The sequence below is a fragment of the Phascolarctos cinereus genome, unplaced genomic scaffold (assembly GCF_003287225.1).
Source record: "Phascolarctos cinereus isolate Bilbo 61053 unplaced genomic scaffold, phaCin_HiC Scaffold_5;HRSCAF=322, whole genome shotgun sequence".
In the NCBI taxonomy this organism is placed as follows: Eukaryota; Metazoa; Chordata; class Mammalia; order Diprotodontia; family Phascolarctidae; genus Phascolarctos; species Phascolarctos cinereus.
The window spans coordinates 145,791,841-145,936,019 of record NW_027555958.1 but is presented as its reverse complement, the minus strand read 5'-3'; the positions used below and the strand labels follow the sequence as shown (position 1 = coordinate 145,936,019).

Sequence of the window (144,179 nt, the reverse complement as noted above, 5' to 3'; positions counted from 1 at the left end):
GACTCCAGCAGGGATCATTCATTGTTAAACATCTTGGAAGGACAAGTTGAAAGTTTTTACAAGTTTGTTCTTCAAGATGGACTTTTGTATGCAATAAGTTAAGGACGCTGAGGAAGCCTTAGTTAGAAATCATGAAGAGAAAACCTAGTTTCTTCCAAACTTCAAGAATTCTCTCTCTTTTATAGGGAAACAAGATCATATTCCTGAACAGTTGATATCAAGTTGAAGACAGAGAGGAATAAAAAAGAAAATTGGGAGCTCAGAATAGAGGTGGGACAATGCATTTGTGCACCCTGTGCAGAGTTTGAGAAGAGTACTTCTGTCTATTGGAAGCTTTGGCCTTCGTTGTTATCTAAACCACTTGATTTATAACAGAATTTGTGTCAATGAGACATAAAGAGTGGAACTTGCTGGTACAAAGTATATGTTCACTTGTAAAAAGTTGTTGTTGTTATTCTCAAAGAGACCAATGATATTAGGAAGGTGATGTCTTGACTTGCACGTGAATTGGATTTAAGTGCGGCAGAGCTGTGAAAAGTAATATTTAAACAGGTCCTTCATGGAATCCTCCTTCTTGTTAAGACCTAAGTCTCTGCAGGCCTTGTTTCATCAAAATCTGGGCTGGGGTTCTTTTTCTATCACTTCCCAGTGGATGCTTTGATGACCTTGGCCATTGCTAATTTCTTTTCCCCAAAAATTAGTTGATTGTTAAAAATGTTGAGATCCTAAGATGATCTAACTATAATATTTGTTTTGAAAATTCCAGAAGCTTGATGGGATCTGATTTAAGGGGGTTGGTGTGATGTATGCATGTCATATAGCTGTGGTGTAATGTTATGATTTTATTCCCCTTTCATTTCCTTCCCTCCCTCCTTCTCTCTCTCTCTCTCTCTCTCTCTCTCTCTCTCTCTCTCTCTCTCACTCACTCTCACTCTCTCTTCCTTTTTGTACAGGGATGTTTACTTTGAAGACATAATAAGAACAAATACATGAACTTTTCTCTCAACATCTCAGGGACATATTCTTTTTTTATTATTATTAGTTTATTTATTTATTTTTAGTTTTCAACATTCACTTCCATAAGATTTTCAGTTCTAAATTTTCTCCCCCTTTCTTCCCTCTCCACTCTCCAAGACGGCATGCAACCTGATGTAGGCTATACCTATACATTCATATTGAGCATATTTTCACATTAGTCATGTTGTAAAGAAGGATTAGAACTAATGGGAGGAGCCATGAGAAAGAAGAAACAAACGAAAAAAGAGAGCAAATAGTATGCTTTGATTTGTATTCTGACTCCGCAGTTCTTTTTCTGGATGCGGACAGCATTTTCTATTATGAGTCTTTTGGAGTTATCTTACATCTTTGCCTTGCTAAGAAGGGGTAAGACTATCGAAGTTAGTCATCACACAATGTTGCTGTTGCTGTGTACAATGTTCTCCTGGTTCTGCTCACTTCACTCAGCATCAGTTCATGTAAGTCTTTCCAGGTTTTTTGGAAGGCCTCCTACTCATCATTTCTTATGAAACAATAGTATTCCATTGCATTCATATGCCACACTTGTTCAGCCATTCCCCAATGGATGGCCATCCCCTCAATTTCCAATTCTTGGCCACCACGAAAAGAGCTGCTATAAATATTTTTGTACATGTGGGTCCTTTTCTCAGAGACATAGTGCTAGTTCAGTTCCTATATAGCATTGGACATATATAGATATGGCATGACTGTCAGATAAGTCTTGTCTCATCTATCACTGAGCTGGATCCTGAAGGTCACTTCCCTGTCTGGGCAACAATGCTGAACTGGCTACCAAACCAGCACCCTGAAATGCTGGGATGTTGAGGCAGCCTCTTGACCTTTTGAAATTCACAAGATCAGAGGTTTCAATTCCTTCACCTAGAACAGAAAAGAACAAACTCAGACAACTATGGCCCATTTTACAGGCCCACATGTCCTCCAAGGCAAAAAAAAACCCATGTCCTGCTACCTGAGTGAAGAACTGAAACCACAAGCAGAACAGCCTAAAGGATTGACTTAAAGAGGCCCTTTAGTTTCCTGTTGGTATTTTATTCCTTTTGGATTTCTATAGTGGTAGGCATATTGTGGTTATTTCTAGGATGGTAATTGCTTCGGGAAAATTGAGTGCTTCCCGATAACTGACATTACACTCATTCTATTGATGGGGATGGGACCCTAATGAAGTTGGATAACTTCGAACAGTATAACACCATTTTTATTTGTTCCTATTAGGCATCATTCAATTTCTATCATGTTTTTCTTCCACAAGATGAACCACTGTTGAGTCATTTCATTAGAAGCATTTGTTGGTGTTGAACTTGCCAGTGTACTTTCTAGAATGCCAAAAAGTTATTGACTTCTGGACTTTTTCTCATTACTTTCAATAAGTAAGCCATAGATTCCTGTCATAGCTACTTCATTATATAGTGGTAAACTTGTGTTTGGCTACAAAATGCCAGATGGTACTAAGCTCTGGGTATTTATTATTAAAAAATAATGTCATTTACAGGTTGGAACTCTACTCAGGTTGACAAAAGAGGCCTTGTTGTTTCCATGAGAACCAGGAAATTCCAAAATTAACTTAATTATCATACCTTTATAACTTATGCCAATTATACAATGCTTCTAGTAATATTTCGAGTCTCAATTATGTCACCATATATGTGGAACTAGAATCTTTTATGGCCAGCTAGGTGATGCAGTAGATAGAGCACTGGGCTTGGAGTCAGGAAGATCTGAGTTCAAATCTGACCTCAGACACTTACTAGCTGTGTGATCCTGGCTAGTCACTTAAGCCTTATTTACCTCAGTTCCTTATCTGTAAAATGGGGGCACACTGGAGAAGGAGATGGCAAACCACTCCAATATCCTTGGCAAGAAAACCCCATGGACAAAGTCCATAGGGTCACGTGGAGTCAAACATGACTGAACAACAACAGAATCTTTTATTCAGTGCTTACAATTACATGCTAGTCTGAAAACTTAGAAGAATGGTGTAGAATATTGATTCCCTGAGCTGGTCACAAGTAGAGGTCCCAGATTATGTTTTATTATCTCAGTTAGAATTTTTGATTTTAGAAGATCTTCCAATTCCCCAAGCTAATCAACTTCACAATCAATTGGCTGAGATCGCAGATATGCCTGTGTCTTGAACTGGGTATGGAGGAGCGAGTAACACATTAGCAATCCGAAGAATTCAAACCATCATACACCATCAGTATTATCTATCTGCCCACAGATTTTGTCTTTTATGTGAACTCATATTGGTGTTCCAGAATGAAGTTATAATAGTCACAAATAGAGCAACATGTGAACATTATTTACTTGAAAACATTGACTAGAAGCTACATTTGTTGGCCTGGGATTAATTCTGGTATTGGTAACTGTAAGGAAAGTTAGCAAATACTAGGCTGCTTAGCATAACTCACCATATGTGGCTATTTTTCTGTAAGAAATGACCAAGAAGCCTTTCAAGGAATCTAAATTGATTTTGCAGAACAATTCCAAGGGGAGAACTTCTTGGTTTTGGTAGCTTCTTCTTAAAGTGTCTTAAAGTACATCTAGTTCCATCTTGAACTTCTGCTGTAAAAATCATTGCTGTTTGTCAGTTTGGTAGATTCCCATACATATACTATTTTTCTTGACAGTAGGCCTGTACTTACCTCATTTGAGTTTAAGTAACCGTATGCAAATTGTCACCATCACATTTTATCACCCTCAAGCAAATAGGCTGAAATGGTGGTGTAAATAATGGGCTGCCCTAAAGTTAACTGTTAGAGAAAATTGGCCATCAAGTTTTAGTACACTTTTTTTTTCCTTTCGGACTAGACCTAGGACTTTAGACTAATGGTATCAGGAATATCCAGAGAGGAAATTTCCTCTTTCGAGACAGACTGGCACCTGCTCTGGAATTTATAATTTTGTAGAATTGCCTGTTGCACTGAGAGGTTAAATGATTTGCCCAGGGTCACACAGTAAGTAGATATCAGAGGCAGGATTTGATCTCAGGTCTTCTTGACTTCAAGATTAGTTCTTTCTCCACTATGTGATTTTCCCTCCCAACATGTTTTTTATTATTTAATGTATTGTAGCATATTTAACAACAAAAATTACTCCTGCTGAAATATAAGTGGAAAGATGTCTTCAGACTTAGCTATAGGGTCAGTTAGGTGGTGCAGTGGATAGAGTACCAGGCCTGGAGTCAGGATTCAAATCCAGCTTCAGACATTTACTAGCTATGTAACCCTGGGTAAGTCCCTTAAACCTTTTTGCCACAGTTTTCTCATCTGTAAAATGAGCTGGAGAAGGAAATGGCAAACCACTCCAGTATCTTTGCCAAGAAAATTTTGTCACAAAGAGTTGGACACAACTGAAAACTGCTGAACATTTTTATCACAAGTTTCTCTTTGCTTAACAGCAATGGAACAAGACTAGAATGGTTTTCTACAAATATAATTGAGATCCCAAGGTCTGTGATATTCAGGCTCTAGCATACAGAATGTTCAATAAGGGTATCACTATGTGAAGACCTTCATTTTTGGTGACTCAATGGTATAACCACTATAATACATCTCCTCTACAACAGTGATTCTCAAAATTGTTGATTTCAGGACTCCTTTACACTCTCAAAATTTATTGAGGACCCCAAAGACCTTTACTTTATGAGTATTATATTTATTGATATTTATAAGAAATTAAAACAGATAAATGTTTTTAAATACTTATTAATTTTTTAAAAATAAGAATAATAAATTCATGACATATGAACACAAATAACATATTTTTATGAAAGTAACTAATTTTCCAAAACAAAAAAAACTAATGAGAATAATGACATTGTTTTACATACCTTTGAAAATCTCTTTAATGTCTAGTTTAATAGAAGGCAGCTGGATTTTTGTAATTGCTTCTGCATTCAATCTGTTATGAGGTATTTTGGTTGATATTTATGAAGAAAATCAGGCCTCACACAAATGTGTAGTTGGAAAAGAGGACAGCATTTTAATAAGCAAGTGACATCCTAGTATTATAGTGAAAATAGTTTTGACCTCAAAGACCCCCTGAAAGGGTCTTAGGGACTCCAAGTGGTCCATGGACCACGCTTTGAGAATTACTGCTCTAGAATGTTCTTATATGACTTTTGTTGGGGGAGGTGGTACTTCTTAACTGTTTAGAGATTCATGAGCATCGCAAAGTAAATGAAATACTTAGTATTTAAGTCCACAATTGCTGGAGTGTGGTCACTTGACATTTCTTTAAAAAACTCTTTTAAAAGGTTTCGCTGTTGCCTTTTGTTTTTACACCATTTATTCCCTCCTATGTGCCTTCCCTTGAATTGAACCCTCTCTTAGAAGAAAGTAAAACATTTAAGTAAAACCAACAGAGATGGCATCTGCATCTGACAGCACATACCACATTGCATATTAGTTGTTTCCTGAGAGTTGTTGTCACTGAGAGTAAGGATAACCAAGATTGTTCATTATAATCAGAGGTAGATTTTCTTCAGAGTTATTTTTGTTCATATTATTCATTATGTATATTGTTCTCTTGGTTCTGTTTATTTGCCATGCATCACTTATATAAGTCTTCCCATGTTTCTCTAAATTTATCACAGTCATTGTAGCATACAGCACAATAGTATTTCACAATAGTATTTAAAAGATGACAATTTTATCAGCAATTTCAAAATCTTTGAGTATTCATTTTGTTTCTAATTATTTTTTCTTTGTCATCACAAAGCATTCCTATGAAAATTTTGTTATATAATGGATTTTTCTGTCTTTGACCTCCTTTGGGTATATGCCCAATAATAGGATCATTGGGGTCAAATATTATGAATAATGTAGTAATTTTTTTCTCTCCCACATAACTCCAAATTGTTTTTCAAAATCGGTGGAGAAATTTACAATTCTACCAATCATGGAGAAATTACTTTCCCTATCTGAGTATCAATTTCCTATTTTTTTCAATGAAATAGTTTGCCTAGATTAGCTCTAATGTCCCTTCCCTAATGGTTTTTTAAATAAATCTTTATTGAAATATTTTGTTTTTATATCAACTACATTTTCCAATATATTAATCCTCTCATTTTTGTAGAGTGTCATCTTACATAACAAAGAAAAAATAGAAAAAATTCAGCAAAACAAACATTTTAAAAGTCCATTATCATCTGTAGTTCCCAATAGGAGGGGAGTACCTTTTCATGACTTTTCTTTGAAGCCACATTCAGTCATTACAATTACAATTGGTCATTACAATATGAAAGAGTACTCCAAAACACAGCAAAGCAAGAGAAATACATATTGAAATAATCCTGAGGTTCCACTTTATACCCAGTAAAATGGAAAAGTGGACAAAAAGATGAAAATGCTAATTAATACTGAAGAGACTATGGGAAAACAGGGAGATGGTATTAATACACTATTGGTACATTTGCAAAGTCACCAAAATATTTATGGCAACCCTTTATGTAGTAGCAAAGAACTTGAAACAAAGTAGATACTCATCCACTAAGGACTGGCTAAACAAATTATGGTACATTAATGCAATGTAATCTTTAGATACCATAAGAAATTATGAATATAAAGAATTCAGAGAAAAACAAGAACACATATGAACTGATGCAAAGTAAACTAAGTAGAACTAGGAAAACAATATATGTGTTAGCAACAATGTAAATGAAAGAAAAAAATTATAAAATTGTATAGTGTAATTATAACAACCAGGCTGGATCTTGATGAAAAAATGAGAAAGTTCTTTCCTTTTTTCAAGGTCCAACTTCTAGTTGCCACCTCCTCAATGAGCCTTTCTCTGAACACTCCTCTCCCTGCCTCACCGAGTCCCCTCTCACTTCTAGGTGAAAGTGATATCTCCATTTTCTCATAACATTGCTTGGATCATTCCTTTGTAATTACCTGCATTTTTCTTGTATACTAGTTATTAGAATATATATTTTCCCCCATTGGATTGTAAGCTCCTTGAAAAAAGACTTATGTAATATCCAGTGATGTTCTAGTAAATATTTGACAAGTGACTTTCCAAAAATGCATGCCACACATTTCAATTTATTCCACATTATGACATCTTTTCCTTCACCTTCTTATGTTTAGATCAGGGTGCATCAGAAATCTGACTTGTCACCTGTTTTTGTACTGTCTACAAGCCTTAAATTTTTACGTAAATTTTTGTTGTACTTAAAAATGTGAAAAATATTCTTCGCTCACAGGCCATACAAAAACAGTTTATGGTCTGGATTTGGCTTGCTGATCATAGTTTGCTGACCCCTGGTATAGACAATCAGCAAAACAATGATTTGTAGCTTTGCCTACTACATTCTAGGCACTGTGCTAAGCACTTTACAAGTATTACCTCATGATCCTTACAACAACCCTGGGAGGTAGGTGCTATTATTATCATAATTTTACTTATAAGGAAACTGAGGCAAACAGAGGTTAAGTGATTTGCCCAGAGTCACAGAGCTAGTAAGTATCTGAGGCTGAATTTGTACTTATGTCTTCCTGAATCAAGACACAGTACTCTATCCACTAGGGCCACCTAGCTGCCCTAGAAATCCAGAGGAATTTGATACCAAAATGTATTTCTCTTCTCTTGAATAGAAGTGGTGGACTACAGGAATGAGCTATATATAAATCTATGAGTATGTAACTGGTTGGTGTTCTAGGGGAATATATAGTGGGCAGCTTGGGATAGAAGTATTGTACAATAAAAATGAAACATATTGTGAGACATGATTAATGTTGACTTGTTTTGCTTACTTTTTTTTTTAACAAGGGAGGGTTCTTGTGGGTATTTGAAAAATATTTTTTGAAATATTAAAAGTGCTTTTTGGGGGCAGCTAGGTGGCGCAGTGGATAGAGCACCAGCCCTGAAGTCAGGAGGACCTGAGTTCAAATGCAGCCTCAGACCAAACACTTGACACTTACTAGCTGTGTGACCTTGGGCAAGTCACTTAACCCCAATTGCCTAAAAGCAACAAACAAACAAACAAACGAAAGTGCTTTTTTAAAAAATAATGAAAGTACAGCATTGACTCTTATCCTTTAAGGATATGGGTTCATGTACCTCTGACAAAAATCCCTACTTTGGGGGTAAATGCTCTGACTGTGTTATCCTCTTTGTTCAATTCTTTAAGGAGCTCATATTGCTTTTTCCATCAAATGCAAATTCCTTGTGCTCAGTTTGTGGGCCTTTCTCCAATTTCCTCTTGGTAATCCTGTTTCTATCATGTCCATCTGGATTCAATTCCTTAGTTTACTGAAGTCAACCATTTTTCTGATAATTACTTCATTCCCTTCTCATATTTTTTTCTTCTGTTCCCACAAGCTCTCAAATGCTATTTATATGCTTTCTTCTCACATTATTATTCCTGAGTCAAAACTTTCTCAAAGTTAATGTGTTCTGGACATTGCTAATAGCATATGCTTAGGAAGAGGTAACTTACCTGCCCACAAACATTTAGGATCTATTACCTGATGCATCTAATCTAAGAATGTTGAACTTCACTTATGGTTGATAGATCATTCATGTCCCCACTCTCAATCCAAAACAAAAAAAAGGGTAGCTCATTAAGTAAATAAGTAGACATCTAACGGCATAGAGTGCTGGGCTTGAATCAGGAAGACCTTAGTTCAGATATCACCCTAGCTGTGTGACTGTCACTTAACTTCTCTGAGTCTCAGTTACATTATCTGTAAAACAGGGACAATAGTAGTACTTATTTTACAAGATTGTTCTAAGAATCAAATGAGGTTATACATGTCTGTGTGTATACATATATATGCATATATATGTAAAATGCTTTTGCAAATCTATGTAAATATATGCTATTTTTCTTAGTAGTAATAATTCATATATTCCAAAGAAAAGAGGAGGCATAGTTTTTGTTGTTCAGTCATTTTCAATCTTGTCTGACTCTTCATAACCATTTGGGGTTTTCTTGGCAGAGATACTAGCATTTTGGTTTGGTTTGGCATTTCCTTCTCCAGCTCATTTTACAGATGAGGAAACCAAGGCAAACGTGTCCAGAGTCACACAGCTAGTAAATGCCTGAAGCCAGGTTAGAACTCAGGAAGATGAGTCTTCCCTGACTCTGGGCCTGACACTCTATCCACTATACCCAATAAATGTCCAACATCATGCTTTTCGTACCAGATACCCGGTGAACTCAGTGAAAGTTATTGACAAAGTCATACTCTTTTTCTTTCTTTTTTCTTTTCAGAGAAAAGGTTTTTGGTTTCTTTTTCACTACCTGCTCCCTAGACTATTGTGACCACTTGAAATCAAACAGTGCTGATAATAGAGTAAAATGAAAAACGTAACCTTGGGCGATGAGCTTTGACAGAATTTAGATTTAGATTAAGATTTTTGAGTTATAAATTATATAATGAGTTTTAAATGAGATAATGCTACAGGGGTTATAAATGTTAAGAAAAATGAAGGAACTTCTGGTGCCCAGATGGGAGAGTGAGGAAGGAACCCTCTGAAGCCCTCCCAAATTCCCCTCCAAACAACCAGAAAACCACATCAGAATTGATCTAGGAGCAGGGAAGGTCTGTCTCATTGGGGTGGGTGGGGAGCAAGATCCAAGAGGTAGCAACAAGGAGCCTCACAGCAGGGGGCCTGCAGCAAGGCTCCAAGCAAGGGGCAATCTACTAGGGAGGCCCAGCCCTCTTACAAACCAGCAGCCCTCTAGTCAAGTGAACAGTCTGTGCTTCTGCTGCAAGGCCCCACCTCAGTGACCCCCACCCCTAGCACAAGTCAGCAGTGAGGCCTTGATCCCTTTGCTGACCAGTAGTGAAGGCCTCCGCCAACTGAGCCCCTGCCCCTGGGGCCTGCCAGTAGAGACCCTGTTTCCATGGTAACCCTGAAGCAGGGCCCCACCTGGGGTAGGCCAGCAAAAAGATCCCATCCCCAGGGACAGCAACCAGAAAGATACTGTTACCATAGCAACCCAATAGCAAGGCCCCACCCCTGGGGCAGGCTAGCAGCTAATGCCAATACCCAGGGGAGGCCAAAAGAGAGGCCCCACCCCAATACAAGCCAGAAGAGAAGCCTACCCTCCAGTGAAAGCTAGCAGCTAAGCCTGAAGCCCAGTGAAAGCCAGCAGTAAGACCCTGAGCCCCCACACAAAAAAAGCTTGGGACAGTGCAGGACCAGAGTGCAACTCTCATATAAAAACACCAAGTCACAAAAAAGGCAGAAAACGAAATGAGCAAAAAAAAAAAAAAACTTGATTATAGAAAGTTAAAATAGTGACAGGGAGGATCAAAGCATAAACTTAGAAGAGGATAATAGTGTCAAAATGGCTACATGTGAAACCTCAAAGAAAAATGTAATTTGGTCTCAGGCCCAAAAAAAGAATTCCTAGAAGAGCTTAAAAAGGATTTTAAGAAGGAAATTAGAGAAGTAGAAGAAAAATTGGAAAAAGAAATGAGAGTAATGCAAAAGGATCATGAAAAAAGAGTCAATAGCATAGGAAAAGATATAAAAAAATTTACTGAGGAAATAAACTCCCTAAAAAAATAAAATTGGCCAAATGGAAAAGGAAGTACAAAAGCTCACTGAAGAAAACAATTCCTTAAAAATTAGAATTGAGCAAGTGGAAGCTGACTCTATGAGACATCAAGATATGATTAAATAAAATTAAAAAACAAAAAACAAAAAAAATACATATAGAAGAAAATGTGAAATTTCTCATTGGAAAAACAACTGACCTAGAAGACAGATCCAGGAGAGATGATATAAAAATTATTGTACTAGCTGAAACCCATGATAAAAAAAAAGCCTGAACAACATCTTTCAAGAAATTATTAAAGAAAACTGCCCTGATATAATAGCACCAGAAGGCAAAATAGAAATTGAAAGAATCCACTGATCACTGTCTAAAAGAGATCCCAAAATGAAAACTCCCAGAAACATAGCAAAATTCCAAAGCTCACAGATCAATGAAAAAGTACTGCAACCAGCCAAAAAGAAACAATTCTAATATCATGGAGCTACAGTCAGGATTTCACAGGATTTGGCAGATTCCACATTAAAGAACTGCAGGGCTTAGAATATGATATACCACAAAGCAAAGGAGTTAGGATTTCAACCAAAAATCACCTACCCAGCAAAATTTAATATAATATTTCAGGGAAAAAATGGAAATTTAACAACATAGAGAACTTTCAAGCATTCCTAATTAAATGACCAGAGCTAAATAAAAAATTTGACTTCCAAATACAAGACTCAAGGGAAACATTAAAAAGAACCAAGAAAGAGAAAACATAAGAAATTCAATAAGGTTAAACTGTTTGTATTTCTATATGCCAAGTTAATATTTGTAACTATAAGAGTATATAGAAAGAGTATATATAGACAGAAGTATGGATATAAGGTGATTTTCATGGATGATACCCCCAAAAAAACAAAATGAAGGGGTGAGAAAGAAAATTTCACTGGAAGAAGGAGAGAGGAAATTGAATTGAGTAAATTATCCCACATAAAAGAGGCACAAAGGAGCTATTATATTGGAGGGGAAGATGGGGGGTGGTGGCAGGCAAAGCTTAAACCTTACTCTTATCAAAATTGGCTCAAAAAAGGAATAACATACACAGTCAGTTGAATATATAAAGCTATCTTACCTTATAAGGAAACAAAAAGAGACAGGGATAATAGAAGAGAGGACTGATAAATGGGAGGGTATACTGGGAAAGGTGGTGATCAGAAGCAAAACACTTGTGAGGAGGGAAAGGACGGGGGTAAGGGGGAGGAGTAAACAAGAGAAAGTAGGATGGAGGGAAATAGTTAGTTATCATAACTATCCTACAATATGTTGTTTACAAGAAACACATTTGAAGCAGAGAGATATGCACAGGGCAAAAGTAAGAGGATGGAGCAGAATTTATTATGCTTCAGCTGAAGCAAAGAAAGCAGGGATAGCAATCATGGTCACAGACAATCATGATCACAGACAAAGCCAAAGCAAAAATAAATCTAATTAAGAGATAAGGAAGGAAACTACATCTTGCTGAAAGGTACCAAAGACAATGAAGTCATATCAATACTAAACACAAATGCACCAAATGGTATACCATCTTAATTTATGAAGAAGTTGAATGAGTTACAGGAGGAAATAGATAATAAAACTGTAGTAGTAGAAGACCTCAACTTTCCCCTCTCAGAACTAGATAAATCTAACCAAAAAATAAACAGGAAAGAAGTTAAGGAGGTGAATAAAATTCTGGAAATGTTAGGTATGATAGTTCTCTGTAGAAAATTTAATGGAGATAGAAAGCAGTACCTGGTACCTACACAAAAATTGACCATGTATTAGGACATAAAAACCTCACAGCCAAATGCAGAAAAGCAGAAATAGTAAATGCATCCTTTTCAGATCATAGTGCAATAAAAATTACATTCAATAATGGACAATGGAAAGAGAGATTAAAAATTTATAGGAAAATAAATAATATAATTCTAAAAAGATAAGTGTGGGTTAAAGAGCAAATTGTAGAAACAATTGATAATTTCATTAAAGGAAATGACAACAATGAGATAATCTACCAAAATTTATGAGATGCAGCCAAAGCAGGATTTAGGGGAAAATTTAAATCTCTGTGTACATCAATAAAATAGAGAAAAAGTATACCAATGAATTGGGCATGCAACTAGAAAAATTGTTTAAAAGAACAAATGAAAAATCCCCAATTAAACACCAAATTTGAAATCCTGAAAATCAAATGAGAGATTAATAAAACTGAAAAAAAACCCAGTAAAATTAGAAACTGATTTTATGAAAAAAAAATAAAATGGATAAACCATTGGTTAATTTGATTTTAAAAAGGAAAGGAAAAAAACAAATTACTAATATCAAAAATGAAAGGAGTGAATTCACCACCAACAGGAAATAAAAACAATTGTTAGAAGCTATGTTGCTCAATTATATGCTAATCAATTTGACAATCTAAACGAAATGTATGAATATCTACCAAAATATAAATCACCCAGATTAGTAGAAGAAATAAAATACCTAAATAACCCAATCTTAGAAAAAGAAATTGAACAAACCATCAATGAACTTCCTAAGAAAAAAAACCCAGGATCAGATAGATTCACAAGCGAATTCTACCAGATATTCAAAGAACAATTAATCCCAACACTATATAAACTATTTGGAAAAATAGGTGAAGAAGGCCTACCAAATGCACTTATGACACAAATATGGTGCTGATATCTAAACTAGAAAGAGCCAAAACAGAGAAAGAAAATACAGACCAATTTCCCTTATGAATATTGATGCAAAAATTTTAAATAAAGTGCTAGCAAAGAGATTACAGCAATATATCACAAAGATCATAAACTATGACTAGGTGGTATTTATACCAGGAATGTAAGGCTGGTTTAATATTAGGAAAACTACCAGCATAATTGACCATATCAATAATAAAACCAACAGAAATCATATGATTATCTCAATAGATGCAGAAAAAGCCTTTGACAAAATACAGCACCCATTGATATTAAAACACTAGAGAGCATAGGAATAAATAGAACCTACCTTAAAAGTGATAAATAATATTTATCTAAAACCATCAGCAAGCATTATCTGTAACAGGGATAAGCTAGAAGCTTTCCCAGTAAAATCAGGGATGAAGCAAGGATGCCCATTATCATCTCTATTATTTAATGTTGTACCAGAAATATTAGCTATAACAATAAAAAAGGAAAAAGAAATTAAAGGAATTAGAATAGGCAATGAGGAAACAAACTATCACTCTTTGCAGATGATATGTTATACGTAGAAAATCCTAGAGAATCAACTAAAAAAAGTACTTGAAATTATTAAGAACTTTAGCAAAGTTTCAGGATACAAAACAAATCCATATAAATCATTACTGTTTCTACATATTACCAACAAAATCCAGCAGCAAGAGATAGAAAGAAATTCCATTTAAAATAAGTGTAGACAACATAAGATACTCAGTCTACCAGCCTAGAAAAACCCAGGGACTATATGAATACAACTATAAAACACTTTCCACACAAATCAAGTCAGATCTAACAAATTGGAGAAATATTAATTGCTCATAGGTAGGCCAAGACAATATAATAAAAATGGCAATTCTATCTAAATTAACCTATTCAGTGCCATACCAAACTATCAAAAATTTATTTTATTGAGCTAGAAAAAATAACAAAATTCATTTGGAAGAACAAAAGCTCAAGTATATCAAATGAATCAATAAAAAAAAAAATGTAAAAGAAGGTGGTCTAGCTGTACCAGATCTCAAACTGTATTATAAAGCAGTAAGCATCAAAACAGTCTGGTACTAAGTAAGAAACAGAGTAGTGGATCAGTGGAATAGATTAGGTACAAATTACATTATAATAAATGAACATAGCAATCTGGTACACGATAAACCCAAAGATCCAAGCTTTTGGAAGAAAAAACTAATTATTTGACAAAAGCTGGACAACAGTATGGCAGAAACTACACATAGACCAACATCTCAAAATTGCTAAGATAAAGTTAAATAGGTCCATGATTTACATATAAAAAAAATATCATAAGCAAATTAAGAGAGCACAGAATAGTTTATCTGTCAGATTTATGGATAAGGAAAGAATTTACAACCAAAAAAGATATACAGAGCATTACAAAATGCAAAATAGGTAATTTTGATTACATACAATTAAAAAGTTTTTGCACAAACAAAATCAATGCAACCTAAATTATAAGAAAAGCAGAAAACTAGAAAAAATTTTGCAACAAGTATCTCTGATAAAGGCCTCATTTCTCAAATATATAGAGAACTGAGTCTCATTTGTAAAAATATAAGTCATTCCCCAATTGATAAATGGTCAAAGGATATGAACAGATAGTTTTCAAAGAAATCAAAGCTATCTATAGTCATGTGGAAAAATGCTCTAAATCACTATTTATTAGAAAAATGCCAATTAAAGCAACTCTGAGGTACCACCTCACACCTATCAGATTAACTAATATGACAAAAAAGGAAAATGATGAATGTTGGAGGGGATGTGGGAAAACTTGAACACCAATGCACTGTTGGTGGAGCTGTGAACTGATCCAACCATTCTGGGAAGCAATTTGGAATTATACCCAAAGAGCTATAAAACCATGCCTACCCTTTGATCCAGCAATACCACTGCTAGGTTTATATCCCAAAGATACCCTCCAAAAGGGAAAAGGATCTATTTGTACAAAAAACATTTATGCCAACTCTTCTTGTGGTGGTGAAGAACTGGAAATCAAAGGGATGCCCATCAATTGGGGAATGGCTAAAACAAGCCATGGTATATGATTGTAAATGAAATATTAGTGTGCTATAATAAATGACAAGCAGGATGATTTCAGAAAAACCTAGAAAGACTTACATGAACTGATGTATAGTGAAATGGACAGAACCAGGAGAACACTGTACACAGTAACAGCAACATTGTTCAATGAAGAATTGTGAATGACAACTATTCTCAGCAGCATAGTGATCCAACACAATCCCAGAGGACTAATGATGAAGCATACTATCTGCCTTCAGAGAAAGAACTCATATTATTTGAATACAGACTGAAGTATGCTATTTTTCACTTTCTTTTTTTTCTTTTATTCTAGTCTTCTTGTACAAAATGACTAATATGGAAATGTTTTACATAATTGCACATGTATAACCTTTATCTGATTGCTTGCTGTCTCAGGGAGGGGAGGGAGGAAGGGATAGAATTTGGAACTCAAAACTTCAAATACAAATGTTAATACAGAAAAAAAAGAAAAATGAAGATGATCATGATCATGACAATGATGATAATGATAACATGTCAAAAATAGAAAGAACGCTGAATCAGCGGCCTGATATCAAACCTGAGTTCTGTTGTTTGTTAGCTGCATATTTCTGGGCATATAATTGAACTTCTCCAGGTTTCAGTTTCCTCATCTATAAAATGAAGGAATTGTGATGCATAATTTAGCCTGAGGTCGCTTTTAATTCTAAAATTATATGATTTTAGGATTAATAATGTCTCTGATCCCATCTGTATAATGAAGGCATTGGATTAGATGACTTCTCAGCTATTTTCCAGGGTTTAAGCTTTATAGTAAGATTCAGCATTTTCATGTCTATATTTGAGGACTGTGGTGAGAGGGGAATATAAGTCTATTTAATCAGAAATGTGTCATTCTTCTTGTCTTCTAGGAGGTAAGGTAACTTTTTGACCAAGCTCTGTTGGGTTGTTTTTGGAAGTTAAGCAAGCATGAAAAAAAAAAACGGTTAAGCCATCTTTCAGATACTTCTTTTTGCACTTGGTTGACTCCTAAATAGCTATTTTTAGCTTCTCCTGAAAATTAGTCTTTAGGGTAGACTAATATAATGTAAGTGTTTAAGAAATTTAGTTTGGGGTGGGAGGAAGATAGGAGAATTCTACTGCAATAGCTCATTTCCTAATTGATTTACCAGCCTCCAGTCTTTCTATCCTCCATGTAAGCTATGCAATTCATATTCCTAAAGCACAGATGTCACTCTCCTGCTCAAGAGGCTCTAGGGCTCCCTCTTGCTTCCAGGATAAAATAAAAGCTTCCCTGCTTGTGTTTTAAAGCCTTTGACAATCTGGCTCAAGTTTACTTTTCCATGCTTATTACTCCCTTCTGGCACCCTGTTTTCTATTCCCCATATATGAGATGTCATCTGCTGTTTCTGAGCCTTTGTACAAGCTGTTCCACACGCCCAGAATGCTTTTCCTTTTCACCACCTCTTCACAGAATCCCTGACTTCCATTAAAACTAAGCTCATCTTAAAAAAAAACCCAAAATAAAACAAAACCAAAATAAACTCATCCATCCAATCCCATAAACATTTATTAAGCGCCTACAATGTACCAGGTACTTGCTAAGTGCTGGGGATACAATTAATGAAAAGATAGTCCCTACCCTTGAGGAGCTTACAGTCTATGTGTGGGGAGACAACACATAAAAGGAGGCAAGAAAGTAGTATGTATGTGGCTGTAGGGCAGGACACCAGAGGGTACCCGATTGGGGGCGGGGGATGCTTCTTTTTCTGTGGAGTTGAAAGCAGGCAGAGCAGCATGTTGAGTGAGTCCAAAAATATAGTTTCTGCCCTTTATAAAGGAAGGCATTGAGAGGAGTTTGGTACTTCACCCTCCAGCCCTCCAATCAGAGAGGAAAGCTAAGGGAGGCAACTAAATTAGGTGATGAGATTAGAGGTGAAGAGCTTAACCTGGGAGTGGGTCTTGTTCAATAGACAGGAAACCAGGCAGAACAGTAGATGCAGAATGGAGTGAGACTCATATCACCTCCTACAGGAAGCCAGGACTAATCTCCTTAGTTGATAATTTTCCACTCTCTACCCTGACTCTGTATTTATTTATACTTAACTACGTACATGTTTTTCCCTCCCATTGGAATGTAAGCTCCTTAAGAGGAGGAATTATTTGGTTTGTTTCTTTGCATCCCTACACCCTAGCAGAAAATCTGGGACAAGAAGATAGGGATAGGATCTGGACCTGTGATTTTATTGCTGCAAGGAATTCCCAGTAAGGAAACTTTTTCTACTAAAGCAAGTTGGTGCCTTTTTTTGTAATTTATTGTTTTATAGAGTTGCCCAGGGTACTGAAAGGTCAAGAATCATATAGACAGTATGTCTATAGACATTATGTCTCTGGGGAGTAACTTAAAGCCCAGTGTTCAAAGCTTTTGTCTATCTACTACTCCATGTTGTCTCTTGGCATCTTATATACAGCATTATTAAATGCTTATTGAATGAATCTATAAGTAGTAGAGTAGCTAAAAAGTCATATGCTGGTGGTAAAATATTTAGCCAAAACTTATGTAATACACTTAAAAGCAGCAAAAAAAGAGTGAAATCTACACAAGCAACTCATTACCATAAGACTGGACATCACATGATGTTCAATACATACTTTCTCCTTTCTATTTATATACTACTTAATGTTTCTGGAGGAAAAAAAAAACCAAAAAGAAAAACAAAAACCTAGTCACAGAAATATTATCAAAAACGACTGGGTCCTAGCTGTTGCATAGTAATCCTTTTATTCTCCCTTGATTTACTTTCATATGCTCCATAGGGACAATTTTCTGTCTCCTCTCCTACACTCACTCCTCCCTTTTTCCCTCTCAGAGAATCCTATCCCCTATACCACTGAGAAAATGGAAATTCCATGAATTCTCTATTCTCTTTCACTGAACTCCTCAAAACCTCTCTTCATAATCTTATTCTTTCTTTTGCACCAGTCTTGGAAAGAGGTAGGCCTTCTTCCTGACAAAGCTAACTATTCCATTAAAGAATATTCCATGTGTTCTTGTTGATGTATCCTCCCATCTTGATCCCACATCCCCTCAATCATTCCTGCTGTCCTCTTATTTTCAACTAATCTCCATTCACTGGCAGCTTTTTTTTTAATTACCTACAAACATGTCCAAATCTTCTTATCCTTAAAGAAGAAATATTCACTTGACCAAGTCATCCCTATAAATCTCTATCTCTTCTCCCTTATACAACCAAATTCCTAGAAAGCTTTGTCTGTATGCACCTCTTTCCAAAGTTATTAGGAATCGCTTTATTGCTGAGTCCAGTGACTTTTTCTTAGGGCACACCCTCTTCAAACTCTCTGCATTTTTTACTTTTGACACTGTCAAGTACTCCCTTTTCTAAATATTCTTTTCACCTTTGTCTTTACACAGGTGATTTCTCCATGCTTGAAATTCTCTCCCTCTTCACTGCTACTTCTTAGAATTTCTATGTGTAGGATACTATTGTGCTGTAAGAAATGATAAAGGGGGTTGTTTTAGAAAAACTTGGGAAGATTTCTATAAATTGGTGCAAGGTGAAGTGAGTAGGAAAACATTGTACACAGAAACAGCAATACTGCAATGATGACTATGAAAGACTTGGTTACTTTCACTGATACAATGATCCATGACGATTTCAAAGGACTCAAGATGAAAAATGCTATCCACTCCAGAGGGAACTGATGAACTCAGAATACAGACTGAAGCATATTTTTTTCACTTTTATTTTTATTGCTTTTTTTTTCAATGTGGCTAATATGTAAATATGTTTTGCATGACTTCATATATATATATATATAATGGGTATCATATTTCTTGCCTTCTCAATGGGTGAAGGAGGGAATTTGAAACTGAAAATAATTTTAATTGACAAAACAAAATTCCTATCTTGTTTTAAGGTTTAGCTCAGATGGACCTCCTACAGGAATTCTTTCCTGCACTGGTGACATACTCAATATGTCACTGGGCCTGGAGTCAGGAAGTCCTAAGAACAAAGCCAGCTTCAGACACTTACTCGTTGTGGGACACTGGGCAACTCACAACCTCTGTTGGCTTCAATTTCCTTAATTATAAAATGGGGATAATAATAGCATCTACCCTGCAGGATTATTGTGAGGATCAAATGAGATTTTTGTAAAAAAAAAATTGCTTAACCCTGTTCCTGGCTCATAGTAGGCAGTTTATAAATGCTTATTCCCTTCCTTCCTCTTTTACCTCCCCTCAAGTCATTAATGCCTCCCTCAAAAATTATTTTGTATATTTTGTATTTCTTTATCTATGTAGATATTCTCTTCAAGGTAGAATGTATGCTCCTTAAGGACAAGAACTGTTTTACTTTTGTCTTGGTATTTCCAGAGTCTCACATAGTACCTTTCACAGTATAGAGTGAGTACTTAACAACTGCTTGTTCTTCTATTGAATAGAAGTGACCAAGCTGAGATTTTAATCCACACCCTCTGCCTCCAAGTTCAATACTCTTTCCATTACACCAGGACTTCAGAACCCCAGGTTAGCCCATTTCTGTGGTCCCATAGCACTGACTCAAGTCCCCTAGCCCTTGCAGAAATCAAGCCTGGTTCCCAGATCATCATAATTCTCTGAATCTTAAGGCCGGCTGAAACAGAACTCAAGAAGTTGTTGAATTGGGTATTATGAACCATATGGCTACTAGAGCCACAGAGAATAAAAACTTTGTGAAACAAGGAGCATCTATGGGAAGGATGAAAAGACATGGATCGGTTACAGCCTGTACCACTGCAGAGAGTAGCCACATCAGTGAGACCACAGTTCTACCAACGGATCTAAACATATGTACATATTGTATTTAATTTAGTTACTCTATGAAATGGGTGATATGAGAAAGAAGGTCTGGGGGAAAATGTCCTTGGCTAAAGTGTGGAGAAATTAAAAAAGGGAATTTGAGCTGTTTTTATAGCTACTTAAATCTTGGATACAATATGTCAACATCCATACAGACAGATTTTATATTGATCATAAAATTTTACTACTACCACAAACTTTTCTTGATTTTATGCCAAAGAATTTCTCTAAAATCAGATATCAAAATATATCTTCTGCATAATCCTTCATGTTTCTCTGCTACATACACATAGACAGGAAAGAGTGTAGAATGCTAACCTGGAAGAGGCATTCCCAATAATCTTTTCTAAATCACCATTTTACAGGAAGAACTAAGGAATTTAGGCTTAAGAAACTTGAATTAAGGGGTTGCCCAAATTCACATCGTGCTAATTAGTACAGATATGGGATGAGAACACAGGTCTCCTGCCTCATCATCATGCTCTTTCCAGTACACCGTAACTCCTCTTTCAGATCTAAAAGGCTGCAGTAATAGATCAAATCCTGTCCTTCCAGCAGTATCACACTTTGAACCAGTTAGCTGGGAAATCCCAGTTTAGAGTCTGAACTGCCCCAACTATTCATTTAACTCCGTAAGGTTTGTTGCTCTACATAATGCTAGGTAAACACAACTAAATTGTTTTCTTCCTGTATATAAATGATATGAATGCATTTGAAAAAAATGTGAAAAATTTAGTTGGTCATCAGGAAGATTTATCTCAACAATAATAGCTGTCATGTGTTGCTATGGAAAGAATGCTTAGTTTCTCATCTGAGTTCTACCATTTACTAGACATGTGACCTTAGTCAAGTTACTGGACTTCTCACTTTCGGTATTCTCATGATTGAAAAATGATGAAAAATCCATGTCCCTGCCACATTTTATATTATTTCTTTTTCTGTCCTTCGGGTTTTCCTTATAACCTACCTCAGCAGAAAAAGTCAGCCAATCTCTCTTTCCTTGTCTCTTTGGTCAAGGCAGAAGGAAGGAGCTATATATATAAATATATATATATATCTGTCAAGCAATAAAATACAACAGTTTTTAGGAAGAGCCACGATTTAGAAAAATGCATGTGCACAGAAACAAGGATGTAGATGAACAATACAAAATATAGTTAATCAACTGGCTATCTGAAAACATCTGGATATTTTGTCCTAATTCCTGTGTTTTTATAGCACTAAATGATAAAACTGAATTACTTTCTAAGGGCTTCCATATTCCTTATTCCCTCACTGGGTTCTCAAAACACGTATTAAGGAGTCAGGAGAGGCATTATCATGTCCATGCTAATCATGAGAATTTGCAGTGGTGGTGTGGTTGTCAGTCATTTTTCAGTTGTGTCTGACTCTTCATGACCCCATTTGAGGTTTTCTTGGCAAAGAGAACAGAGTAGTTTCCCATTTCCATCTCATTTTGCAGATGAGGAAACTGAGGCAAACAAGGTTAAGTGGTTCACCCAGTCTCACACAGCAAGTAAGTGTCTGAAGCCAGATTTGAACTCATGAAGAGGGTCTTTCTGACTCCAGGCCCAGCATTCTATCCACTGCACCACCTAACAATCAGAGAGCTTGCCCCTATCCTATCCATCCTCTACACAGCTGCCAAGGTGATTTTTCTAAAGTAGATCCGATCATACCAACCTTCTGCTCAAGTGGTCCTCTATTACCTTTAAGAATAATTCTAAGTATCTCTGTTTGAAATGGTCAAAGGATATGAATAGGTAGTTTTCAGACAAAGTAATCAAAGCTATCTATAGTCATATGAAAAAATGCTCTAAATCACTATTGATTAGAGAAATGCCAATTATATGTCAATTAAAACAACTCTGAGGTACCATCTCATACTTATCAAATTGGCTAACATGACAAAAAAAAGAAAGTGATAACTTTTGGACAGGATATGGGGAAATTGAGACATTACTGCATTGTTGGTTCGGTTGTGAACTGATCCAACCATTCTGGAGAGCAATTTAGGAACAATGTCCAAAGGGCTATAAAACTGCACACGCTTTGATCCAGCAATACCACTGATAGGTCTGTATCCCAAAGGGATTTTTTAAAAAGAGAGACAAGAGCATATTTGTATAAAAATATTTATAACAGCTCTCTTTGGGATGGCTAAGAATTGGAAATGTGGTATATGATTGTAATGAAATATTGTGCTATAAGAAATGACAAGCAGGATGATTTAAAAAACCTAAGACTTACATGAACTGATACAAAGTGAAGTGAGCAGAACCAAGAGAATATTGTACACAGTAATAGCAATATTGTACAATGAAGAATTATGAATGACTTAGCTATTCTCATCAATACAATGATTTAAGACAATTCCAAAGGACTTATGATGAAAAATGCTATGTACCTCCAGAGAAAGAACTGATGTTATCTGAATACAGATGAAGCATACTAATTTTTACTCTTTGTTTCCTTCCTTCCTTCCTTCCTTCCTTCCTTCCTTCCTTCCTTCCTTCCTTCCTTCCTTCCTTCCTTCCTTCCTTCCTTCCTTTCTTCCTTCCTTCCTTCCTTCCTTTTTTCCTCCTTCCCTTTACCCCTTCATCCTTTCTTTCTTTTTTTCTTTCTTGCTTGAGACTTCTTTCACAAAACAACATATGGAAATGTTTCACATGATTGCACATGTATATCCTATATCACTTCTTATTCTCTCAGGGAGGGGGAAGGGATTGAGGAAGGCATAGAATTTGGAACTGAAAACTTAAAAAAAACCAAATGCTAAAAATTGTTCTTATGTGTAATCAGGGAGAAAAAAATAAATATTATTTAAAATATATATTTCTCTGTTATTTTTGTAACCTGTCCCCTTCCTACCTTTTGAGTCTTCTTACATCTATATATTCTATATATAGAATATATATTTATATGTTCTAAAAGCCAGAAACATTGGCCTACTTGCAATTCTTCCAACATGCCACTCTAGCTCCCTTCTCTATGCTTTTGCACCTATTGTCCTCCATGCCTGGCATGCTCTGAGACCTCCTCATCTCTGTTTCTTAGTTTCCATGACTTCCTTCAGGGCTCAACCCAAAGCCAATCTTCTGCAGGAAGCCTTTCCTGGTAGCCCCACCCCAGCTGCTAATGCCTTCCCCTTTCAAAGATTACCTTCCATCTACTTTGTATGTATCTTATGTACATAATTATTTATATGTTGTCTTTCCTACTAGAAAGTATGCTCTTTGAGGTCAGGGACGGTTTTCTTTTTTCCTTTTTCTGTATCTTCAGTATTTTTCACAGCACCTGGAACATAGTAAATGTTTAATAAATTCTTCTTGACAGACCGGCTGTCTTCATGTTTGGCCTGCTCTTGAATCCACACTACTGCTCCATTTAAATTAACAAGGTGTGAGCAGTGATCAAAGCCCTATAAAACCCAGGCGATGAGCACGTGGGCTGGGAGGCAGAGAGCAATGTTGGAGTTTGCTGGCAGTGACAGAGTCATCAATGGGGGATACTTAGGGCATGAATAAAAAGGCTTTGGAGATGTTTATCAAATCCAACATTTGGTATGCTTACAGGGAGTGGCTGAATACAGGTCTCTGAACTGTGTGCAGGAGCATGAGTAGACTGGGGAAGAGCTGTAGGCACATAGCCAATGAGGTCGCTGTGCCAGTACATATTTGATCTTCTCCATATCTCTTCGGCCATAAGTAAATACTGCACATGGTTAATCCATGCTTATGCAGTTGCCTCTATTAAGAAAAGTTCAAGTGATTAGGTTTTATTGAAATGCTGCAGACCAAGAAAGAAAACAGAGTCTCTCAGAGGGTAAAGGTTTGAATGGAGAATTTAATTTGATAAATCTACCATGATCACTTTTCCTAATGGGAATTCTTAACTTTTTTGTGTCATTGACCTCTCTGGCAGTCTCACTAAGCCTATTGTCCTCTTCTCAGATAATACTTTTTGAAACATAAAATAAAATATATAGGATTACAAAGGAATCCAAAGGTTAATATTTTCACAAAAGGTGAAAATAAAGATGTATTTGGTTTTTTTACCCAAATTCATAGACCTGAAATCTATCCATAGACTCCAGATTCAGAACAATTGCCCTAGACTAAAGAGAAGATCAGCCACCACTTACAAAAGGGTAGAGCCAGAGCTGTAGCTGTAAGTGTTCTGAGAACCATGGAAAGATTGACACCCTGCTTGAGCATCCCTGCTATGACCATCAGGATAAGTATGAGACTAAAAGTACCTGGGCCCTCATCAGAAAATAGTTTGGCTAACTGGCCAGACTAAACTTTGGGGGTTAGAAATGCTTTAGGACTTCCAGGATTCATGATTTAAGACTTCATATATATACACACACACACACACATATATATATATATGTGTGTGTGTGTGTGTGTGTGTGTGTGTGTATATATATACATATATATAGTGTGTGTGTGCACATGCATGTGTGTGTATACACACACATATATGTATATATATCTTTATACATATATATAGACTTTTTATATATCTTTAAACTTTACAAAGTTTATACATATACAGCATGTCCCAGGAGTCTTAAGGAAGCCTTAAAGCTTTTAATACCTTAGCAGCTATTAAATTTAATAACTGTTTAAGATATTAAAAGCTTAAAAATATCAACAGGCCTTTTGGGACACCCTGTATTATCTCACCCTTCAAAATAATTCTCAGAGGTGGGTCCTACAGGTATTTTTATCCTTATTTTATATATAATGGAAGTGCCTCAGGAAGAATTTGAACACAGGCCTTCTTGGCTCCCAAGTCTGGCTTCCTCTCCACCATATCGTGCTGCCTTTCACATAGGTGGTGTAGGTAGGTATTCTCTTGAATCACAATCTCATCATCTGGGGGAGATGGTCCTTGAGAGTTGTTGGAGTCAAACAATTCATCATCCTGAGGCCAATCTGTTGAGAAGCTTCTTCAGGGTGAGATAGGCTGATCCTCAAAGGGTGGACACAATCCATCCCCAACCCTGCAGTAAAAGGCCTTCCAGGTTTTTCCATTCGTGGTTCCATGACTACCAGCAACATCCAGTCTTGCTCTATGATGGGTTCCTTGAATAGCTGTTCTTAGTTGTTGTCATTGTTGTTGTTATTGTTTGGTCATTTTTGAGTCATGTCCAGCTCTTTATGACCCCATTTGGGGTTTTATTGGCATAGATACTAGAGTGATTTGCCGTTTCCCTCTCCAGCTCATTTTTACAGATGAGGAAACAAACAGGGTTAAGTGACTTGCCCAGAGTCACACAGCTAGTGAGTGTCTCAGGCCAGATTTAAAATTAGGAGGCTGAATCTTCCTAACCTGGCACTCTATACACTGTGCCATTAGCAACCCTAACTGCTCTTTTATTAGGCTATATGGGACTCTGATCACTGATCACAATTTGTTCCTTGTAAGTGGAGCAATGGTGCGTAGTCAAGGACTGGCCAAACATGGAGATAGTCAATCAGTCCAGAATCTGCTGGAGCTTGTTCTCCACTTGATTAGCCATGAAGAGCCCAGGGTCACCCCTATATCATGATCCAATCCAATGTGAATTTAGTAAGTACCTACTATATACAGGATATTGGGCTAAGTGGAAGGGATGCAAAGACAAAATGAAAAAGTTTCTGTACTCTAGGATCTTATATTCTCCTCGGGGCTTATGTCATCTAAATAAATAACTCTATAGGAGATTATTTGAGAAAGGATGCTAGCATTCTAAAAACCAAGGAATCAGAAAAGGCTTGACTAGGAGGTGGCACTTGACCTGAGCCTTAAAGGAAGTGTGACAGAGGTGAAGAGGGAGCTCATTTGAAGCACTGGGGACATCTAGGCAAATATTCAGAGTCAGGAGATAGAATACTTAGTGCAAGAAAGAAAAAATAGGGCCATTTGGCTTGAACTTAGAGTATACCAAAGGGGTAATGTGAAATAAGGCACCAAGAGGAGGACTTTGGTGGAGGTGCTGCACAAACATTTGACAAATACATGAATTAAACCTATGGGCTGCCTGAACTTAGTGAAACGCAGCTTTGCTCCAGCACCTAGGTGGTGTAGTGGAGAGAGTGCTGGTCTTAGAGTCAGAAAGATATGAATTCTAATCCAGCCTCACATACTTACTAGCTATGTGACCCTGGGCAAATAACTTAACCCCTGTCTGCTTCAGATTTCCTCAACTGTAAAATGAGGATAATAATAGTGCCTGCCTTCCAGGGTTATGAAAATCAAATGAGATATTTATAGGCATAGCATGAAGGCACTCAATAAATGCTTGTTTTCTTTCTTCAGGCCCATAGCAGGTTGATGCCTTTCCAGGGCTGCTCATCTACCCTTGATGTCCACCTTCACCCAAATCTTACCTTTGGCTCCAAGAAACTGTAGCATGCACAGCTGCCACACCTTGGGAAGCCACTCAGAGATGGGTTAAACCAGGCTAAGTTAAACTGACAGGCCTCAAACCTGTTGGTGAGTTAGGGGGATATTTACCCCAAACATATGGACATGTTCACTGGCCCAATGGGTGGATTTTGTTCCAATTTATTCCAATGGCCATAAACATAGCTGAAGCAGGTGCTGTGGACCACTTAGAGCTTAGTCAGACATCAAAGATGCTGAGGTCATCCACTGCATCCTGGGTCATCACCAGTCATCTTGACTTTTGCCTTGTCATTGGACTTTGATGACTCAGGAAGAGAGAGTGGAGCTGACAACTTTGTGCGACACTGCCTTACTTAAATCCAAGTCATGAGCAACTCAACTCATTACCCATGATGTCATTGGTCTTCTTCCAAAACAAAGGGTGAACGATAGATTTATGATTCTGGTATCCCATACAGTCAGGAATGTTGTTTATTTTGTTTTTCAGATTTCAATCCACATGTTCATATTACTTCATGGACAGCAAATGCTCCATTTGGCTGTTGGAAGACATGTTTATTTCCTTACCATTTTAAATAAACAACTGAGAAATGATGCTTTCTTCTGAGTTTTATATTTATTTAAAGGAAACTGGCCTCAAGAATATAAACATGAACAAGCAGACAAAAAATAGAATTGACTTCTTTCTATTGCATTAGCTTATTAAATTGCACAAGAACACCTCTGAGGTCCTAGTGGAGGGAGTAAAGAGTTTAATGAATAGATCAATTGGATTTACTTATTCCCAATCTGACAGCCATAATGATTCAAGTAAAAACTGTTTTTTTCCCCACAATATGTAATTTTAAGCTTGTTTAATAACCGCAAAACTGAGAAATAAATAGGATGTTGATGAAAAGGAAATTTTGAATTAAGAGAATAAACTCATGATGGAGTTTAAATTTTTATTTTTGTGGTAATATTGATACTTTTTTTCTCTTTTAGATGAGCCAAGGTGACCACCTAGTTTCTGACTATGATCTTTGAGAAAAACTGTCAATAGACTGCTGTCAATATTGTGTCAATCTTGTCCTTGTGCCATGCACAAGGGCCACAAGTCAGCTTCGCTGAAACAGCAAGGTACACTGAAAGAGAGATAAGAGGCACTATGCACCAGGCAAGTTAAACCAATTCCCCCACTTTCATCATCTCTCCCCAGACTTTGGTGGAGAGAGCCCAGATCCCTGGACCAAATAGGTAAACAGGTCAGAATCCCAAAGAAGTAACCTTCCTGGGGAAGCTCCAGGGAAGACCACAGGCTACATCATTGTCTTACCCAAGGAAAATCCAGGTGGGACAGAAGTCTATGGCATTGCCCTAACTAAGGACTCACCTTTTAAGTGACAGTGCAGATTCTGGGAGTAGTTTAGAAGAGGTGTTACACTGTGGTTGACTTCTTCTCCCCACCCCCCCACTCCCCACCCTCAGGTTCTAGGGATAATCCTGAGATGCCAGGGTTTTCAGTAGTTATTCACGAGCCCCCACTAGTGTGCTTCCTATTGATAGTCAGACTTTATTAAACTTTTAGAAAGAGTATTTTCTAAGCAACACAGACAAGTGGATACTTGGATGTCTTTTCTCTGGAGCCCTTCTGTTTGCCTTTAGCATGTCTCTTTCTACTTCTGGTTAGATCAAGAATGTCAGCTGAACTGGAGGCTTGAGCTTATGTGTATAACAAAGGAAGATCTAAGAAAGTCTACCTGTCTATCTGAACAGTGTCAGTCTGGCAACATCCAGCGGAGCAGCATCTGGAGGGGTACTACCCAGAGGAGATTACAGCAGAACAGTGTCCAGGGGAGACTGCTCACCTTTTGAGATAGTACCCAGGATAATAAGACCGAAACAGGCTGGACTATGCAATAAATGGGGGTATGTGGAGGTGGGGGAGAAAGGCCTGTCAGGAGGACACATTGGCATCACTAGAAAATATTGACAGTGGAGGCTCTATGTTATTTCATTAGTTAGATGCTTTAAAAAAAACTCTGGCTGACTATTAAAGGTAAATACTTTGATAGGGGTGGGTGGGGGTGGTTCATGAGCTATAGCTTTTAGGGCTTGCAGATCCACAGAGTATGTTGAACTTTGAGTAATGATTCTCTAGGGGAACCTCCCCTATGAGTTGAGGGAGGGTGTCTCCATGTGCCACATTAGCAAGAATAATAAATTATGATATGAAGCTACCAGATGATAAAGCTCTGTCCCCAGCTATGCTCCCTTCTGGCAAGGCGCTAACATTCTCAGCTGGTAGCTCCTGGTCTCTCTCTCTCCATGGTACCTTATATCTGGATCAGACCTGGAACTTGGGATTTCTTTTAAGGGGAACGAATTTAGAGGGTGCTGACAATACTTACAATCTTTCAACAGCAGAAATAACTAAGCTTAGCACCTAATTAACAAGAAAAATTAGTTAAAGTAGAAACTTTTTTTTCATCCTGGTCCTACTAACCTTTTCCTTGCTGCCTCCTTAATTCTGCTTCTTGGTAGGAGCTCTCTTCTTCCCCTCCCTCACCCCCCACCCCCAACTGAATTGAGGGCTTGTTTTGTGAGGACCCCCTCAATTCTAGCTCCTGTACCAAAATTGCTAGTTATAGCTCCCGTGGGCACTGAAATTGCTATGACAAAAACAAAAACATTACGTAAAGAACAATCAATTATATCTTTGTAGAGATATCCAGAAGAGTCAGATAATGTATAGGAGTAAGTAGAAGCAGGCAGTGTCTTTATCTGTCCTCTGGAAAAGCATTTTAAAGAAGAGGAGAGTGAATAGTCTACATATGATATTAAAAGATAGGTCTTATTGGGGTTATGGTTTTTAGACATAGGGCAAAGACCTTGGGAACACTTGGCCTATCTTCTTCTTCTTCTTTCTTATTTTTCTTCATTTATGATTTCATTTGATTATTTTCAATACTCCTGTCATTTTAAGGGGGAAATGATAAGGATTTTTCCATACATACTAATAAAAAACACCTGCATCCACTTGTGACCTAGAAAGACCATCTTTTTGAAAGTCAAGACTAGCATGACTTACATGTTGCCAGCATTAATTAGCACTGTGCAGCCCCCTTGATCAGTAAGCAGATCCAGAATGTTTGCCTCAAGTGACATTTTTTCCATTCTTTATATTGTTAGTAACCACAAGTTGGCTAGCACTATGAGATTATAGTCATCAGTGCCTCCTCAGCACAGCTGTGTTGTTGGTTTTTGTTGTTGTTTTTGTTATTATTATTATTATTATTATCATCATCATCATCATCATCACCATAGAGTCAAGCATAAAGGAACAAGGACATGAATTATTCAGACATTCATTTCAATGCTCCAAGGATTTACAATTTTACTGGTGTGGCTAAAAAATATATATGACCTGGTAGGCAGCCCTCTGGTAAAGAAATTATTACAAAAGGTTTCTTTAAATTGGGAAAGCTAGATAATAAACCTACAGTTATAAATAAACATATTCCCATATTTATATGCACATACACCCATCATAACACTTCAGGTGGTCCTCACAGCAGGCCTCATAAGCTAAGTAAATTTGGCTTTGGTCAGTCCTTGGCCATACCCCTATTTAACAGCTGTGTGAGAAGAAAGCCTTGATTATATTTACAAATGGTGTTTAAAGTCAAGCTAAGCTCAATAACTTAACCCTAAGAGATCATTAATTTAGAAAAGCTAATGGTAGACTACATAGGACTAAAACAAGAAGAAAACATCCTCTCACAAATGAATGAGCCCACTACAGAGAAGTCTAAGTCTTTCCAAACTGAATCCAATCCAAGTCCTTTCCAGAATTGATCTAGATCAGGGTTGTTTTACCTTTCTTTGGCGTCATAGAAACATTGAGGACAAAGCTGAGATTGGTAATACTAATTTGTAGTAGATCTAGTTTGCATGATCTCCTTCCCCAGCATTCAGAAGTATGTGACGGGAAGCGGAGATGTTGGAAGACAGAAATAATCTCAGTCAGTATTTCCCAGTATAAGACTTGATGAAAAGATAGCTTGATAGGATCCTCTTGTGATTCTCCCTTCAAGGCCTATAAATATTTCTAGCATCATATAACCTTGGCAAATCAAAGCATCAGAACACAGTTCTACTTGTTCGGAATTAATCCAAATGAAGAGATACAGCTGGGAAACACTAACATGGTTTTCCAGCTGTATTTCTTCACTTTGCCAAGTATATTTGGCATTGACTGCCTATATGTAGCTAGTACTTTTTTTTTTTAGTGCTTTTCATGTCTTTCTTTCTCTCTCTCCCCTTCCCTTCCCTTCCTTCTTTTCGTCATTTAACTAAGTTGCTAAGCCCAAGTACTAAGAGCCAGGGTATGTTTTATCATTCAGGCACTCAGCCCAACTGTCATGCTCACCAACTAACATCAGAGAGTACTGTGAGGTATCAGTCACACTTCCTGGGGTTCTCTCTGGCTTCACACCAGATTTCAACTTATTCCCTTGACCCTGCTCCTTTATGGACAGTGACCCAGATTCTTATGTTAATCTAGAGCAAGGATTCTTAACCTGGGTCTCTAGACCTTGTGTGTGTGTGTGGGGGGGGGGAACTTGAATATGGAAATAATTGTTTCTTTATTTTCATTAACCTTTAACTGAAATTTAACATTTTTTTCTACTTCTGAATGCAGGTAACAAACCACAGTAATTTTTAGTAGTACTTGTGATTTTGTCACCAGAAGCAGTCACAGATATTTTCATATCACATCTCAGTTGTTACAGTCATTTTCACTCATCATTACTGAGAAATTACTATAGTTATTAGACCTGACACTAGATTGTAGGTGATCACAGTCTTCCTGTCTACAGACTGTATTTCAGTAGAGATAATTCTCTTTTAAATTTTACATATCATATTTTATGCATTCAAAAGCACTATTCTGAGAAGTTCATACACTTCACCCTACTGCCAAATGGGTCCATGACCCACCCCTCCTAAAAAAACTTAAGGTCTCCAGCTCTAGGATATGGGTAGATTATCCAATCAGATCATGGCTTGTCCCCATCCTACTTTACACCCCTTCCAGTCCTGCTGCTAAGTGTTTCACTTTTATCATTCACCTTTCCCTGGGTCATTAAGGTATAAGCATTTAATCAGACTCAATTAAAGGTGATAAAATAGAAGTATTATTCACCCTTGACATAGGCATATTCCACACATTCCATTAGATCTCAGCTCTTCGAAAGATGTAAACCCATTGAGACTGACATACATTTTTTCTTCTCTTATTTTCTATTGCTACAAGGTAGGGGCTGAGTAAAAGGGATTCCTCCACACTCAAATGGTCTCTACCTCCATCAGTTAGCCTTCCTGTTAATATAATACAGAGAACTCAAAGCACCTTGTTGCAGTATGAACTAAAAAGCAGCACCAGACCCTAATCATGGAGTATAAACTCTACTTCGCAGCAGTCTTTTCACTATATCTGTCCCTTTAGTCCTGAAACAAAGCCTATTGGATTTCCCCACAGCGAAAACAGTTACTTCCTGATACCAGAAACCTTTCCAAAGCAAATGGCTTAATGGGGAGCAAGCAATGATCTTTGCTTAAAGGCTGTTTTCTTTCTGAAATTCCTGCGCAAAGCCTGGGCATCAGTACATTCTCTTGCACAGGTGAGCTATACTTGATGCACATATCCCAGACAGGTTTTTTTCAGTGTTTGGCTTGGAATCAGGAAAACTTGAATTTCAATCTCTCCACAAACATTTACTAGCCATGTGATCAAACCACTTAACCTTCCTCAGCCTCAGTTTTGTCATTTATAAAATGGGAATAACACTGGCTTCACAGGATTCTTGTAAAGATCAGATGTTACCTATAACCTTGAAGGACTATATGAAAATGTTAGCTCTTTTTTATTATGTAATGGGGGTCTGCTGCACACATAGACCCATCAACTAGCTTCGCTGAGGCTACAGAAAATCTGGGAAATTTGCTTCCTTTGATGACATATAATGGAAGTCCCTTGAAGAGATTATAGAGCAGGCACAGACATTTTGTAGCTTGTTCTGGTTGGTAAACCACATGGCTAGATGAAGCCTTTTTTCAACTGTCTGCATAGCCAGAACTGTTGAATTAGTTGGAGTCTTCAGAAAGGCCTGAGTCAACTCTGGCTGTCTCCTCAATTCATTCCCGTCTTGGAAAGGTCCCAACCTTGAAAAGGTTCAGTGAGAGATCACAGAGAAAAGGGGAATGGCCTTAGGACCACTTTTTTCTGTGGTCATATGGCCCCCAAGAAACAGGCCTGGGTCCCTGGCTTTTTCATTTGGCCTTTTCTAGGTGGAAAGAGTAAAGCCTCCATGACTGAGTTTGAGGAGTTGGGAGGGTGCCTTGGCATCAGGGAAGCAGCCAGCTCAGAATTATTGTCAGCTGTCCAGGCCTAGCACAGTGCCTTGAACAGAGCTTAATAAATGTTTGTTAAATCGAATTGAAGAGAAAATGATTACTATTGTGTTTAGTGGGGATCATGATTTTAACTTTCTGCTATACAGTCTACTCATTTGACAACGTATTTTGTGAACTGGAGGTATGTCATAAAGACTTCTTGCACAAGCGCAGGGATGAGAATCCATTGTTATAATTCTTTAGGAATGATTTTAAGCTGCTTGATTAAAAAGATGTGTTTCTCACTGAGTTAAGAACATGGCTGTGCCTAGTAACTCCCCCAGCAACATCTGGGACTACTCCTAGCCAGGTGATTGTTTCCAGAAAAGAAATTTAAGTTAAGATGCCTAATGGGGGAAAAAAAAAAGGAAAATGTCAAAAAAAAAAAAGTCTTGCCCATGTCTTGTCTCACTCTGGAATGCAGTGGAAGCCTGCAGAGAAATTGTTGTAATGCATCTTTTTCGAACTGAGAAATGGCCCCAGAGGTTCCCTAGGATATTAAATCTCCTCTGTTGAACTTGGCCTGCTTCCCAATCTTTTCCCCTTGAGTCCCATTGTTTTATAAAGGTGTTCCCCCTAGTTCCGAGCACCTCCACCCCATCCCTCTACATTTCTCTCCTTTCCTCCCTCCACTTCCTTACTGTAAGCAATGTTTTAAAATGGAATTGGTTAGTGTGAGGTTTCTCTGTCTCCAAGGATCTGAAAACAGCAGGGCAGATAGCAGCAACATTTAAGAGCAGCTGAACCCACTTAAAAAGTACTTAAACATTGTTGGGTTTTTATCAGTTCATTTGACCTTTTATTCCCCCCCCCACTTTTTAGTTGATGAATTCTATCCACGTGTTTACCTTTCAGCCTCTGACATTTTATAAGCAGAGCCCAAACCAGTAGGGCCAAAGCTATGACTATTATTATTTTCAATCAACAAGCGTTTATAAGTGTTTACTATGTGTCAGGCACTGTGGTGGGCACTGTAGGTACAAAGACATAAATAAAATATCCTATGCCCTCAAGGAGACCATGTTCAATCAAGTAGATATATAGGTCATTTGTATAAAGGTTTTGTAGATGGGAGAAAGGAGGGGTCTGGATAGGTAGTTATTGATGCTTTCCCAATGGTCAGAGACTATTAAAGAAACAAAAAAATTTGTTCTTTTTATGGCACGGTAGTAATTTTGGATAATTTTTTTTAAAGAAAACATACAATTCTTTCAAATTGGAGACTAATTAAAGGCAAGGGAAGTAGAGCACTGGACTTAGAGCCAGAAAGACTCCATTCAAATCTGGCCTCAGACACTTACTAACCGAGTGACCCTCAGCAAGTCATTTAACCTTGTTTGCCTCAGTTTCCTCATCTGTAAAGTGAGTTGGAGAAGGAAATGGCAAACCACGACACTATCTCTGCCAAGAAAACCTCAACTAGGGTCATGAGGATTCAGACATGACTGAAAAACAAGTGAACAACAACAATAAATTAAAGGCAAGAAGGAGCTAAATAAGAGCTTGGCAAATTATTTTGAGATTTTTCTCCTTGGGATTCTTAGTTAACGTTCATCTCTGTCTCTTTAACATTTGTATGCTGTGGTGTTGTACTAGTGGCACCTGTGCTTATGGCATTGAGTTCATGTGATTTTTCAGAATACAAAGGTTTGATAAAACCGAGAACCACAGAATTGTTCCCTAAGAAGAACAACATCTGAAGACATGTAAATTTCTGTGTGAGTGTCTGTGTGGAGTGTCTGTGTTTGCATCCCTCTGCCAACATAGGGCTATGTAAAGAACTCACCACTAAAGCATACAAAACAAGATATTCCTGAAGAAACTAACACTGCCTACCACAGACAAAGCAATCTGTTTAGAAGATGGGATTTCCATAAAAAAAAGGAGCGAACACTTCAGTATGTCATGATAACAAGCAAAAATTCAGAGCAGATGATGATAGACCTCTAAGAAAACCACCTGCCCCAGAATCAGCTCCCCAAATATTTGATCTTGGAGTTGACCTTGTTTTATGGGCATATGAATCTTGAAAATTACGCTGGTGGTAAAGTAAATACTTTCCATGAGCCACTGGATACATGAAGATGAAACTGTGAAATATCTTCTCAGGTCCTGATGATACCAATTATTTCCATGGTGTAGGCAAGCAACTCATCTTATGCCCCCCACTAGCTTACCCCCCCCCCGTTTTCCCCACCTTCTCCAAAACAAATGACCTAGTTTGGTTCCTGTTTGTCATGTATTTTACTTACTTCCTGGACCAAAGCAGTTTGCTCTTGAGCTCACAAGCTGATTCTCAGAGTTTTCATTTCCTTAGTTGGTATATGTTTAGCAAAATGATGATCCCTTGATAGGGCATCCTGTTGAATGAACTGCTGGCATCTGACCTTCCCTACAGAATTTTACCTTTTCTCAGTAATTGCTGTTGCTTGAGATTCAGAGGTATGCCACATAGTTTTGTAAAGACGATCCTCTAGTGCCCTGATACTTGAAGGGCATCCAGTCCTCAAAGGACAAGGAGTGAAACACATGGCACTTGCCAGTGTCATTATCTGTATGACTTTTGCTTTGATCCTCAAAAATTCTTCACAAGTCATATTTTCAAGTCAATCAGGGGAGACTTATAGGGAGGCATAAAGATTGAGGAACAAAAGGAGGCAGGGATCCTAAGGCCAGAGAGATTTCTTTTTCCCTGACAGGCTAGCAGTAGGACAGATGTCAAGGCAAGGCAGAACTGGAGAGCCCAAGGCACTGTCAAAGGACTGCTACTTGGCTTTGAATGTGGTCTGGCCAGTCTCTCCACTGGATTTCAGAATTTGATCTGTGCCAACCTCTTTGTTAGGCTCAGGCGCCACAGTCCCACTAGGAGGTCTTAAGAAGTGACCTGTGGTTCCCATTCTTTTGCCCAAACTGAGAATTTCTAGGTCTCCAAACATTGTCTTCTTTGCTTTTAAAGCCAGTTGACTGTTGTTACTGGTTTCCTGGAATGAGGTCAATGGAAGCTATTTTCCCTAAGATCATTCTCCTGCGTTACCAAGAAGTATTTAAAAATGTAAAAACACAAGAAGAACCTACTTGGGTGCCCAGGCACATAAGATGAAATGTCACTCAACTCTTGGCTTTGCTCCGATGCTCTAATAGCATTTCTAGTAAAGTCCTCTCAAATGCTGTGGTCAAAATTATTCTTAACCTTTTAGCTGGTTTAGGAAAAAAATGTTCAGCCTCTTCAAGACTTAACCAAATGAGGGAGCTGAGGGAGGCATTGTGTTGCAATGAGAAGAACAGTGACAGAATCAAAAGAACTTTGGGTTAAAGTTCTGCCTCTGATACTTACTACCTGTCTGACCTTGGGGTATGTCACTTCATTTCTCTGGCCCTCAGTTTCCTCATTTATAAGATGAGGACGATGGACCAGATGGCCTCTAAAATATTTTCTGGCTCTAACTCTGAGATCCTGTGATCTAACCAATTTTGGATAGCTATGAAAAATAGTATTGCCAAGTCTACAATCACAGATGATACATTTTTCACCCACCTTACAGCTTCCTACTAGCTATCCCAAACCTTAACCCCTATTTATATAGGATGGTCCATTCCCCACCCCTACTTCCATAGAGAACATTTGGAATTTACTTTACTGGTTCTGGTCAACTGCGTTAGTTTCTGGATACATGTGACTCATTGCTAAGGAGCTAGCCCTGTGACATGATATGAGGAAGGGTCCTTTAATTGGCTGCTGATCTAGGAGAGTTGATGACTCAATGGACCTTTTAAAAAAGGGACAGCTTCTGGCTGGACCTTTTCAACTGCAGCTCTAGGTGGCACAATGTAACTCTAATGAATCAGGGAAGATTGAGTCTCTTGTTACCTTCCCCGCATAGAGTGTGAATTCATCTAGGTAAATCTGCAATGCCCCTGGCAGTCTCTGCTTCTTTTGTGTTTCCTAGATGTGGGAGCAACAATTTTCAGAAGGATGCATCAGGCTTAGACACTACCATGTTAGCTCAAAAGGGCTGGAGGCTTGCAAGTGGAGCCACAGGAGTGTCCATAGGAATAGTGGTGGTCCACTGCAACAGTTGATTGGGCTAGCAGCAGATGTAGCAGTGAAAGCTGCTGAGGACAAAATTCAGAGGAGGTCCGGATTTGGAGTAAAGTGATAGTGCAGAGCCAAGGTGAAATGTTAAATGCCTCATCAGCATTCCCATAAATTTCTTTTTGTTCTGATGAGACTTAAACATTAGGCGCCTAACAGATTGTAACAGTAGTTTTAAGATAAGTTAATGAATCCTCTTAAAATTTTGAATCCTTTTCCATTAGAACATCCTCATTATGAGTTTTTTTAAGCATTATATTAAATTGGAAGGACATTACTTGATTTTTGTTCATTTTTAGTGCAAGAAGGAACTTATTTTCATGGATGCCCCACTTTGAATTGACCATCTGAACTCTTTATGGCGGTCTAATTAGACCTATGAATTCTGATTTTGTCAACTACAGAAATTTCAAGTCTTTTTGCTTCATTCTTTTTCCCTATTTCTTCCCCTGTCATTATTTCCCTATGGGTTGTTCCCTCTTCTTGTCTCATCTTGCTATCTCAACCCCAAGTTCTGGAGTTACATGAATTGGGTTCAGTCCTAGTGGGTAACATCTCAATCATATTTCCAATACAGATAGGCCTTCATACTTATAGTACTACACAAAGGATTTGGACTCCTCTAGGAAGGAAACAAGTAAGGTTATTAGAAAGATAATTCCTCTCTCATCAGAACTTCAGTGTTGCCTTTTTAAAAAATGTACAAGGTTTTATTTTCTCTTCCTCCTCTACTATCCTCACTGAAAACAAAAACCAAAACAAAACCAAAACTATTGTAATAAATATGCATAATCAAACAAAGCAAATTCACATAATAGCAATGTCCAAAAATGTATTTCTCATTTTTGAGAGAGACAGGGAGTCAGTTCATCACCTCTCTCTCTATCATGAGGTAGGTAGTGTTTATCATTGGGTCTCAGAAATCATTGTTGTTCATTGATCAGAGTTTATAAGTCTTTCAAAGTTGTTTATTTTTACAATGTTAGTGTTATTATACAAGTTGTTTTCCAGATTTTGCTCACTTCAATCTGCATTGTTTCATACAAGTCTTCCCAGGTTTCACCAAATCCATCCTTTTCATAATTTCTTATGACACAGTAGTATTTCATTACTTTCATACACCATAACTTGTTCAGCCATTCCCCAATTGATGGCTAATGTTCAACTCCTTGCCATCACAGATAGGAGGTGCAGTGGATAGAGTACTGGGCCTGGAGTCAGGAAGTCAGAAGTCAGGAGTCAGGAAGACTCATCTTCCTGAGTTCAAACCTGGCCTCAGAAACTTCCTAACTGCGTGACCCTGGGCAAGTCACTTAGCCCTGTTTGCCATGGTTCCTCACCTGTAAAAGGAGCTGGAGAAGGGAATGGCAAAGCACTTCAATATCTTTGCCAAGAAAACCCCAAATGGGGTCATGAAGATTCGGACATGACATAAAAAAATGACTGAACAACAATAACATTCACATAGTCACACACAGAATCTTTTAGAGGTAGAAGGGATCTTAGAAATCATCAGGGGCAGCTAGGTGGTTCAGTGGATAGAGCACCAGCCCTAGAGTCAGGAGGACCTGAGTTCAAATTTGACCTCGGACACATAACACTTACTAGCTGTGTGACCTTGGGCAAGTCACTTAACCCCATTGCCTAGCCAAAAAAAAAAAAAAGAAAGAAATCATCAAATCTATCCCAAACCCTATCCTCCTGTCTTCAATGACCTCTCTTGCCTTTAGAATTGTCAATTTGTGTTCAGATCTAGTGACCTAGTATAGCATTAAGTATATATTTCTCTTAAGGCTCTATCTGGTACAATTTTTTTTTGCATCATAAAGTTCCTGTTTTTTGGAATCCATTGTATTTCCCTACTAGATTGCTAGCTTTATAAGGGCAAGAACTGTCTCTTTTCTAAACTTTGTATTGTCCTCACCTGTTAGGTGTTCCTAGCACCTGCTATGAGCTTAAAGAATGTTTGACTAAGTTATGTTACTAATGGGAAAGTTGAAGCATCTGGAAACTGCTTCTGGTGATGACCAGTGATCATCCATGATCTACAGGCCAGAAGATACTACTCAGGATGGAGAAATGGGGGTAATCATGATAGCAACTGGGCTATGCATTAGATTGAAAGGCTTTAGCAGTCCCCCTCCCCCTGTAATGATCCCCACCTCTGTTCTTGTGGAATAGACCTATAAGAGTGGGAGAGAGAAAGAAACAGAAAGACAGGGACAGAGAGAATGGAGACAGAATATGTTGGATACCAAAACTGGAATATTCATCATTTTGCAAATGTATTATTCAAAGCCATTAACACCACCCCTATTCCCTGGAGGGCAAAGGGATAGCTTTTGTACTTTGGAAAACTTTTGTAGAGAGAAAGAGTAAGATTTTAGGGGGCAGCTATGTGGTGCAGTGGATAGAGCACAAGCCCTGAAGTCAGCAGAACCTAAGTTCAAATCTGGCCTCAGACACTTAACACTTACTAGCTGTGTGACCCAAGGCAAGTCACTTAACCCCAATTGCCTAAAAATAAATGCGTAAGATTTTATTTAAATCCATAGAAGAAATTTTACAAGGAAATATTATACAAGTAAATTAAATGTTTTTAGCCAAAGTTCCTTCTGTGTTAATCATACTTTTGACATTTGCAGCTACTCAACATTGTCTTCCATTAATATTATTTGACCCTGACTTCTCAGTACTGTTGGGAGAATGAGAAAGTCTCAGAAGAAAGGCATGAAATAAGTGCATAACATTATTGTTTTTAATTAATTCATACTTCTATTATTGCTAATAAAATGAGCTCAGTAGTGATAATGGTAATTTAATGTCATTGGTCATCATCACCCTTGTGGTTGCTATGAAACGGTATGGGCTCCCTCTAGTGGTAAAAATAAGAATTTACATCTTGGACAAATTCCTATTTATCTGGACTAGTATTTAAATACCACAGGAAAGGATTAAAAATATTCACCATGTGGATCTAGTTTGTCAACTGTAAATACAATCAGAATTGAATTTTATTTGGAAAAAAGTTTTCAAGCTTTAATTTTTCTCTTTCCTGCTACCAAAGTTGCTTCCTAACATTGATGGAATGGAAGAGGTTGTCTCAATAGCTGTTTTTATTGATATAATTTACTATAATTTGAGTTTATTGAGTTTCAGTTCCTACAGCACATGTAATTATCAACTAACTAATGCATCAGTTGTTTATTCCTTTGCTATGGAAAGATATTTAGAAGTAGCAAAGCAGAGAAAGAATCAGCATTATTCTAGGTGAAATACCTTTTAAACCCTAACTAAGCTTCTCCAGTCATTGCTTCCAAAAAAATCTGCCTGAATTTTGTGGTAAGATTGTTCTTAGGCTTTAAGTCATTTTAAGAGGAAAGATTCTGTCCCACACCTAGAATTCACCCCCTCCTTCCCTCTGCCTTTCTATAGCCCTAGTTTTCTTCAAAGCATCACTACCTATACTGATCTTTCCAGATCACCTCCAGTTGTTAGTGCCCCTCCCCCCACCAATTAGCTTGTATTTATCTTGATTATATTTTCAATGTACTTAGTGTACCTGTTGTCTTCCTCATTAGATTGTAAACTCTTTGAGAGTAAGGACTTTTAAAACTTTTGTCATTGTTCCCCTAGCTTAGAGCTTGCTGGAAAGAGCAGTAAAGTATTAGTTGGGTGATTGATTGATTAAAGGCCCCAAGACAGATGAACTCATCCCTTTTGGCTTGAATAAACATGAATATTCCATGGGAAAATACAAATATTTCAGTCTTATTTAAACCATTCCCCCCACCCTTTTTTATACGTTCTCCCTTACAAAAAAGCATCATGTATATGGTAACTTAATCACTCCCAATACATTCTGGCAATCATACTGAAATTGTACTTGCTATGAATATCTTGCTCCAAGGGACAGAGGCTGGATAAAGGTCATTGAAGCAAAAACTGAGGCCTCAGTGACTTCAGTAGTCCTCATTCACAGAATCTGTTCTAAGAGAGCTTTCCCTCCCCTTTCTCTCATTTTTACTAAGGATGGGAGTGGGGAGGAGGAGGGATTAGCAACAATGATGTCAAAAAGGGGAGCCATTATAACATTTTAAAACACATACATGAGAACAGAAGTTCAGAAGGAAGAACAAACAAGTAGGACAATTTTGAAATTAACATTCAATTTATTCTACATTAAAAAAAAGAATATGCAGTATGAAATAGGAAAGTTATGGTTTCATAATAATAACTAACATTTATATAGGCCTTACTATGTGCCAGGCATTGTGCTAACCACTTTACAATTTATTACCTCATTTGAATCTCACAACAGTCCTGAAAGGTAGGTGCTATTATTGTCCCCATCTTACAGACGAAGAAACTGAAGCAAACAGAGGTTAATGACTTGTCCAGGGTCCCACAGCTAGTTAAGTATCTGATGCTGGGTTTGAACTCAGGTCTTCCTGACTCCAGAGACAAATAGCTGCCTCTTTTTATATTCTTATGTGTCAATGGAAATGCTTTTTGTTGTTGTCTAGGCTTAGAATTTTAGAAATCCTGGAAAAAAAAAAAGCAGAGCAGGACCAATGATATAGGTCATTAGAGAAAGCTAAAGTGTAAGAGAATGGCTCTGAGCCTAGCATTCCAGGTACCTGCCTCCAAAATGCCATCTTTGAATCTAATCTTTGCCAAATATGTGTTTCTTCAAATGAAAACACTTTTGCTTTTCCTTTTTGAGTGAGATTTACAGGTGAAGGGAAGCTCCTTTAGAGCTATTTAATGCTTTATGAGATAAGTGGGCTCCCTTTCACTAGTATTCTAGCAGAAGTATAGTAGCAGAGACCTGTGAGGGATAAAACATAGTGGATTGCTGCAGAGGTTGGATTAAATATCTGCTAAAGGCTCTTCCCTCGAAGTGAATTGAATGAGAGACTTAGAATCAGGAAGACTCAGGTTCAAATTCTTTTTTTTCTTAAATTTGAATTAATTAATTAATTACTTTTTCATTTTCAACATTCACTTCCATAAGATTTTGAGTTTTAAATTTTCTTTCCTACCCTTTCCTCTCCACTCCCCAAGATGACGTGCAATGATATAGGCTCTGTATATACATTCATATTAAACATATTTTCACATTAGTCATGATGTAAAGAAGAATTAGAACTAATGAGAGGAACCACAAGAAAGAACAAACAAAACAAAACAACAAAAGAAAAGGAGGGCAAATAGTATGCTTCCATCTGCATTCAAATTCCATAGTTTTTTCTCTGGATGTGGATAGCATTTTCCATCATAAGTCTTTTGGAGTTGTCTTAGATCCTTGCATTGCTGAGAAGAGCCGTCTATCAGAGTCAGTCATCGCAAAATGTGGCTGTTACTGTGTACAATGTTCTCCTGGTTCTGCTCATTTCACTCAGCATCAGTTCATGTAAGTCTTTCCAGGTTTTTCTGAAGTCTGTCAGGTTCAAAACCTGACTGCCATTTACTAGCTGGGTGACCTTGGACAAGTTACTTAACCCTTCTAGGCCTGTTTCCCCATCTGTAAAATGAGAAGTTAGCATTAGATTACCTTTAAGATTACCTTTGATTCTATATGGAATTCAACACTAGATTCTGTTTCTTTTCTGGTTCTTTTGGAACCTTAAACTGTACGGCCATTGGTTCTCACAGACATCATGGAAGAAAGCATATGGCAGCAGCAAATGCCTCTTTCTGTAGGGGACTACAGCCCCCTGTTATTAGCCTTTCTCAGTTAAATACCTTAGTTATCAGCTAACACTTTGGGGATGGGGGAGGGTGGGAATTAAGAGAAATGGATGGGAGCTCCAGGAGCCCCAGGAATGAAAAAGTTTTGATAGGGAAGATAGAAAACTTTAACCTAGGGAACACCTTAGTTCTTTGCCCTATGTTCACCTCATGTTCACTCTGGTTGCAAACACCTTGTGGTTATAATACCAGGGAAGCTTTCCATGTGAGCAGCTTCAGACAATTTCTTAAAGGGTACTGGCTTCTCTCCCTCCTCTTCCCTCTTCCCCATCTTCTCTCATCCTCTACCCTGCTCACTCTCTTTTTGTGGAAAGAAGGTTGGTTCTAGGTATTCAACAACCATTCACAGAGTAGTTAGGATTAGAATCATGGCTCTCGGTCAGAATGGACCTCAGAGGTCATCTCAACACCCTCAATTTACAGATGGAGGTCAGAAATCTACAGACTTGCCCCAAATCTCACACATAAGTTAATAGTGGAGCTGAGATTTGAACTTTAGGTTATATGTTACAAATTTAGTATGCCTTCCACTGAAGCCTAGTCACCAATCTGAGCCACTGGGGTGGGAGTGGGGCTGAGGTTTTAAAGAGAGACCCCCTTTGGGTAGAAGTTAAAAAATTCTTTCATCAAAAGCAAAAAAAATTCATTCACCCTTGATGAAATGTTAACTTTATTAAAGTGATAATTTTTTAAAAAATTGATGGAATTTGCTTAATTAAACAAATTGGAATTGTTTCTCTTTGGAACATAATTAGAGAGTATCTAGGAAAGTTAGAGGAGAAATAAATTTTTTTTTCTCACTTAAAATCTCAGTAGTTTTAACCAATATGGTTAGTTGTTTCTGGCTTAACTAGTTTAGGAGTAAGCTATCCGGCTTGGCAGGTTAGGAACAATTAAGCATCTTGTTTAACCAGTTTGGCAATGAATTCTTGATGAGTATAAGCTAGAAGGTGTTCTCCTTTCTCCCTGCCACTCCTGCTATCAACCCTGACTCAGTCCAGAAATAATACAAAGGGAAAAGTGACAGGAAGTAGGACATTCTAGCCACCTCTTCCTTTCCCAACAATCAATCCATAAACATTTATGAGCTAGTTATCACTACGTGCAAGGCATTGTGCTAGGTTCTGTAGGCGATAAGAAGAAAAAGCCTTGGGATCCAGACCAACAACTCCCATTTTGGGAGTTTCCATTGTCTGGAATGCAGTATTCACAGGTTTTAAAATTACTTCTGACAGAATATTTCTCCTTTTCCTACATGCTATGCATCTTATCAACCCCAGGCTCTCTATATTTTAAGTATATATGCTACCAAAGCAAGCATGGTTTTTGGTCTCATAATAGATCATAGGTTTTAAGACAGGTCAGTTGGCATGATATGTGAAGAGCTGGCTCAGATCCTGAAAGACCTAGCTCAAGTCACTGACTCACAGCACTTGTGTCAGCTCGAGCAATTCACCTATGCTAGGCAACTCTCTAACACTATCAATTGCAGAGAAAGTGCCAACTTGTATGGGTAGGACTTTCCTCATTTGGGAGTTCCCTGTATCACAGTTCTAGACCATAGCCCTAAGACCCAAGAGACTAAGCACAGTGTCTTTTCTAAGACATTCTCCCCCTCAACCTTGTCTAGTGTTATGCATGAAGTGATTGCTTTAATAAATATTGGAAAAATTACTCTTCACTATATCTATTATTTTTGCCCAAATCATTGGCTTTCCCTTGTGCTGTGATCGCTGCTCAGATTTATATAGTACTCTGTGGTTTGCACAGCAATTTCTGAGTCCATGCTCCTTCCCCTATACCACACTCAAACTGCTTACCTGTTGAAAACCCTGTGTAGCCTCATGAGAAAACTGAAGCCCATCGAGGTTAAGTGACTACCCCAAGATCATAGGGAAAGTTTTGAACCCGGGACCTCTGGCTGCAGTGGAAGACTCAAACTGACCACTATAAACAACCAGTAATCAATTCAACCAGGATTCAAACCCAACTTTTTTAGCTCTGGGATCAATGTCCTTTACATTATACTAAAATGCCACATAGCCGCACCATACTTTTTAAAGCATGTCCTCGTAAGTTATCTCATTAATTCTCCCCCAAACACTATAAGCTATCTAGGAAATGACAGAAGCACAAAGTGGTTAGGAAACATAGCCTTTATCATGTCAAATGTTAAGTTCATCAGAAACTGAGACCTGTGTGTATGAGGCTTGAGTTCCTGGTGTAAAAAAAAAAAATCTAATTCAAAATGAACATTTTCTGTTATAGTTTAGACATATTCCTGAGTTTTGAATTGTAAATGGATCTGGGAGAGCCAAGATTCATTAGAGGTTTCTTTATTCTTTTAATCCCTGTGAAATAATAATAATAACAATAACTAACATTTATATAGCACTTACTATGTGCCAGGCACTGTGCTAAATGTTTTACTGAAGCATCAGTAAGGATGGGCATGTAAAATTTTCCCACAGCTGGCTCCTAGTGATCTTGTTTTACAAAAGGACCACAAACTGTGCTGGCAGAGGGCATACTTAGAGCTACACCTATATACACAGTCTTAGGGATATCTGGCAATTATCTGGCTATTAGGCACAATGGCCAGAGTCAAAGCTGGAAATTCAGGTGAAATGGTAGGGGATCTATTTCACTGTCAGTGACATAGCCATGTGTCTATAAAATAAATTAGTGTGGGGAGGCAGTGTGGTTTAGTGGGGAGCTGGCCTGAGAGTTAAGAAGAGTTGTATTCAAGTCCCATCTTTGACCTATTTGATTATGTGATCTTGGAAGAGTAACTTAATCTCTCAGTGCCCCCAAGCAGCTCTATAAGACAGAGATGAAGCACAGGTGCCAACTGGCATTGGTGGAGAAGGTTTTCTCACTTAGAGTTCCCCATCCCTGATAAAATCACAGACTTTCCCCCACCCACACCAATGGGTTAAACTTTTGCTCAATCCTACCTAGATATCATGTCATCATATGGCAAATTTGTACTTTGTTCACTTTGCCCTTTGCTAAACATAGAAAACTATTTTGAGGCAGATGCACCTACTGTACACATTAAAGGCATGACTTCTTTCTCTTCTCTCTTAAAGGTAATTAACTAGAACACATGAAAGTCTTCAACAATGCATTTGATATTAATTGTCAGGCAGGAAACTTTCCTTTGGTGTTACATAGCTGCTGCCAATATTTATAAAGGCTACCATAATTGACTGCATATTGTTTCAGCCAGAGTCCTCTTTCATCATTACCAATCTAGGACAACAGTCATCCCATTAATAAGGAAACATGTGTGCACATACCCTCATTTTCCAATATCCTAATACCTTGGTCATTTCAATACGTCTCATCACGTGTTGTTGTTTGTCCTTTGCTCTCCAAGAGGACCATGATGGCATCAGGGAGGTCATGCCATGACATGCAAGTGAATTGGATTTAAGTGAGAGAGGGCTTGGCAAAGTCACCAGCCTCACTTTCTCCTCCTAGGTTAAGGAAAAAAAAGACCTAAATTTAAAGGTTGGGAAGAAATGAAGGAATACACAAAGAATGTCACTTTTGTGTAAGTTAGAAAACCCGAACAAAGCAGCAAAGTAGAAAATAGAGTGGAAATATAGAAATACAGTGGATGAAGCCAGCACGAGCTACTGAGCGAGATGCTTTCTTTCCACTTTCCCCAGAGGATGGTAGAGTTACACACGTGGGGAGTGACTGGACTGTGATTTCATGGGTGTAAGGAACTCTCAGTGCAGAAACTCCCTGCAAATGCAAACAATTCATGTGCAACTTACCCTCTTAGAGAATAACTAAAGGCATAGAGAGTCTACGTAATTTGCTAAGAGTCAACTAAGCTAGTAAATGTCAGGGGCAGACATAAATAATAATAACGATAATGATGATAGCTGACATTTATATAGTCCTTACTATGTGCAAACACTGTGCTTTATCATTTCATTTGAGCCTCAACACCCTGTAAGGTAGGCGCTATTTTCCTCCCCATTTTATTGTTGTTATTGAGTTATTTCAGTTGTATCTGACTCTCCCCCATTTGGGATCTTCTTGGCAAAGATACTGGAGTGGTTTGGCATTTCCTTCTCCAGCTCATTTTACAGATGAGGAAACTGAGGCAAACAGGGTTAAGTGACTTGTCCAGGGTCACATAGCTAGTAAGTGGCTGAGGCTTATTTGAACTCAGGTTTTCCTGACTCTAGGACAAGCACTCTACCCACTGCACTATCTAGATAAACTCAGGTGTTCCTTACTCTAAGAATATTTATTTACTATGTAGAACTTAATAATAATAATAATAGTAACTCTCATTTATATTTCTCAAGGTTTTTTTCAGAAAGGCAGCACGACATAAGGGAGAGTAAGCTGGACTTGGGAACTAAGAAAACCCAGATTCAAATTGAACTTCTGACCTCTTACAACATAGGCAAGTCACTTAACTTCTCTTAGACATATACACCTCTCTGAGATTAATCCGGGAGACCTGGAACCAACTCTAAAGCCTAGCTTGTTATTCCATTGGATGCCAATAAAGACAAAAATTAATGTTCATTATTTTAAGAAAAGTTTAAAATAAGTCATTTTAGTGTAATACATTATTTATAGCTAAATTTCACACTTTGCCATTAGGAGCTGGAACAATTTGCTATTATATGGGAACTGTGAACTGCTTAAATTCTGCAGATAAAAATATACTAATTTAAATTAAACTTCAATACCTGTGCTATTGTAAAAATGTTCATGAAAAGAGAGAAAATATTGACTTTGTCTTACATTTTTATCAACAGGAGGTATTTTGGCATATTGGAAATACCTAATAGGCAGTCCTGTGGTACACTGGACTCAAAAGACCTGAATTCAAATTCCAGTTCTGTATCTTTAAAGAGCTCATTTAAGCTCCCATACCTCAATTTCCTCACTTATAGAAAGTGGGTAATAACTAACTCTCAGAGTTGTTATGAGGAAAAAACTTTGTAAACCTTAAGGTCTTATGCAAGTGAGATTTATTATTATTAATGGGACATATACTCAGCAAATCTCAAATCAGTTTCATCATCATTAACCAAAATCCTATATACCATCACATGCTCCTAAGAGGATTACTCATTCATATTGCTGGGAAGCTTTGGAATACATTGGCCCATTTTTCAACTTGTATTTGATATTCATGGAAACTCTTCCATGGGTTTTGGAGGAATTTGTTACAACTGACAGATTCTTTCTCTTATTTTTGAGGATCACTGATCCAGAACATGAAGACCAGTAGGGCCCCACAGTAGAACACTGATTCCCAAGGGAGATGGAGGATGGCACAGCCTTGGCTTGAGCCAGAAACTTATGCCCCTAATCCCAAGAAGGGCACACAATTCACATAACAAGAAAAAGAGAAAGATACTTGCAGCATATAGTACTAGTACCCTTTGGCCCTGCTATCCATAATGCAAATCCAGTCCAGATACAGTACTGGTATCCTGGATGACTTCAGAAGGTTGAGAGGATTGGATATGAAGGAACAATAACCCAAAATGGGTGGCATCCATTTGCTGCTTCATGTGAATTGACTGGAGCAGTTGTTCTAACCTAGATTGTGTTGATAGATGGAGTTTCTCTGCTGGAAACTCCACTCCCATGATGTTAAGATGATGCACTGCTTCTGTGAGAAATGAATGGTAGAGGTGTGAGAGCCAGTGCAAATGAACTGAACCTAGTATTCTTGATAATGCTCCCTGTATCAGTATAATATACAGCACCTGAGGGGCAGACAAAATACACACCAGTTCCTCTTAAGCTTATCTATCGGAGGCTGAATTGGCCTACACAAGTCATGCCATGATCCATATGCACAGAGCTTCCCTGGAAACTTCTGGTTATTACAAGAACATGGTGATCATTTCTTGGCTGTTTGGAAGACTGTAAACTTCCCACTTATTGTTTGCAACGTGGGGGTCCTCCACTGAAAGGACTCGGCATTTTAGAATGACTTGGAAAATCCTAAGTAGTCCCTTGGTCCTCTACCCACCCAGTGATAATGGCGGGGATGAGGTGGGGGTTTGCCTCTGTCACAATAAATGACATCTTCTGGATCAGCCTTCTTCTCTGTGGCTAGCTGGGTGCTCTCTTCTTTAACTCTCTTGTGCTGGTGGCTAGGTAGTTGGGGTTCCCCTCCCTGAAACTGGCCTCTTATGGAACATGGACTCAACTAGGCAATCTCTCACCAGGCCGCTTAGCAGCTTTATAAACTTGGCATTTCCTCTCCTGAAGAGATGACCTCATGAGTTCAAAAGTACGGAGGTTAGCGAGTATAATAATGACAACCTGCACTAGATTAGTGTGTGACCAGCTGCATCCAGGAAGACTGGCAGCAGCAAACAGCAAATGGTGGACAGCAGTGGTGGACCATGGAAACAACTGAGCATGAAGTTGAAATGGTGCTCGAGTTTGAATTTGGAGCAGAGTAATAGTACAGAGTCAAGGTGGATTGTAAAATGCCTACTTAACAGTTCTGTCAAGAACTTTATGTTCCGATAAAGTTTAACATTAGCTTCCTGATACATTGTAACAATAGCTGTAAGTTGTGATCCTATTGGTTCAAGTTGTTTTGTCAATGCTCACTGTGATTCTTTCTGGCTTAGTATTCTTCTTTTTGCATAGCAGTAAATGACTTGCTCAATATAAAGTTATTCAGCAAACATTTATTACATGTCTACTATGTGCCAGGCACTGTGTGAAGTGCTGATTACACAAAGAAAGGCAGAAAAGGAATTCATATCCCTTCTACTGGAGGACACAGCATGTAAAATATTGTACACAAAAGATATGTTTGGTGTAAACGGGAGACAATCTCAGAGTTAAGACTCTAAAGTAGAGAGTACTGGGGAAAGTCTTCTGCAGAAAGGGAGATTTGAGCTCAGTCCGATTCAGAGAGATGGCTAGGGGGTGTGTGGATAGAGTGCCTGGTATGAGGCATTTCTCCTGATACTGTGGTTTCAGTTAAACTGTTGGGTGAGCTATGTCCCCTGTGGTTGACTTCAAGCTTCTGGGCTCTGTTCCACACGACACCTCCCAGCTTCTCCTCTTGCTTCCACAGTTATAACCAGAGAGTGGTATGGTGATGGAAGTTTGTGTCTCCTCCTTCTGGTCCCTTTATGCTCCCACCGCTTCTGCTTTCACTGTTGTACCAGAGAAGAGGATGGTGATGCTACCACCTCCCTTTCTCTGCTACCTCTGTGACTGTTTGCTGGGGAGAACCTGATGACAGCCCGCTTGCCAAATATGTAGCGTAGACCTAAAGTACCCTCTGGTTTCTGTCCTGTTGCATTCCAGCTGCTTAGGAAGGCTCCTATGGGGACAGTCCAAACCAGAATAAGTTTCTGGAAGAGGCACTGGGGCCATAATATTAAGCTGAAAAAATGACTTTCTATTGGAATTGGGGCAGAATTTCTCTGGTGTCTATTGTGCTTGTCCCTCTGGGTACATAGAAGACATGAAAAACTCTGTTGGATATCAACCTAGTTCAATGAAGCATGCAGTGTGAGAAGGCCCTGTTAACATAGGAAAGAACATGGGCAGGGGGAAGGAATAGGCAGAGCTTGCTGGGAGAGTTCCTGAGGGTTTCTGCTCATGTGAAGGCTGACTGTAGCCTGTGGATATAAGTGGGAGGAGCAATTCAACCATTCTTAGGATAGGGATGGACTTTTTAAATTCTGCATGTGCCAATTTTCCATTACAAACTGAGAGAGAAAGAGAGATGAAGATGGCTATGGCTTTGGTCTTTGGTCCTGGAGTGTGTGATCTGTTCTCTGTGTGTCCATGTGTTCTACTATTGTATGAGCCTCCTCAGAAGACAACCAGAAAAGAGGTGGACTGTGTGTTCTCCTCAGGGTGCCTTAGGTGAGTGTGGCCCTCAAACCTATCACTCCTACAGGAAGAGAGTCTGTGATGATTCTGCCTTCAGAAGGCACACACAGAGAAGTGATGGGCTCCAGGTGCAGAAGGAGACATATGTTTTTGGAAACAGCATCTGTTTTGCTTGATTACATGTATTTGTTATGAGGGTTTTATTTTTTATTTTTCAATTTATTTGGCAGGTGGGCAGCAGATAAGTGATTTTTTTTATGAGTAAAAAATACAAACAAATAAAACAAAAAGAAGTAGCATACAGATTAGAAGACATGCCTGAGAATCTTTCTTACTTATGTCAGGGTAGGAAGGGTCTAAGACAGGGGTGGAGAATCTGCAGCCTCGAGGCCATATGTGGTCTAGTTCTCAAGTGTGACCCTTTGACTGAATCCAAACTTCACAGAACAAATCCCTTTAATAAAAAGGATTTGTTCTGTAAAAGTTGGACTCACTCAAAAGGCTGCACCCAAAGACCTAGAAAGCCTTGAGGCCACAGGTTCCTCACCCCTGGTCTAAGAGTCTAACAAAAGTATAAACTGTAACATGCCACTATGTAGATGAGCAGTATATTATCCACCACTCAACCAGCACTGATTAAATGAATATTATTAAGACAGAGAGGTGATGCAGTGGAGATAGTGAAGGGCCCAAAGTCAGAAAGACGAGTTCAAATCCAGTCTCATATACCTACTAGCTGTGCCACCCTGGACAAGTCAATTAACCTCTGATTGCCTCAGTTTCCTCATCTGAATATGAGAATTATCATAGCACCTACCTCCCAGGGCTGTTGTCAGGATCAAATGAGAATATAAATCTTCAAATGCTATAGAAAACTTTGCTGTTATTATTAGTTGCAGTATTAGTAGTATTGGGCAGCTGGATGGCACAATGGATAGAGTACCAGGCCTGAAGTCAGGAAGGCCCCTCTTCCTGAGTTCAAATCTGGCCTCAGACACTTACTAGTTGTGTGACCCTGGGCAAGTCACTTGACCCTGTTTACCTCAGTTTCCTCATCTGTAAAATAAGCTGGTGAAGAAAATGGCAAACCACTCCAGTGTCTTTGCCAAGAAAATCCAAAATGGGGTCATGAAGAGCTGGACATGACCAAAAACTACTGAACAGTAACAGTGGTATCATCACTTTTCTATGTGACAAGTACTATGCTGGGCATTATGAATACAAAGACAAAAGTGAATGCATGTATCCTGAATGTATACTGTAGATGGATGGAGATCTGGGACCAGAACTGAACAGGAGAAAGAGAGAAGGTTAGATTGAATTTAGGAAATTGGATGCACCCTTTCAAGCTGCTCTCTGACACAAAATCTTTTTTAACACCAACCTTTTTCCACTGAATTTTCATGACTACAAATCATGATGCATCCCAATCCCTGAGGAATCAGAAGTGCTAGCAACTCAAAAGGAACCCAAAAAGCAAAAGGGATGACATATTATTAATGATGACATCATCCTACCATGTAACATAAAGGATATCCTCTGGGAAATATCTATTAAGAAAAGGAGCTGGGTCAGTGACATAGTGAAGGATAACAGCTGGACCATCTGACTGATGCCCTGATACCTCCAAAAGGCTAGGAGACCTAGAGGACGACCTCTGGAATGTTAAGTAGACCTCCAAGGACGATCTATGGGAGAAAATAGACAGAATGAGGAGTGAATGGAATGTAGTATATCCTTGATGGCTGGAGTATCCATACCAGTAAGATCATGAATCTGATTGTACCTCATGTGTTGGTACCTCATGCCCTTCCTTGTAAGATTCATGAAAACAGAGATTATTCTGTGTTTAAATGTTATCAATTTCCCAGCATTTAGTCAAGTTGATACGCAGTTATTAAGTGCTTACTATGTGCCAGGCACTGTGCTGAGCCCTGAGGATACAAAAAAGAGTCCCTGCCCTCAAGAAGCTTATATTCTAAAGGGGGAAGATAATGCATAAAAAGGAGTTGAAAAGAGTGTGTGTGTGTGTGTGTGTGTGTGTGTGTGTGTTGGGGGGAGGGGACATGAGGAGGGAGAGATATCAGCACAGTGGCATCATGGCAAAATCTAGGGAGTCAGAAGTGGAACTGGGAGAGAATGGAAAGATGGATGACCTGGAACATTCCTCAAAATAGAGGCTCCAGGAAGAACTGACCAATGAGAGAAGGAAACTTCAGGGGTAGAGGAGTATCCCAGAATGAGAAGACCACAGCGATTAAAAGAGCTTCCAGGGTGAGAAAGCTACTGAGACATAGTGGTAAAGTCCAGTGAGTCAGAAGAGGAAGCATGGTGCTCTGGCTCCCTTAGGTTTAATAAGTAATTATTCCTCAGTTTCAAAGCTCTTCATCAAAACATTCTATTATAATCATGCATGTTTGTGGATTTTAGAATTAGAGATTAAATTTCCTTTATTAAGAAACTATTGACATATTTGGTTTTTAGCTAATATTTGCCCAGAGTAACTTGAGTATATTTTAGGGCTAATGATGCAATAAGTATATATACATACCTATATAACATATACGTACAATATAATGTAGATGCAGCTAGGTGGTATAAGCTGGGCCTGGAGTCAGGAAGACTCATCATCATGAGTTCAAATCTAGCCTCAAGACACTTACTGGCTGTGTGATCCTGGGCAAGTTCCTAGAATGTATGGAGTGTTGGTGGAGGACTAGCACCTCTGGTGTGAAGGCTTGCCCAGCCCTTTTCAGAGCTGCTTATCCACCTTTGATGCCTGCCTGGCACTTGACTCTCAGCTGTGGCTCCAAGGAGCTGTAACACAGACAGCGGTTACACCCCACTAACTCATCTCAGCAGACAGGCTAAACCAGGTTGAGGGTAACTGGCAGGTCTCAAGTCCTTAGGTGAGTTCAGTTGTGGGGAGTGTCTACCCCAAGCTTTGAGGACTTCCCCTGAGGGAAAGAGCAGATGTGAATAATTTGTTCCAATGGCCATGAAGATGGCTGAAGCAGGCACTGTGGGGCACATAGAGCTTGGTCAGATATCAAAGATGCCAAGGTCATCCACGGCATCCCAAGCCACCACCAATGGTCTTGACTTTTGTCTTACCACTGGACTTCAATGACTCAGGAAGAGAATGAGGCTGACAGCTTCGTGCAACTTTGTCTCACTTAAATCCAATTCGTGCGTGAGTCAAGACATCACCCTGTGCACCCTGTGATATCATTGGTTCTCTTCAAAAATGAGGAACAAACAACAGCTGTGTGATCCTGGGCAAGTAATTTAACCTTGTTTGCCTCAGTTCCTCATCTGTAAAATGAACTGGAGAAAGAAATGGCAAACCATTCCAGTTTCTCTGCCAAGAAAATCCAAAATGGAGTGACAAAGAATCAGACATGACTGAAAATAACTGAACAACACATGTATATATGACATACATTCTTATCTTCAAGGAGAAATCTGTGTGCCAGTAATTTATTGGATGCCAATGTTGCAAGGTCCCATAGTTTACAAGACAAGCCTTACTGGGTAAACTGGGAGACAGCCTGTTAGAACTTCCAGTGGAGAAGACAGGTGCCCTGACAAAATTCAAGTAGTCTTGATTCAAAATAAAACCCAAAAGCCTGCAGCTGCTACTTTGAAGTGGGGAGCAGCCAAGCAGGTGGCCAAGAGGCTTCTACCACTTCCACCTCCTGAGGTGGCAACAGTTACAAACCACAAGGTGATCACGGTAAGACAAAGGACACAGGACTCTATGGGGATTGGATGAGGCAGAGCTAGTTTGCTCATTGTCATCAGTCAAGCAGGGAGTCTGCTTTCACGTAAAGACATGTAGGCACTCTTTCGCTCTTATTGTCCGCGTAGAAGGAGAGCTCCAGTATAATAACAAGCATTTATATAGGATTTGAAGCTTTATACAGTGCTGTGGAAATTTTATCTCATTTTATCTTCACAATAATCCTAGGAAGGAGATCCTATACTAACTCTATTTTAGAGATGATGAAACTGAGGCAGAGAGAGGTTAAATGACCTGCCAGTCACACAGGTAGTAAGAATCTGCGGCTTGATTTGAATTCAGGTCTTCCTTACTCCAGGCCCGTTGCTCTATCAGTCCATTGCACCACCTAGCTGCCCACGGTGTTTCTGCAATGTGATTTTTAAAAGTTTCGTGAGGATGTTAACAAGAAAAGTGCTCATCCGAATGAAATGATGTTGAAAAACACGTTGTAGTGGAAAGTACTTCTGAGGCTATGCCCTGATCCAAGGCATGAGTCCCCCCTATAATTCTCCCACAAGTGGAGCCTCTAATGGATACTTGCCTTGATGAGGACATATTCTAAGTCTCAAAGCTTTTCATCGGAACATTCCAAACTACCTCACTGGCTTCAATCTAACTTTCTACCCAGTCTTTGATGTTGTCATCATCCTCCTGTCCTCCTTTCCCTTTACTTCGTTCTCCTCCCCTGCCCCTCCCCCTCCTCCTTGTCTTCTTTTTCCCCCTCTTTGGCCAGCTCCATTTCTGATCTAGGCACGTTCATTTCTCTTTAAGCAGCCTAATGACTTCCCACTCTTGCGGGCTCACCCATATTGTTGCCAGACTTAGTGTGGACACTCAATTGATTTTAATCCTACTACAAGTCAGATCTACCAACCTCAGTCTCTCCCAGTAGCAAGGATTACAGGCAGGCACAACTACATGCAGCAAACCCAAATCTTCTAAAAAGTGTTGGGTTGTCGTGGCAAAAGAATTTACTGCTCAAAAGCTGGAGTATGTCCATCTAAAAACAGTTTTATTGACGTTACAAGCCGCTGCAGAGGTAGTTTGGTTGATTAACAGAGAAAATCTCTGTGGGGAAAGTGGATTCTGTATAGATGCCATTTTCCTAGGAGTAGATATAATTTTCATCATTCAGTGAACAAGTTTACCATATTCCAGGCGCTGGGCTTAGTGCTGGGAATACAAATAAAAGCAGGGGAAAAAAAGCAGTCCCTCTCCTCAAGGAGCTTACATTTTAACAGGGAAAGACAACACATAAAAGAAAGATGAAAAAAGTTGGAAGCAAGAGGAAAGTACCCATCAGGGACTTGATGGAGATGTTACAGCCGGGTAAGAAATGGAGAGGTGGTTAGTCTGGGAGAACTCAAATGGAGGATCCCAGGAGGGACTGAGGGTACTTCTGATGTGTGATATTTTACAGCCCTGTTTCTGACTGGAATAAGAGGGACCTTGGCAAGGACAAGAATATGATTTTGAAAGGCCTTGCAAAAGAATAATTAAAAAAAAAAACCTCACACAAGAGAGTGGACGGGACTTAGTTTACATTCGAAATGAAAAATACTTCTCTAAACGTAGTTGCTCATAGTAAGAGAGGGAAGCTACAGGGCCTCTCTCTGGGTTGCCTTCACAGGGTTCAGGAAGTGCATTGTATGTTTTTCATTTCTATTATACTATGGTGTGGAAGTTAATCTCTAGAGATTTTGTATTAAAACTATATAAAGACTATATTGCTAGAGGAATCTCTGTTACTTTTTAAATGTTCTCATAGAAACTGAGAAATGGCTTTGCATGGAGGTTACACAATTTCCCAGTCACAAAGACCTGGATGCAAGAGATATTTGAAGAGAAAAGTAATGTTTCTTTCTTACCTTCCATATAGGCTCGATCTCTGTAGCATATGTAAGTTAAGTTTTAGTAGATGACATTATAGATAGAATTACATTAGATTAGATTAGATCATAATTCAGGAGTGAGCAACCCCTGAATTCCAAAAATCTCATGCTTTTCCATCTCTCTGTCTTTGCCCACACTAGTCCCCTGTGTTCCTCTAATCTCAACCTGTTGAAATCCTACCCTTTTTTCCAAGGCCTAATTCAAATACTACATTCCCCGGGAAGCCTTCCTCCATCTTACCCAACCAGAAGTGATCTCACTCTCTTAGGAATTTTTAAACCATTCTTCATACTTCCCTAAGGATCCTGTTATAACTTATGATGCATTACAGCAATCTCCCCTACTAGATTGTAAGCTTCTTAAGGGCAGGAATCTAAGGTATACACCCTAGAATTGTAGAATTAGAACTGGAAGGGATCTTAGAGATAATTAAGTCTAACCTATTCATTTCAAAGGTGAGGAAACTGAGGCCAGGCAATAACTTGTCCAGGGTCACCCATGGGCAGAAGGTAGAGACAGGATTCCAACTGAATCAAGCCCAGTACTGTCTCCACTACAGCACACGTTCTCCTTTTCTACAGGCTAGCACAAAGCTGTCCATGAAATATAAATGCTTGTTGAATGGTAAATAAATGCATGAACCTGGAAGAAGGATTATTGGGAGTGCTGGTATTGCTCATTCTTTTCTGACCAGAATTCAGGACATGGTCCAGTTCTACAACTATTAAACAAATTGCATGAACACTCTAGATAATTCCATTAGGAATGGAAGTGAACACAGTCATAAAGTAATCAGCTTTGGCTCCTTCCTGATGCCAGAAGGCTAACTGCCACAGACTGTGATGGTGAGGTGAGGAAAAGCAGGAAGCTGACCAGACCTACAACTGACAGATGGCTGAACCACAGTCTCCACAGAGAAACTCAATAGGCTCTAGGGTGTTTCATGAAAGTCCCTGAATATCTACATGGCTGTCCAGGTCAAATGCTCACTGAAGATTACTAGGGTCTGAGAATTTGAAGTGCTATTTACATATCAAAAAATCCAGTGGCTTCTAAAAAGGGGTACATCTTTTTGAATACTAAAAAAAAGTTTAAAAAAGCACATTACTATATTTCTTTCACACTCTTTATAGAATGAAAGATTCTCAGCTTGAAACAAATCTCAGAGGCCATCCATAGTGCCTTATATCTTAATAAAAATGCTCTAAAATTCTCTGTTGTTCAGTTGTTTCTGACTCTTCATGACCCCATTTGGGGTTTTCTTGGCAAAGATATTGGAATGGGTTGATGTTTCCTTCTCCAGCTCATTTTACAGATGAGGAACTGAGGCAAACTGGGTTAAGTGACTTGCTCAGGATTACACAGCTAGTACATAGCTAGTAAGTGTCCGAGGGAGGATTTGAACTCACAAAGATGAGTCTTCCTGACTTTTGACGAGGCTCTCTATCCACTGTGCCACCCAGCTGCCCCCTATACCTTCTACAAGTGGTCAACTAATTTCCTCTTAAAGGGTGCACTCTGCTTGGCATCCTATCATTTTTTATTATATCAATCAAAGAACTTGAGAACATGATGGGGGAATGTCCATATACTCATTTATGAGGCTTGAAATAGTGTGAGGTACTTTTGATATCATTTATTCATGGACCTTCACAACTTTCATTTTAGGTCTTTGGATAGAGGTTCAAGTCCAGCAAATCAGAAGTAGCAATATTTTCTTTTTATAGTATAGCTTTTCACCCCCAAACTCAAAGTATTATAGGTAGAAGTATTAACATGTTCATTTTATCTTTTTTTTTTTGTCTAGGTTATAGAGTTAAGTGACTTGCCCAGGGTCACACAGTAAGTGTTAACAAGTCTGAGGCTGGATTTGAACTCAGGTCCTCCTGAATCCAGGGCCGGTGCTCTATCAACTGCACCACCTAGCTGCCCCCTAACATGCCTATTTTAGAGATGGATACTATTGAGGTTAACAGATTTGGTCAAATGCACAAGGAGTTAGGAAAGAAAAACATAGTAGAACATCAGATAATTATTTTTTCTTTTTTTAAAACAACACTAATATTAAATCTAACAGCACATAGCAAATATTTTGAATAGAATTCTTGCTGTACAATATCCATCATAGTGTCTTGCATATAGTAGACAATAAAAATCTGCGGGGTGAATGAATTTAAGTTAAATTCATTACAAGTGTGACAATCTTAGGATCATAGATTCAGAGCTGGAAGAAACCTTGGAAGTTATCTGATAAAACCTCCTCATACAGATGAGGAGACTGAAGCTGTGAGAGGAAGTGACTTGCCTAAGGTCATATAGGTAGTAAATGGTAGAGTTAGAATTTGAACCCAGGTCTTCTGACTCTAAATCCAAGTGTTGTTTTTGTTTTTTAAATATATTGAAAAAGCCAGTAGTTCCAAGAAAGCGAGCCACTATACCAGGAGTTCTTAGCTTGCAACTCGTGAACTTTTAAAAAATATACATTTTGATAACTGCATTTGAATATGATGCTAGACCTGGAGTCAGGAAGACTGAGTTCAAATCTGACCTCAGACATTTACTAGCTGTGTGACTCTGGGCAAGTCAGTTAACCCTGTTTGCTTCAGTTTCCTCATCTGTAAAATGGGCTGGAGAAGGAAATGGCACACCACCAGTATCTCTGCCAAGAAAACCCCAACTAGGGTCATGAAGGGATGTAAACGACTGCTAACTTTGAATGGAATTGATTTCATTTGCAATCCTGAGTATTTTCTTCTATGCATTTAAAAACATCAAGGGGTCCAGTGGCTTCACCAGACTGCCAAAGGGATCCATGAAACACAAAATGATTAAGAATCTTTGCACTCTACCAATTTTTAAGAAACATGTTTAAAATCTGAGAAGCTATTTTTTATTTCTTTTAGACAAAAGAGAAAAAAAGAGCTATTTAGTGTTAATTGTAAAACACCACAATTCATTTATTGCTGGCATTATCTTGAATGGGAACACATGGGAATGTTTTTTGATCCCGGTACGTTTAGATAAGAGATTAGATAGAACTTAGGCATTCTGATATCAAAATCACTGTTTAGAAACGAATGGATATTTCTACTCCCAAACAAAGTTACATCTATAACATTGGAAAGCAAAAAGTCTTGATGTGTTTTTGCTTTGGGGAGTTTGCTAAAAATCATTCTCCCAAAAGGTGAAGCAAATTTAATGGAAAAGTGTATTTCTAAGACAAAGCATATGGCTCCAAGTTCATCATTTAAGTCAAGAAGCACAGATTTTCAATTAATAATTGTATTGGGGAAATAGGAAGAGTCTGTGTTTGCCTCTGCCATAATATTCTAGCAGATTTAGTCCCATAACTTTTAAACTTCACCTAGAAATAAACGTTCCATTATTTCTAGCAAACTCTTTGATGTCTTTGAAATTAATTGCTTATTGAAGTGATTACCACTGTCATTTTGAAAGTGGATGGGAGTTTCACTGTACAATCCTCTCCTGTTTTACAATGTATACAAAAATTCTGCTAATTGCATTTGATGTTTAAGTTCAAAATAAAAACATTAAAATGATAAAAAGAAATAAAGGAATTGGGCACAGAAATAAAGGGTATGGGACTGGGAGAGCTAAATAGTACGCAAGTATGTATATGCATTTACAGATGTGTGTATGCATGCAAGTGTACACACCCACACAAATAAAAGTTGTCTTTTGTCTCATCTCAAAACCACCTTCAGTACTCTGACTTGAATTATACCATTTAAATACAAAGGTTCTGGGGTCTCCTTCTCAAGCTTATTTGAAACTGAACACATGTTACATCTGTTCTCTGTGAATGTTGAATACTTGGCACTGAAATGCGATGTGTTTTTTTTTTCCTTTGGCATGAAATGATCTTGAAGATTCATTTAATTAAAACATTAATTTTCTTTTCCACTTTGCAGCTTGGAGAGTTGGTCAATTTCCTGAGCTTCTTCTCTGTAATGTCCAAATGAGACTCAGTCTCCCTTTGTGTGCAGAAGGGTAGGTATGGGTGTGGTCGTGAAGATGAACATTCCCAGGAGTCCTAAGGCCATTAGGAACCCCAAGACACATGTTGCCCAGCTGGAAAGGGTTTAGTTAGAATTTCATAAGAAACTAAACTTTTTCAGGGCAGTCTGCTAAGAGAATAGAAAGTTGGTGCTTTACCACATACTGTTGCTTATAAGACAGTTGCTTTTTACTCTTTTTGGAAGAATTTCATGTGAGGAAAGATTTGCCTATTAGTAAAGTACGTAGATGACAGAAACCTCATGGTTTAGGGGGCAGCAGTAACTTCCTATTCTCTCCTTCCTTGCTTTCTTCCTTCCTTCATTGACTCCATATCCACTAAACCAAGCATATGCTTAGTGGGCTGGACGCACTGAGAACATGACAAGAGAGAAAGCAAAGCCATTGGTTCTTATTTTGTTTCTATTTCCTCTGCCAAAGAGAATGACCTTTGGACTGGAAAGAACAAAATACAATTGCCTAGCAGGGAGATGAAATCCAGCATAAGTAAAGAGATGGTAAGAACTCATAGTTCCTTTGATGAACTCATATCATCTGACCCAGATGAACTACCTGCCCAGCTACTACAAGATGTGGAGGATGTGATTGTTGAACCCCTGTCAGTGATCATTTGAAAATTCACGAACAACAGGAGAGCCCCCTCAGAATAGGAGAAGGGTGAGTACTGTTTCAATTTTCAAAAAAAATGCAAATGAATGGAATCTGCACATCATAAGCTAGCATACTTGACTTCAATTCCTGAGAAAATTCTGAACTATTTTATTAAAGAGATGGTTTGCAAACATCTAGATAAGGAACGGTTGATCACAAAGAAAGAGCAGGGATTGATTAAGAATAGGTCATGCCAGACTAAATTTATTTCCTTTGTTAACAGGGTTACTAATCAAGCAGATTAGGGAAATGCTGAAAAAGTTTATCTAGATTTTAGCAAAGCATTTGACAAAGTAGCTCATGTTATTATTATTGGGGGGGAGGGAATGAAAAGATGTGGGTCAGGTGATAGTAAAATTAGATAGATTTTGAACTGGTTGAATGGCCATGTCAAATTGGTAGTAGGAGTGGCATACTCCAAGAATGTATAGTTGGTCCTGTGCTATTTAATATTTTATCAATAACTTAGATAAAGCATCGATGGCATGTTTAGCCAATGTGTAGATGGGAGGATAACTAAAATCCTAGATGACAGTCAGGGCCCCCAAAGATACTGACATAGTGGAAAACTGGGCTGAGTTTAATAATATGAAATTTAATAGGTATAAATGCAAAGTCTCAATGTTATATCACTAGAACTGGAATGGACTTTAGAAGCCATCTAATCTAACCTCTTCATTTTATAGATGAAGACATCCAGGTCCAAAGAGGTTAGGCATTTTGCCCAAGAGATAGAATTCAAACTGGAATTCTCTGACTCCTGAGGCAGTTCTTCATAGAAGATGGGGGCAGAATGGCTACCCAGCAATTCATCTCAACAATATCTAAGCATATCAGTGGATTTCAAGCTCAATGTGAGTCAACGGTATGATATGTTAGTTTAAAAAGTTAATGAATCACATTAAAAGAGGCATAACTTCTAGGAATAAGGAGGCCTCAGGAGGTAATGAGTTCCCCTTCACTGCAGATATTCAAACAAATGCTCCATGATCACTCATCAGGTGTATTACAGTGGAGATTCCTCTTAGGGTCTGGGTTTGGCTAGGCAGCTGCTGAGGTTCCTTCCAATTTTAAAATTCCGTGATTTTGTGGTTGGCAAGCCAGAGCAACTTAAATGGGTTTGAAGGACAAATTTAACCTCACCCTGAGGGCTTTTGTCTTCTGACTTGAGTAAAAGGAGGGACTGACCAATGAAGACTCAGTCCTTGGAGCATATGTGGACTTACCCTTCCGGATGGGTAGTATAGAGTATGTATATGAAATATTCTCTATCTACTTTGAATCCAACACAGAGTTTTGATAAGCCTACTTCTCATCATGAGTGAGCACGTACAATGGTGAACAGTGAGTCTTCTGACTGGCCAAGAAGCCAAAAATGAGAAATCAGACAGAAGATTCATTCAGAAAATCTCAGGCAGCACTGGAGTGAGGAGGACTGCTATGGGCCCCCAGGTAGGTGAGGGGTATCAGACATGAGTATATGGCACCTCTGTTTCTTTTGTCTCTTTGTATTTATTTGTTCATTATCTTAGGTACGAGTTAGTATCTGGAAACTGAATGGACCAGGTTGACTATTAGCTTCAAGAGTCAGAAGAGCCATAAGTGATCCCCTCAGAAACGAGAATCAATAGCAGAGACCACCTGGGATAGTAGTAGCACCAAAAACTTAGTGTAGTAAGGTGCCAGTCCTGAGGAACTACCTGTTTGATTCAGCCCAATGGTGGACTACCTGACAGGTAAAACATCGTATCCTGCATGGAGCCAGCCCATTTGAACAAAGGACCTACTCTTCACCTGGCTTAGTCACACTCAGAAGTGTGAGCATGACTGGGATTCTGTGAAAGAAGAAATATAACTCCCAGGTCTTTAGCAGCTTAGTATCCCCTTCCCCTCCCAAGTCTTTGAGTTCAAAACTTTTCAAAATGATTGTTACAATGTTTTCTAATTTAAATAAAAAGAGACAGAGATAGATCCTAATAGATATTAAATCAACTGACCATCCCTACCTTATTGAAACCAAACCATACCACACAGAAGTGGTAAATCCACAGATGACCAGCAGATGGCAGCAGATATCAGAGTACCCACAGGTAATATCCATCCATCCATCAATCAGTTAACATTTACTAAGTGCCTACTATTCCAGCCACAGAGCACCAGACAGAAGAATAGCCTAGCAGTGCAGCCTGGTAGAATGCATTTAGATGCTGTCATCCAACCAGACAAAGTCATTTTGTGGCTGAGGAGAAACAGTAAATGGTACCAGTGGAGAAATTACCAACTAGGTGATGGCCCCAGAACCCAATTCCATGCCCTGGCTATACATGTTCCTTATATGTGAACCTTTCCTAGGTGTACCTTCACCATGAATACTTCTTCTCTTACCAGTGGTATGTAAATCTGTGGGAGACTGGATTTATGCAAGGTGGAGGAATTTTCCTTGTCATTTTTTTCTTTAACTGTTTAATTAAATAATTAAGAGCTTTCCATTGCACTACGCTGCCTCTCTTCATAGGGTTATATGAGAAAAGCAATCTTCAAACCTTGTAGCACAATATAAAGACAGGCTGCTATTTAAAAGGGGAGTAAAATCCATCTCATAAAGTTCTCTTCTCTATGCGGGAAGGAAAACTATGTTAAGAATCGAGGTTTCAGAATTTGTTCAAGATCCTAGGATCATAGACTTACAGCTAGAATAGACCTTAGAGGTCAATTATTTCAGATTCTTTAAGAGTCATCAAGGGCATCAAAGGGAACAGAAGTGACAAAAGGGCTGCCTGAAGGGTGTGTGTGTATGTGTGTGTGTGTGTGTGTGTGTGTGTGAAAGGCAGTCCCAACCCCCAGAACAGAAGTTCCTTTAGAGTAGAGACTGTTTCGTTCTTTATACTTGTGTCCCTAATGCCTAACACATAGGTGTTTAGCACTTAGTGGGTATTTAATAAACACTTATCCATAGATTGGATAGTTCTGCCCAAAGGAAGCTGAATTTAACATTTAGCAGGAGCTGACAAGCCTTCCAGTCCCGCATATCCAAACAATACAGCTTAGCACCTAGTTAGCGAGAAGAGTTAGTTAAAATAGGAAGCTACCAGATGGATATCCACTTTCTTTTCATTTCTTTGCTACAACAAAAAGTAGGGCTATAACTATTTTTGTGTCCCTTCTCTCTTTCATAAGATCATGAATTTAAAACTAGAAGAGACATTTAGAGGTCGTATCTAAGGCTCTCATTTTACAGATGAGGAAACCAAGGCTTAGAAAGGGTAAGTAATTTACCCATAGTTACACAGCTAAAAAGTAGATGAGGTGTAAAGATTCAAAACCACATCTTCCCAACTCCAGGGCTTACACCATAGTCACTACATACAACACATTGCCTCCCTTTCTTTGATTTCTTTTGGGTATATGACTACTAGAAGTATTGCTAAATCAAGGGGATATTCACAGTTCGATTACTTCTTTTGAGTGTAGTTCCAAATTGCTTTCCAGAATGTTGGATCAATTCATAGCCCTACCAATGGTGCATTAGTGTGCTGGTATTCTCACATTCTCTTCAACACCTGTCATTTTCCTTTTCCTTTTCCTTTTCTTTCTTCCTTCCTTCTTCTCTTTCTTTCTCCCTTCCTCTTTTTTTGACTATGAAGTAGAACCTCTGAGTTGTACTAATCCACATTTTTCTTATTATTACTCATCTTGAGTATTTTTTTCTTATAATTGTTGATAGCTTGTATTTCTTGTTGAGAAGTGCCTAGTCATATCTTTTGACCATTTATCTGTTGGGAATATTTCTCGTTCTTATATGTCTGTATCAATGTCTCGCATTCTTATATGCCTGTATTTATATGTCTCTATCAATAATAGTTAACAGATCTTTATCAGAGAAATTTTCTCCAAGTATTTCCTCAGTTAACTGTTTCCCTTCTAAGTGTATTAATTTTGTTTGTGCAAAAAATGTTTCAATTATATGTCAATTTTATTTCCTCTGATCCCATCACTATCCATAGCTGTGTAAGGTTATCTCTTTCCTTGCTTCTTTAATTTGCTTATGATATTGCCTTTGATATCTATGTACTTCAAGTATAAAAGTCCTACCTTGATCCCCCATTTGCTAGTACTTTCCCCCTGGAAACTGCTTTGTATCTGTAGCAGCTGTCTTGAGGGCCACCCTCCAACTCTAGCTTATACAAATGGTATGGAATTCTCAGAAGAATGGCTGATAACTCCTCCTCTCAGATAACTCCTGATCTAGGAGTAGGCTACACAGAAGGGCTGAGTTTCTAGTTGTATTTCTCAAGCCACCACCAGCATGCTCTCTATTAACCACTAGTCAGCCAGACCCCATTACTTTTATAAAGGGTATTTAAGAGCTCCCCCCACCAAATATGGGGCACATGATACCCTTACATCCAAGGTCCCTGGGGACAGTAGGCTCAAATTTAGAGTACAGATGGTAAAAAGGCACACTAGTAGAGAATATATACGACAAAATGTTCCTCTCAACTCCTGGTATTGATAGTACTTTTCTTCATTCATGGAGGCCTCCCTAAGTTCTTCTTAGGTATAGCTCCCCACTGGAAAGGGAGCCTAAGATGGGCCTTGAAGCTCATTGAGTTGATAGCATTCTTCTTTAATAAAAATGACATGTTTCTTGAAGCTGCCACCATCTTTCCACATCTGTTGAATGTGCTTTCACATCTGCTGTCATCCATTGCGACTTTGATGAACATCTCAGTCATTACCTTGCAGGGCTCCCATGACATTTGGACCTTTTAATGACCCCACGATTATTGCACAGACAATTCCATCTTGGGATGCTTGTTTGCCTAATATTGGGAAAAAACTTCACCAAAGAAAGAGAGGTTTCTATGTGCTTAGAGCTTAAGGCCAGGTTGGGGAAGGTACCTCCTACTTGACCCTGTGGACATTTCAGAATCATCCTAACACTTTTGAAGACAGAAGGAAAAAAAAGAGAATCCAAGGGATAAGTTGCCTCTTAGGAATATCTACAGAGTTCTGGCTCAGTAGCCAAATAGAAGGCTCAACTCAGCAATGAGTCATATGTGACCAGAAGCTTGCTTCCAAGAACTCCCACGTGACCACTTGGACTGGACCCAGGCAGGGAATATCTATACATACTCTTAAGGACTGGTAACTGAGCATTCTGTGGAGGACAGTTTGATTAAATATGTAAAAAAGATGCATAAGTTGGTCTATATATACATATGTGTGTATATTGATACATCTACGGATATAAACATATATATGTCTACAGACATCTATACAGGCATAGATATATAAATGTAAGTTTTTATGTATACGTTGCTTCCCCTCAATAGAACACAAACTCCTTGAGAGGAATTATTTCATTATTTACTTTGTAACCCAGCATTTATCATTGTGTATACCATAGATGTTTAATAATTTTTATTGAACAACATTGTGATTGTTCTACTATGAATCCGAAGTTCTTCAGTTCCTGCTTTTCCCCTACATGTACAGTAGTATCCAGAAAAGCACCCAGTATTCCAGATGTAACCATATCACAGTTTTGTTTAAGCAAGGCCAATGCAGACCAAACCCTCCCTCACTCCCCACTCCATCTCATCCTCCAGGCTTTCCCCCTCTCTGGGTTTCTAGGGACAGATACAATATCTTAGGATCTGGACTTATTTGACTTTTTTTTTTTTGTTACCGATTCACCTGCCTCTAGCTGCCAGCCATGGGACGAAGGCTTGCGGTGAACAAAAATTAGTGAAAGTTTCCCTCCTCCAAGAAATCAGTGATTTCATATTTAAGGCACTCTCTCTCTTCAATGCTCATAGGCATTATAACTCCCTTTCCTCTCCTTAAATGTCACTCAAACAATGATCCAAGATTTCCTGCTTCCAATTGTTTACCCTAATTATATCATTGGCATAATCTTATTCATGCCTAGTATAGGCATGTCCTTTTGTCAATATGTTACTATAGTTGCCTTTCAGCTGTCCACTGGTTATCTTCAGCAGTCCCTGACAATTGGATGCTCTTACAGGTTTTTGAGGAATAGCCTCTCTCCTGCTGACTCCAGTGACTCTTATCTATAACTCATCATGAAGAATTCTTTCTCAGAAATCTGTATGAAAGTAAAATGGGCTGCTTTTGGAAGTAGTTGATTCTCCTTTGCTGCATGTCTTCAAGTGAAGTGAGTTGATAATTTGCCTGGGATATTGAAGAAGGGATTCTTGTTCAAGTTCAAGTTGGACTAGAAGGACTTTGAGGCCCCACTCAAATTTTAGACTCTGGGATTACTGAGATGAAATGCTTGCAAAATAAGGCTAGAGAGTTCTAAAAATGAGGCACTGCTACCAAGATTACGTTCTAAAATTATAGGGGGCCTGGACCAGATCCTTTCTCTCACCTTCCTCTTTCCATTTTCAATATTGTTAGGTACTGCCTTGAGTGAATGGATGAAGTTGAGTTTCTGACCCTGCCAAGCTAAGAACCAGACCTTAGCATTGTGGTGACCTCAACAAAGTGTAGGCACTCCATTTCTAATTTATGTCCCATAGGCTATTCCTTAGTTATGCCCCCTCCTTTGGCTGGTCCTCTTTCTGTCTTTTGCCCTGTTTTCTGGACCATTTTCCCTTTCCCCTGCTTCGACCCCCACCCCCCAAAAAAACACACACACACACACACACACACACACACACATTCCTCAATCTGGAAACCTCAAGTTTCCTGGCTGATCGGTATCTTCCTGGCTGTGACCTCAAGGTAGAAACCCAATCAAACCTACCTGAGTGAAACCCCTCCCCTCCCCTATAAAATGGCTGAAGCATTCCTGGATCCTAGATGACTCTTAGAGCCTTGGGTTTTTTGGTAAGATGATAGATTTAGAAATGGAAGAGATTTTTCAGATCATCTGATCTGAAAACTCTCACTTTAAAGGTGAGGAAACTGAAACCCAGAGATATTAATTGACTTGGCCAAAGAAGGTCACAAAGGTATTAAGTGGTTTGCACTCAATAGCATTGCAGTAGAGACATGGCTTTGATGTCAGAGGATATAAGTATACGTCTTGTTCCTGATATTGTGATCTTGTGAAAATTAGGGGGCATAATGAATAGGGCATTGGACTTGTAACAGGAAGATCTAAGTTCACATCTTGCTTCAGACACTTAGTTGTATGACACTGGACAATGCATCTAACCATTGCCAGCCTCAGTTTTTTCATCTGTAAGGTTGGGATGATATGGTACCTGTTTCATAGGGTTGTTGTAAGAATCAAATGAGATTCTACAAGCAAAGTGATTTGTAAACCTTTAAGCACTATAGAAATGCTAGCTGTTATTATTATGAGGTGTATGGGGTATTCAGGGAGGAACTGGCACATTTGCTATGGGTGAAGGTTTGCTGAATCCTTTTTAGGGCTGCTCATTCACCTTTGTCCACCTTTACCCAACTCTCACCTGTGGCTTCAAGAAGCCATAGTATGTGCAGTGGCCACACCTTGGTAAAACTGTCTTGGCAGACAGTCTAAACCAGGCTGAAAGTAACTAACAGGTCTCAAACCTTTTGGTGCATTAGGGGGATGTTACCCCAAGCATGTGAAGAAACCCCCTGCAGAATAGATGGATGAGGACAATTTATTCTAGCAGCCGTGCAGGTAGCTGAAGCAGAGACTGTGGAGCGCTTACTTTTGTCCTGCCACTGGATTCTGGAAGAGAGAGTGAGGCTGACCGTTTTGTGCAACTCTGCCTCACATCCAATTCATGCCCAAGTCAAGACACGGATGATGTCATTGGTCCTCTTTTAAAACAAACAACACCAACACCAACAATTAGTAGTAGCAGTAGTAGTTGTAGTAGTAGTAGTGGTGGTGGTTGGTAGCAGTATTTAACCTCTCTGGGTCTCAGTTTCCTCATCTGCAAATGAGAGGGCTTGACTAAATGGGTGGCTCTTAAGGTCCCTTCTTGCTCTAAATCTATGATGCTATGACTATACACTCAGCACTCTTCAGCTTAACTCCTGTGCCTTTCCTGCAAAATAATTTGTGGTCAATCAGTAAAGCTGATTCCCCAATATGTGCTCAGCACTAAGACTGTATAGACAACAGACAAATAGGGCTTGGTCCTCAAAGAGCTTACAACCTATGATAGGAGAAGCAACCAACAGAGAAAAATTATGGCCCAAATTCTGCCATGCTGACTAAGGGTTATAGGAGTTCAGAGAAGGAAAAAAAATCAGTGTGGGCTAAATGAGTAAGTGAAGACTTGAGGGAGAACACAGGGCTTGAGATGGACCTTGAAAGGTAGGTAGGATTTAGGCAAGCTAAGGCTCTTTAGGGAAAGGCAACAGGTACTTACATTCTCTACAAAATAAGCTAGAGCAGCGGTGGGGAACGTGCGGCCTCGAGGCTACATGTGGCCCTCTAGGTCCTCAAGTGTGGCCCTTTGACGAATCCAAACTTCACAGAACAAGTCCCCTTAATAAAAGGAATTGTTCTGGGAAGTTTGGATTCGGTCAAGGGCCACACTTGAGGACCTAGAGGGCCACATGTGGCCTCGAGGCTGCAGGTTCCCCATCCCTGACTAGACAATCAACTGCTTTGTAGCTGTGGAAGTCTGGAAAAGCTTCTAGTTGCCTGACTGAATATTCCTCTGCCCAACAGACCATCTATATCCTTATCATGCCCCTCATCTCCTGCTTGGTAGCTCTGCCCCTTCTACCCTGCTTCTTCTCTTGAACCCTCATTTTTGGGAAACACCCCAGGGTAGCTGATTGTAATCTCAGGAGCAAAAACATAGTCATACCCACCTAAGCTGCTCCCTCTCTCCTTTCCCTCTGAAACACCTAGAACGGCACTGATATCTGAGATAAGATAACCCCCAAAACCGAGTGAGTGAGCAGTCCTGAAGCAGACTTGGGTGTTAGACTATCATGGACTTCCTCATCATGCCATAGCCTAAAGATAATTGTGCTGTAGGTTCTCTGTGTATTCCTTCCCTGGCCCTTCCCAGTTCTACTTTGAATAAGTTCCCAGTCTCAGAGTAAGGGAGGTCAGTGGCCTAACCTAGTCTGGAGGTGTCAGGCCTAGCCCACTGATGGGGGGTTAAGAGAAATCATCTTAGTTTGGAGATATAGGTCCTGACTCCAGTGTGAAGGGCTCACTGAGCTGCCTAGCACCTTCCCCCTGCCTTATACTCTGACTATCTCCCCTTAAGTTGTCCCTTTAAGATGATTCCCTAACTATATCAATAAAAGAGCCTACTGCTTTCCATATTGAACCCAGGTCCTCTGCCTTGAGAGCCAACACTTTTCCTGGTGCCTCAAGTATTTCTGGAGAATTTTCAGAGTTATCAGGTTTGTACACTTTAATGGACACCATCCACATTTATCTACCAATGCTTCTCATACCTTCTCCTACTGATTCCATATCACTGGGTTGAGAGAACAGAAGCATCACCCACAGCAAGTGTACTCAAGTTTCCCTACAGATGTAGGGAAGCTCACTTTGACATGGTGCCTTAAGGTTTAGAAAGAGCTTTCAAGCAATTATCAAGCCAAGTCAACAAGTCAACAACTAAGCATCTACTATATGCTAGGCACTGTGTTCACTGCTTTCCTCACACAAACCTGAGAGATGGGTGTTAAGAGTGTTATCCCTACTTTTAAGATAAAGAAACAGAATATTAGGCAAGCAAAGTGTATGGTGCAAGGTCACACAGCCAGGTCACATCGCAGAATCTGGAGCCAAACCCCTTTTTGCCTCCTTGCCACGAAGATCAACAAATGAGAAAGGAGGTGGAATTGTGATGCCTTCTCCCCAGTGGTTGAGGCCTTTCCTCTCTGCCAATGGCAGGCAGCAAGGAACAGCTGGCATTCTTTGTGGTATATCATCAATCAATTAACAAGCATTTATTAAAACTCTACTATGAGCTAGGCACTGTGCTAGGTGCCGGGGAATTAAAAGGGAAAAAAAATGAAGCAACTCATGTTCTCTGTATGGAAGGGGAAAATGACAGTCCTTTTCCCACCCCTATTCTCCTGAGTTCTTTGTTTTCAGAGTGCTCTCAGCCAGCTCTAGCTTCAGCACATAAACTGTCCACCTGGAATGAGTTTATAAGTATGATGCATAATTGCTTAAAAGTCTTGGAATCCAGAGGCTTGCAGCTGGTTTCCAGAGGAAGTTCATATTCTCATACTCCAACTCTCCCTTTCACTCCCATGTCAAGTTCCATCATACTTGAAATTCTGTGGCTAAAGAGTTTTGGAAAAACAAAGTCTTCTAAAAAAAAAGTCTTTTTTTTTTTTCAATGAGCTTGTACCCAAAGTTCCAAACTGGGACCTTGGGTTTACATTCTAATAATAGCTGGCATTTATACGATGCTTTAAGGCTTGCAAAGCACTTTAAAATGTTAACTTATTTTATCCTCATAAAATCCTGGGATGTTGGGGCTATTGTTATGTCCATTTTACAGATGAGGAAACTGAGGTAGATCAAGGTTAAGTGACTTGCCCAGTGTCACACAACTAGTAAGTATCTGAGGTCACATTTTAACTTAGGTCTTCCTGATTCTAGGTTCATCATCCCACCACTATGTCACCCAACTGCTTCCATCTGGTCCTTTTCTAGAACTAGATCTTTAGACTAGTCAAGTCTTCAATAAATCATAATATACTAACAACACTTCAAAATGAAAGGATCATAATAATCTGGTTTCATTTTCCTTTGGTAAAAATAGTAGATCAGGGAAGGCCTTGATCTAAATGAGTTTTCTAATCCACCTGGTAAGATCACAGGGCACTGGGCCTTGATCAAATTGAAGAGTTTCTCCTATCAAACATGAGATCCCAGGGCTTGGGCCATTGCTACTGAAGGCAGCTGATGTGACACTGGGACCTCCTACAAATTGGCTGGGATATATGATTTAGATATAAAGGTTGATACCATAAGCAAGTTAGGAGAGCAAGGAATAGTTTACCTGTCACATCTATGTAGAATGGAAGAATTTTTGGCCAAACAAGAGATAGAAAACATTATGAAATGCAAAATGGATAATTTTGATTACATTAAATTGAAAAGGTTTTGCACAAACAAAGCCAATGCAACCAAGATTAGAAGGAAAGCAGAAAGCTGGGAAACAATTTTTATAGACAGTGTATCTGATAAAGGCCTCATTTCTCAAACATATATAGAACTGATCATCGCCCAATTGATAAGTGTCAAAGGATATGGGCAGTTTCAGTTGAAGAAATTAAAGCTATCTATAGTCATATGAAAAAATGCTCTAAATCACTATTGATTAGAGAAATGCAAATTAAAACAACTCTGAGGTACCACCTCATACCTATCAGATTGGCCAATGACAGAAGAGAAAAATGATGAATGCTGGCAAAGATGTGGGAAAATTGAGAATGCATTGTTGGTGGAGTTGTGAACTGATCCAACTATTCTAGAGAACAATTTGGAACTATGCCCAAAGGGCTATAAAAATGTGCATAATTGACCCAGCAATAGCACCTCTAGGACTGTATCCCAAAGAAATCATACAAATGAGAAAAGGACCCACATGTACGAAAATATTTATAGCAGCTCTTTTTGTGGTGGCAAGGAATTGGAAATTGAGGGAATGCCCATCCATTGGTGAATGGCTGAACAAGTTGTGGTATATGGATATAATGGAATACTATTATGCTATAAGAAATGATGAGCAGGTGGATTTCAGAAAAACCAAGAAAATTTACATGAACTGATGCTAAGTGAAGTGAGCAGAACCAGGAGAACACTGTACACAGTAATAGCAGCATTGTATGATCAACTGTGATAGACTTAGCTCTTCTCAGCAATACAATGATCCAAGACAATTCTAAAAGACTCCTGATGAAAAACGTTATGCAAATCAAAACATACTATTTTCTCTTTTTTTTTTTCTTTCTTGTGGTTTTCCCCTTTTGTTCTGATTCTTCTTTCACAACATGACTAATGTGGAAATACGATTAATATGATTGTATATGTATATCCTCTATCAGATTGCTTGCTGTCTTGGGAAGGGGGGAGAGGGAGAAAAATTTGGAACTCAAAATCTTACAAAAGTGAATGTTGAAAACTTTATATGTAATTGAAATAAAATACTATCAAGTGGGGGGGGAAGAGAAAAGGGAGATACAGAGAATGCTGGGAGGACTTGTATGCAATTGAAATTTGATACCCTGGTTTATTTTATATTTATTACAATCAATCCACTTTATATTGGTTGACCTCCTCCTCATGTTTTTGAGTTCTCTAAAGCCTATAACTTCATTTCCCTGTTGTGAAATTTGAAAATTTATTTTCCAGGATTAATTATTGATTGAGAATTGTATCTAATCAGTTTATCTGATCAGAATCAATATTTGTGAATCATATTCAGACTTGACTGTATATTATTAGTAAAATTTGTAAGAGTTTAATTTCCCTATTCTTATGGGCTAAAGTCCAACCACAAAAATTATAATATGTGAGCTTTGGCTGACCATGGGGGAAGATGAATCAATCTGGTAATAACATGTTTGCCCACCACAGAGCTTTCCAAAGGATGTTAGTCAGGGGATGTTGGTCCACTTGTTGAGGAACTGATATAAGCAGCACCAACTAATCAGGAGTGAAATATGTCTCTACAGTCACTGTGTAAATGCCATAAGAGTTGCTCTGTCAGATACATCCTCAACTACTGAGGAGTCTTGGATCAATTTATTGGTAATTGCTATCCATACTAATAAATTGACCATGCTTGGAACTTTGTGCCTCGGTTTCTCTATCACAGATTTTTTTGTGACATTTGTATGAACTGATGCAGAGTGAAATGAGCGGAATCAGAGTAATTTATACAATAACTATACCATTGTAAGGAAAAGCAACTGTGATCAGTGCAATGCCCAATTCTCCAAAATACATCCTTTCCGTCATTTCTTATAGCCTAATAATATTCTGTTGCATTCAAATATCATAGTTTGCTCAGTCTTTCCCAAGCTAATGGGCACACTTTTTGTTTCCAGGTCTTTTATATAAATATTTATGTATACATAGGTCCTTTCTATCCTTTCTTGGATCTCTTCCCTTCTGTCCCTCCAATTCACTCTTTCCCCCTTCCCTCTAGAAACAGAAGATCTGTCTCCCTATTCTGCTCTAAGGCTAAGCCCTCAACTTGCCCTTTTGGTATTCTTCCTGCCAAGCCCCTCATCCTGACCTTTTTATTCTGTCTGTATCTCCATCATTTCCTTCTTTCTCCCATATTAAAATCCTTACTGTTAGAACACTCTCTCCTTTGGCTTTGCTCTTTTACATTTCACATTTACTGGCTTCATTCTATTTGCCTGCAACTATGTTCAAGATTTCCTTAACCCCCAAAAGAAACAAATAAACGTTCCCTTTGACCTTTTTCCCTTATAGAGCTACCATCTCTTCCCATTCTTTGCTCATATTCTTGAAGACATCTTTTTTTCTTTTTTTCGCTTCTTTCTTTTTTTTTTTTTTTGGTTAGGCAACACAATTAAGTGACTTGCCCAGGTCACACAGCTAATGTGTTATGTGTCTGAGACCAGATTTGAACTCAGGTCCTCCTGAATCCAGGGCTGGTGCTCTATCCACTGCGCCACCTAGCTGCCCTGAAGACATCTTTCTAATAAATACTCCCCATGCTCCCACTATTTAATTCTCCTAACAACTAATTTCTCCATCCTTCTCTTTCATTGAAACTATTCTCTCAAAGATAGCCAGTGATTCCTAATCTCCAAATTTAGTGCCCCTTTCCTCAGGCATGTTTATAAGATCATACATTTATCGCTGGCAGTTACCTCAGACAATCCAATTTTATCAGTTTATAGATGAGGAGTCTGAGGCCCAATGACATCGTGTTGGGTCACACAGTTAATAAGCACCATCAGCGGCAGGGTTTGAACAAGAGTTCTATGGTTTCAGAGCCAGTGGTACCAGGCTACCTCCTCGATTCTGCTGACCTCCCAACTGGAATAACTCCTTTGGCTTGCTAAATACCATACATGCCTAATTCTCCTCATACTCCTCTATTGCCCCTTAGTAATTGCTGACTTCAATTCCCACTTCTATGCTGGTGATTCCCAAAGCATTCCTATAATCTGACCTCTTTCCCAGGCTCCAGACCCACATCTCTCTATCTATGTTTAGGATATGTTCTACCGTGAAACTCAAACTCAACGCATCTAAGTCAGGCTTGTCACATTTCCCCTTAAAATTGATTGTTCTGACTTTCCTGTCTATCTATGGAACTATCATTTAGTCTGTCTCCTGTGTTCAGAACCTTTCTGTTACCTTTTGACGATTTCCTCACCTTCACCACGCCCCAATCAACGGTCACTCCAAATTTTAGGGACATTGAGAAGCTGAAGAGCCAATTAAAGTTACCAAAACAGTGGGTAAGAGGATCAGAGACCATGCCATACAAGAACTGATTGATTTAATTGGGAATATTTAGCCTAGAGAAGATTTTCAGCCGAGACCATGCCATACAAGAACTGATTGATTTAATTGGGAATATTTAGCCTAGAGAAGATTTTCAGCCGGGGTGGAAGCTGGGAATATCTTCAAGTATCTGAAGTATGTGAAGTGTGCGAAAGTCGGTCTATCTTCCCAAAATTTATCGTAAAATCTCCTTTATCTGATAGCATTCATCCGAGTTCAGGTCATTATCGGTGCTCGCCTTGACTATTGTCCTAGTCTAAAGTCCCTGGTACTGTCAAATGGTTTGGTGTCAGAAAACAGATTTTAGCAGTGGAAATGACATGAAAGAAAAATGGCACTGCACCCTATGGACCATGGGATTTTTTTGATTTGGCTTAAAAGGTGGAACTTTATGAGCTGTCTTCCCCATTAGAATATGAACTCCTTGAGAACAGGAGCTGTCTTTTTTATTTGTATCCCCAGTGCTGAGCACTGTGCTTAACACATAGTAAGCCTTTAATAAATGCTCATGTAATTGGATTCCTCCTCACAGTCGCTAAAGTAATTTTTTTTCTTAAATGTAGGTTAATATATTATTTTCCACCTTCTTCCACAGCCACCCATATCAATAAACTCTAGTGGCTCCTTATTATTTCAGGATCAAATTTAGTCTTCTGGAATGGAAAACTCATCACAACTTCCTTTTCCTACATTTCATCCACTTTGCCTCCATTTATGCACTCTATAATCCTGTTACACTGGCTTACTTGAACATGATACTTTCTCTTGACTCTATGACCTTATATTGGCTGTTCCATGTTCTTGGAATGCTCTCCCTAAATTTCCTTGATTTAAGTCTTGGCTCAAATCTCACTTTCTATAGGCAGACTTTTTTGGTACTCCCATTTACTATTCTCCCTTTTGAGATTACCTCCCATCTACTGTATAAATATTGTATATGTACCTAATTATTAACATGTTGTCTCCCCCAAAGATATGTCAGCTCCATGAGAGTAGAGACTATTTTTACTTTTCTTGATATTTTCAGTTCTTACGACAGTACCTAACACACAATAAGCAGAATCATCTTTGAATATGAGGAATGGCAAATAAATGGTTTTTTCAATAAAAACAAAATTCTATTTTACATCTTGAGTAAAGCCCAAAACGTGGCAAAGCACAGGCAGAGATCATTAGCTATGAGGTAAATCACAGACATGGCTGGCCTTACAAGTAGGCAGAGTAATTATAAGCTTTATAATGTGTGTTGAGGGCATGGGTAAGCATAAAATACAATCTTGGGAGGTAGATGCTATAATCTCCATTTTACAGATGAGGAAACTGAGACAGAGATGTTAACTGACTTGCCTAGGGTCACACAGGCACTGTGTTCAATCTAAGATCTCCCTGACTCCAAGTTCAGTACTCCAGGCACTGTGCTACCTAGCTACCTTTATTATTAGTTGTTTGAAAGTCATTCAGCATCAACTTCCTTATCTGTAAAATGGGCAGATCATACTTATACTATCTGACATGGCTGGTAAAAGGATCAAAGTTTTCAAATGTAAGTAAAATCCTTTAACAACACTGAAAATGCCATTATTGACAGATGAGTGCCAGCTATCATTATTAACCTGTAGTAAATGACATCTTAATGATTACGCTCATTGATCACAGATCAAGAGAGAGGAAATGGAAAGGATACTGTATGGGGAATGGTAAGGCAGCATAAAAGGAGATAAGAGGAAACAAAGACAAAGTTTATCTGTTTCACAATTTTGCTTATGCCTAGTACTGATGCCAGATGCCAACAAGATTCATTACAAAGTTTCCTATTCCCATATGCTCTATCACCCTGAACTGGATTTGAAGCTCCTAAACAAATGCTTTTGAATAGCACTCTTTGCTTATGAGGCTCCAAGTTAGTTCTCCATTAAGCCTTTGGAATTTTCATGGCTATTATATTGCTATTAAGGAGATCTACTGGGTTATAACATGCACCTATTTGCAGAGAAACAACGTCCAAATGTTCAACTTCTAAAGGTGATCTAGGATGATATCACTGTTCCATCAATCTTTCTATCCTTAATTCATTAACTTTTAAATTTATTTCTGGTACTGAAAGTAATAAGCAGATATGTTTTAGTTCTCCACTTCCCTACATACAAAGAAAAGAAAAAGAAGACTGCATATGAAAACACTAATATCCTTTTTTTTGGGGGGGGTGTTATTCTTTTAACGCATCATTGACAATATTTTCTTTGTTTTTTAGAAACACTGTCACTACCCTCTTACTTTTAATTTTTCCAACTCAAAAAATAAAACTTAAAACAAACAAGGGCACTGGGATTGTACCGAGATTGCTTCCAACCAAACTATATGGAAACTTTGGAGTAGTTTCTACTCAGAGACTGGTATTGAATGATGACGTTTTTTGACTTTGGAGCCAGAAGAACTTGTGACTTTAAAACTGCTGGGTCAGAATTGAGTGTGTATATAAAAGGTGTGACTTAACCAACTCTCAGACTTTTTCCTTGTGGTTATAAACAGGCAGGTGGAGAGGGAAGGGTTGCAGCTGGTTCCTTCTTACACCAGGACACCATGTTTCTGTGACCACATGGTATGTCTGTCTGTTTTTTGCTTTTAGGTGAATAAATATTACAAGAGGGGTGTGTCCTGGCAACATTTATAGTTTAGACATTTATGTAGTACTTTAAGGTTTTTCAAGCACTCTATGGTTGGAAGAGTGTGAGATAGGTCCTAGTGGATTATTCCTGATTTTACCAATGATTGCATTTCCTTTAATTAAGTATCATGTGGGAAATACTAAGATCCCATCAGAGATCAAATCAATGCCTGGAGGTGCTAGCAGAATCTGCCAGTAGCAGCAGCTGCTGCAATGATGAAATGACCCAATAGCAACCCTGATATGGGCATGCCACAGCCACAACTTTATAAGCATTTCATGGTCTGGAAAAGTTGTGGAAAAGCAGCTGAGCAGCCTCACCTAATAGTTACAAAAGTATCAATAATAAGCCAGCCTCAAAGAAGAGATTTAAGAAGATAACCTTCTCCTCCCTCTCTGCAGAGGTGTGTGGAATAGAATAAATAAAAATAAATGTTTTATTTTAATGTATTGGTTGGTTTTGCTACTTTTCCCCCTCTTCTTCCTTCAATTCTTTTTAAAGAGGTGGCTCTATAAAAAGGGAAGGGGAAGCAGTATAAGGAGAAACCTAGGTGATGTAAAAACAAGTTATCAATAAAAATCCACTACTAGAAATGGGGAAATTTCCTGGAGGTAAGTTTTAGAGGAAGAGGAGTTCCATTTTGAACATGTTGAGTTTGTGATGCCTATGGGATAGCTATGTGAGAATGTACAGCAGATAGCTGGTGATGAATTAGGTGATGAACTTGAATTAGGGCTAAGTATTAATTAAATAAATTTATATTTCTATTTTAACAAACACTAAATAAAAAGGTAACTGAACCCATGGGATCTGATGAGATCACTGAGAAAGGGTAGAGATGATATCACATCCTTCCCACCTCCCAACCCCCCCCACCCCTTGCATTATGCCACAGTTCACCCTGCTTATATAAAAGCATCTACTCCTTCACCTACTAAAAAGCTTTTCTAATGATGATTTAATCATAGTATTAACTATCTCATAGGAACTAAGTAGTTCCATAACTGGAAGATGCTATGCTAAACATACACTCTTAGAAAAAAAAAGTCCGAAGTTCATATTTAGGTACAGCATCACTCCACTTAGCTCTTTGGGATAGGTTTGACAAGGATCACAAACATGTAGATTTAGAGCTGGGAGCTTAAGGTTATCAAGTCCAGCGGTGTCAAACTCAAATAGAAATGGTGGCCATTAAACTGTACATAAGGATGTCTAAGGGCAACATATTGACTTAAAAAAATCTCGTTAACATTATCTATGTTCAATTATATTTCTGTTTATTTTGTTAAATATTTCCTAATTACATATTTATCTGGTTTGGGCCTACTTGGGAGTACTGCCCATCAAACCTCTGGTCTAGTCCAATTCTTCATTTTATAGATGAAGAAACTGAAGCCTGGAAATGTTAAACGACCTGCCCAAAGTCTCACTGGTATTTAAGTGGGAGGGCAGGAATTTGAAGCCTGGTCCTTTGACTCTAAAGCCAATGTTCACATCACAGTGTGCTACCTCAGCTTGCCTTTGGACACAATGTTTAATTGTATGGAGGCAAAGGGTGGGGGCATGTAGTAGTGATGAGGTTATAAGATGCAAGCTTCAAGTGCTATCAAGACGGTCAGATTCAACTGTGTGGATTTAGGAGAAAAGCAGAATTTCAATTCCTATTTTCCTGATATTATCAAGCTAAGTGATAGAATTTAAACTATTTGATGCAAAAAGGTATTTTTTGTTATTTATTTTTGTACACCCCTGGTAAGCAGAGTGGAGCAGCTGCTTAGTCAATGCTTGTTGACTGATTCACTGAAATCTATTTCCAGAGAACAAAGATGAAGAGTCAATCTTGCATCTCTGAATGCTGACATAAATTTTTTTTAAACTAGCAGCAAGTTTTTGCTTTGTGAAGGTAAAAAGTTATTAAGGATGATGCTACTATTAGATTCTCCCACTTATTTCCCGATCCTTGACCAGGAAACTACCAATCAACATATGCAAAGCATAAAGAGGTAAGTTACAAGGGTACAGTAAGAAAAAGAATATGACCTGGAATAAGGACACATCTGGATTCAAATCTCAGATCCCACATTCTGCCAGCTTAGAGGAAATGGGATGGATCACCAGTAAAAACAGGAATAATTCATGTAGGACCTACCTCACACTCTACCTACAATGCAGTACCTTAAAAACCTTAAAAGTACTATATAAATGCCTGCCATGATTATTATGCAAAGAAATTAATACAGCATTAGAGTCTTTACGGATACAAAGTCTGAAGAGACCAGAATCAACATATACATTTCTACCCTCTTCATATCATATTTTTTCAAAATGCAGATGTTAAAGAACACAGCTTAATTTCCTACCCAGTGCAATTCTTCTTTTGCAGTACTATGAATTACTATGGAACCTTAAATAACTTTAGTAGTAATACATATGGCAAGGAGATAGACATACTGTATTTATTTTTAAGACATCTGAACAGAGGGAAAGCTGACATCTTGTGGTGAGAAGGCGAAAAGACAATCATGTGGAAACGAATATTTTCTTTCTACAATTCTGCTCACATTACAACTGTTCTCTACAATGAATGCATTCCATGTTGTTTCCATTGCTCCCTTGTGACTTTTTTCAAATGCCTAAAAACAGATACCAATCCAATAAATGGCCTTGTTTCTTAACAATCAAGACAAACATCTGTTTATAAATCATTCATTTTCAAGATATTTCCATATGTGAATTCCAGAGCCTACATAAACCTTAATTCCTTGCTAAATCCCACCAACTTTTCCTGATTTGTATTCCATGGCTATTTTTCAACATGCAGTGCTCCCAAGGCAGTAGTGCTAATAACACAAATGAAAACAGAATTAGGTTCTGCACTATCTCTTTATATAACTCCCTTGCACCATGACATAAGAAACAAAGCCTGAGTCCAGATTTTGTTACTGACCTCTTTTGAAAACAATCATTTTGATGATTTAGATTTCCCCCCTACGATTTATAACAAACCTTCACTTCACTGATACTTACAAAAAGTTATATAGGGGGAGTGACATAAAGGATATTAGAGAGATTATCAGAAAAGAGCTTTTCATGTACCAAAAGTGAAGTGTGACCAATGCTTTGCCTGTATGGTTCATTTGTTTAAATGCAATGTCTAAAACCTAAAAGACCCCTAAAATGATGAGTATGGAGGCTTAATGGGAAAACAAGGACAAGAGTCTCACAGGATGATTAAGTGTAGATGAGTTCTGATCTGGTTGAAATCACAGACCCATCATATCAAAATTATGAATAGTTTACAATAGTTTAAAATTCTTTGTAGCTAAGAAAAATAAAACTAATATATACATAAAGTTTGAGACTTTAAAAAGTCTCCCCAAAAGACTAAAAATGAAAAGCTGACCAATTCTAGGTCCCCTAAAGGAAAAAAGTATGACCTCAGTTTAACTTGTTGCCAGTAAGAGAAATCATATGCATGATGTAGCTGGGGCACAATTTTAAGTAAAGCAAGGTCACTGAGTCAATGTGTCATGAATGATATTTGTGAAAATTTCAAATACAATTTCATAATTTTGATAAACCCTTTCTTATGTTATTAGGCTGTTTTTCCACTGATAATTGATTTGGTCAGCAACTTATTAAATCCTTACAATGTGCAGAGCAGCCCACCTATTCACCAAATCTTTCCCCTCAGCAAGGCTTTGCTGAGCAGGGTTGGAAATTCAAGAGATGAAAACAAACACTGGACTAGGAAGAAAAGGAAACTAAAGAATCTGGAAAAAAGAAGGCTGGGCAACCAAGTCAGTTGAGGGTTGGCAAAGAAGGGTAATTAATTGTTTGGCTTACATGACACGTGCTGAAAATTGACAAAGAAAAAATTCATTTTAGACTAGGAGTTCTTAAACTTTTTTGTGTCATGGATCCCCTTTGTCAGTCTAGTGAAGCCTATGGATTCCTTCTCAGAACATTATATGTAAGACTACAAAGAAAACCAACTATACTGAAACAGCCATCAAAATTCTAAAAAAATTCATAGACCTCAAGTTAAGAACTCTGGAATTAGACCATTCACCAGGAGGCTTTATATTGCATAATCTTAATTCTTAGTTTGAACTGGATTAAAAAAAAAAAGGGAAGAAAGAAAACAACTTAGTGGAGTTTGCCAAAAGCATGCAATACTTTAAGTCACAGTTCTCAAATATGATTAAATTTAGCTCCCCTTCCCATTTGAAAGTATTTCTCATTTTTTAATACTTTTAGGTTATCCGATTATCAATGATAAGTCTCAGAAATTATTCTTCCAACTCAATGTTTTATTGCCCAGTTTGTTATTATTTTCATAAACAACTTAAATTGACTACCTGAACTATAAAATGAAGTTATTAACCGAATCTCTGAAACATTAGAAAAAATTTAAATTTCTGAAAACAATATCCTAGAAGATTTAAACCATACCAAAAAAATTTGACTAAATTCACAACATTTCTTCTGAATCAATAATAGGACAACGAATCACAAATCAAATGGTTTAGCACAGAAGTTTACAGCATTAAATAAATCTCTAATCTTAGTACTCAATTAAAATAGAAATATTAATAGCAGCCTTAGCAATAATGTGAAAGATTGAAAAAGTCCATTTACATTCTTGGTTCCCTTTTTACTTACTATACAAATTTTCATTCTAATTCTAAAACAAAAGCTAGGGGGTGGGGTTAGAGGTCTGTTCACTTTCAACTGTTTTGAGTGTTTGTATCCAGGAGATAAAATACTTCTAATTTAAACTAACACTGAAAATCCAATAATCACAGCAAAAAATGAGTCTTCTACTCATGTAGAACATATTAAACATGGTTCATTATGAAATATAGATATACATGAATGGTTTATTTCTTTGGTGTAAAAATTAGCTTCACCTAGGAATATCTCACACCATCTATAACTGAGTTGGGACATCTTACAGAGTTATCTGAAGGTCAGATGATAAGAGAGGTTAGTGATTTGTCCATGAAAGTTTGTCAAAAATCTAGAGTGGGTACTGATATTCTACTATATGAATACCAAAATCTTTTTTTAAAAAAAGTTTTCCTGTATCTGGATAACAATTTCTAGGGGATTCATTAAAATCAATATTGTACTTACTTCTATATCTTAATGTGGCCAATTCAATTTGAGGTATACAAGCTCAATAAAATACCCAAGAAGGAGGAATTCCCAAAATTTCAAATCAACTGCAGTCCATCTCCTCACCCCAAAATAAACTCCAACATACTAATTCTATGTAACTCTTGTACTCTGCCCTGTCAACCAAAACTCTACCTTGTCGACCAAAAGTTGACAACATATTACAATGAAAAACGAAAGACAACCCAAGTACAATTTGTTTTTTAATAAAGATAATTACAAAAGATGGAAAATCAGCTCAGAAAGGCAACTTACTTCTTTAATAGATCAGTTTTTAGACATAACATAATAACTCACATCAATTTTAAATACTATCACATAAAGCATGATGGAGAAATTTTGCATCATAATTAGAAAAACTCACAATACAACTTGCCGACAACAACAACAACAAAAAGCCATTTCGAAAATAAATACAGTCCATGCCAAGTAGTACAAAATGAAGTCAGCAGTCTCTTTTGAAAAGAAACCTGTATTTTTTTCTCCCAATATTTTACCAATTTAGTACTTTTTCCTGAAATTGGTGTGAGGCTCTCTAATTCAAGGATTGCTGAGCTGTTCCGATTTGGCTCTGTTCAAAAGGCAAAATATAAAAGTGGCACAATTTTAGTTTAAATGCACTTTGATTGAACTAACATTTGCAACTATAGACAACAAAACAGGTATTTCAGTGACAGAAAATGTCTTTGTTCATTTTTTGTTCACTTAGTTCTTTTCATTAAATTCTGAGAGCTGGGACTAGGTATGGTAATTGAATTTGTAAAGCCTACCATAGTTTATCATGAGTTGACATAGATGCTTTCTGAATATATGATACTAGAAATTCCATAGTTGTATTCATCATTCCTGCTGCATATTAATCTTCGTGGGTAATTTTAAACTTTTATTTGAAACGTAACCACATTTAACTCATAAGAGATTCAATTAGTACTGGGTTACCCTTTGGTGTCTGTCTTTTCACCACTGTTGTCCTTGGACTTCTCCTCTTCTTTAACATCTAAAAATAAGAGATCAAAAGAAATGTGCAATAAATGCAAATAGCTGACACAGGAAAGCTTAGTAAATAAAATAGGAAAGAAAACAATCCTATGTCCTCTTAAAAGTATCATTGAATAAACACAAACTTCAAAGTTCTCAGCAACTGAAACCACACAATTCTTATAGCCATGTCACCTGTGTTAAATATCTTATTTAATTTCCATCAAGAGATCAAAAAGTAAAATAAACCAAAGAGCTAAATAAAAATTCCAATATGGAAGATAAAGTGAGATGTGAAGTCTTGGGCTGTAATCAAGCTTTATTCTGGGTAGTTACATCACATAGTTGGCAATAAAATACACACACATACAAAGATGTATACACATATACATACATATAAACATACATACACATATATACACATACAAAGATATATGCTTATTCTATTCCATTCCCTTTCATGTGCTTAGTGCAGTGTTTGGTACTTTATAAATGTTTGCTGAATTGAATATATAATGAGCTCTGTTAATTTGCTTCAATTGCCCATTTTATTTTGGCTTTGGAGACTATGAATTGTTAAAATGAAATGACATATACTTTTTTAAAAAAAATCGATTCTTCAAAAGTGAGGGATGTGCCTCACTTTTTGGCCAGTTGTTTACTTAGCACAATGCCCTATTTTGAGTACTGCTGTAACTGAGTTCATGTCCCTTCAGAGATGAAATATATCCCCTTAGCAAATCTATCATTTACTACATTTTGAAGACTACCAACTAACCTGCTTTCTTGTCCTCTGTTTCCTTCTTGTCCTCTTCTATCCTTGCTTTCTTTGCTCCTTTCTTATGATCAGCCACATTTCTACGCCCTCCTTCCCCTTCATCCTCAGAATCTGAAAATTCTTCATCACAAGCTATCCGTTTGTCTGATGCTCGAACTGAAACACAATGTAAAAATATATATTACATTTTGGCAAATAGTACTGTAAAATTTGCATTCATTATATTCCATTAAGCTTCAAGTACAGATTTCATTTTAATCTAAGTTATACCCAAAGTATAAATAACACAAAATGCCTATAACATACTTTAAAAGCTAAAGCCAAAATGGACACCTTAAAATTCCAGAATCAGGCCATGTTTCTCTCTCAATAAATACTAAAACATGCTTTAGTACCAGAGGTGAAAACAGTTTAAGGGAAATAAAAAGAAATCTAGAAAGCTGGAAAATCTAGGGACTTTTAAAATACAACTTACAATGAGAAATATTCTTACATTGCTATGCTGTACCAGCTATTATTATTATTATTTAATGACAAATAGGTATAATGCTAAGAGGGGCTTTAGAAATCAGAACAGGAAATGCTCAATGTAATCATATATTGAAGAGGTAAATAAGATGACTACTCACACATAACAAATCTTTTAAATGGTTAGCAGCAAATCTTTTTGAACATTAAAAATTTTTTTAAAACGTACAACAGTCTGCTGAAACATCTATTTTCTGACTAAGCATAAAATTCTACTCAAGCAGGTTTTGAATCTTTTAAGGAAGACAATGCAACTCAGTTTGTCTGCAATGAGAAACAAACTTTTTAAATCCTCTAATTCAATCTCTAGCGAAGTTCTTGGTATGTAAGCCACTTTCAAATAGGTTGAATAACTAAGAAAACCAGTATACCTAACACAATTTTCATAATATTTTAATAGTATTAGCTTACTAGAAATTCGTTTGTCTGGATCTTCTCCATCTTCATCCCCACTGTCTTCATGAACAGCATCTTCAGGGATGGCTTGCATCTGTACACCAGGCGCATGAGGTAACATGCGCAAATTTTCAAATAAACGTTGTCTATATAGCACAGGGAACAGTCATTCAAATAATTCATTTTTTTCATTAGTCCCTAATATATTTTATAAGAATCTTGAGCAAGAAGACATGCAATCTTTTAAAACTTGGGTACCTATAAACTTACATACTAGATATATTTGGAAGTTGTATTGGTTATATTTTTCTATCAAAAGGGAACATATTCTAGTGTTCAAATTTTAATAGAGAGTTATCCAAAGTACACAGGAAAATTGTACACACAGGAGTCGTACTAGGTTACAAGAGAGGAAACGCCAAGAAATACTTGGGTTCAAATCTATACATATTTAATCTTCCTTCTTTCTCTTTAAGTTGAATAGGCTTAGCTGTAATCCAACTAATAGATCAATACATGATTTCATTCTTGGAATTTCAAATTACTTCAAAGAGGAAACAGTTTATTTGTATGATTAGCCCTATGCTTTAATATCCAACAATTTTTTAAAATATCCTAACTGAATAAAAGCTACATTTCTCTTCAAGTAAAAACCTTCAAGATGATGCTAAAAATAGAATCAGTCAACATTTGCTATCTATACCATTGGTCATTGGTCATATTCAAAATAAACATTTATAGGTCGGAACATACTCTCTAAAAAATTACATTCAGATTCATTATATAATATTCACATGAAGAATTGGCTTTCTTAACAAGATAACATCTAATTTTTTTTAAATTTCATTAGTCTTAACTAATATCATTATTATGTGGAACTTATTTATACTGAAAATGACAAAATTCATAAGAAAAATATCATCATTATGTCAACTAATGACATATTTGCAGTACACATTGCCAATTTAAAACAGCACTAAAGGAGAATGGGAAAATCTGGTATTAGGCATGTATAGCATCATCAAAAAGCAATCCTCATCTAAATCTCAGTTTATGTTTCATTAATGGATTTCACTAAAAAGCAATTTCCTAATACTTTCATCAAAGTTATAACAGTATAAGAAAAATGTTAATTCATGAAACACTGAAATTGTTTCAAAATAAACTGATAAAATAATGCTTTAAACCTATTAAGGTGGTAAAATTTTAACCAAACTTTGCTGACTTCAAGTAGAACAGGGTTTCAATGTTTTTTCAAATTTTCAATGTTTCAATATTTCAATATTTTATACGAATTTTTTCTAAGTTAAACAGTCAATAAAGTCTAGTTATATTAATATTACTTAAAGACTATTTACAAGCACCTTCAGATATTTCATTGTTTAATTTCACACTTGCTATAATTTACAGAGAGAGGTTTTCTCTACAAATCTGAATCTCTAGACTTGGAACCTCAGAAGAAACATAGTCCAACCTGTACTTGAACAGAAATCCTCTAGATTATACCCAATAAGTGATCATCTTCCACTGAGGGAGAAAGAAAGTACTGTCCTCTGATAGGGTTCATTCTAAGGTTGGAATAGCTGGTTCTATTTGTTAATTGAGTGCAAATCTGTCTCTCTGCAACTTTTGTCTACTGTTCTTCTTCTTGCCCTCTAGCAAGAGGCAGAACAAGTCAAAAGCCTTCCTAGGTATTAGCCATTTAGATACATCTGAAGATAGCTGCTGGTTTTTCATAGTTGAATGTTTTCCTTGATTTCTGTCAGTCCCATATCTTCTTCTCTTTTCTATCTATACTGATATCTATCTATCCAGATATTTACATGTATATGTAAAAACATATAACATATGTATGTCTCTCTAAATATACATATACATATGTAGTATATCTACAGTTTCCTCATCTCTTTATATAGAGTATTATTTTTGATGCATCAATGCTTGATTAGATTATGAAGTCCAAAGATCTTAAATCTGGACCCAGTTCGACCACCAAGTTAGGTCTTAGAGTTGTCAAGTCCAAAATTGGACTTGGCACTATTTGCTAGATTACATAAAAAAGTAATACAAGACACATGTTTACCTTCCTATTAACAATAAATCTTAACAACTGATAGCGATATTATTTTCAAGGTCACTCAGTCAGAATAACATCTTCAAGTAAGGACTAGATGACCGCTTGTCAGATATGTTATAAAGGGGTTTCTTATTTTGCTATGGGTTAAACTAGGTGGTCTCTGATAATTCTCTGAAAAAGATGTTTCAGAATGACAAGTTTAATGATATTAAGTATAATGGAGAAGTAAAAAGTGGGAAGAGTATAAATATAGTTCATTATCTAACACTGATGCCTAAGTTTTACAACTTGAAAAGTTATAAAGGACTAAAATATACAAAAGATACTTTGAAAAAGGTGTTTGCATATGTATGTACCAAAATTTTATTTTATCAAACATTTAACAAAATAAACTATTTCAATCACTACTTACTTGATCTTCTCCATATACTCTGGGGTATTCTGATTTGTCATATTTGATGGACTAATGTGCAGTTTGAAGTCTGGTCCAAAATACTCAAAGTAATCATTGTATGGCAACTCTATTGAAAACAACAAAACAAGTTACAGATACAAAGCTCATCTTTAATGTAGATATAGTAAACATCCATCAGACATAGAATTTAAAAATATTTCTTAGAAAATTACAAGAAAAATCAGGACCACATACAGCAGGCTAAGTTCCAAACAAGTCCATACAAGTGAAATGCAAAAGTATAGGAAAACCTAAAATACAGCAATAATTAATCTCTTAATATTGAAGTCCAAATCTTCCATAACAAGAAATTTGAGCTACTTTAGTCACTGTTCCTCTTCAACTCAGGAACATTAGTAACCTGAACCACTTGGGAGTATTGGGAGAAAAGAGGAAGGGAGCCACTAGGGACTAGACATATCATTTCATTAGGATAAGGAACTTTTAGTGAGGAATTCCTTCTGTCAATGCAACTGTCTTATAACATATAGTGTTAGACTTGCCTGGAGGCACTTAGAGGTTAAATATTTGCTAGTCACACAACCAGTATGCGTCTAGAGGAATAGTTCAAACATAGTCTTGTTGACTTTGAGGTCAGCTCTTCGGCCACTGTCACAATACACCCCCCTCTTTCATCTATCCCCCCTTTTCTCAAGCTAACTGAATATGAACTATTACCACATTTGGTTCAAAGAGCATCTATCAAGTACTTACTATGTACAAGGCATTGTTAGGGTCTGGGAATATAAAGTAAAAAAAGTACTGTCAACATTTTGAAATGTAATATCACAATATTAATTTCATTAAGCCATATCCATTTTTTTTTGCATGTGAGGCAATCGGAGTTAAGTGACTTGCCCAGGGTCACACAGCTAGTGTGAAGTGTCTAAGGTCAAATATGAACTCAGGTCCTCCTGACTCCAAGGCTAGAGCTGTAACCACTGCACCACCTAACTGGCCAAAAAGTAGCGAACCATGATATACTTAATTTACAAGACAGTTTACAACATCCAACACCATTCATCGTTCACCAAGCATTTATTAAACTTGTATAGGGAGGAGACAACATGCAGAGAAGAATACATAAAGTATATACAAATAAATATAAGTTAACAGAAGATGGGTGTAACCAACACCTGGGAAATCAGGGTAGGATGGTGTAGGATGTGGTGCCTGAACTTGGCAAGTAGCTGGAATTCTAAGAGGAAGAGTTCAGAATGGAGTACATTCCAGGGACAGGGCACACAGCCTGTGCAAACATATGGAGAGAGATGACAGGATTATGAGGGATCATGGAAGGACCATCTAATACAACTCCTTTGTTTTACAGATAAGTGGTGATGTCTTGACTTGCCCAAGTATTGGATTCAATTGAGGCAGAGTCACACAGTCATCAGCCTCAGTCTCTCTTCATGAGTCAAAGTCCAGGACTTTGTCCAAGTAGGACAAAAAGTCAAAATGACTGGCAATGGCCTGGGGTTCAGGCATCTTTGATGCTTGACCAACTAAGCACTCCACAGCACCTGTTTCAGCCACTTTCATGGTCATTGGAACAAACTGTTCTCATCTACCCTGTTGGTTACCCACTGCACTAAACTGTCAGGAGTTAACTGTCATGCATAAGGAACAATGCCAGTCTGGCAGGCCCACAGAGAGTGTGAAGTGGAATGACGTACAAGGTCCGAAAGGAGAATGGAGGTAGGCTGCAGAGGGAACAGAGACAGATATCCCAGATGGAGCCTTGGGATACAATAATGGAGATAATTCAATATATGAGACTGAGAATAAGCCAGACAGGTAGGAGAGCCAAGGAAAAACAGTGTGAGGAGAACCCAGGAAAACATATCTAGGAGAGGGCAATTCCCTTTTTCCTTTTAGAATCTTCCTCTACCTTATTCCCTTTACCAATCCAAACACACTGCCTAACTTGTTCTTCATATAGGACACTCCATCTAACTCTGAGTCTTTCCATAAGTTGCACCCCATATCTGGAATGTTCTTTCTCTTCAGTTCTGCCTATTTTCCCTCTCCTTATTCTAATAATTCCTATTCTTCTATGTTAAGCACTTGCTAGATTTGAACTCAAGTCTTTCTGACCCCAAGTATTCACTGCACTACTGAACTGCCTATTATCTGGCTGTTTGAACTAAACCTAGCCTCTTAACCCCATAATCAATCCATCCTGTAATGAGTATCAAATAAATTCTGCCATTATTTTCTAAGGGGTGTATTGATATACTCCCCCACAGACTCACTTACCATCCCAGTTAACATTCTGAACCAAAGTGCTACCATCTACCACTATTTCCTTAAATGATTATTATTTTACTCAATTAGAATCCAAGCCACTTTGAAGGTACAGACTGTCTTTGCTTTGGTACTTGTAGCCCCAGGGATTAGAACATGCTTGTCATATAGTAAATGTTTAATAAATAATTAATGATATAGTTCATTCATCTCTTTATCCCTGGCTTCCCTGGCTTTTTTAAGCCTCAAGTCAAATCCTACTATCAAGAGGCTCACAGCTGCTAGTGACTCTCCCTCTGAGATTCCATGTATTCTTTGTGTTACGTATATGTGTGTGTGTATATATGTATGTATGTGTGTGTGTGTGTGTGTGTGTGTATATATATATATATATATATATATATAGTACCTACTTATTTTCATGTTTGTAGGGAAGAGAGGGAAATAAAATAATGACTAGCATTTATGTAATGTTTAAGGTTTGCAAAAAATACCCACTTATTTTCATTTGAGCAATTTTTTTTCAATCCAATTTTTGTTTCATCCAAATACTCTTCTGTTCACTAAAAATAATTTCTTACTGGTGAATGTTTTATAAGTATATCCTATAGCATTCTAAGATCCTTTATCAATGGTAAAGAGAATGGCAAAACAAATTAGTGTTCTTTCTGTTAACACCACACTGACAACTCCTCAGTCACACTCATCCTCTGACTCAGGAGTTCTTACCTTGGGATCTGTGAACTTATTCTTTTTAATAATTTGATAACTGCATCTTGATATAATTGATTTCCTTCACAATGCTATGTATCTTATTTTATACATGTAAAAACATTATTCCGAGGTGTCTATAGGCTTCCCCAAACTTCCAAATGGTTCCATGACAAAGAATGTGAAGACCAGTTAAGAACTAAAGGCTTCATCCTCCTCTTTGCTCTGAGCAAGGATTAATCTCATAAGTAATTTTATCATTTTCTCATTTTTTCACTATTTAATCGGGTAATAATACTTGCCATTTGGAATTTCACAATCTAAGGCAACAGCAGTTTCATATGTCCAACACCGTGCTACATTACGGATTGTGTAACCGCCTCCTCCAAGCATCAGCAGGGGCAAATTGAAAGTTTTTACAACTTCTACACATTTAGCATGACCTGATACAAAGACAAAAGACATATAAATTAGCAGTTTTGCCTACAAAATAAACCATAACATTAAAAAGGTAAGCAGCCAAAATAGTCAAAATGGTTTTCAAACATTATATTTAAACTTTATGAGGATTTTTTGTTATTTTAAAACACTTCACAAACATGTAATCACTAGAGGCGATTTCTACTGCTTCAATCAGAGCCAAAAGTACTCTCAAAGGTCATCTTGTCCAAAACATGCCTAACCAGGAACCTCTTTGACAGCATCTCCAATAAGTAACCAAGACTTTATAAGAGGGAACCTATTACCTCCTAAGGCATCCCATTTTGCTTTGGGGTGGGGGGGGGAAACTGCACTGTTTATATGGAAAAATACTGCCACTTCATTGCAAACTTGACTGTCACTAGACCAGGATATCTTAACTGGGAGGTCTATGAATGTATTTCCAAAGCAGGTTCTTATTGATGTATTTTGTGTATTTTTAAAAATACGACCATAGTTTTCTTCAGTACCCAAACCTTTCCACACTTTCCCAGAGACATTTTAAAAAATCCTCCCCAAAAAAAGAATAAAAAGGAAAAATGTCAGTATAATTGACCAATATAATGAAAATATGTGCAATTCATAATACTAGTGGAGCCTGTCTTTGAAAAAGTGGGAGTGTTTTCTTATCTCTCTTTGCAGCCAGCTTATTCTAATTTTACAAAATTCATTTTGGACTTTTTTTGGCTTATATTTTTTCCCATTTGCATTGTTGTAGTCATTGTGTTATTTTTTTTTCTTAGCTCTGCTTGACTTCATCAATTCATGTAGACCATTCTATGCTTTTCTGAATTCATCTCTCCTCTTACAGAACATATTATACTGACATACCCTTATCAATGAGCATGCACTTGGTTTCCAATTCTTTGGTATTTCAAAAAGTGCTGCTATAACTTTAGTGTATGTGGGCACTTTGTTCTTATCAAAGACCTCTTTGAAACATAAGCCTAGTTGTGGAATCTCTGCATCAAATACATCAATTAACATTTTTGAAATTTTGTTATTTGTGTAATTCCAAAATGGTTGTACTGATTCACAGCTCCACCAACAATGTTAGTGTCTATCTTCTCACAACCCCTCTAACATTGACTTCTCATCTTTTGCTAATTTGTAATGAGGTGAAATGTCAGGGTTGCTTTGATTTGCATTTCTATTATTAGTGATTTGGATTATTCTTCCATATGGTTAATATTTGGCAATTCTTTTGACCACTTATCTATTGAAAACTGGCTTTTGGTCTTCTTTATATGCAAAGGCATATATATATATATATATATATGTGTGTGTGTGTGTGTATATACATATCTCAATTATTAATATATCTTAGATACCAAACCTTTATCAGAAAAATTTGACAAAGTTTTCCCCTATCTGACCACTAAATTGATCCAGTGTGCATTTTTGTGTGAAATTTTTCACCTTCATGTAATCAGTTACCTACTTTATCTTTTGTCGTTGCAACTATCCCTTGGTTAAGAATATATTTGCTATACACCACTGTAAAAGAATACAATCTACTTCTTTTCTTATTTTTAAATAGTATAATCTTTGATATCAAGGTAATGAATCCATTTAGAATGTTATCATGGAATATGGTGCCAAAGCCTAATTTCTGGCAGACCGCTTTCTAGTTTTCCCGGTGTATTTTTTTCAAAATCAAGTAATAAGTTTTCCTAATAAATGTTTTATTAAACATGTTTATTAAGTTCTAGTGTTTCTGATTCTCTCTTGTATTTTACTGTCTACCTCTATTCTAAACCAAGAGATGGTTTTGATGACTAGTCTTTTATAATATAGTTTAAGCTGCTACTCCCTCTTCATTTGTACCCATTTCTCTTACCTCCCCTGATACTACAGAACACATTAAAAAAAATTCATTTTTTGAGGTCTGCAAAGTAGCCCTTGGATAACCTGATTAGTATAGAATACTATAAACTAATTTTGGTGATATTGTCCTCTATTACACTGGCACAGTACTTAAATTCTAGCCTTAAAGGAATACTTTGCAATTGAACCTATGCAAGTATTTTGTGTACTTTCGCACTGTGATCCCCAGTCACTTTATTTTGTAGTTATTTGCAATGGCTTCCTCCTCTCTATTTTTATCTCTTTAGACTTTGTTATTATTCAGAAATATCAGATTATTGAAAGTCTGAAACTTTGCTTGTTATTGTTTCAATTAATACTTTTGCTGACTTCTTAGGTGGTAATGGTTGTTCTGTCACTTCAGTTGAGTCTGACTCTTGGTTACCCCATCTGGGATTTTCTTGGCAAAGATACTAGAATGGTTTGCCATCTCCTTCTCATTTTACAGATGAGGAACTGAGACAATGTTAAGTGACTTGCCTAGGGTCACACAGCTAGTACCTGAGGCCAGATATGAACTCAGGAAGGAGTTCACTCTAATCACTGTGCCACCTTTATGCCTTTACTTTCCTCATTGCTATTGTTAGCATTTCCAAAACTATATCAAATAATAGTGGGCACCATTGTTACAATCCTGTATTTAACCAGAAGAGTTTTTGTAGATTTCTGCTATCATTATGATGCTTGCTTTTAAACATTTTATAACACTAAAAAAGCCCCTCTATGTCCATTATTTATAGAGGTTTCAGCATAAATGCATACTTTGCTATGTCAAAGGCTTATCCCACATCTACTCATGATATGGGGTTTTAAATGTTTGTTTTCAGGATAAATAGTTTTTTTTCCCCTAATGTTGAGAACACCTTTACATTCCTGTTATAAATCTAATTCCATCATAATAATTTCTTAAGATAAAGCAATGGAATATGACTGGCAAGGCTTTATTGAAATTTTAAAAATCAATATTCACTAGAAATATTCTATAGTTGTCTTACCCTTTCTTGACTTAGCTTAGAATTTAATTTCTTTCATAAAAGAAATCTGGTAGGGTACTTTCTCAATTTTGAGAATGTAAGTAATGTGGACATTTTCAAAAGGTCTGATAGAAATATGTGAATCCATCAGGAGCAGTTTTTCTTTGGTAGTTCCTTTATAGCTAGTTTTATTTTCTTCCTGAGATGGGGTTGTTAAAATTTTCTGTTTGATCTTCTGTTAATTTCTCTATTTTTATTTTGAAACTATCCCTGTTTCTGGTGTTGTTTTGCTAGCACACTTTCTAATGTGTCCATTTTATTAGTCTTCCCCCCAAAAAAAATCAAAACACTTTTAGTTTGATCATTACTATGTTTCTAGTTTATCTATTTTTAGCTTAATTTTGACATCCCTCTTTTGTATTTACTTTAGCTTTGTTAACTTTCAAAAATGTTTTCAGTTTATTAACAATCATTTTTCTTTTATATCTTTAGAAATGTTTTTCCCCAAGCACTGCATTAGCTGCATCCCAGAAATTCTGGTATATTGTTTCATCATTATAACTTTCTTCCAAGTAACTGTTTCCATAATTTGTTCTTTAACCTACTTTAGGATTTTACTGAGCCTCCAGTTGATTCCGTATTACGGTCTCTGAACTATTTTTACATTATTATGCTATGTAAATAATGTATCATTTATATCTTTTAACATTTGTAACATCTCTATGGCCTAATTAAAATGTGGTAAAATTTGTAAAAGTTCCCATTGGTGGTGAGAAATAAATACATTCTTTAGCAGTTGCATACAGAAGACATTTTAAGTCTTTTAGTTCATTTGTCCAACAACACGTTCATTTCTCTATTTTCCATTTCTTTCTCTTAAACTTATCCAAAATCAAGACATAAAAATGTGCTGCCACCTATGTTACTATAACCTCTTATAGTTCAGTTAACTTTTCCTTTTTGGATTTATATGCAAAGTCATTTGAAGTATTTAAGTTTAATATTGATATATGGCTATTTTAGCATAATGTAGTTATCCCTTTCTGTTTTCAATGGACTTACTTTTGTCTGACAGCATGATTGCAACTCCTGTTGTTTTGGAATTTGCCTGATGCATAGTAAATTATTTTCCTAGCCCATATTTACAATATATATGCATTTTAAAAACTTTTTCTTATAAGCAACATATTGTGAGGGTTTTGTTTTCCTGCATGATCTGTCATTTTTATTGATTCTTCAATCACTCTTTTGTTACTCCAATTCCTAGTTTTGGAGTATTCCCTAACTTACAAGTTCCTTTAGCAAATTCTAGCTTGCTAATTATTTTTTTCTTTCTCCCTCCTCAGCTAAATAGTCAAACAAAATGCCTCTTGTCTCCTTTCTTCCCTTCAACAAATTGTTATTTTACATTTTTATTTTCACCTTTTTCTAAAAAGGATATTCCTTGCCTATCCTAGACTTTTGTGCTTTGATTCATGGTTCTTATACTTAATTAGTCCTTTATTAACATTATTCTGAGAAGAGGTCCATAGACCTCACTAGATTGTTTAAGGGGCCCACAACAAAGGTTAAGAACCCCTCTAGGAGAATAAAAAACACCTGCTCAACTTGTAACCCTTATCTGTTAACACATAACTTTTTAATCACACATCTCCTAGCTTATACACTTTAATCAATCTCCTACTTTTGAAGCACCTTCGTTTGATTTTTCTGTATTGTCAAGTTTATAAATTACTTGGCCACAATCAGGATAGAAGAGCTTCACTCTTCTATCAGCTTCACCAGTGTGCTTCTCCAGTCTAGGTCTTCCCTTTTAGCCATACATAATAAAGAATTGCCTTGGCTAAGCTAGAAAAATGAAAAGTGGTAGGTCAATTCTTTAAAAATGAGTATACTTGGGCTATCCATCTATCAATGTTTACATATTACCAGCCTGTTTCCTTTTCTGATCAGACCTCCAACACGTATTTTTCATGCTACTCCATAATGTGTAAGTCACTAGTGGTAATGGTGGGGACTACTAATCCCTGTCTCTCCATTGTCCTTTCAGTCACCTGCAATTTTGAATATTAGAAGATAAGGATGTTTCATGATTTACAGCTATCTAAAAGTTTTTCCCAAGATTTCAGCTTATATAGCTCATTTGAATAGTTCAGGTGGGGACCACTGTAAATGGAAACCATTTCATCTTATCCTTTCTTTCACCTCCCTTCTTGAACTCACAAAACAGAGGCATAAACATTTAAGATACCTGCTGGTACCTAAACTGCAATTTTATTCTTGGTAGTCTTTTTGCTTATGTCCATCACAAGCATGGAAAAGCAAAATGACCAGGAGTCTCACTAGAGTACCTAAGGTAAAATTATTTTAAGCCACTTCTGTTCCCTTTTATGCCACTCCATACATATAGCCAATACTTAAGTGGAAGGAGGTTACCTACAATGGAGGGCCATTTAAAAAAATTTACATCATGAGTCATCATGTTCAAAGAATTCATATGCCTAGTGGCCAGACTATTAGTGATGCACCTCTCACACTTAGGCTCATTCTCAGCCCATCTAATCTGCTCACTGAACCTTTCCAATGTGCAAAACATCCAATAACTTGAATTTTTTCTTCAAGAACCTGAAGTCACTCACCACAATAAATTCTGAGAGTAGGACTTTCGTAGAGAACAATTACTAGTCTAGAGTGTTAGCCCATCTTAATTTCTCTGTAAAATCTCAAAAGGGATAGGTGTCTACATAGTACAGATTCAAATAGCATGATCAAATTTTCAAAGAAAAACTGAATTTGTGATTAGTCTACATAAAGAATATTGGAAGCTTATGTGAGTGATTGTTGATAAATTAAAGTAACTTAATAAAAAGAATATTGGTACGTGATTTGAATATACTTTAATAAACCCACAGGTTACATGCTACCGTCATAAAAACAGTAATTACTGCTTTATTGTTTTCTTGGTAGCAATCTTTAAGAAAACTTTGGATTGCTTTACTGATGCAAAAAATTCAGGAATCTGTGTAGATAATCTTTTCACTGATTCAGATTGTAATTCTTCTAAATTTAGGTCTCTGTGATAAACCCAGTTTCCCTGAGGCAGTTTTTACCTATAAGATAAAGCTTTCTAGATGTGATTGGCCCTGGCTTCCATGATGCAAATCCATGGTAATCTAAGGGCATAAACCAAGTTTAGTTAAGGTGGACCTCAGAAGAGAGACCAAAACTCACTCAAAGCCTTTTTAAGGTGGAAGGACTTGCCAAAGATTATATTACATTGGCATTGTGTTTAACAACCCAAGATTATCTCTACACTGTGGCCAAGTGAGTTTAGTGAAAGACTAATAATGAATTAATTTTTAAAATGATACCATGCAAAAAAAGTTCAGTGATCAAATGGTTGTTACTTAATATTACGTGTGCGTGTCTCTGTGTGTGTGTGTACACACACACACACACACACGTCTGAGTGTCTGTGTGCACCTGAGGTTTAAATTCTTATCAAAGAAGACATAATTAAGTTAAAGAATAATAATTTTTGAAAACTTCCCTCCCACCCTGATCTGGGAATACCACATTTTAAAGTAGTTACCTTTGACGGTAAGATTAAAACAACCAAGTCTGTCACCAGATAATGAGTCTGCACCACACTGCAATACCACTGCACTAGGCTGATACATCTCCATCACTTTTGATATTATCTACATGGAAACAGGATATCAAAGGTTAATCCCTTTCGACACATAATAAAAAAATGGATGAGATCTGGCAAATATAATACTTACTGGTTTAAATATCTGCCCATAAGACTCATCATCTATACCATCTCTCATTGGAAAGTTGACAGCATAGTACTTGCCTTTTCCTGCACCAATGTCCTAAAAATGCATAATTAATTGAAACTTAAGAGAATTTTTCATAACAATTACTATAAAATTTGTCAATCAAACTAGTTCGTTAAAAATCTCACAAAGTTTATTTAAAGGGCAAAGTGACAAATCTCAAACCTGACAGAACTACTAACAAGTATCAGTATACATTGGACATGAAAAGGAAAACAGTAGTATGCACCCAAATACCTGGTAATTGATTATTAACAACAGACAAAAAACATTTAGATGAAATTTGGCATTTACTATACTTATCACTGAAGGCAACAAGCCAGAGTTAGTATTATGAATATCCCTGACTTTGTTGCCAGAAATCATAGCTGGCCAACTATAAGGCAACTCTGCACCAAGTAGCCATTCACTAGCAAATGACCTCTCATGTACTCTCATACTGGTGACCTAGACGTCCAAGCTGTTTTCCAGTATTCCCTACCTACAACACGTGGAAGGAGATTTGTTGTTTTCATTGTTTGCTAAAATTTTGTAAAACTTGGCAGTTCAAGTGAGAATTATAATTGTACATAAGGCAATGTTGGCGTTTTGCCGCACAGATAGGGTCTAAGCTATGAGTATAAACAAATAAAGTTCCAACATGTCCGATAGTTGAAGCAACTACTGAAATCTGTTATTTAATAATGGCTATCATTAATATAGTGCTTTAAGGTGGCAAAAGACCTTACATGTGTCATCTCATTTGATACAAGAACCATAGTAGTTATGTAACTATAGGTAGTGATATAACTATTCTCATTTTATAGCTGAGGAAACCAAGGTGGAGAGAGGTTAAGTGACTTGCCTGAGGAAGGAAATGAACTCAATTCTTCCTGATTTCAAGTCCAACACTCAATCTCCTGTACCACAACGCTGTCTCTATGAATTTAAAGTATTTTTTTTTACTGCTGACAAATTAGGCTATGATACAGATTACGTATCCTCTTGTAAGACTTATGAGTAAAGAAGGGGGTATTTGTGAGAGACTAGGAAGTCAGAAGCGATAGGGTGTGGCCACTGATTAGATAGGGATAGTAACAAGAAGTTGAGGATAACACCTAGGTTGTTACATTGGGTGAGTAGGGGGAAGTGGTACTTGTAACAGTGATAGGGAAATTAAGAAGAATAGAGGAAAGGATTATGGGGATAGAGGAGATCAATTGTGGACATGCCAAATTTAAGAAATCCAATTATAGAGATGTCCCATAGGCAGTAAAATGTGAGGCTGGAGGTTAGAGCTGGGTAAATGGAGCTGATGACATCACCAAACAAAATAATATAGAGGAAAAAGCAGGCCCAGGACAGAGTCTTGAGGGACTCATGTTTAATGGAAGTAACCTGGATAAAGATCCAGCAAAGAAGACTGAGAAAGAGCAGTTAGACAAGGAGGAAGAGAGCCAGGGGAGAGCAGTGAAGGGAAAACTTAAAAGACAAAAAATTATCAAGGAAAAGAAGGTTATCAGCAGTGTCAAAAATGTCAGAAAGATAAAAGAAAATGAGGATTAAGAAAAGCCACTAGATTTGGCAAAAAATTAAGAGATCATTGGGAACTTTAGAGAGCGCAGTTTTGCTGAAGGATGAAGCCGGAAGCCAGACTGCAGAGATCTGAGAAGAAAGCAAGTAAAGGTAACAATTACAAATAGGTTTCTCAGAAAGAGAGAAGATATAGAAGATGACAGTAGTGAGGTTAGACAGATGACATAAGTTTTTTGAGGATGGGGCAGACTTAGGTGTGTTTGTATGCAGTAAAGAAAAAATGAATACAGGGAGAGATTCAAGATTAATGAGAGAGTGGGGAAAGAGAAAAGGGGCAAACTGCTGGAGAATATAGAATGGACCAAGGTCTACTTTTCCCTGTAAAGGAGTTTGTCTTTCTAAGAGAAGGGCTACCTCTTCATATGAGATAGGGATGAAGGGAGAGACAGTGAAGAAAGGCATCTGAATAATATGAGATGAAAAGACAGAGAGCTTTTAGCAAATGCCCTCAGATGTGATTATGCAATATAAATTTGTGGAACCAAGTAAGTAAGACTTCATGATTCTTTTCAGCTTCCTTCAAAAGCACATTAATAAGAGAGAAGGTACAGTGCATCCTATGAGTAAGCAGGAATTTTAGAGTTCATGAACTAGGAAGTGTAGAACAGCTCTTCTTAAACTGTGTGTCATGACCCATATAAGGTCATGTAACTGATTGTGGGGGTCACGAAAAATTTGGCAATAATAAAAGGTTTCTGAACATACAATTAACTCAAAATCAAATGTGCAATGAATCTGAGGTGTTTCTGGCAGCGTGCATCGTGCAACTTTACTGCAGCCTTGGTTCTGAACACACATATGCACCTTGCACTGTGCTTGCCATCAGGCCACGTTAACACCAATGAACACTGCCAGAAACACACGTTGGCTCAGATTTGAGACAAATGTGTCATGAACTGCAGTGTTCTTACTGTACATACAAAATCATTTAAATGAATTTTGGCTTGGGATTAGAGAAGAATTTTCAACTATTTCTGAAATGGCCCTAAACATACTTCTGCCATTTTGTTCTACATATTATACAAAGTGGCATTCTCAGCATTGATGATTATAACATCAAAATATTGATCAACTAACTCTATAAAATGTTGAAGATGCTCTGTATCAACTATTCCACCAAGATTTAATTCTCTATGTAAAAATAAACAAGCACAACCATCTTATTAGTATGCAAATTTGCTTTCATCTTTAATAAATGGTAAAATTATATGTATACCAAAGAATTGTTTTAAAATAAAATTTTTTATGATTTATTTTCAGTAAGCGTTTGATTTGTATACTGATTTTATATACCTATATACCCGGGATTGCATAAAAATTTCTCTGGCAAAAAGGGGTTGTGAATGGAAAAAATTTAAGAAGCCCTGTAACAGAACACCTGTTGGTGATGGTGATGGTGATGCTGATGTAAGGGTGGGACCATCTCTGTGTGTAGCTAAGGTAGGGTAAAGGAGTAAGTTGAGGAACTAGGAAGTTAGGATGTTTTGAGGGAGTATAAATACATATGCTGAATTCTCCTAGTATAAAGGCAGGAGTTGGAGGAAAGAAAGATTGAGAGCTAGGTATTTTAATAAAGCTAGAAATAGAGTGTCCTGGAGAAAAGAGTTACCAGAATGTTAATTAAGTAAAGTACAGGATATCCAATTACTTTTTATAACAAGTAAAATAAGGCTAGCCTTATAATTTATCTAAAGCTTTAACAATTCTAATGGCTTAATAACTCAGGAATTGTATTATTCTTGGAATCTGGATGTTTTTGTGCCTTCCTAGAAATAATGGTTCTCATTTCAGACATAATTCAATTTTCTTGAGAATTTTTAAATGTGTATTATTTTTATGGAATAATAAATACACTAACACTACACACACACCATTCTGTTTGTCAATCTTTCCTTCATAAATGTACATAAACAGATTATGAAGAAAAAAAATCATCCTTTCTGACCATGACACCCACTTATCCATTAAACTCCAATAACTCCCTATTACTTTCAGAAAGAATAATAAAATTCTCTATTTGGCTTTTGAAGCCTTTTTAAATCCACCTGTCCAATCTTATACCTTACCCCCTCTCCACATTACTCTGTGATACAATGACACTAGACTCCTCTGTTGATCAAGATACTCCATCTCTAACTCCCAATACTGCATTTTCAGTGGCTCTCCCCTATTCCAGGAATTCTTTCCTTCTTCATCTATGCCTCCTGGCTTATCTGACTTCCTTTAGGTCAGAGCTAAAATCCTACCTTCTGCAAGAAGCCTTTCCTGGTCGCCCTTATTGCTAGAGCTTTTCCTCTCTTAATCACCTTCAACTTATCCTATTTTGATCCTGAAAATGCACAGTTTTCACATGTTGTTTCCACCATTAGATTGTGAGCTTTCTGACAGCAGAGGTTAATTTGGCCTTTCTTTGTTATCTCCAAACCCTAGCACAATGCCTGACACATAGTAGGCACTAATAAATGCCTGTTGACAACAGAAATTATTTCTATGCAGGCTTATCAGAAAAGTCACTTCAAACCATACAAAAATACTGAGTTTCAAAAACAAAAGTCTACAATCTCAGTTTAAGTAAAAATGACGAAATAAAATGAAATGAACAAAATGAAAAAAAATGAACAACCACATATTAATATGGTTTCACTTGCATTAAAATGAACATGTTTGTTGCATGATTTGTTACATAATCAACAGCGCTGCAGCAACAATTCTTCCCAATGTTAGTATGAAGCCAGCAAAACTGAAAGGGTATCTCATATCAGTTCACCTTAAAAATGTACCTAAAGATGTCAGGCTGTTTTTGTGTGAAGAAAGCTCAATTTGAAAAAGTGAGGCATTTGTAAAATTTGTATTTGCTTTTTCACAACAACTTTAAAGAATCCTATTAAGTTGCTTACCAGATTGCCAAACAAAAGAAGCCCCACATTACTGAAGAGATTTTAGTAAAGCCAAGAACATGGGAAAGGGTCAAGTTGGTTAGTAGAATATAATAAAGGAAAAATGTGGGAATGGTTTCAGTGCCAAATAATGTGATAAATTACAGAATAGCTGATATTTCTTTTACTATTCTGAAGCAGGTCACTGAGGATTGGCAGTTTTGCCACTGCCCCCTTCAGTATGTAAGTATGGACAAAAGTACAAACACTTCTCAATGAAAATAGCTGGTAACACTCTGTGAATCCCTTTTGGAAACTACAAAGCCCATTAATGTTCTGGAAATAGTGAAGAAAAAAAAAGTTTTGGGTTTTTTTTTTTTGCCAAATAAAACTTTGGAATGAAAAGTTTTGTGCAGTTTGCACAGATGGAATTGCTTCAAACCTTGGTAATACATCTCGTTGTGCTACTTTAGCAAATAAAGGAAGCTCCTCATATGTTGCTGTTGTTCACTGCTATTAACACCAACATGCACTGCCAACAGACTCTTCCAACAGCCTTGAAAGAAATTTTGTTAATAGCCACAAAAGTCATCAACTTTATCAGAAGCAGGTCTTTGAATCATCATATGTAAAAAAGAATCTGTCCAGAAATGGGAGCAGAAAATGCAGTGCCATTCCACTACATGGAAGTTCACTATTCTGCAAGAGGACAAATCTTGATGTGCTTTGTTTGAACCAAGGGCAGCCGAAAGAAAAAGAAAACTCGCTCTTGGAAACACTTTGAAAGAAAGGGTTTTATTCATTAATTGTCTACCTGGTAGATATTTTTAACCAAAAAAGTGAGGTAACTCTTTCAGTTCAAGTTTCTGAAATCCTCATTATGGATGCCACTGAAAGATTACAAGCTTTCTTGGCTAAATTGGTAGTGAAGAAGAAAGCAGAGGCCATAATCTTATAAACTTCCACATGCTAAAGAAAGTACTTTACTAAGACAGAGTAGAGTAAAATCCTGTTAACTTCTTGGGAAAGAGAAAAGAAACAATTCATAACATTTTTAAAGTTATTTTTATTTTAATGGTATTACAGTTGAAAAATAGACTGATAATCCTCTACGTTCTGAAATAAACTCTATCAAAGGTGCTGACCTAGCCCAAACTGAACTCATTAATTTTAGGACAAATTGGAATTTAACTCAAAAAAGCAGATCCTGTTCTCAAAAAGCTCATAGTCCAATGGAGGAGATAACACACAAATATCTATGTACAAACAAGATACAGACAGGAAAAACTGGAGATAATCAACAGAGCAAAGGCATCAGTACGAATGAGAATTGGGAAAGACATCTTATAGGAGGCAGGATTTTCACTGAAAATTGCTTGAAAGAAGCCAGAGAAGCCAGAAGGCACAAATGGGGAAGGAGAGAATTCTAGGCATGAGGGATAGCCATTTAAAATATATAGAGTGAGGAGTTGGAGATTGAATGTCTTGTACAAGGAACAGCAAGGTGGTACTAGTGGATGGTAAAGTATTTGGAGGGGAGTAAGGTATAAGAATAATGGAAAGGTAAGAAGGGGTCATGTTATGAAGGGGTTTAAAAGTCAAACAGTTTTCTATTTGAACCTGGAGGTAACAGAACCAGTGGAGTGTAATGAATAGGAGACTGACATGGTCAGAAAAGACAATCTTTAGGAAGAACAATTTGACAGCACAGAAGAGGATAGACTGGAGTCAGGAGAAACCTGAGGCAGGGAGACCAACCAGAAGGCTACTGCAACAGTACAAGTGTGAGGAGATGAGGGTCTGTACTAGGGTAATGGCAATGTCAGAGGAAAGAGGGAAGTCTATATGAAAAATTTTGGTAAAGTAGAATCAACTGGACTTAGCAACTGACTGTATCTGTTGGAACAATACATATGAGAAAGAGTGAGAAGTTTTAGGATGAAACATAGGTTGTGAGCCTGAGTAACTGGGAGACTGGCTGTTCCCTGGACAACAACATGGCAGGGTTGGGACAGAGGGAAAAGGGGAGAAAACAATGAGTTCCTATATGCTCCACTTCAAAAAATTCTATTTTTTCTCTGGTTTTCTGATTTTGTTCTGAGAGAAGATGGCATTTTAGATAATCTCCAAATACTTTTTCCTGGTCTATTAACATGGGAAAAGAAAAAGGATACTAATAAGTATCAGTGGCATACTAATAATATTTTACAGTCACCTACACAACTGGTATACAATTCTATATACAATGTGAAAAATACCATTCAAGCTTAAAAAAATTTTTTTTCAATGAGATAGTAAAAAATCCTATTAATTTTATTACTATGAAATATTTAAATTATAATAAATCCAAAATTTCTCAGTTGTCATGGAATGACAACTATCCAAGTTGCCTTTTAAAAGAAGACAAGCTTTCCATATTCTCAATAGTACAGCATTAATGACTTCTGGGTTAAAGAAACAGTACCATCTTGTGGACAGATGAAGTAAAAATCACACCTAGAAAGAAATATTTTAGATTGAAGACTTCCAACGACTTGTTTTACAAGCAACTATCATTTAGAAAGAAACACTGTACAGTGATTATTCTGACTCCAAAATATGCCATTTAAATAGTTCAAAGTTATGAAAAGAGGGAAACAGAACAGGTTTGTCTTAAAATTTATTAAATTCAACAAATATTTACTAAGCACTTACTCTGTAGAAGGCACTGCAGATACAAATATAAAAACTGTAATACGTCACCTGCCTTCATGATACTTCCATTATAGGATAATTACTGCCTATTAAAAATACCATCTCCATCTATTTCTATTTCTTATCAAACAGCTCATGATTCATGGCTTAGTTATATCAAAGTAAAAAAATCTCACTTAATAGACTAATAGACTAATTTACTCTGCTATATTAAAAATATTTTGATACATTTATTTTCTGTCTAAAATCTAGCAGGACCAAGAGTTGTTAACAAAAGTAAACAGTCTAGAACACTGGGACGTTTAATAGATGAATGATATGCATACAGGAAAAAAGAAGGTAAAATATTAGTTAATGATGACAATTTGAGGAATCAAAAGAGGAAAAAGTAATTTTAACACAGTTACTAGAAAATTTTCTTTTAAAATGTTAGAAATAAACCTGAGTTTTTTCATTATTGCTATTCCAGTGAATAATGAAGAAAGCAATTTAAAGTTTCATTAGTAAATAAAAAATCAGAGATCATAGAGTTTAATAGGAAAACCATATCTATTTAGTTTTAAAAATCACATGATTTTTGGTAGAACACTTATATAATCCAGTTTCTTTAAGTTATTTCTATTCATATAGACAGGGTGTCTATGGCAAATTTCTGTTTTAGAGAAAGTTGGTAGAATACTATGACTTCAGAAAAAAAAAGATGTGATATTTAAATGCTACCTTTTATTAACATCAAAAGGAAAAACTGTAATTTTATTAAATTACTGCAATAAAGACATTTCAACTTATCACTAAATCTATTCTGGTAAAAAACTTAGGAAAATTAATTAGTACTGGTATAAAACAAATGGCATGCTGATGGCAAACTTCACAGACATAACTGCAGACAAAGCTGAATTTTTAGGAAGAGTTGTTGTATAGTTAAAAGGATTTAGGTATTACCATTAAACTTCTGATATAATATAAACTTTTTGAAGTCCTGTACACTCATTTTGTCTATTTATTCCTAAGACAGAGGCAGTGACTCTGAAACCTCCCTAAGACTATAAATTGCAGAACTGCTGACCTTCATTGGTGGAGAGAGCTCTTTATACCAATGAAATTATAGATGCAGACTCATTACCCCACAACCAAAACAAAAAAAAAGAGGAAAAAAATAATCCCAGTACGTGCTCTGCTATTAAAAAAATGCTTTCTGAAGGAATAATTTCATTCTTCATAAATGAGTGCCAAGACAGAAATAAATCTGCTTGAGTAACAAAATACACTTTACCCTGAATGTAATGTTGTGTCCCACTTCAAGTTACCTAGTGCCATAATAAGCATTACTTTCTAGTGACACTAATTAGGTCAAAGGATTCAGGATTCTAAGTGATGAGAGAAAAACCAGTTCCAATGCCTTTATTTTGTGCATGTGCGTGCGTGCATGCGTGCGCACACACACACACACAGCAAAAAAAAAACAAAACTAGAATCTTGAATGGTTAATTACTCACTAACCAATCAACTTTTGAGTAACCAAAGTCACCCAGATCATAAGCAGCAGGAGCTAGAATCTGAATCCAGTTCTCAATTCCAAATCAAGTGTTCTTTCCACTATAATAAAGTACCTTTCAGTATTAAAAATGGAACACAATTATTGGACAGCCAAAATTTATAGTATATATTTTTGTAGTGTAACAGTAAATAGAACCAGTCTTTATAGACAATTGACAACGTTAAGAGAGGTGCATGGGACAGCTAAAACTACCAATCACTGCAGTGTTCTGAATGTGCAGAAACTGGACTAAAGCATTATTAAAAACAAAAACACCATCTTTTTCCTTTTACATTATTTAACTGGATTCTCCTTTGTGGTTAATAAAACTGTGAATGACAATATATTTCTATGATATTTATAAGATTTAAATTGAATACCAAGGTAGGGTGCATATGGGAATTGGCTGAAGAACCCTATATTAAACAGAGTTAATAAGAATATCAATATTCACCCCATCCCCAGTAACAAGCAAAATTCAAGAATTACCTGTTTCACAGAAACTATGAAAATTATAAACAGTTAATTACATTCATTTTAATTCAACTAACAATACCTTATAGCGACATCAATTATACAGTGGTTCACAAAAACAACTACCTCTTAAAATTGTAGGTGCTTAATAAGATTTTGTTGAGGAAAATTAAAATTCAAGTCTAGGCCACAGAAAGCTCTAAGCATATTGTGTATAGTACACAGAATTAGCTTACATATGAATTCTACAATTCCCCATGAGGTAAAACAAATTAAAATGCTTAGTAGTCTTACCCTTAAGTCTCCTGTGCCAGGAAAGTATTCACCATATTTGTGGAATGATACAGTCATTACACGGTCTGTTGTGTAAAATGCTTCCTCAACACCATCACCATGATGGATATCAATATCAATGTATAGGACTCTCTGATGGTACCTACAAAAAGATTTATAGGAAATAAATATTTACAGGAAAATAAGTACAGACAATATTAGTTCTTAAACTAAATTAATTATATTTGTTTAGAAAGAAAGAATTTGCCAAATTCACAAAACTACCAAAAGTCATTTGGAGTGACAATCAATGATCATTTGAAATATAAAAAAACTAGCATTCAATTCAATGAATATTTTTAGCAGTTAGAGTGGTAATTTTTTCTTGTTACACTCTGGGTGCTATTTCTTTAATTTCTTTGTGTAAAATTCAGGCAAAGAGTACTAATCTTCCGCACACTTCTGTTTTAATATAACATAATACCTGCTACTGTTTCCAACAATTATAAGGAAAGACTTTCTGATCATGAAACACAATTACAATAAATCTAAGAAGTAGTGAGGAGATATCTTGGATGCTATTAGCTGCCCTACCCCCTCCAACCCATTAAGGATGAAGTCAAAGGTGAAGAAACTCTAAAACTATACAGAGATTGTCAACAATGAAAAGAAAGTATCAGATCCTGATTATGACCTGTAAAACAAGGAGAAAGCCTCAAAACTTGTTGGTCATTCAATATAATTACTCACTGACTCCTTGGTGAAAGTCATATTCCCTTCTCACCTTTCTTAAGTCTTCAAAGTGACTTTTAATGTTTGTTCCCAATGGTAACTGAGAATTTCTTACCTTCTTATAATGGAAAATCATGACAGGACATTAATTTTGAGTTTTACACATTTAACATTTTCTTCTCTTCCAAAAATTGTCTTAATGTTGGATTAAATAGATGAAAGTCAAGACTCAAGTAGAATAAAATAATTTTAAAATTATCTTTTGCCAGTGGGAGGGTATTTTCATTAATATGTGGGATTGTCAACATAGTTACAGTATCAAAAAAGTAACCATTAATATCTGAATGAACTTACTTTAGCAATTCTAGGATGGCAAGGACAATATCATTAACATAACAGAAACCTGATGCTTCTGATTTCTTTGCATGATGAAGACCTCCAGCCCAGTTAACAGCCATGTCAGTCTGCTGTCTGTTTAATTTTACTGCCCCAGCTGAGAAAGAGAAATTTAAAAAGGGAATATGCTGTTAGTTCTAACAATGGTTAAAATAAGGAAAAATTTAGCATAATTTTTCATTACACAAAAGACAGGGAATTTTTAGGTCTGGACTTTCAAGTCCAAAAGTATTTTAATGTCCACCAGGTATTTTTAAAAATGTGAAGACTTAAATTTTAAACCCATTTGTGGATGTAGGATTAAATCAAAATTACTTACCAACAGAGCCACCAGTTGAGAGCTGGCAGAACTCAAAAAGCCCATCAAATACAGGACAATCTTCTCCAACGTTAACTGTGAAAGAAGAACCCAAGTCTAATTTAACCTAATGTGTACCAATGCAAAAAAAAATTAAACACCACAAATATTAAGCATCTTGTATGTATAAAGGACTAAAGTTAGTCACTGCCATGAAGGAACTTAGGAGTTAGTATAATGCAGGTGCACAAATGCATAAAAAAATATAAAGTGTTATAAGATTCCAAAGAAGAGAGATTATTTTTGTCCGAAGGTTTGCTTCAGGGAAGATTTCTGGTAGGAGCAGTATTTCAACAGCTAGAAGTAAGGGAAAGAAAGTTTTCATATTTATCAAGTAGGATAGTTTGAGAGGGAATAGTGAGAGACTGGAAAGGTAGATTAGAACCAGACTGTGGAGGGCCTTGAACATCCAGCTAAGAAGTCAAGGCTTCATTCAGGAAGTAATGAGGAGATTTTTGAGAAACAAAATTATGCAATAAAATGTGTACATTTATGTGAATAAAGGAAACACTGGTAGCCAGAAAGGAAGAGAACAGATACTTTAATAGACTAAATGAGAGGCAATGATATACTGCTTCATAGCACTAGACAAAAATATCAAAATTTTTCAAGAGAAATACTAAAAAAAAAAAGCAGGAATGATAGAGGCTTTAGATTAACAGATTTCACAAGCCACATTATAACAATAATCATAAAAAATGATCTGGTAATGGTTATTACACACACACACACACAGAGTGAAGAACAGTTAAATAATACTCCTATACAAATGAACACAGTAACCCAGTATTTCACAAATCCAAGAATACTAATTACTAAGGAGAGGATTCCTCACTCAACAAGAAATACTCAGAAAACTGGAAAGCAGTCTGGTGAAACATAGATTATGAGCAACATCTTATATGATTTACCACAATAAAACCCAAAGGTACAAATGACCTAAATAAAAAGCTAAACCATTTTCAAAATAGTAAAGAATGAGAAGGGGAAAAATTCATAACTAGACACAAGACAGAAGAGATCACATATGACAAAACAAACAATCAAGATGATGTAAAACTAATGTCCAAATGAAATCCATTCAGCTAGAATAAGTTATGGAGTAGGATAAATTCCTTTGAATTAAATAACTGACAAATATCTGATATCCAAAATATATAAAAAGCTGACACAAATCTATAAAACTACAAACCAAGAGACATTCCACAATATTCAAGTGTTCAAAGAATAACAATAGTTTGCAAAAGAAGAAATATAAGCCATCCACAACCACCTCAAAAAATGTTCAAAAATCACTAGTAATCAGAGAAATGAAAATTACAACAAAGCTAAGATAGAAATCATACCCTTCAAACTAGCAAAAATGCTAAAAGATGGGAAAACATTGTTGGAAGAGCTATAGGAATACAAGTAGCACTAAATCACTATGAGTTGGAGCACACAAGTTGGTAATCATGTAAAAAAAAATACCTAAATTATTTATATGAGTTGACCCAAAAATTCTACTATTAGAGAACCAGGCATTCCCCTCCAAATAAGTTACTTCCAGCAAGAGTTCCATACGTACAAAAATGGCTATAAGGGATAAGAGAACAAGCATTTATTAAGTGCCCGTTGTGTATCGGGCACTATGCTAAGGGTTTTTACAAATATCTCATCTGACCCTCACAACACCCCTGTTTTTACCACTGAAGGGCAAGGACAGTAGGTTTCGAGATCACACTAATTTGTTAGTATTTAAAAGTCCAACTACATATGCTAGTTTTCCATTAAAAGTTGGTTACATCAGAGTCTCTACAGTCAACAAACAAAAGCCAAAAACTCAATTTTGAAAGCCCGGCATTTTCTAGTTACATTATTTTTACGATCCTAAGTCAATCCTTCGTTAATTGGGACAAAAATGATCATAGCACAATTAAGATATATGAAATATCATTTTAATCATTTCCAAGTGACTACTGACTATAATTATTTCATTTCACCCATAGAAAGTAACTTTCAACATCTGAGTAAGTTTCCCCATCTGTAAAATGGGGAGACCAAAATCTGAAGTATCTATCTTACAGGGTTGCTATTAGGCTCAAATGAAATATTGTACATAAACTGCTTTGCAAACTTCAAAGTGTTACATAAATGTTAGCTGTCATTGTTACTAGCGTTTGCCTTTAAGCAGTATTGAAAATCAATTGAAGCAAAATTTAAAAAGTTGCTCTGTCTAGGCACTTCTTTCCATAAATATCAATGTCTTAATATGCACTGATAAAATAGAGTGGGGATAATGAATATTCCTATCATACTTATAAGTGATCATTTAAAATAAGCTTCATATAACCTCGTATGTAAAGTCTCCAAACAGCCAGAGGAAGTTTATGGAAACAATACTAATGTCTCCTCTTAATATCCAAACTCACATCTTTGCATCTGCTTGCTATACTCAGACATGTTATCCGGTCTTATTGAGCGCAGAAACTTGATGTATTCATCACTGTGATACTTGGTCATTTCTTCAGCTGTAGCTTTGTGGGGCCTCTGTAGGAAAAGAATGAGAATTTTAGGGTTTTATCTAATTATTTTAAAATAAATTCACTGACAAAGGATGCCTAAACATTCCCATTTGTTGCCATCACTGAAGAAAATAATCTGTCTGAAAAAATAAAATACCCTATTCCAGAAAGACCAATCCAAAATATTCCCAACTCCAAGCTTTCGTCATGCAGTCTCCTTCCCTGGAATGCCCTTCTCCTCTGTCTGTCTGTCCAAAATCCCACTCCATCCGCAAGCTGGGAATAGAGGCCTTGTTCTGGCCTTAATGCCTTCCTTGTACCATACATCCCTGTTTATCATGTGTCTTTCAGAGTGGGCAGATTTTTGAGGAACCTCACTGAGGTCAAATCATTCAATTTTGTGTCAGATGATAACAGGATCGGGGAAAGAAAACTGCCCTTGAAACACAGCACCCTAGATACTACTGAGTAATTACAATGAAAGAAGAAGAGGATTTGAGACACTCACAAAGTCAAAGGGGAGCCAGCAGTAATAAACACCAATCAACAAACATTTATTAGAAGTCTACAATATGCCAGGCAATGTGCTAGGTGCTGGGGCTGCAAAGAAAAAAGCAGAACTGCTATAAACTGATAATCTCAACCATGTACACACAAAAGTTCAAAGTTTAAGTAATAAGATGTAAGAGGAAGTAGATGTCCTAAAGCAAGAAGGAAATAAACTTGAATCTCATGGGTATCTCACTGAAATTTGGTAAGCTAAAATGCCTGGAATGTACTCCGGATAGATTATGCCTTAATAAAAAGTTATTTAAAAGGAAAGGAAAGGAGATATGTTAGTGTTGTATATAAAAAAAATTATACTTATGTGAGGAAATCTACAAATCTGGAACCAGGGTAGGGAAAGTATGGTGGAAAGCACTTGGCTGAAGATCAATGGATTGAGAAACCAAAGTAAATTTATCATTAAAGAATACTACAGAATACAGGGATAGAAAGAGGAAATAATGGGAAGTTTAACAAAATAGAAAATAAGCCTGATATAAAGACATGATACAGTGGTGACTGAAGACTTAAATTATGCAGACATTTGCTAGAGCTCTTTGTGTCAAAAAGCACACCTAGTTATTTTCTGACATGCCTTAATGATGATTTTGTCATTCAGAAAGTAGAGGAAACAAGAAGGGGAAATTAAATTCTGGAGATGACTGAACAGAGGAATTGGGTGTTAGAGTAGAATTGATGGGGACTCTTGGAGGGAAGTGACCGCTTCCTCCTAGTAGTATGTGTGATGCAGGAGAGGAACACTAGGTATAGCCTGGTATACACCTTATATATTAGGAGAGCAGATTTCAAAGACTTAATGGCTTTGAAGGACAGGCTCCAGATCCCATGGACCAAAATTACAGGAGGGAAGTCAGCTCAGGAAGATCAAGAAACACTTAAGAATGAAATTCCTGGAAATAAACAAAGGGAAACAATTCTAACGAGAAGGAAAAACAGGAGCTATGAAGAGAACAATGCAAATGACCTGGAACTCACTAACTAAATGACAAGTTATAAAAAGAGATGTCTAGAAGATCACAGCAAAGCCAGGTAATATTAGCGTAGTACAGTCCAAAGACAATAGAGAAAAGGCAGAGATGCTCAATTCTTTTCCACGTCTGTTTTCTCTGTTAAAGAAATGATCTGGGGGGCAGCTAGATACAGCACTGGCCAGGACCTGAGTTCAAATCAGGTCTCAGACTAGACACTAGACATTTATTAGCTGTGACCCTAGGCAAGTCACTTAGCCCCAATTGCCTAGGCCACCCCTCCCCCCCAAAAAAAGAAGTGATCTCTACAATAGAAATATTTGAACAAAAAATGGCTATTGGGGAGTTGATACCCAAAGTAAATAAAGGAATACCCAGTTAAGAACCCATGGCTAAATTCAAGTTACCTGGCTCAGATGAACTAACTTCATGCTCTGGCATTAAAAGAACTGGAAGGTAGGATGGCTGAGCCACTGTCAACAGTATCTGAAAGAAAGGAAGGCTGGAGGAGGACCTGAAAAGACTAGAGAAGGGTAATGCTCTGATTTTCAAAAGAGAATGGTTTATACACTATAGACCAGAGAGCTTACCTTTGATAACTAGGAAAATTCTAGAACAGAGCATTAAAGAGATGATTGGCAGCCACCTAGGAAATGAAGTGGTTTTTACTAAGACCCAGCATAGCATCATCCAGAATGGACCATGTCAAAATAGCTACGTTTGCTTTTCTGACAGAATTATTCAACTGGTAGGGCAGAGAATATCATAAGAGTTTACACAGATTTTAATAAAGCATTTGATAAAGCAGCTCATACTATTCTTCTGTGCACCAGAGGGCAATACAATTAGATTCAGAATCAGTTGAATGATTGGATTCATAGAGCAGTCATTAATGTACTAGTCAATTTGGAAATCTCTAGTCAAGTATCCCAGGGACCTGTGCTTAGTCCTGTCCTACCTGATTTTTTTATCCATATCTTGGAATAAAGATACAAATGACATCTTATCAAATTTGCAAATGACACAAAAATGAGGAAGAATAGCTAACAATGATATTCAGTATCTTAAAAAAAAAAACCCCAACAACTCTAGAATGGCTGAATAGAGCACTGGGCTCAATCTAAAAAGATGAAATTCAACAGGGATGTAAAGTTTTACATTTAGGTTCAAGAAATCAACTTCACAGATACAAAATGGGGGAAGCATGGTTTAGTGAAGTGAAAACTCCATAAATCAACAGTGGTATATAGCAATCAAAAAAAGCTAATGCAATCTTGGGCTACATTAAGAAGGGCAAATATTCCAGGAAGGAAATGATGGTTCCTCTATATTCTTTCCTGATCAGACCACATATGGAACAGTTTAGGAAGGATAATGATAAAACAGAGACTGTCCAAAGTTGGTCAACCAGAATAGTAAAGAGTCTTGGGTTAGGTGTCATAAGAGCATCACTTAAAGGAAATGGGGATGTTTAACATTAAGTGAGGACTAAGGCAGAACATAATATATGTCTTCAAGTATTTGAAGAGCTATCAAATAGAACAAGGATTAGACTTGCTCCATTTGGCTCCAGTGGTAGAACCAGCCATAACAACAAGGTTTGTAAAAAGGCAAATTTAAGCTTGATATTAGGAAAAATTTCTAACAGACTATCCAAAAAGTGGAATATGGTGGGTATCCTCTCAGTGGAGGTCCTCAAGCAGATGGCAGATATTAGCAGCTGGATATACTGTACTGGGGATTAATGTATACACCAGACTAAAAACTTGCTGAGGTCCCTTCCAACTTTAATAGTCTGTGTGGGTTTTGACATGGTAACATCAGGGTGGAAAAGAAAAGACTGCTCAAGGATCTAAGGTCATGTGGCACAGTGGAGCCTGGGATCCGGTCACTATGTACCACCACTTAACTTGGGCATATCACTTTCTTTCTCTGAACCTTAACTTATTAACCTGTAAAAAAAAAAAATAAAGGCCTAGGTAGAGATGTGACAGACCTTCTAAATCAAATTCTGTGGTTTTGGCTTGTCTTCCTAATTAGACAATGTGTTGCAGCAGAGTAGGGACTCTTGCATCTTTTGTATTTTCCTCCACATTCTGTGCAAGAATATGAATAGAGCAGCTGATGCTTGACGAACATGCTTGAGGTTTTTTGCATATTTTTTATTGCTTTCTACTGTTACATTTTTTTGAATTAATAGACTGCTATTAAAATGTGATTCGTTAAATATGAGGGACCAGACTACTTAAAGCCCAGAGGTTCCAAGAAGGCCAATAAAAAGGAAAAAAAAATCACTGATGATATTTTTCTCTCACTCACCACTGTTAATACTACTAATTTTGTCAAAACTGTGCTCATTTCAAAGTAGGAGTTCAATTAAATTTTCAAATATGAATGTTCTTGCGAAAAGGTGATACTTACATATATTTCCATTTTTCTATATAAGCCATAATTTAGCAGCAGGTTATGGGTCATACGGATCCTGTGAGGTTTCATAGGATGACCCTGTCCATAATAATAATTTCCAATATCACCTGAAATAAGAAGAAATGAGTACAATCAACAATGCCAATAAAATTTTAGCATTTACATAGAAGCATTTTAAAGAATATTACTATATAGGCCTATCCTACATAATAATGCCCTGATTTACATCATTTCACAGCATTATCGTCAATTAAACAAGTCACACTGAGCTTGGAGATAACCATAGAGGAGTGGAAAGTATCCTAGGTTCAGTCTCAATTCTTTTGTTAACTCACTCGGTGACACCTATATGGAGCTCTAATATGTTTGTATGTAACATGATAGTATTAAATTAATCTCTTAAGTCCCTTCTAGTTTGAAAAAAAATGACTTTCACGAAATGTTATCAATATAAAGTCACTGGAAAATAAACCATTTTGAATTCAACAGTTTTCAAGATATTAATATTTAAGACAATTTTCACTAACAAGATCAAATATCTTAAATATTAATATCTTAATTATTTAAATAATTGTTTCACTGAACTAAACTAGTTATCGTAACACCTTGTGGAGATTTTCCTTACAACAAGAACACAGTTACTTTAACAAAGCAAATGTGTATTTTTCAATTTTCAGCCAGGTAAACAAGAGAAACAAATATTATATTAAAAACTATTCTTGCTCTTTATATTCTTGGTAAACCTGACAGGGAAAGATTACCATGCTTTTCTGATTTTTCAGCTTTCTTATTAAGATGAATAAATACACAGGAAGAAATTGTTCCTACTGCTATGTTAAAAGGAGTATCTGATAAACTTTTTAAAAACCTGAAAAACAAGTATAAAAAACATCTCTTGTAAATCCAGTTGCTCAATGTGACTGCAACGAGTCACACATATATGTATAAATTTTAAAATCTTATCAGGAGAAAAGGTGGTAGAGTCAAGATGGCAGAGTGAGAGTCAGCATTTTTGCACAGCTCACCCAATACACATCTCCTCTACAACAAGCTAGAAAATGTGCCAGACTGATTGAGGAAGCCAAGAAAAAGCAACAGTGAGTCATTTCTCCAACCTAGAGAAGCTCAGGAAGATGGAGAGGTCTGTGGACACTGGGTTGGGGGTTGGCCAGGAACAGCAAAGGAGGCAGCAGCAACAGTAGTGGGGAACATTCTAGTGTTCGAGGACTGTAAAGGGGCAGAGACTGAACACTAGCACTGGAAAACAAGGGCAGAAGGAAATCCCAGGAATCCCTGAACAATTGTTGAGATCAGGAACAGGTGCCAGATGGCAGCTCTGTTGCCCATTACCCAGGTTCAGGTTACAGTTCCAGGGCAGAGAGGAATACCTGTGAACAAGAGAGGCTCTGACTGTGTACAGAGCAAGGAACAAGTTCCAGAACCATAGCTGTGGGACTCTGAGCCTAAGAGCAGAGGGGAGACTCAGCTCTGGCCTTTAGCCCTCCATACAACCCTGCAGTGGAAAAACCAGAGTAGGAAACCAAGACCAAAATGGAGCCAGCAGTTCAGTTGCTCTGAACCTGCAGATGCTCCTAGCAAGCTAACAGTGACTCTAGCAGCAGTCTTACTGAAACTCAACTACATATAAGCCAACAGACCTAAACCTGGGTCAGGAACTTGCAGAGCTCAGACCAGGAGGGCAGTGAACACATTCCTCTCCAGATCACATCACCTTTGAACCACCAAAACCTTGCAGACCCCTAGGCTGAGCTATGAAAACAGCAGAAGGCCATAAAAAGAGGCTCAGGCAAGACATCCCCCACAGCCTCAGAAGTGAACAGAGCCCAACAGTAACATAAAGTGCAAAGTAGGCTGGAAAAATGAGCAAATCAAATTAGAGATGGACCACCATAAAGAGCTACTAAGGTGACAGGGAAGCTCAAGATACAAACACAGAAGAAGACAATGATCTGAAAAGATCTACAAGCAGATCCTCAAAGAAAAATGCAGATTAGATACAAGCTCAACAAGAATTCTTAGAAGAGGGTTTTTTTTTTAAAAAAAAGATGTTTTAAAAGAGCAAAATGAATAAATAAATAAATAAATAAAATACTAGCAAGAAGATTACAGCAAAAATATCACAAAGATCATATACTATGACCAGGTTGGATTTATACTAGAAATGAAGAGTTGGTTTGATACTAGAAAAACTATAGGCATAATCAACCACATTAATAACATAAATAACAAAAATCATATCATTATTTCAATAGATGCAGAAAAACCCTGTCAAAATACAATACTCATTCCTGTTAAAACTCTAAAAAACATAAGTATAAAAGGAGCTTTGCTTTAAATGATATATGGCACCTGTCTAAAATCAAGAGCAAGCATTACTGGTCAAGGGGATAAGCCAGAAGCCTTTCCAAGAAAAGCAGGGGTGAAGCAAGGAATGCATCATCAAAAAGCTAGCTACAGCAATAACACAATAACCCTAACGTCAACTAAAAAGCTAATTAAAAACAACTAACAACTTCAGCAAACTTAAATGAGAGAAAAAAACCTGCACAGATCACCAGCATTTCTGTATATTACCAACAAAACCCAGCAGAAAGAGATAGAGAAATTTCATTTAAAATAACTATAGACAGTATAAAGTACTTGACAGTCTACTTCCCAATACACATACAGGAGCTAAATGAACAAAATTACAAAATACTTTTCATACAAATAAAGACAGATCTAAATAACTAGAGAAATACTGTTTATGAGTAGGCTGAGCCAATATAATAAAATGACAATACTATCTAATTTACTTTGCTTATTAAGTACCATGCCAATTAAACTAGCAAAGAATTACTTTATAGAGCTACCAGAAAAATAACAAAACTCACCTGGAGAAACAAAAGATCAAGAATATCAAAGGAATTAATTTTAAAAAATTGGAAGGAAGGGGACCTCATAGTATCAGAATTCAAATTAACTACAAAGATGTAATCATCAAAACAATTTGCTACTGAATAAGAAATAGAGAGGCTGATCGATGGAACAGATTAGGTATACCAGACACAGAAGCAAATGAACACAGTAATCTAGTGATTGATATATCCAAAAATCCCAGCTACTGGGGCAAGAAATCATTATATGGCAAACCTATAGGAAAACTGTAAAGTAGTCTGGTAGAAACAAGGCACTGACCAACATCTCACACTTTGAGATAAGCTCAAAATGAGTGCATGACATAAAGGATAAATAAATAAGTGAAGCAAGGAAGAAATTACCTATCAGACCAATGAAGAATGGGAGGGTTTATGACCAAACAAGGGATAATGAGGTTCATGGGAGATAACATAAAAAATCTTGATTAATAAGAAATTCAAAAGTTTTTGCACAAACAAAACCAAAGCAGCTCAAATGAGAAGAAAAGCAATAAACTGGGGAGGGAGGGAGGGATGACCTCTTTTCAGCAAGTTTTTGTAGTAAAGATCTCATTTCTAAAATATATAGGGAACTGGGTCAAATTGATAAGAATAAGAGCCATTCCTTAACTGATAAATAGACAAAGGATATGAACAGGCAGTTTTCAGAGGAAGACATATAAGCTATCAATTGCCAAATGAAAAAATGCTCTAAATTATTAATAGAGAAATGCAAATTAAAATGACTCAGGTACCATTTCATACACATCAGACTGGATAAGATGATAAAAAAGGAAACTGATAAATGCTGAAGGGGATGTAGGAGAACAAAAACACTGATGCACTGTTAGTGGAACTATGAAGCAGTACCATCATTTTAAAAAACAATTTGGAACTATGCCCAAGAGGCTATTAAGTAATGTATTAACTTTGAATGTAGTGATGCTACTACTAGGCTATACCCTAAAGAGATTCCTGTTTCCTATTCCCCATCCCCTGAATAAAAGAAGAAAAATCCCATATGTACAAAAAATACTTACAGCACCTCTTTTAGTGGTGACAAAGAATTAGAACTGAAGCGATAACCATCAATTGGGGAATGGCTTAGTAAGTTATACGGTATGTGAATGTTATGGAATACTATTGTGCTCTAAGAAATGAAGGGAATGGTGTCAGAAAAACCTGGAAAAACCTGTAGGAACTTATGCAAAATGAAGTGAGAGAACCAAGAGAACAATGTATACAGTAATAGCAATATTGTAAAGATAATCAACTGTGAAAGACTTAGTAACTCTGATCAACACAAAGACCAACCACAATTTGATATGATTCATGATGAAATATGCTACGCTTGAATAACTCATCTGTAGTCCTGAAAGTTATAACTGATTATTCTGGAAGGACACTGCTTAATGTCCATGTCTCAATCAAGTGGATGAGGGTGTCATTGAACCAGAAAACAGGTCCAATCATACAGTCTTTTTGCTTGATGAGACCAATTCATAAATTTGTTTTAACGTGTACATTATATGAGGTCTGTATCCCAAAGAGATCCAAGAAAATGAAAAATAACCTATACAAAAATATTTATAGCAGCTCTTTTTTCTGGTGGCAAAAGAATTAGAAATTGAAAGGATGTCTATCAATTAGGGAATGGCTGAAAATGTTGTGGCTTTATCCCTGTGATTGGAAACTACTGTGCTAGATAAGAAATGACTAACGGGATGGTTCAGAAAAACCTGGAAAAACCTACATGAACTGATGCAAACTGAAGTTAGCAGAACCAGGAGATTAGTGTACACAGTAACAGCAATATTGTAATGACGACCAACTGTGAAAGACCTGTTCAGCTGTGTCCGATTCCTCCTCATGACCCCATCTGGGGTTTTCTTGGCAAAGATATTGGAGTGGTTTGCTGTTTCCTTTTCCAGCTCATTTTGCAGAAGAGGAAAGTGAGGTAAACAAGGTTAAGTAACTTGCTCAGGGTCACACAGCTAGTAAGCGTCTGAGGCCACATTTGAACTAAGGTCTTCCTGACTCTAGGCCCGGAGCTCTATCCACTGTACCACCTAGCTGCCTTATACTACCTTGATCAATATGATGATCCAAGACAATGTGGAAGAACTCATGATGAAAACTGCTATTCACCTCCAGAAAGAGTACTGATGAACTACAAGTACATACTGAAGTATAACTTTTGTTTTAAATTTTTCTTGCCTTTTTTGGTGACATGGCTATACAACATGGAAATGTTTTGCATGATTTCACATGTGTAATGGCTATTACATGGCTTACCTTCTCAATGGGTGGGGGAGTGATTATCCCTCAAGAGAATTTGGAACTCACAAATTTTTTAAATGTTAAAAATAAAAAATAAATGAAATATAGTATATAGAAGCATATATTGTCTCCAAATATTCACACCCAATCATGTGATATATTTGAGATTAAATCAAAGTTTACTCATTAGATTGTTAAATTTTTAACCAAAAACATCAAAACTATTTTTAAACATTTTTTTATTTATCATGTTACATTTTACAAATTCAAGTTACTCAAACATTTTTATAATGAATGGCAACAATGAATAATGATTGTAGCTCATTTAACTTTTCCAATTCAGTAAGAAACTTAACATTCCATGAAGCTATTTTTGCTCATCTTTTAAGCATATATTCTTTGCTTCTTATACCCTCATATCAGAGGCACTAATAGTAGATGGGTTTTTTTTGGTCAGGACTTGTATTTTCATTGGTTTGGGGGACTCCTGGTATAAGAAAATACCTTCCACCAATGCAAATCAATAACTATTTTGCAGCTTACAGGCTCAGAGACTTTAGGTGACCTGCCCAGGTCATACCTCTGCTATTTGTCACAATTTTTGTCAGCAGGACTCATACGATTTTAAGGTTATCTGTCGTGCTGCCTTTGTATGTTAATTACTTATATGATGCGCATTTCACAGAAACGTGCTACTGTTTTAATAGTTTTAGAAATACTAACCTTTCTTGTTTTCAGTCGTGTCTGGGCTACCTACTCCTCTCAAATTATTAAGTAAATGAATGAAAAGTTACTTCTTAATGTGAAATGAAGAAATTATACAAATAGACTGTTCATGATTTTATTGTATATGTATGTGATTTTGTTACAAGTTGTTGAACTATTCTCAATGGACGGCAGTTTTATAATTCAATAGTATACTTAATTATTGAATGCTTCTTGAGAGTCATCTATCCATCTTCAGCATAGAAGCCTTTCAAAAATAAAATATTTTCATGAAAATTCTGGGAATAAAGGTTTTTTTGTTTCTCTGCCATGGTCATCAAAAGAATTACTTGAAGACAACTATCTATTTTTAAAAATGCAGTGATATTTCCACAAAAATAATAATAATAAACATTTATATAGCACCTTAAGGTTTGCAAAGTTAATAACCCATTATGTGATATTAAGTATTCATAGTTAACTGGAAACTTCTAGTTTCAGCCAACTTTGAGATAAAGCATCTTGAGTTTATTAGCACTTGCTTTTTTCTCTTTTTCTAGCTTTGAAACTCTCTTCTGAAAACGATTAAAAACGATTAAAGGTTAGCAACATCTATTTTCCAGGTGCCATCAACAGGGCTGGCAAGTCTACAGGTTACTGCTCATGAATGCAAAGGAACCATTATGAAAATAAAATAATAATAATAACTCCATTCATCTCTGTATTAGCCACAATTCAAAACTTATCTAGAGATCTGTTATGACTGTACTTTAAGCAGCAAAGTGGTATTTATAAAGGCAAATATTCAGTGAATCCTGAAATAGTTCAAACAGTAACCTTATCCTATAAGTAAAGGGGATATAGTTGGAATACTATTAAACAATGTATCCACATAATTGACAGAGCAACAACTTAGAGCTAACCCCACTATCAAACTGGTTCCAAATATGAACATGTAGAGAATGGGTAAAGAACTTCTAGGGCTCAGTGATACACGATCTCTAAGTTTCCATTCAGTGGGCCACTGCCAGTCATCTTGACTTTTGTCCTGCCACTGGACTTGGATGACTCAGTGAGGCTGACAAATTTGCACAACTCTGCTTCACTTAAATCCAATTCACAAGTCAAGACATCACCTGTGCTATCATTGGTCTGCTTCGAAATGACAGATAAACAACAGTTTTGAAATTTTATGATTACATATTGGTTATTCCTTGTATTTTCACATTTCCAAAACCTCTACTATTAACGCCTAAGGTCCATGACAACAGAAGTACACAGTAAAAAAAATCTATAAACACTGATTTGAGGTATTTCCTTAATTCCTTATTCTACAAATATTTATTATGCAAACACTATGCACAAGGTACTATGGACATACTGGATAGAGACCTTAATTTTCCATTAAAAGAAAATATCACAAGATTATTAGTGATCAAATTGTAAGCTGTCATCTTCCACTTAAAACTTCCTAAAAGATTTAAAAGGTTAAAGATGCAAAAGGATTAAGTTGTTCTTAATTATTCTTAATCTTTCAAAAACCATTTTTCCTCCCTTTGGTGGTATGACAATTTAAATTGCTTTTTGAGGACAACAGAAAGAGAAGTGGTTAAGGTATTTGCAGGTGAGGAGAGGAGACTTATTTCAAAATTCTACTGCTTTGCTAGATTAACTTTAAATTTTGAAGTACTATGAAGTCCCCTCTCCTCCCCAAAAAAATTTTGATTAGGAAATAAAGAACTCAAGTAACAGAAAAAATTTCTCTCAAAATTAACATTGTGAAAAAACTATTAACCACAGGCTATCAGATAGACAGGACATTAGAGACCATCTAATTCAACCCACAAAAAATCCCCCAAACAAGGCTGACAAATGGTCTTCTAGACTATGCTTAAAAATATTCTCCATATTCAGACATCTTTAATTGCTAAGAAAGAATGTAAAGCACCATAAAAATACAAAATATTTAGCATTTACCAGTTAGAAGAGACCTCAAAGACTATAGTCATATACCTAAAAGACTCCTCACTACAAAAATTCCAACAAATGTTTAATTGTACAGTCCCGGCTGGAAAATGGTCAGTCCATACACTTCATCACTTCTGGAAAGTTTATCCTTACAAGATGTGCTAAAAATGCCTTTTGGCAACTCCCACATACTGGTTCTGGTTCTGCCCTCTAGAGAAAACATCTATTCTTATAAGATATGCAAAACAGTTCAATTTCTGAGTGTTTAGAAAAGTGATTTGCCTTTTCTATTATTTGGCTCTCCACATTATGTCAAAATAATGCCTAAATATGTTTGGAGTTATTTAACTGATTTAATTGGATCCTAAATCAATGAAATCTCTTCCTCGTAAGTTCTCCTAAATGCCCAATGGTGTATTACAGACGGCCCTGGATTCTTAAAGGTTATCACAGTATCTGTTCATGCCTTGGTCCAAGGTAGCAGTTGCCAATCATGAGCCTACTTCAGAGTCATGACCATATAGTTGATCATTAGTTGTTGTTTTAACCACAGAAACTCATAGAGATCCCTCTATCCCTTAGGTGTGAAAGGTTATGATTTATATTAATTAGTGATATAATGGAACTTGCTGATATGCTCCCATGGTTATTCAAGGCTTCGAAATCCTTGGTAAAGCAGTTGCAGGGATATGTGTCATGGTTAAATTTATTTATGATGGATTTTTAATTATTTTTATTACATGTATTTCCTCATGGAAATATATATAATAAAAAAATTAAAAAGGTGGAACTTTAAAAGTTTCATTATATCACTTATTAACAACAAATATGTATTAAACACCAGGCCTAAGTACCTGAGATATAAAGAAAAAAAAATGGTACCTGACCTCAGGGAACTCACAATCTAAAGGGAAAACAACACATCAACAGCTATATACATATAAAATATATAAATTAGATAAATTAGAGGTAACACAGTCAGCTTTGTTTTATTATCACTTCGATAGCTGAGGAGAGAATAAAATACAGTGGGGAAAGACCTGAGGCAGGAAGAAAGCTAATGCAATAGAGTCCAAGTATGAGATGATGAGGGTCTGGACTAGGATGGTGGCAGTAACAAAGTAGAGAAAACGATATGGATGAGAGAGACTGGGAAAACAGAATCAACAGATTTGGCAACAGACTAGATATGGGTGTGTGCATGTGTGTGTGTGCCTGTGCTTGTGTGAGAGATAGAGAGATACAGAAAGAAACAGACAGACAGAAAGCTAAAATGAGTCAAGGGTGACAACTAGGTTTTGAGCCTGTGTGACTGGTGGTACTCTCGATGGTAATAGAGAAGGTAGGAAGGGAAGCTTAGGTGGCACAGTGGATACAGCACCGGCCCTGGAGTCAGAAGGACCTGAGGTTCAAATACGGCCTCAGACACATAACACTAACTAGCTGTGGGACTCTGGGCAACTCACTTAACCCCAATTGCCTCACTTAAATAAAAAAAGAGAAGGTAGGAAAGTACAAAGGGGATAAAATTCAGGGAGAAAGACTGGGCATATTATTGAGTTTAAGATATCTATGGGACATCCAGTTTGAGATGTTCAATTGGTAACTGGCGATGTGAAAATGGAGGTCAAGAGAGAGGTTAGGGCTGGATAAACAGATCTGAGAATCATCAGCATAGAGAAAAGCATCAAATCCATAGGAACTGATGAGACTGACCAGAGGAATAGAGGGCGAAAAGAAGGAGGGTCCAGAAAAGAGCTTTGAGGAATAGAATACTGCCCTGTACTAGACTACTCAGTTGCTGCTTCACCCTATACTCATCCAAATACAGGCCATGTTTCTCACCAAAAAATCATTGTTTATATTAAGTCAAAGGTAGGTACTGTTGTATAAAATATATGGCAATATATCTACCAAGATATAACAGTTCGCAGAAATAAAGACAGACCTAAATAAGAAATATCAATTGTTCATGAGTAGGTCCAGTTAATTTAATAAAATGATAAAACTACCTAAATTATTTGATTCAAATTACCAATGTACCAAAGAATTATTTTACTGAGGTAGAAAAAAAAATGAAATCCTTATGGAGGAACAAAAGATGAATTTCAAGGGCAATTATGAAAAAGAAAAGTGGGAAAGAAGGGGGACTCTATTAGTAACAGATCTAAACTAAACTACAAAGACTTCATTACTCAAAACAATTTGGTACTGGTTAAAAAATAGGAAGAATAATCAATGGAACAGATTAGGTATACAACACAAAAAGCATGAGAAAACAGTAACTATTCAATACTCAAGGACACTAAATACTAGGGTATAGACTCACTATCTGACTAAACCTGCCAGGAAAACTAGAAAAGTACTTGGTACAAATTGGGTATAGACCAACACTTACACTATATACCAAGATAAACTCCAAATGGATACATGATTTAGACATAAAAGGTGACATCATAAGCAAACTAAAGGAAGGGACATGTGTTCCCAAGAAGTCATGACTAAACAAGCAATACAGAAGAAAGGATCACAGAAAATAAAATGAACAATTCTGATTCCATAAATCTAAAGTTTTTATACAAAGAAATCTAATGTAGTTAAAATTAGAAAGGGAAACAGATAATAGGTAAAAAATCCTTGTACTAAATTAAGTTTGTGTGATGTGATTTTCAAGATACATAAAGAACTGGTTAAATTTTATAAGACTAAGAGCCATTCTCCAAGAGTTATCAATTAGTCATATAAAAGAGGTCCAACTAATAAATAAATCAAATTAAAACGATTCTTTAGTTCTACCTCACACCCATCAGATTGGTAAAGATGACAGAGGAAAATAATAAATGTTGGAGGGGCTATGGAAAATTAAGTACATTACTGCACTCTTGGTGGATCTGTGAATTAGTTCAGATATTTTGGAAAGCAATCTGGAACTATGTCCAAAAAATTACTAAACTATGCACATCCTTTGACCCAACTATACTACTACTAGGCTTTTACCCCAAAGAGATTAAGGGACTGACATAAAAATATTTACAGCAGCTTTTCGTGGAGGCAAAGAACAGAAAACAGAGAAAGTGATTCTCAATTGAGGAATGGATAAACAAATTGTGGTATGTAAATGTAAGGGAATGTTATTATGCTACAAGAAATGACGAAATGGACAGTTTAAAGGTAAACTGGAAAGACCTCTAGGATCTGATGCAAAGCGAAGGGACTAGGAGAATAATTTATAAAATGACAACATTACAAAAAAAAATAACTTCAAAAGACTTTAGAATTTAAAACTCTTGTTAATATAATGATAAACCAGAGGATTAAAATGAATCACCTACTCTTCTTCCTAACAAAAGTGATAAGCTTAAAATATAGACAGATACAGCCATATTTGGCCATATTAACAATGTGGGAATTTGTTTTGCTGACTATGTATACTTATTGTGAGGGTATTTTTTCATTTGTTTAACTCTTCTATTGAAGGCGGGCAATGGGAAGAATTTTTTTTTTTAAATAAAGGACTCAGTATAAATACTCAGTATGAGAAAAATTAAATACTTTTATTTCTCTGACTGGCTTATAAAGGGGACGTGCCCCATTAGGCAGTAAATTTAAGTAATAGTGACAGAGGGAGATGATAAAAATGAGTTAATAACTTTGTACCAACTGAAAAAGTTTAAACTCTCGCAGTAAATATAATTTGAAATATAGCAAAAGTTTTCTCATCTCTAATATATCACTATTATACAGGGTGTCCCAAAAGTTTTAGTGCAGTTTTAAGCTTTAAGCACTGCATCTTTTGGAACATCTCTGTCCCCCATATATGTGTATGTGTATATTTACACATATATTAATAAGATATCAGAAGCTTCTGGTTTTTTTCCAGAATTCCTTTTTCTTCATCTCAAACTCCTATTAAACTGCTTATTCTCTTTAGGTAAGTGCATTTCTAACTATTCTGAAGACTCATTCTATATGATATCGATAAAGGTTCTAGGTGGAAAAATGATAATAGCTATATTATCTACTCCAAAATATTAAATTTCATAGACTTAGAGCTTGAAGAGAACTCAGAGATCAACTCCATTTAACAGAAGAAGAAACTGAATAACAGAGAGCTAAAGGTCACACAGGTATTAAGTAGAAGAGTCAGAATTTAATACCAAGTCTTTTGGCTTGGGAACATTGTTCTTCCTCTAAAATTATGCACACACAAAAATATTCATTTTACAGTGTTCTATGGCTTTTATTTTTCTCATCAAATTTAATGAATTCTCCTTTATCCAAGAGGTATTCCATGCTCAAAGATTCTCTGAGATGGCATTCATGGTTCCATCAGAAGATCTCAAGCTCAGAAGTGTTTTATGGCCAAATTAATTTGGGAAATGTTGCTTAACTGGCTGGTGGATTACCTAAGCTGCTTCTATTTTTCCTTCCTGATGACTTCCTAGTCACATTGTTATTGGAAGTAGCTCTTACTAATGTTAGTCTTGCACATAGTAGGTGCTCAAATATTTGCTGAGTTAATGAAATTTATGGCTAAGATGGGCATTTTTATTCTCTCTGTAACTTCAGTTTTTATTTTTCTTTCTCTTCTCTCCTACTACTTTGTCCTTCTGAATTTTAAAATGAAGATGATGAAAATAAAAGGCCACCAAAAAAGTGAAGAAAAAACATGAAAATACTTTCTAAGAAGATAATGGCCTGGCCCAGAGGAGGCACACAATAAATACTTACTGACTTGAGCAAAACTTGTCAAATTTTAGATTCTTTCCGAGGGTCACATATTTCAATTACCTGTAGTCTTTGAAATTTGGTAAAAATCCTTCCCTTACAATATATTATCCTAACTGTAAGATTCTTGAAGATATGGAAAACATTTATATTTACTACACAGATCTCAGCACCATATACAGGAGAGGGATTAAGACTATTAAGTAATGCTAATGATTAGAAACATAATAAAGTTATTAAAATCAAAGATATAATTGCCAAATTGTTAGCCAAAAAAGGCTCAAAAATACAAGAGGGACTTAACTCCTTTTCAAAGATAAAACTAAAAATGCATGGCAGTAAATGCTTATCTAAATACAGTACTCTAAAGAAAATCAATCAACCACTTAGCATTTACTAAGTGCCTACTATGTGGCAACACTGGCACATAGATTAAATCAGTTCCTGCTATGTAGGATTTTACATTGTATGGAGGAAATAGGGACACCCAAAGAAATACAAAATATATACAAGGTAATGGGGGGAGGTGGGGTCAGCAAAGGTTTCATGTAGGAGCTGGCTCTTGGACTTGGCCTTGAAAGAATTTAGAGATGGTAACAGTCTGAAGGGAGGAAGGAGTATAATTTGGATCAGTCTTTGCAAAAGGCAGGGAGATGGTATATGATGGAATGTCTTGAGGGACAGTAAGCAGACCAGTTTAACTAGAATTCAGAGCAAGGAAAGTAATATATAATTTACTTATAAATTAAGGTAGTTAAAGGTAGGCAAGTTAAGAACATAGATTAAAAAGAGCCCCAGATGAGGAGCAAATCAATTCACCTCAAATATTTATTGAGCATTCACTGCATTCATAACTATGCTTTTCATGCTAGACAATAAGGCAAAGTTTAGATAAAACAGTTAACTGTGTGATACACAATAAATCCATTTCAGAAGTACAAAACACAAACACTGAGGACAGAAGGGTAGGAGGAAAGCTCTTCTATGGAAAGGCATCTGAGCACCACTCTTTTGAAACAGAATTCATAGTAAAACAGGTGTTAAAAGAAGATGATGGAGCAGCTAGGTGGCGCAGTGGATAGAGCAACGGCCCTGGATTCAGGAGGACCTGAGTTCAACTTTGGCCTCAGACACGTAACACTTACTACCTGTGTGACCCTGAGCAAGTCATTTAACCCCACTGCCTAGCCAAAAAAAAAAAAAGAAAAGAAAAGAAAAGAAAAGAAAAGAAAAGAAAAGAGAAGAAAAGAAAAGAAAAGAAGATGATGCTCTTGGTGGTTCTATTAACTGAAAAAGCAAAAAAGCAAAGGCCTTTCTTCTGGGACAGGGAGTAATTGGTTTTGGTTGACTAAAGTGCCTGGAGGAATTTGATAAGACTGGGAAAAAAGTAAGATGGTGTCAGATTAGAGGAAGAGAGGAGAGACCAGTGTCACATAAAGCATCTAGTCTAATGATTTTCAGAGTGCATCCCTAAAAACTTTGATGGCAGTCCTTAGCAAAGTAAAATAATTAAAGTGGTCCACAATAAAGAAATGCTGACAAAGTCAACTTCTATTGCTACTCTCATTGTTTCTATTCCATCATTTCACTTAGGGCTACTTGCCCTGCCACAAATAGAAAACCCGGATATATTCACTGTGTAGTAGCCACCATAACCCAAAATCTTCAGAACTCTCATAGGGTCAACTCAGTTCTAACACTTATTTAAAATACTTACTACATGCAGGCTGATGACAGAAAAATTTTCAAAAACGACAGTCCCAGCTCTCAAGGCCCTTACAATCTACTAAGAGGAATACATTAGGTACACAAATATGCTTAGTTATAAAGACAGTATTCTACAGGGGAAAAGAAGAGACTAAGTTTCTTGCTTGGATACCACAGATGTTACCAAGACCAGAAGAAAAAGTACAGGCTGGCTCACTGCATTCAGAGCCCTAAATTCATTGCCAAGACCAACTAACAGCTGTTTGAAGCGTTCTGCAGATCAGGTTTCCCTGATCCCTTCAGACCTTCCCTTGCAACATCAATTTAAAAAAGAGTGCTCTAAAACTATATTTAAATAAAAAGAATCACTTGTTAATATTAATAATCAAGGCCTTATTTTGGTTAAAGAAACCAAAAGATTTTATGGCACCCCAAAACATACAAAAAGTTAATTATAAGTCTTACTAAGACATCTTAAGCCCCGTTTACAACTTTTAAACAACTTACAGTAAATAATTAAGACTCCTAGAAACTATATTTCTAACGAAGACAAAACTATTGTTTTATTCTCATGGCCATAAAATAAAATCCCCATAAAATTTTACATCATTTGATAAGAGGTCTTTTTTTTTTGGTTCGTAAAACAGAAACAAGAAAAGTTATGTCATTTTCCCTAGAAAGATGTGGTCTTGCTTTTTAAAAAAAGTCCAAAGGCAAATCACCTATTTTTTGGCATGACTATAATTCTATGATGGGATACATGACATAAGGTCCCTTCCAAAAGATACCATATCAAATTTACGAAAATGATGGCTTATAAAGGTAAGCTTTTGAGTTATTTCATACAAATTTTCAAAGATACATCAGGCCAAGATGTCTAATTTCTGTGCTGGAATTTTGGATATTTTTCTCTAGCATAATCTGTTCCACTAACTTTAAAAATACTTGTACCCTCACCACTCAGGCCCTACTCTGATGCTTCATCACGCTGTGGAGAAAACTTCAGCGTTCACTACTGCAGCACAAGTGCTATCAAGCCCCACCACACTTGAGTGGGAAAAAAGATGTTCGTGGAGGCTCTTCATCATATTGACCACAGGGTGATTTTTTCCAGCCACATCAATTTCTGAAGAGCCTCTAACAAGATGCACAAGGGTTGCAATATGTACCAGTGGAGCGCATACCCACATCCTTGAAGTACTCAACTACCTGCAATCATACATCACTTCTGAATTGCAGCTGAACGCTTCCTTCGCCAAGATTCTAACTCTACCTATACCAAACGTTCCAAAGGGGTATGAAAAGCTCCTAAACCAGGAGCTCTGGCACATCGCATCAAACCCCCCCCCCCCAACACACACAACCCATGCTGAACAAAGAGCAACAAAGAAGTGGGCGGCAACCACATCTAACTTGGCACCACTGAGATAGACAGAGGCTTCACCAAGGCCAGGCCCGTCAGGTCTGATTTCCAAATACAAGTAGCAACAAACACCTCCACGTCCCCCGAGCCACCTCTCGTTCCTCTTAATTCTAATTGATCACTACAACGAAAGTCTCAACGTCGGTAAAAATCCTTGGCTTTAAAAACCCATGGTTTTAATCGCCAAAAAAAACGATGACACTGAAGCCGAGATAAAAGGGGCCCTTCTTTATCCCATTGGCCCTGAGAACGCGGGGCTTCATGAACTGGACTGACAAAGGCTAAGGAAAAAAGATCATTCCATAACACGAATATTTAATGTAATCATACCCTGGCTTTACGATTTGGGAAAAACTCTCTTGCACCTTCTGCAGTGGATGTATTAAAGGTGGGTAAGAGAGGGAGCCAGAAAGAGGGAGAAAGGGAGAAGGGAAAAGAGGAAGGGGCTGATGAGGGGGAAGGGGAGAGAAGGCGGGGCTCGGGCTCTAAGGAGATGCACCGCTTTGTGTAAACCGAGAACATCTCCCATATAGACTTATAAACCATTATTTCGGGGGTGGCGATGGAAATAGGACGCACTTCTGCCCCCCATATGCATGCAAGTGGGAGTGGAGGGCGGGCCTTATTCGCCATTACCCCAACCCCCAAAGAAGTCTGGGCGGGCTCCCCAGGGGGTGGTGACTTTTGGGGAGAAGGATGGGGATGGTTGAGTAGGTGGGGAAAAGAGATGCCCATTTTCCCGCCTGCAAACCCGACGGGGCGGGGGCGGGGACGGGGGGGGCCCGGCGACCACCTCTCACTCACAGCAGGAGGAGATGACCCATTCCAATTTCAGGTTGTTCTCCTCCTCCTTCCCGCCCCCCCCGCCGGGGGAGTGGAAAGAGGGACGGCCAAGGTTGAGTGCAAGGTGGGGGGAGGGTTAACGGGGGGGTCTGAAGCCCCCCACTAGCATGCTCCCCCTCTCCCGTTAAGGGTCGGCCTCTTTTACCATCATAGTAGTAGCAGACTTTCTTCTTGCCGCCTCCCTGACTGTACGCCATGGGTTCCCGTTGCCGCCGCCGCGGCTATCGCTGCTGACTCCGGGCTCCTGGGCTTCTGCAGCTGCCGCTGCTGCTGCCGCCTCCGCGGCAGGCTGGAAGCGCGCAGGGGACTAAGGATGGCCTGGGCTGGGACGATGCTGGTGGTGGTGGTGGTGGTGGTGGCGGCGGCCACGGGGGCGCTACAGGCGGGCAGGGAGGGAAGGAAAGAGGGAGGGAGGGAAAGGAGGGAGGAGTGACGGGAGGGGGAATCGGCACCACCCTTCAGAGGGGGCCGACAAGTGGAGTCGGAGAGGAAGCAGCGCCAACTCGGGACACTAGGAGGGTGGGAGACTCGCCACCACCTCCCCGGAGTGTGGGGAGGCGGGGACGCGCCCATTGTGCCGGCTATGGGGGGAAGTAGCGCAAAAGAGCTTTCAAGATTTGGCGGGAAAATCCCCTATATAGGCTACCTCTTTATAGATAAAGAAAATAAAAATAAATAAAAGGAGCTGAAAAGGCAAAATGGCAATATAGGTTTATCTAACAACTAAATATTCAGAACTGCTGCTTAGATTCCCCTCTCTTTCAGCGAGGGAGAAATGGTAGCGTCCACTCCGCGCCTGCGCAGTTAAGCATTCATCCGTTCCTCTAACCGAAGCATCAGCTACTGAGACTCCTTTGCGTCCACCTACGCCTCCCTCCTCCTTCACTGTCCCCACCAGTGTGCCCGCCTGGATCAAACCACGTGTTCTACACCAGAGGGGGGAATGGGGGTCTGGAAGAGACCACTGCTTTCCTCTTCCCCTTGCGACTGCGCTTCCCTTTCACTTTGGCCTGAGCTTCCCTCCTCTTAGTCTTGTTACTAGTCACCATCTTTGCTGTCGTGGACCCTGAACTTCTCACTGGCTCATTTAAAAATAATTATGAATACATGTGCGAGTTCATACATGCCGCTGCTCACTGCCTCGACACAGCCCTTCCTCCCCCACCCCTTTCTTCCTTCTCTCCCCCACTACCCCGACTTCCTCCCATAAGAAATAAAGTTACTTGATGCACAAAGAAGACGTTTTTTGGATGCTTAACTTCTATTTCCAAAGCTCCTTAATTCAGCAAATACTCAGTGCTCACTATGTGCAAAGCCGTGTGCTAGGACCTTCCAGGTGTGTAGGTTCCTTCTGAAAAGAAAAGTAAAAAAATAATACATTCAATTGACTCTTTTGCATTTTCTCTCATAAATCCTAAATTTGTTAGGTGCTAGGAAGAAAACAGCTAAATTTGCTGGAAGTTTAGGTTCTTCCCCAAAAGTCAGTTATTTCAAGAAAGGAAAACAAAAGGTCCATCAGCACCTGGCACAGAGCCCTACAAATGTGATCCATAAATGGACAAGTGAATTTGAGATAGGTATCTGTTCCCTCCTGAGTATGATTATTGGGATGGCTGCAGACAATATTATTATCTTCTCAAGATTCATCAACAGTGTCTTCAGTGTGTATGTATATATTCCAACATGAAGGAGGAGGAGATAGAACCATCCCTAAGACTCAAATGGCAGTCACTTGTCTAAACCATTTGTCTTGGTGGTATCATGTACAATGATGAATTGAACAATGAGTATGGTTGTGATCTTTTGCTTAGACTATTTCTTAAGCTTTGGGGCGTTTACAATTGGTTCATTTCTATTTTCTGTCTATAAGCATACAAAATTAAAAATGAGTTATGAGTAAAATTTTCTACTAATATACTTTAAGTATGTGCCCCACTATTACCACTGACACTACCCCAAGTGTACCACATGATGAGTAACTTCAAAAATCTTTTGTTTTTACAACAGCTTTGTTTCTGAACATATCTTGTCTATTTCCCATCCCCAGAGAGTCCTTCTTTATAATAAAGAACACAAAAGAAAGAGAAGTAAAATCAGTTCTTCAAAACCAGCCAATTCAACAATCTCTTCTGACATATGTAATATTCCATACACATAGTACCCTACCTTTACAAAGAAAGGAGGGAGATTAATTTTCATAACTCTTCTCTGGGGCCAAGCTTGGTCATTATAAATATATAAAATTCAAGGGAATTTTGTTGTTATTCTTTCTGTTTACATTGTTGTCGTGTATATTGTTTTTCTGGCTTATCAGGTCATGTATCTTTCCATGTTTCTCTGATTTCTTATATTCATCTATTCTTAGAGAACACATAAATTTTAACAGAAAACTTCTTTTCCCATTTAATCTTTTTTCAAAGCAAAGGCATTTACAGAGATGGTATCATAAGACCAATAGTAACAAAACTTTCCCACATAAATACTTGGGGTATACATTCTCCAAACTGTACACAGGGTCAGTGATAATAGTGGGGCACATACTTAAACTACACTAGTAGAAAATGTATTCATAATGCATTTTTAGATTTTCGATGCGTAGCCAAAAGATAGCTGGAAATGTACCATGTGTCAAAGCCCCAACGCCTAAGAAATAGTCGAAGAAAAAGATCATAGGTGGAAAATTCAAATCAATTCAACAAGCATTTACTAAGCACTTTCTATATTTTTAAAAATTCTGAACTTAACAAATACTTTTTTTAAAAAAAAAGCAAATTGATTATTGTTGTGAATAAAGAAAATAACAGGGACAAATGAGAGGCGTTAAAAAAAATGGATAGATCACAGTTTTAAAAATCTACAACCAAATCTTTTATCAGAGTTAACTAGCAGCAAAATGATTACATTTTTACCCAATAAAATAACAAACATTCAAAAGAATAAAATCATCAAAAGGACAATTCACAAATGATACTCATTCCCTGAATAATTGAAAATTGCTTCCAACTTTATGCAACTAATTCTGTTTCTCCAAAACTCAGTTTCCTTATCCGTCAATGTACAAAGTATTACCTTCAGATTCTTTCCTTTTGAGAACCCTATTTAAATTTGGATCTGAGTGACCAACTATGTCTTTCTTAGGACTCCATGCAATTAATGTGAATGCAATAGCTGTACTTGCTCTAAAAACTAGGCTCTGGTCATAATTCAGTTCAATACAATTCAATGTTAAGAGCAATTATTGAACAATTATTGTATGCCAGAAACTGTCTAAAGACAAAAATGAAAATCCTCAAGGAGCTTCCATTCTAATGGGGGCTGGAGGAGAGAGGATTTGCATACAGATAAGTAAGTACAAAACATTTAAAAAGAAGTATAATGTAATTTATAGGAGACATTAACATGTGTGTTGTAGAGTCACTTCGTTTTTTGTTCATATGAAATAATTCTTCAAACAAACATGTTTTCAATGCCAGGACTCTTTTCTTGGTCTAGTGCTAATGTGGCAACACCATAGGCAACATAGTAGGGAAATACTAGGTAAATTATAAGAATTGGCACTAGGGTGTTGCCCCAAAGTAAAATAGCCTCAGACTTAATTCTAATCCCCCCAAAATCATGGTGTTTGCTTTTACATGGCAGTATATGCCATATAATAATTCACAGGATTTGAATAGTTCCAATAATCAAAGATTATAGTGCTATTAGGAGACAAACTTTGAGACTTAAAATTTTTAAAGTACCTAGTGACTAAAAAATTTTAAAGTGAAGTAGAAGCTGTCCAATAATTTTATTCATTTGACTACATTTTATGTCTCTCCAGTGTCTATCAATGATCAAACACAAATTTTTGTCCATGAGTTTCAAGGTATTTTACCACTTTGTCCTTCTCAAGGGATATCTATAGATCTATATGTATATATGTATGTGTATATGTATATATTTTTTTCCCTTACATTCCACATCAGCAAGACTGAATTACTGTTTTTCAGAGACATTATAGACAAGATTTTCTGTTATAAGTAGGACTGAGTGACTTCTGAGGTCTAAGACTGTGATACTCTGATTCTTATTCTATGATAACAAGAACTATAAATAATTATAGTAGTTCATATTTGTACAGTACTTTAGAGTTTGCAAAGTGCTTTCATCACATTTGATCCTCACTTCAACCTTGTGAAGTAGATACTATTATTATCTCCATTTTACAGATTAGAGAACTAAGGTTAAGTTAAGTGACTTGTCCAAGGTAGCACAGGCATACCTTAGAGATATTACACGTTCAGCTCCAGACCACCCTGATAAAGCAAATTTCATGATAAAGTGAATCAAATGAAATTTTTGGTTTCCCAATACATATAGAAGTTATGTTTACATTATACTATAGTCTATTAGGTGTGCAATAGTATTATGTCTAAAAAAAATGGACATACCTTAATTTAAAAAATACTTTATTGCTAAAAAGTGCTAACCATCATCTGAGCCTTCAATGAATCATAATCTTTTAGCTAGTGGAGGGTCTTGCCTCAATGTTGATGGTTGCTGAGTGATTAGGGTGATGACCTAGCTTTGGAGCTTTTGACATGCCTTCCTCACTAATCTTAATCATTTCTAGCTTTTGATTTAGAGTGAGAGATGTATGACTCTTTTTTTCACTTGAACACTTAGAGGCCATTGTAGGGCTATTAATTGGTCTAATTTCAATATTGTGTCGTAGGGAATAGGGAGACTCAAGGGGAGGGTTGTCGTTGCTTATCCTTTGTTCTCAAAGAGGACCATGACATCAGGTGCCATGACTTGCAAGTGAATTGGATTTAAGTGAGGGAGACCTGAGGAGAGGGAGAGATCCGAGGAACTGTAGGCTGATGGAGCAATCAGAACATGCAACATTTATCAGTTAAGTTCACCATCTTATATAAGTGCAGTTCTTGGCACACCAAAACAATTACAATAGTAACATCAAAGATCACTGATCACAGAACACCACAACAGAAAAAAGTTTCAAATACTTCATGAATTACCAAAACATAACACAGAGGTATGATGAGACCATAAGTTGTTGGAAAAATGGTGCTGATAGAATTGGCTTGATGCAGGGTTGCCAAAAACCTTCAATTTGTTAAAAAAAAAAAAGCACAATGTTTGCAAATCACAATAAATCACTATCAGAGGCCAAATTTGAATTCAGGTCTTCCTGACTCCATGTTCAACACTTTATCATTGTGCTGCCTGGCTGCCTCTTGGTATTATTAGATAACTTTAGTACCTCTGTTAGTATCTTCTACTTACTTCAATACTTGAAGGATCTGTGATTTCATCTATAGGGGTTGGCAGGGCCTGTCTTGCTTTTATATCTGTTTTCCTGGGAAGGGAACAGAGAAAGCAGAAGCTGATTACATTAGGCATAGAGCATTGGTGTTAAGCACATTTCTGTCCTATGACTATCTCCTTGCAAAGAGGAGGCAGGGAGCAAGGATAGGAAAAAGTATAAGACAATAGGATGGAGGAAAATACACAGTTAATGATCATAACTGTGAGTGTGAAATGGGATGAATTCACCCATAAATGGAAGAGGATAGTAGAATGGATTAGAAAGCAGAATCGAATAACTTATTGTTATTGAGAAACACTTGAAACATAAAGACTCCATAAAGTAAAAATAGGGTGCCCTAGCAAAATCTATTATGCTTCAGCTGAAATGAAAAAAAAAAAAGCAGGGGTAGCAGTCATGACTTCAAGCAAGGCAATAACAAAAAAGGACTTGTATTGGTATCTCCAAGTCTTATCACTGTGGTTGGTACATAGTAAGCATTTAATAAATGCTTTTCATTCATTCATTCATTCATTCATCAGGGACCTCATCAATTTGATGAGCTTATGGGCTAAGTGAGCCTTTATTTGGAACTTTGATTATCTGTCATCATTTTCATTGTATCTCATCAAATTGGTACTAATTGTTTTATTATTGTGGATCAAAGCCACTTCTTTGTTATGACTCATCAAAAGGAGGTCAGTCCTAGAGTTTTCTATCAAACCTTACATAGAGACAAGAAAGCAGCAGAACTAACAGCTGAGGGTGGGGAAGAGGAATTAGTATAGCTTTGGAGCTCTGCCCTGGGCATGAGTTGTGCTGATGAGTGAATGAGCAAGCAAAAAATCATCTACTGTATTATATCTAACTGGCCTCAAATGAGGCTTCACATCCATCCACCCTGGATGTCATTCCATCTATTCTGCCACTGGGTATAGGCTTCCTATCCCACTGTTCTGTGCTGGGCCTGCCTCAGGCTAGTTCCCTAACAGTTTAAGCCCAATGTAGGAATAAAATGAGACACCAATAGGTCATTCAACAGTTAACAAAAAGTGACTTACTTAGTCATGGAGGAAGGCTATTGAACAAGCATGTGTAGCAAGAATACTGTGTATTGATTCAACAAAGGCATTTTGCCCATAGTGGTCTGTCAGCCAGGCAGACCTTTCTATCTCTTACTCTGTGAAAAGTAATCAAATTGTGCTTGCTTTGGCAGCACGTATATTAAAATTGGAATGATATAGAGATTAGCATGGCCCCCTATGCAAGGCAGACAAGCAAATTCATGAAGCATTCCATGTTTTTTTCATGTTTTTGGTGGGTTTTTTGGTGACCATGTCTTTTTTCACAACATGACTAATATGGAAATATGTTTTGCATGATTGCACATATATAATCTATATCAAATTGCTTACTGTCTCAAGAAGGGAGAAGGGTAGGGAGAGAGGGAGGGAGGAAGAGAATTTGGAACTGAAAATTTTTTTTAAATGAATGTTAAAAATTGTCTTTATATGTTATTGGGGAAAAAGTAAAATATTTAAAAAAAGAAACATAATCAAATTAATATTACCATTGTTTCTGGAAAGGTGTGGTAATGGACTCCATTCACCATTGGTGTGGCTCCCCAAACCTAAACTGCCTTTCCTGTCCAACACTTCCTACATGTAATATCTGCCTCTACTATAATGTAAGCGCCGCCTTGAGGACAAGGACTAGCTCATTTTTATATTTATATCCCCAGTAGTAGCATATTAGATGCTTAATCAATGCTTTTGATTCATTTCATTCCTCTGCGTTTTAGGAATTTTATTTTTGCATATGTGCAGAAGATGGAATGGAGTGGGGAAATTAGAGACAAGGAGGCCAATCATAAAGCTCAACAGTCTAGGCAAGAGATGATAGAGGCCTGAACTGAGGTAGAGGTCTATGAATGGAGATAAAGGGACAAGGGTGATAGACGTTGTGGAAGTAGGGCCAACAAGATTTGACCATTGATTAGATGATTGAGTTGGGAGAGAAGAAAGAGTAAAGGATGGCTTTAAAGTCGTATGAATCCAAATGACTAGAAGAATGGTGGAACCATCAGCAGAAATAAGGGAGTCTGGCAGAGGAATAGTTTTGGGGGGAAATATGAGATCTATTCCAGACATGTAGAACTTGAAATGCTTTTTTTTTCATAAAAGTACTATTGATGCCTTTGTTTTTACATAAGTTCAGAAAGTTACCATCCTCTCACCCTCACCATAACAGAAAATGAACTCTCTTAAAACAAAGAGAAAATATTTAAGCAGAAAACAAAAGGGAACTAATATGACAATGCATGTAATATTCTCAACATCATGTCAAGAAAAGGGAGATATTTTTCATGATTTGTTCTCCAGGTTCATTATTAGTACAGATCTTTAGATTTAGCAGTTAAGAGATTGATGACTTTGGAGAGAGAGTGGTTTCAGTCTTATGCTTGGGTTTGGTGTTGAATTATAAAAGACAGACAAATTGTAAAACACTGAATGGGAAATGAGGAAATGGAGACCTTGAGTGTGGGTAGCTCATTACAGAAGTTTGGCCATGAAAGGGCTAAAAGACATAGGACAATAGCTTTAAGAAATGAGAGAGTTAAATTAAGATTTTTTTAAAGGATCATGGAGACCTGGGAATGTTTGTTAGTAGAGGGAAAGAAGGAGCTAGTTGATAAGGATATATTGAGAAAAAAACACAGAGAGAAGAAGAAGAAGAAGAAAAAGAGGAAGAAGAAGAAGGAGGAGGAGAAGGAGGAGGAGAAGGAGGAGGAGGAGGAGAAGAAGAAGAAGGAGGAGGAGAAGAAGGAGAAGGAGAAGAAGAAGAAGAAGAAGAAAGAAGAAGAAGAAGAAGAAGAAGAAGAAGAAGAAGAAGAAGAAGAAGAAGAAGAAGAAGAAGAAGAAGAAGAAATAATTCCAGGATGCAGTATGGGATGGGATCAAGAGCACAACTTGATATAACTAGCTTTGGTAAGAAGGCCCATCTATTTATCAGAGATTAGGGCAAAGGAGGAGAAAATGGAAAATAAAGGAGTGTTTTTGAGGTATGAAGTGATGAAGAAGAGGAAATTTGAAGTGGATGGCTTCTACTCTCTCAGTAAGGGAGGGATAGATTTCTTTTGCTGAGAGGGACAGAAAAGGTGGTATAGGTGGCCTGAGGAGGGAAAAGAACATTTAGGATAGATAGAACATTTACTAAGTATTTACCATGTGCCAGGCATTGTGCTAAGTACAACAAATATAAAAATAAATAACTGTTCCTCTTCTCAAGATGCTTACATTTTAATGAGGGGAGATACACATAGAGAGGTTATGGAAAGGGAGAAAGGAAGAAGAAAAGGGTACTTACACAGATACATGGCAGGGTGACTTTGCAGAGAGGCATGGAAGCCTGGTTTTTGGGTAAGTAAGGCAAGAAACAACTATCAGACCTTAGGGCATCTAAGAGTGGAGTCTCAGTTTCCAGTGATAAATGCATGATTTTGAGAATGAGAAAGTCAGTCAGAAGGAAAAAAGGATTGTCATGCAGTAGTGAAAGTCCAGTTGAGATCAGATAACATAAACTTTTAGTGAACCCAATTGGCACAGTCAAATGACTTTAAATAAAAATGTTTTTATTGCTATCTTTTCTTTTTTTACATCATCATAGTTTTCCCAGTATGCTTCTTCTCAGAATGCCATCCCATATTAAATAGTATTTTTTCAAGGCAAAAAAAAAAAAGCAATACATGTATTGCCATCTATTCTTTTTTTGGCTAGGAAATGGGGTTAAGTGACTTGCCCAGGGTCACACAGCTAATAAGTGTTGTGTCTGAACCAGATTTGAACTCAGGTCCTCCGGGATCCAGGGCTGCTGCTCTATCCACTGAGCCATCTAGCTGCCCCTTATTGCCATTTATTCTGCCACTGGGTATAGTGCTCTACAAGGGGATCAGGTGGGTGGGAATATATTCTCTATCTCCTTTCTAGCCATGTTTGATCTTCATAATTTTACTACATTCACTTTTAAATTTTTTGTGTGTGATGGTTCTTTCCATTTCCAGTTCCATCATATAGTCATTGTGTATATTGCTCTGCTTACTTTACTGTCAGTTCATGTAGCTCTTTCCATCCTACTCTGTATTGTTTTCTTTCAACATGGTAATTCATAATTTCTTTCAATATTTCTTTCAACATTCCATACACCTGTGATATAGAAAAAGTTTGAGAGACTTAGTTCCTGGGTCATTAATCATTTTATTAATCATGCTAGCATATAATTAATAAAAGAGGTCAGTGACACTCTCAAATGAAAAAGATCCCTCATGGAACCCACTCAATGCTTATATGCCATTAGACCAATGGGTATTCTTGATGGTGGCAATCAATTCTGATTGGTTAACAAGTAATGAGAGAGAATGAATATTATAATGAGAAGTGGACTTAGCCTAATGAAGGCTGAGTGAAATGTGACTTTGATTATATCATTTACTTCCAAACCACCTGCAGCCTTGGGCAATCTAATCAAAGAATTTATCCCCACTAAAACCTGAGTAGAACACTAGCTTTCCCCACGTAGGTGGGGTCGGAACAAGATTGAGGTAAAAGTTAATACAATCTCATTATCAGCAATGTGCTTCAGATGCTGGCTTGGCCTAGTAGAGAATAAGGTTTCAGAAAGGGATAAATCCTGTGTCTCCCCAATATTAATAATTAGTTATTTAATAATCACTGCTCTCATATCACAATTTATTTGGCCATTCCCCAATTGATGGGCATCTACTTTGTTTCCAATTCCTTGATATCACCAAAGTGTTGTTAATAAATATTTTGGTGTATGTGAGGACTTTTTTTTAAAAATCATTGACTTCCTTGGGGAATATACCCATTAATATAATCTAGGGGTATGGACATTGTAGTTACTTTATTTTCATAATTCTAAATTGTTTTTCCAAATGGTGGTCTTGGTTCATAGCTCCACCAATAAGGTCCAAGTGTGCCTATCTTCCTGTATCCCCTCCAACATTGACTATTTCCCTTCTGGCATCATCTTTGCCAGTTTGCAGTGTGTGAGATGAAGCTTCAGGGTTATTTTGATTTGCATGTCCATTATAATCAGTGATTTGAAGCGCTCTTTCATGTGCTTGGGAATATTTTACAATTCTTCTTTTGAAAATTGTTGGTTCATATCCTTTGACCATTTATGTATTGGAGAATGGCAACTACTCATATATATATATTTGTTAATTCTTCATATAGTTTGGTCTCCAAAATATAAGAGAAATTTGATAGAAAGATATTTTTTTCCCCTTTTGACCATTTATCTTCCTATCCTAGGTGTGTTAATTTTATCTATGCAGAAGCTTTTCAGTTTCATGTAATTAGTTATCTATTATATTTTTTGTAATTAATTATTTTGTTAAGAATACATTACCTACCCATATCTGTAAAAGTTATACCATCTGCTTCTCTTCTAATTTTTTTGATGTATGATCTTTAAGTATTAAGGATGCCATTTAGAATGTATTGTGGAATATGGTGTAAGGTTTTGTTCTAAGCCTAATTTCTGCCTGATTGATATCCAATTTTCCCAGCAGTTTTTATCAAATAGGGAGTTCTTTCCTAGGTAATTTAGGTCTTCCACTTTATTGAACACAGGATTATAGAGTTCTATTGCTTCTGATTTTCTTTTGTCTCACCTATTCCATTGATCTAACTCTCTACTTTTGAGCAAATACCAGATGGTTTTAATGACTTGTTTTATAATATAATTCAAGGTCTGGAAGCGCTATTTCCCTATGATATTGTAGATCTTTTTTTTTTTCCCAAATGAATTTTGTTATTATTTTTTCAAGTCCGTTAAATATCCCCTTTGTAATTAGATTGCCATAGCATTAAAAAGTTTAAATTAACTTTGGCAATGTCACTTTTAGTATATTGGCATGGCCCAACCATAAGCACTGAATATTTCTCTAGCTATTTAAGTTATTCTTTATTTCTTTAAGGAATATTTTGTAATTGAATCTATATGAATCTTATGTATGCTTTGGCAGATCAATTCCTAGATGCTTTCTGCTCTTGTAGTTATTTGGAATAGGATTAGTGCTATTTCTATTATCTCAAATTATGTTATTATTATTATATAAAAATGTAGATAATTTTTGTTGGTTTATTTTACAGCCTACAACTTT

At 37.1% G+C, this 144,179-nt stretch overlaps 1 protein-coding gene and 1 non-coding gene across 2 annotated transcripts; one reads left to right on the top strand and one right to left on the bottom strand.

The window, feature by feature from the left end:
* Positions 1-83,590: 83,590 nt before the first annotated feature.
* On the bottom strand, positions 83,591-133,192 carry HDAC2 (histone deacetylase 2). Its single transcript, XM_021008183.2, has 14 exons — positions 132,830-133,192; positions 116,107-116,219; positions 112,058-112,175; positions 109,608-109,682; positions 109,247-109,385; positions 108,182-108,323; positions 98,675-98,767; positions 98,482-98,590; positions 91,872-92,012; positions 88,570-88,678; positions 86,096-86,226; positions 85,157-85,312; positions 84,340-84,397; positions 83,591-83,971 (listed from the first exon to the last, which is right to left on the bottom strand). Exons 1-14 carry the CDS (start codon positions 132,879-132,881, stop codon positions 83,941-83,943), a joined length of 1,467 nt encoding a protein of 488 aa, XP_020863842.1. The 5' UTR covers positions 132,882-133,192; the 3' UTR covers positions 83,591-83,940.
* A 6,000-nt stretch (positions 133,193-139,192) lies between these two features.
* LOC144458032 (U6 spliceosomal RNA) lies at positions 139,193-139,297 on the top strand. Its single transcript, XR_013487593.1, has one exon. It is a non-coding gene; the product is annotated as a U6 spliceosomal RNA (small nuclear RNA).
* The last annotated feature ends 4,882 nt before the right edge of the window (positions 139,298-144,179 follow it).

Coding starts and splice junctions, on each gene's coding strand:
- HDAC2 (XM_021008183.2), bottom strand. CDS start 132,881: ATGGCGTACAGTCAGGGAGGCGGCAAGAAGAAAGTCTGCTACTACTAT. Junction 92,013..98,481: donor TTTTAATCTTACCGTCAAAG/GTAACTACTTTA, acceptor TCTTTGTATCAG/GTCATGCTAAATGTGTAGAA. Junction 86,227..88,569: donor GAGTATATGGAGAAGATCAA/GTAAGTAGTGAT, acceptor TGTGCTATATAG/ACAACGTTTATTTGAAAATT.